This window comes from Lemur catta, chromosome 14, assembly GCF_020740605.2.
Source record: "Lemur catta isolate mLemCat1 chromosome 14, mLemCat1.pri, whole genome shotgun sequence".
Taxonomy (NCBI): domain Eukaryota; kingdom Metazoa; phylum Chordata; class Mammalia; order Primates; family Lemuridae; genus Lemur; species Lemur catta.
The window spans coordinates 23,436,272-23,578,412 of record NC_059141.1 but is presented as its reverse complement, the minus strand read 5'-3'; the positions used below and the strand labels follow the sequence as shown (position 1 = coordinate 23,578,412).

Here is a 142,141-nt window from a genome sequence, read left to right as displayed (position 1 = left end):
TTCTGGAAGAGCTGACAAAAATGGAGCCACAGACAAAATACTTGAAAAGTGGCTACATGGAACCAAAGAGAGGACTGCAAGCTCCCTGGGAGAAGTCACATGAGGAGAGGCTGTCTGTTTTCCCTGGTCCTCCTCCTCTTCTTCCCTGTACGGACATCACAACAGAAAGCACAGGGGAAGAGAAGGGGTGAGAGAGAGCTCACCACCTCTCCCCACCCTAACAGGGGACAGACACCTTCCAGAAGGCAGATTTGGCCTCTTTCTTAAGAAAGAACTTTCCACTCATTAGAGCTGCCTGAAACAGAAGAGGCCTACCTTAAGAGAGAGCGAGTCTCCTGGCCTGGAAGTGTTTAAGCAGAGGCTAAATCTCCCCAAAATGGGACGTTGTGGGGATGAATACCTTGGCTTCTAGAATCACCTGCAGCCCCAAGACGTTCTTGCCCAGAGGAGAATGATTTCAGATACTTTCAGGAGAAATATTTTGACCAAGAATGTTAAAATGATTCAGGCTGGACACAGGGAACCCTTAGTATAGACACAGGGTCGACAAAAACAGAGGCAGCCTAGGTTCTCCTCCCCAAAGGATGTCTCCCCTCCCCTACTTCCAAGCCCACAGGTCCTCCAAGTGATCCCCATCTTCTCACTGTGGTTCCAAAAAATGAACACAGATCAGGCAAGGGGGCATGCAGAGGGAGGAAGCAGACACAGTTTGTAGATGCAGGACACTTGGTATGTCACCATCAAGTGCACTGTCCCTCCTAACACTTCTGATGTGTGGATTTAATCCTGGATAGTTCCTGGGGGGGCCAGTGCCTTGTTCATTGTTGTGCCCTCTCTGCCAGAGACTGACATGGAGAAGGCACACAGAAAGCATCTTTCTTTCTTTCTACTATCTTAAAAAAAAGATGTATATTCACTGTAAAAATTGTAAATTATATAGAAAATATAAGGAAAGCCAAAAATAAAGCCCACTAGAGTCACACAACCACTATTGCTATTTTAGTGACCATCCTACCAGACACCTCTTTTTGCCTTTAAATAAACATTGATACAGGTGTGCAATATAAACAGAATCAAATTCTATGTTCTGTTCCAAAATTTGCCACTTTAATCAATAACATAGCATGAATACCATTTTGTTTCAACAAACACAGAACGATATGATTGTTTTAATGGGTGTATTATAGTCCACTGTTTTATGTGCTGAGCCAGTTTTCTGATGATAGACGATTAGTTTGCCTCTGGTTTTGCACTATTTTAAACACCCTGAGATGAATGTGTTTGTGGACAGATCTTTCTGCACTTGTACAATTATCTCCTTAGGGCAAAGTCTTAGAAATGGAGTTATTGGATCAAAGAAAATACACGTTTTACATTTGGGCACACTTTGTCAAACTGCCTTCTCAAAGGATGTACCTCTGTATATTCCTATCTAAAGAGGGTATTGTTAGTCCTTCACCCCTGCTTAAATGAATGGGGACTTTCTTTAAATACCAAACAACAAGAAAAACTGTGATTCTTCAGACCAGTTTGTGTATGTGCATGTGTGTATGAGATTATGAAGGTCTAGGTAAGCCTTGTACACAAGTATGATTGTATATATGTCTATATTCTCTATGTAAACACAAGTCTCTACCACTTAAGCAGAAGCTCTGCATGAATATTCTCAAGAAAGGATTGCACTCCCACCAAATCCTCCCCTGCCACCTCAGTGCCGGGAAGAGGTCTGTTCCAGCCTCCCTGGTCCCGAGGATATTCACACATTGTCAGTCTTGCCATTGCCTCTGAAGTCTTCTGACCAAGGTCATTAGGGAGAGTGAAGGGAGGGAGACTAGACTGGGTTTGCCTACAGTGGGACTTGATGTGTTGACCCAGACTTTCCTCAGAAAGTGCCTCTGACACCACAGCTGAGGGGCATAAGACTGTGTGGTAGAAACAGTGCCCAGGTCATCCCAGCTCACTAAGTCTCAGGTGGCTGATAGGTCACTCCAGAGGCCCCCCAAAGGGTAGGACAGGGGGAGGGTAATATGGCTGAGGCTCACCCTGCATATGGTGCCTACTTTGCAGAACCTTCCACCACTCCTGTCTGCTCCATCAGCATCCCTCACACACGTACCACCTCTGCACTCACCGTTCACATACAACCCCACATACACTCTCATTCTCACATAATTTGACTGTAATAATTTTCATACCGTTACGCTCACATCCCTGCTTACAATGCATCCACAGAAATTGATGCTTACACGCACTCACCTACGCATACATGCCCAGTCACCCAATAGTCACTCCTGCATAGTCTCACACTGATATATTTCCCAAGGAAGTGTAGTCACAGGTTTCTCCCTGTCATTGCTACTTATGTTGTGGCAACCACAACTCCATACCCTAAACCCCCTCCAGCACTCCCCTCTTATATACTCTCAGAGCCCCACAGAATTCATAATCCTACTTTCACATCCTCCTCAAATCTCTTGAACACATACAGTCACTCAGAGAATCTTATAATTTCATAGCTCGTCTAATCTACCCGCCTTATTTTACAAATAGAATAACTGAGACTCGACCAAGACCACACAATTAGTTCATGGCAAGTTTAAGATGTTAACTCTGATTTCACAACTCCCACAGTAGTGCTCATTCTTCTATGCCAAAGTCTTTCCCTTTCAGTCTTCCTTTCAGCCCCCTATGCCAAGCCCCCTGGACTGACTCCCAGAAACATTCAAATAAAGCAGGTAGCTCTTGAATAGACAGGCAGCCAAATGAGTGGGATAAGTATAAATTTGGAATACAAAAAAAGCCTGCGTTGGAATATTAATTAGCGTTTAGGGTGGTGATAAGGCTCAGAGAGAATGTATATAAAACACCTGGCACAAAGTAATAACTGTGAACACTTATTGAGGACTTACTATATGGTAGGTACTTTATATATTATCTCATTTAAGTCTTAGAATTATTTAAAGTATGGTTCTCTCCCTATCACAGAAGAGGAAGATGAGGCCCAGAGAAGTTAAGTCACTTGTCCAAGGTCACTCAGCTAAGGAATTTCGAGACCAAGATTATACCCTGCTCTGACTCCAAGTCTTGTTTTAACACATTATATTGTGGCTTCTTCCCTCAATAATAAAGGTCACTCTATTGAATCTTTACTCTGTCCGAGACACATAGTTTCTACGCATCTTTACATAGATAAGGAGACAGACAGAGGTTTGGGAAGTTCTCAATGGATGGTATTTTTATCATTATGGAGACGGAGATTCTAACTTCAAAATCAAACTTAGCAGTGTTTTGTCACCAGATAAATTCTTTAGTTCATGTAAACCTTTAGTGGACCTGATATTCCCATTGATTGGCTCATTTCAAATCAACCTTGCTTCCTCATTAATCTGTAATTCCCTGCATTTCCCACCCCAATGCATCACGGGAAAAGGGTCCCTGCTGTGGCCACATGTACAGTTTCTCACTTCCACCCACCAGATGAAGTCATACTCAGGCACAAGTCTTACACACACTGTAAAGCCACTGCAGTTTAATCAATTAGCAAGAACAATAGAGAGTGGGGTCAAAATACCAGGGTTCCAGTTCCATCTCTTACTAACTGTAAGACCACAAGCAAATTACTTTCCCTGCCTCAGTTCCTGCATCTGCAATACTGGAATAGTGAGTCCTTCCTCTCAGTATTGTTCTGAGTTTAAAATGCTGTACGATATCATTATATAAGAGAAAGCCTAGCACATAGTAAGGCATTCAAAATTCACCACCCAGTCTAACACACAGAGATACAATACAAGCACTTATACTAACCCAAGCAGAGACAGCTGCACAAACCTGTAGACAGGCCCACACAACACACCAGGCTATAGACATGCTCAGGTCTGTTGTGATGGGCTGTCAGAGGAGTTGAGAAAGGGGCTCTTAAGTAACCTTGGGAAAGTTCCTTACCCGCTCATTTTAAGAAAAAAAATTAGCAATTAAAGACTTTTAAAAGCTGTAACCACAATATCACTATCACACCTATCAAAATTGGCAATCATTCCTTAATATCATCAGATACCCACTTCATATTCAAATTTTCCTGATTTTTTCTTTTTTATTTTTAAATTTGGTTTGTTCAAATAAGAAATCAAACAAGGTCCATCCAATGATGTATTTTATTGTTTTTCTCTTTCTTTTATAAAAATTTGTATGAATCTATTTTCCCTTTGAAGAACCTGGGTCATACGTCTAGAACAAGGTCCCACATTAAGAAAAACATTCACTTTAATTTTTTTTTTTTTTTAGACAGGGCCTTAATCTGTTGCCAGGGCTAGAGTGCAGTTGCATCATCATAGCTCACTGCAGCCTCAAACTCCTGGGCTCAAGCGATCCTCCTGCCTCAGCCTCCCAAGTAGCTGGGACTACAGGTGTGTGCCACCACACCTGGCTAATTTTTAAAAATTTTTTGTAGAGTTGAGTTCTCACTCTTACTCAGGCTGGCCTCAAACTCCTGGCCTCAAGTGATCCTCCCACCTCAGCCTCCCAAAGTGCTAAGATTACAGGTGTGAGCCACAGTGCCTGGCAAAAATACCTATTTTTAATGTACAAATAATACATGCATATATTCTTCGTTGTAACAAAAAAAAAATCGGACACTACAGATAAAGTGAAAATCTCCCTTGGCCATGGGCAACTCCAGCTCTTGAGGTCTCAGTTTTCTTATCTGTAAAATGGGAAAATCTCTCTTAGGGTTGCTGTGAGAATTAAATTGTATAGAGAGAGCTGGAAGCGCTTAGCTCATTGCCTGGCTCACGGTAAGTCTCCTGTAATGATTTTTAGTCATTGTTAGGATCCCGGCAAACGCAGAAGAGCCGCCTGGCCCTGTGCGTGTTCAGCACCCTGGACAGAGGTGGCGGCGGCCGGCGCCCTCCCCGCCAAGCCCCCGCGCTCCGGAGGATCTGTAAATAAAACCTCCCGGCTTCCGGCGGGCCCGTGCAGCCGGTGAAGGGGAAAGAAATGCGGGATTTTCCGAGCCACTTTCTGCGCCTTCGCTTCTGCCCGAGACAATTACTCGGATACGCTCGGGCTGGCCTCTCCCCAGACCCCGGGTCGTTTCAGACCTGCGCCCCGGTCCTTGGGCAAAAGCCCGGCCAGGCAGAGATCTAGAGCCAGTGCCTCAGCCGGGATACAGAATAGCCAGTGGGGAGGACCCTGGAAATCGCCACAGGAGCCCCCTGGGGACCTCCATCCCCCACGTAACCGCCACTGTCCTTGGGAGCGGAGGGTGGCGGTGCGGGGCTGGGAGAGCCGGGTGGGGAGAGCTGCCTCCGGAAGCCGGCCCAGGGCACAATTAGCAGGGAGCGGAGACGCCCGCGAAGGCTGATTTAATTAGGTGACACGGTGCCAGGCTGGGATGCGGGGGGAGGGGAGAGCAGGGTCAAAACATTTTGTAAAAATCTGTTTCACAAACGCTGCTGCTCCCCTCGGGCCAGAGAGAGATTACTGCGTCTTCGGTGTCGATCAAGGCTGGCAAGAGGCGGCCAGGAGCGTGGGGGCATTTCTTTCTCCTCAGTCTCTCTCCTTTGTCCCGTTCCCCAGACAGACCCAGGAGCCCTTAGCTCTGCTGGAGTGTGGGCGTGGGATGACCTGGAAGGAGACCACTTTCACAACCGGGGAACAAAGTGCTGTCTGTCTGATGCGTCCCCCCACATTCACATGAATAATATTAGTGGTAGTTGTAGGAAGCACCTACTTGCCAAATAAAGTTACAATGTGCTGAGCAGGTGCTCTGCTGTTACCAGCTGTCTGATCGTGGTTATTTATACTCCGTGCCTCGGTTTACTGTCTCTAAAACAGTAAGGACTCTTCTAGAGTTGATGTGAGGAGTAAAGGAAGCAGATATGTAATAGCAAGCACTTAATAATGATTTATTGTTGCTTTTATTACTATCATATTATTACTATTAGGTGCCAGGCTAGTTGTTTGACATCTTTTGTCCCTAAGTCTCACAACAATTCTGTGCCATAGATATGATTATTCCCATTTTACAGATGTGGAAACTGTGACTCAGTGAGTTTAAGTAACTTGCTGTCACTGACCTGGTCCAGACAATCTAGGAATTCAACTCAGAACTGTTTGATGTTAAACCCTGTGCCTTTTCACCACACCGCTGCTGATCTGCCCCAATTCCCTGGTTGAGACCTTTATTCAGTCACCCTCACTGGATCCACCAACATAACTGTGTATGCCTTGCCCTACGCATGTGTCTGGCACAGCCAAGTCCACCCCTGGTACCCACTCATTTGTGTGGCACAGTGTGAGTAAAAGGAAGCACACAGTAGACACACACACGTCACCAGAGACAGTCATCCAGGATCACTCTCCCACAGAGCGAGACTGCCAAACTCACCACCTCACTCAGAATTAAAGCAGCTGCACACACGTGCCAATCTGTCATTGGTCACACGCAAACCACCCCACCACAAGCGATTATCACACACAGAAACAGTTACACGCAACATCACAAGACAGATAAAGTAATGTACAAATACACAGATATACAAAGCATGTAACACTTCCACATACACATACAAGGTAGCAGGACACAATTATACACACAGTCACAATCACAGGAGGCTAGGTTTTTTGCAAGACACCATTTGCACAAATATGCACAGAGATGCGTAGTTATAGCATATCCACTACCACAGACTGTCACACACCCTCTCATAGAGAGGTATAACTACACACTCATTGTACCACACACAGTACACCCACACTTGCGAGATGTAGCCAGACATAGTATGACACCAAAAGAAAATCAGTGAAAACCCAGTTCATATATACCTTTCCCAGGCACCCCTGCACGCATCAATGGAGACAGGAAGCTATAACCTCAGGCACACACACACACACACACTGAGCCTCCTCTCAGCCTCTCTGGGAAGCTGGCTTCAACCCAAAAATGTCCTGCCTCCTAAAGTCTTCAGGGCATGGGGGGCAATTGACTCCCTTCCCCTCCCTTCTCCCAGCTGAGCCCAGGGCAGGAGGGACACAGACCTCCAGTGGACATGGGGAGGAGGGGATCCTAGACAGCCAGTCTTGAGGACACCTTGTCTAGCATCATACCCAACCCAAGCTGGGGCCAGACACTAGGACTTGGGGCTCCCATCTCCCAAATTCACTCCCACCACCACCCCAGCTTCTTGCCACAGCATTAGTTTTCAGAAAAGGGCAAATGGATTCATCAGCAACCTCCTTTCCTGGGGTGCAAGAGCTGTCTCCTCAAACCTCTCCCCCACCTGTTGTCACCTACCTGTGCAGGTGCTCTGTCACAGCAGCTCAAAGCTCCAGCCCAGGCAAGGTCCCGAAGGCAAGTGGGTGGAGCCTGGTTCCATCCTCTGTGCCCCCCAGTTCTTGCTCCCTCTGCAGCTGCCCCTCAAGCTCCAGGCCCCCTGAGCAGCCCCCTCCCTCCCCGCCGCCTGCTTGCCCGGCACTGTCTCTTCTCTGAAAACCAGACTAGGGACAGGGGGGAGGGGGGAGGATCCCAGGAGAGGAAGTGGCATCTGACGGCCCCAGCACCAAACCTGGGGGGCTGCAGGGGGGAGGGGAGGAGCAGGGAAGCTTCTCATTGTGTGAGGGAAATTTTATTTTTAACAGATGCTAAGGCAGATGGCGCAGAATTAACAGAAAATGGGAGAGGAAAGAGAGGAAGAACATTACTGACTCCAGAGAGAGTGGACATTAAAAAAATAAAGAATAAGGGAATGAAAACAAGTTTAAGTGCTCTCTCCGGGGGGGAGGAGGGCGGGGAGGGGAGCTGACAGGCAGAGAGGGACGGAGCAGTGTGGTGATAACCAAAGGCGTGAAATTACAAAAGTAAAATTTGTGGGACTCGGGAGGGGCTGAGAAGGCCCCAGTTTCATTGCAAAACTCACTCAGAAATTACTGATGTGCTGTTTGAGCTTTTATCATTAATAATAATCGAGAGGAGAGGGGAAGACAAAAGGACTGATGGGCTGGGGGTTGAGGCGCTGGGAGAAAAGGTGCTTGAGCCATGGGGGAGGGGTGGGAGAAAAGTTGTGTGGCAGAAAGGGAAGGGAAGAGAGAAAACTCCAGGAGATACAGCAGAAACTGAGGCAAACGGAGGGACAGAAGCAGAATAAAAGAAAAGGAAGGAGAGGAAACAGGGGAAAGAGAGAAAGAAGAGAAGCTGCAGGGAGAAGGGACAAGATAGAAGGAGCTGGGGAGTGAAAGGAAATTCAGGAGTGTTTGAGACAAAGAGTCAGAGACAGCAAAGAAGAGAGATAGAGATGGGGACGGTGCTGGAGGGTCACCCAGCACCAGAAACAGAGACAGAACACACAGCACTCGTGGGCAAGGAATGTAGCCCCAAAGATGAGCAAGTTGTGGTCACAGTGACCAAAAGCAGGGGAGTGACAGAAGTAGTGGGGAGAGACAAAGACAAAAGAGCAGAGGTCGAGACAAATAGAGAAATGTTCGAAGGAAAAGAAAGAAACAGGAAGCCCCAGAGACAGACAGAGAGAGTGAAAGAGACAGATGGAAATGGAGGGAGAACCAAAACTGAGACTTTGAAAGAGACACAAAAACAGTTGGAGAGACGTGATTTCAAGCAACAGCAGCAGACCCACACGATCAGGGTGGGAAAGAGAGGTGAGACAGAGAACAGGAGAGAGAACAGCCAAGCCAGAGGCACAGAGAGGCTGTGGGGGAGACGACAGCGAGGGCAGGAAGGGAGGAAGGGATGGGAGACAAAGAGGGATGGCCGTTTATCTCTCCTCCCAAATTAATTGAGGCTACATCAGCCTGAGCCACTAAAACGGAGCGATTATGAATGGGTTAGTCACAGGTGGAGTTAAAGGCCTTCAGAGGGATATTAGCCAAAATTGAGTGGCTTTTAATTTCTTTCTAACGAGAGACTGTGGCTGGGGAACCAGGCACCGCCTCCGCTCAGCTCCGCTGCTAAACACGGCGTGGGGGCGGCCTGGGCCACTCACCACCTGACCTGTGTGGCATAGGCAGCCAAGTGGAAATGGCCATGCCTGCAACACGCTTGCAACATGCTTGCCACAGGCCTGCAACAGCCTGCAACATGGAACACAATGGGGGGTGGCCCAAAAGGTGGGTCAGGAAGGGGAGGAGGGGTTACAGCCCTTGGAAGTGGCCAGCCCAGGGAGCACACAGGGGCAGGGGCTGAGCAGTGTGGGATGTGGGGAAGGACCAGAGGGGCAAGTGATGCTCCAGTGACAAGTCCTGCCATTGCCTCAGGGCTCCTCAATTACCCCGACTCCACTTTGAGGAAGGTACCATGGCCCAGGACTGCTATTCTCTATCATGGAGAAACCAAGGCCTTGAGATAAAAAGTTATATTACCAATTTATGCATGAGTGACAATGACAACCTGAACCCTAGAAGCAAAATGGTGAGGGAGAGAGAGCACTGAAACAAGAGTCCAGAGACCTGATCAGGAGTCTCAACTGCCTTCTTAACCCATGGCAGAACCCTGGGCACCACTCCTCTGGCTGGGCCTCAGTTTCTCCGTGTATAAAATGAGGGTGCTGAAGTCTCAGATCCCTTCCAGCACTGACAGGCTCTGATTCTATGCAGGCAGACTTCCTAGCTGATGACTTAGCCAGGGGTCGCTGCTGCTGTGCATGGGACCTGAGGATAGGATATGTGACCTAGGGGAGCATCTGTGACCACTAGAATAAGGTATGTGAACTGAATATACGGTCCCTGGTCCAGAGTGGAACAAGTCAAAGCAAGTGCAGTGACGGTCCCATGTAGTGGGTGAGCAGGTGATGAACACCTGGACAGGGAGGGCTGAAGAAGGCCCGAGAAGAGGAAAGATCAATGTGGCCTCAGGGCCAGCAAGGGTGTAGCTTGAAGTGGGTCAGGAATGATGGATGGAGCAGGGGGAGGACATTCCTAGTGGGAACACCAAGAACAAAGGTGCAGAGGAGCCCCCTGGCTGGAGCTGACTCCACATGGTGGGCAGGGAAGGGGCAGGTGGGGATGGCAGGCCCCAGCCATGCTGGGTTTTGGGGCTTGAGTGAGAACGTGGAACTCAATCCTGCAAGCACAGGGTGGAGGGTGCAGACTGGGGTTCTGGGCACGGGCAGGAGAGCGTTTGGGGATTTGGAGCATTTTGGGGAGGTCACCATGGGACAGGAGTTGGGGAAGAAGATGGAAACAAGTGAGCAGGTAGAGGGCAGATGTAACAGGCCCCGTCAACCAGAGTGAAGGAGAGGAGAGGACGGATATAAACCTGACAGGGTGTGGGGCTGAGGACAGGACACAAGTGAAAGATGACCTTGGAGCGTCAAGGCCAGTGCCTTGGAGAATATTGGTGGCAATAACAAGGTGACCAAAGGTGGTTGGGAGCTGAGACAGACACAAAGATGTTGGCTCCATCCCAGAGCACAAAGAGGCCGAGTAAGGCAGTGCGGTTCAGTGGGCATGCCTCCATCTCCACATTTGTGACATCCAACTTCTTGCTCTTTGTAGGTCACTAATTAGCTACGGGGCCTTGGACAAGACACCCCTCATCTCTGAGCCTCAGTTTGCTCATCTATGAAATGTGGGAGTTGGTCTGGGCTCTTCTTAAATTTTGTCTAGGTCTACAATTCTGAGACTCAGAGACAAAGCCAGGGACAGAGACCTGGATGGGAACAGAGACAGGGACAGAAGAGAGACTGGTGATAATTCTCACTGCCCTTGGGTCCCCTGGGCCAACAGCTGTGCCCCCTCCTCATTGAAACTCCATTAACACTCAATTAGGGGGCCTGATGGGCTCGAGCCTGGAGAGCCCCCTCCCTAGCTCGCACATGGGCAGTCCCACTCGCCTGCGCCTCTGATGAGCCCACGGGGAGAAGGCTTCACTCAAATTTACAACCAACTCTGGGGGCCGCCCTGCAGCCCCTGCCTCCTCGCCCATCCTCCTCTCAGGGCGGAGCCCACAGGGCCGGGCAAGGATGGGGAAGGAGGGCAGCGCCCACTGGACACCCCGAGATGAAAGGCACGGGCCCTGGAGCAGAGGAAGTGGGAGGGGAGAGCGAGGAAGAGCGCGCGAGAGTGTGTGAGAGAGAAAAATGACAGGCCCTGAATATTGGGCGCCCTCACTTTAAATCAAGATAAAAGACTGAAGTGGAAAATGAGAGTCCAGAGAAGCCCCGGACGGCTTGGGGCGCTAATGGAAACACATGGCTGCCGGCTGCGGGCTTGTCAGCTTCCCCCGGCGCTGCCATTCCCGTCTGATAATCCGGCCTGCCATAAAATTAGACTAGCAAATACCTCCTGACAAAGATGCATGTTTCTCTCTATTGTGCCATCATAAAAAAAACTCCGCTGGTGACTCGGGGAGCCGCAAACTTCAATTTAAATTTACAGTGCTGCGGAAGGAAAGTGATATGCACTCAAAAATTTTAATAACCTATTAAGTTACGACTTCAATTTCATTTTATGAATATTTTCCTTGGGGAGCACGGCTATCACAGAGAAAGATAGAAATTTAAAAAAGATAAATAGTGCCATTAATCTCCAACATTTCTCTTCCATTATCCTTGAAAATTAGGAGTTATTTTTGTTCAGATCTTCATGTAATTAGCTCCCTCCACTTGATTCACTAGCCAGAAAATGACCATGTTCAGAAAATTAAAAATTTGTCATTAAGTGGAATTTAACATAATATCATTTATCTTTATCTATTCCCCAGCTGACAGCAGGAAGCCTTGGCTGCCTTACCGGCTGGTGTGTCAGAGTGGGGAGGGACTGCTCTGGAAGAGACACTGGGAGAGACAGAGACAGAGACCCAGGGAGGGAGAGAAGGCCAGCTGGGAGGTGGCCTAAGCAGAAGTGAGGAAGGAAGGGAGGAGGTCTCGGGGCTGAGGTGTCAGCCAGTGTGAAGAGGCTGAGGGACCATGGGCCAAGGGCAGGGCGGAGGGGAAGAGCTGGGGACAAGATAGGAAAGCCAGAGGGGACATCAGTAGCAGGTGCGGAAAGAGAAAGGTAGCTGATTAGCGGGGCTGGGGTGAAGAAGTGACCAGGGAGGGCAGAAACCCAGCAGAAGAAGAGGAACCTCCAGAAATGGGGGGTTGGGGCTGGGGATGGGGTGGGAGAGGTTGGGGACCATTGCCCTGCCTATCCAGGGGGAAGTGGACCCCGTCGTCCTGCAAGTCTGGCTCCATGGGAAGACACAGACGACAGAGACAGGATAGGAGAAAGCAGTGACAGCCGGCAGGCAGGGACGGAGTGAGGCAGCCCACAGATGTGAGTCAGAGAGACAGAGACAGAGAAGATGAAAAGGGGCACAGACAGACAGACAGGAGGAGCTCCAGCGGTGAACTTGGGCCCCAAGAAGTCTCCATGTTCGAGGCTTCAACTTCTCCCAGGGGCTGCATGGCTGAACTCCCCCCTCCTCTAAACAGCCCCACCCTAGTTCCCCCAAGTCAGAAATCATCCAATAAACCACCCAGACCTAGTCCTGGGCGGAGAGAGCTGCTGCCGAGCCTGAGAGACTGAGAATTGGATAAAGGGATTAAACAGCGGCACATTAGTGAGAGATTTAGAGTGTAATAAACCCATTTCATAATAATATGTGCGTTGGGGCCAGTGATCCATCATCGCAGGAGCCTGTCCGTGGCGGGGGGAGCCTGTTCGTGGCGGGGGGAGCGCTGACCTGCGGGGAGGAGACCCGGACGATGGCTGAGGTTGTTCTCAGGGTCTCAGGATTTGGGCGAGGGGTGCACACTGGCCTGTGGGGCCATGAGAGGGGTGCAGAGATGCTGGGGGCACCTCTAGCTTAACTTGCCACAGCGACCAACCTGAGGATACAGCTGGGGGGAATCTGGGCTCCAGAAGAGGCCTGGAAGTCCCTGTCCCCCTAGCTTGGGACCTCTGCAGTAGGGTAGGAGTCCTCTGGGGGCAACTCCGAGTGGCAGAGTCCACAACTCACAGCCAGGATCCAGAGGTTTGAAGACTCCCTGGCTCCTTCCTGCTAAGATGTTCATCCACTCTTTCCCCCAAGAAGAATTCCTACCCACCCAGAGAGGCCACGCCCTCCACCGAGTATTCCCTGATCACCCCACCTGACTACCCGCCCTCCAGAAACCCCTGCGTTTCTTCCTGAAAGTGCTTAGACTTCAGAGTTAGGGTCTGGGTATGAGTCCTGGTTTTGTCACTTACTGGCTATCTGATCTTGGCAAGTGACGTTACCTCTCTCAGCCTCAGTTTCCCATCTGTCAAATGTAGATAATTAGGCCTACAGCATAGGATTGTTATGAGGGTCAAACTGAGATAATGGGTGTGGGATTATTCTATAAAGCAGAAAATTCCAAGAAAACATTATTATTGCCATGATTCCCCTACATTTGGCCTTCGACTCCCAGGCTGCCTTGAGATATCACTTGACTTATCGTTGGGGCAGCGTTTCATCTCCCTAACTGGACCCTGAGCTTATTCAGAACCAATAAGAAATGGCACGTTGGGTATATGACTGAGTATCTGAACTGCCCCGTTAATAGGACAGAGCAAAACATTCTCCTGCGGTTTATCTCCATTGAGGAAACCAGCAGCAGGAATGATAAACAAACTTTCCCTTGGAAAAGGGATTGAGAAACAGGGATGGACCAGTTGGGTTTTGGTTTTCAGTCCTGAGATGCTGTGGGGTGGGGAGACCTGAAGATGTTGAGAGCAAATGGCGATGCTTTCCTAGGATGAGAGAGGCCATTTTCATCTTCCTCCATTGTCCCACACACCTGTAGCCCCTCACCCCCATCCCAGAGGGGCCAGTGGGCGTGGCCTTCAGCTCTGTCTGAGATGCAGAAGCATTGCCCCTAGGAGGGTAAGTGGGCTCATCTCCAATCCCAGTTTCAACCAGTCCCAAATTTGCTCTCAACTTCGACTCAATTTAGAATTAAATTCTGGTTAATTTCTAGAGACACAGGTTCTCCACGGTAACTCCATCCCAATTAGTGGAGTCTTCCTGAACCCTCAATCCAGCCAAAGTCATTTTTGATTCTTCCAGACTCAAAAGTTTCACTGATACCAACCCTGTCCCCACCCACCCCCAAATGACTGGTCAAAGGCATCATTTGTCTGCCTGCCCCCCCACCAAAAGCCAATTAAATGTCATTACTAATTGCCCCAGCTTCTGCCTGAGGCCTTCCAGATCCCCCAGAAGCACAGGGATTCAAGACGGGTTCTGTGCTTTCTCCCAAAGCTCAAGCTAATACCCCCTTTGCTTCTTTCTGTAAATATTTATCATGTGCCTGCTAAAGCCAAACACAAATACCTATAGTACAAAGCAGTAAATGTGCCCTAAGTTCCCTGTGAGTAATACAGAGTGCTCGGGTGTGCCAGGAAGGGACAGATCTCTGTGAGCTGGGACGGGGGGGTCAGAGAAAGCATTGATGAAGGAAGTATCACCAGAGCTGGGCAGGTGTTAGGCAGAGCTTCAGCAGGTAGAGCCTGGGGGGAGGGCTTGGCCAGAGAAGAGAGGTGCATGAACAGAGATGAAGAGAAGGAGGCAACCAGTATTTAAGGATCAACTACTCTGTATCAAGACCAGCTGGAAGCTTTCATCCCTATCATCTCGTTAACCCTTCCCAACATCCTTAGAGATAGGTGTTCTTATCTCCATGTATATAGGTGAGAAACTGGAGTTCAGGGAAGTTGAAAAACTTGCCCAAGATCACACAGCTAGCAAGAGGCAGAGCTGGCCTCGAACCTGGAACTGGTTGCCTATGAAATCAATGCTTTTTCCTCTACACTGTGGTGCCCCATATGTTTGGGAAAAGAGGAGCAGCCCAGTTTATCTGGAGCATAGAATGTGTGACAGGGAAGTGAAAACTGCCCCAAGCTGGTCTCTGCCTGCAAGTGTGCTCACCAGCTCTGCGACTACCAAGGCCATTCCTACAGATGCCTGGTGCAAGGAGAATCTCTACCTGTGGCTCCCTTGGTGGCCGATGTCCTTGGGAATTCAGGAGGAGTAGGGACACATGGAGAGGTGATGCTCCAACCATGTGCTCCTTCAGTGACCCTCCTTTTCCTCCGGCATTCCCGACCTTCTCCTCTGAGCCTTAGGAGTCTTCCTTCCATGTCCCTACTCTCTGGACTGAGTCCCCCATCCCCTACTCATTGTCACCACCCCACTCCCTGATACATTTGTAGCCTTCACCTCCCATTCCCTCTTTCCTCTCTCATCCCTCTGCTCCCACTCTCCATGTCACCAATGTCCTCCTCATCAAAAATTTCTTATCAGCCAGGTGCAGTGGCTCATGCCTGTTGTAATCCCAGCTACATGGGAGGCAGAGGCAGGAGGATCACTGGAGCCCAGGAGTTTGAGGCTGCTGTGAGCAATGATGTTGCCACTGCACTCCAGCCTGGGTGACAAAGCAAGACCCTATCTCAAAACAAAACAAAACAAAACGAAACAAGACAAAACAAAAAAACCCAAAACTTGATAAAAGGTCATATGTTCACAGAAATGTTATAAGTTAAATTTTAACGCATTAGAGATTACCATCATGATATAAAGATGTGCTAATTGCATAGTTTTTCCTAATAAGTAAAGCTACAATTCAAGCCTTCATAATACATGCTAACAAAATACTGTCTTTCTCAGTTTTGTACATTGAGTTTGTTTGAAAAAGATGTGTGTGGAGGGGGTTCTCTACTGAAAAAAAGCTTGAAATCATTAGTAAAGTGGAAATAGTACACACACCTGGGTCCCAGTCCCAAGCATACTACTTCCTTCTGCAGGTTTCTTAAGACTTTGGGCTTCTGTTTCCTCATAGATAAGTGTGTGTGTGTGTGTGTGTGTGTGTGTGTGTGTGTGTGTGTGTGTGTGTATATATATACACACACACACACACACACACATATATATATATATTGACCACTCAGAATTAACAATAGGCTTAAATAAAAGACTATATGAAAAAGTGCCCAGCACTATACTGGTATCAAAAGCTAAGGCTTACTGAATACTGACTATATTCTAAAACCTGAGCTAAGAGTTTGCATATATTATTGCATTTCACCCTTGCAGCAACCCTCTGAAGTAAATTTAACTACTAATCTCATTTATAGATGATGACTCTGAGGCTTAGAGCGGTTAAGTAATTTGCCAAAGGTCACAAAACCATAAACCATGGAGCCGGGTTTTGAATCTAGGCAGCCAAACACTAGAGTCTGTACTTTTTAAAAAATATTGAGTACTTCCTAGGTACCAGAAACCGTTCTAAGTCCTTTTACATGTTCTAATTCATGGAATTCTCACGACTACCATAGCAGGTTGTGCATCGCACAAGATTTGTGCAATGTGACTTTGCACAAGAGATGAAGTCTATTTCCCTTCCCTTTGAATCTGAGCTGGCCATGAGATTTTTTTGACCAACAGAATGCAACAGAAGTGACACTTTCTGGGTTTAGGCCTTAAGAGACCTTGCAGTTTCCATATTCACCTCCTTGGAAACCAGCTACCATCTAAAGAAGTCTGAATTCTCCAGCTGGAGAAGCTGGCGGAGAGAGAGGTCTTGCAGGGTGTGAGGCCACATGGAGGAGAACCAAGGCTTTCCCGCCCACAGCCAGCAGCGGCTGCCAGACGTGTCAGTGAGGCCATTCTGGATGCTCCAGCCTCCACTGAGTTTCCAGATGATTGCAGCTGCATGCGTGAACTCAGCCAGCACCAGGAAAAGCAGAAGAAATGTCCAGCTGAGCCCAGCCAACCTACGGTCATGAAAAAGAAAATGTATTTAGCTAGTAAAATCTGGGGTGGCATGTCATATAAAAACAGATAACCAAACAAACGAGAAAACTAAGACATAGAGAGGGGTTAAGTAACTCACCCAGGCTTAGGCCACTAATGAGCGACAAAGCCAAGGCTTGCACAGAGGCATTCTGGCTCTGGAGACCACATGAATAACCCCTAGGGTATGACAGGCTGAAAAATGGCCCCTCAAAAGTGTCCATGTCCTAATCCCCAGAACCTGTGAATATGTTACCTCACGTGGTAAAAAGACTTTGCAGATGTGATTATAATAATAATTTTTCCATCGGGAGATTATCCTGTATTATCTAAGTTCGCACAATGTCATTACAAGGGCCCTTCTAAGAGGGAGGCAACAAAGTTGGAGGAGAAGGTGATGTAACACAGGCCACAAGCCAAGAAATGAGGACAGCCTTCAGGAGCTGGAAAGGACAAGGAAACAGATTCTCCGCTAGCCCCTCTGGAAGGAGCTGGCCTCTCGACACCCTGACTTTAGCACAATGAGACTGATTTTGGACTTCTGATTCCTGGAACTGTAAGATGATCAATTTTGTTGTTTTAAGCCACCAAGTTTGTGGTAATTTGTCACAGCAGCGACAGGACACTAATACACTGGGCGTCTCCCTACTTAAAGGAAGCTGGACCCTTCCCACGGGCTCCAGCCAGGCGAGTTTCCTTATTGTCACTTGTCACATTTGGTGCCTCAGTGCCCCTCTAGTTCTTGAAATCTCTATTCTGTCTATTTAATTCATTCCTACCCACTTCCTCCAGGAAGTCTTCTCTGAACATCCTCAATCACACTGCTCTGTCCTGCCTCTGCAGCATTTGATGTTTCACACCTTCTTACTCAGCACTTAGTAATATCAGTGCTAATGTGCTGGCGGGCAGCCCAGTGACATGAGTGTGAGTCATCGAATCCAAGGACATCCTGCTGGAGAGGCCCTTTGAGAGTCTATCCCTTCATTTTATGGATGATGAAACTGAGTCCCAGAGAACAAAAGAAAGCCACAGAACTAAGGTCACATAGCCAGGGCTCAAAGACAGGCCTTCTGACTTTAAATTCATAAGCTCACTCATTCAGCAATGACTTATCGGGCCCTCGCTAAACTGGGTGCTGGGCAATCACTGACAGTCATAGGCAGATAAGGTCCTTGCTCCCCTACAGCTTCTGATATGTGAGAGAGATAAACATTTATGCAATAATCACATAGATATATAATGAGCCCCCATGAGAAGTGTTAGGAAATAAAGTTCCTTAGAACAAGCTGGGGGACTACAAAACATAAAGGGACTATTTTAAGCTGGAAAATCAGAGCAGGCTTCTCTGAGGAGATGATCATTGGACTGAGATGAGAATAACAGTGAATAGAGTTAACTAGGTCTTTCTGGGGGAGGCGAGAGGAGAAGAGTGTTTTAGGAAGAAGAAATGATGTATGCAAAGGTCCTGGGGGGGGGGGAGCAAAACAAGGGGAAAAGGCAGCCAGGATGCCTGGAGAGTGAGAGTGACAGGGACAGAGGTAAGGGCTGAGGCTACAGAAGGTGACAGGGGTCAGACCACACCGGCCCGGGAGGCCACGGTGAGGTCTGGTTCTTAGTCCCAGTGGCAATGGGAAACCACAGGAGGGTTTTAAGCAGGGCAGTGACATGATCATATTTGAATTTTATGGTGTTTTCCTCCCGCCAGGGCTTTTCTTATCTCTATAGGCATGTTAGAGATCATTATTACAGGGAGTTTTATGCCACTCTGTATTCCACTCGGTACCTAGCCTTGTGCAAAGCAGGTGCTCCATAAATATGTGTTGATTAACCTCTCAGCAGCATGTGATGCTGTTGATCATCCCCTCCCTCTCCATGAGCTCTTTCTTTGGTTTCTGCGCTACTGCACACCCCAGCTTCTCTCCCTCCTCTGACCACCCCACACCCCCCCATATGTAAGCATCTCTCCATGTTTCACCTTCCCCCTCTTTCTTCTTTGTCCACACTCTCCCCTGGGTCATCTTTTTGCCTCTGGCAGTAGTGATCTCTTCCTTCTGGGCAGAACTTCAGTCCCACGAGGGCTCAGACCTTGTCTGTCTTGTCACTGTTGCATCCCCAGAGCCTGGCCCAGCCCCTGGCATATAGTAAGCGCTTAATAAATTACTTGGTGAGAGTACATACTGTATGATCTTGTGTATATGAAGCTCAAGCCCAGGCCAAACTAATCTATGGCAATCAATGTCAGAATAACGGTCACCTCTGGGGAATAATGACTGGGAAGGAGTACAGGGAACTTGCCAAGAGGAGGTTGCAAACCTTGATCTGAGTGGTGGTGATGCCAGTGTCTGCATACATAAAAGCTCACTGAGTTGTACACTTAGGGTCAGTGTTCTTTACTGTATGTCTGGGGTATCGCTAGAAAAAAAATGCAAGCTCACCACTCTGCTGAGAGGGAATTCTCCATCTCTAACTGCTGTGTCAGAAGCATCCATTCACCTTAAAACCCACCTCACTGTCTTTCCCAGCCTCCCAAACCAGCTCTCTTGGGTTCCTACATCCTACCATGATGTTTCCAATTATTTAGTTTCCAAACCTCAGAGTCCTTCTTGTCCCCACACCACCCCTTCTTATGTTCCTCCCACCCAGCTCTCTAAGATACATAAACACAAGTGGTCCCATGATTTCTGCACCCTGGTGCTGCTCCCATGGTTATGTTATTAACATATGGCGAGAGGGAGAGAATCTAGGTGGGCCTAGTCTAATCACAAGAGCCCTTTCAAAACAGAGATTTTTCTCTGGCTGTTGGCAGAAGAGGAAGTTGGAGATATCTGAACCATAAGAACAATGTACTGTCACAGGCTTTGGAGACAGAGTGGATCAGAGAGTGGTTTTTAGGAGCTGAGAGTGACCCCCAACTGATAGTGATCATGAAAACAGGGACCTCAGTCTTACTACAGCAAGGAACTGAATTTTGCCAATGACAAAAATGGGCATGGAAGCAGATTCTTCCTGAGAGCCTCAGGTAAGAGCCCAGATGAGCTGACACCTTGATTTCAGCCTATGAGACTAAGAGAGAAACCAATCATGCCTGCCCAGACTTCCAACCTACAGACTATAAGATTAAAAAAAGAAAAAGAGGGTGTTACGTTAAGCAGCTAAGTTTGTGGTCAATTGTTACAGCAACAATAGAAAACGAATACATATCTTAAGTCCTGTCTGTTCACAATGGCCTTCACATACATCCCTTCCCCTCCATTCCTTTGGTCTGGCCGTGGCCCAGACCCCCTGATCTCACTTTTGCCAAATTGAAATATTCATCTCTGAACCTCTCTCCCTAAACCATCCATCTTGCTTGCTGTCATCAGATTAATTTTCCAGAGTCACAACCCTGATCATATTGTTCTCCTGCTCAAAAAGCTTCCATGGCAGTGTAGCCTGGTGGCTATATTCTGGAACCAGAATGCAGAGTGTAAAGCCTAGCTCCACCTCTTAGTGGCAGGTGACTCAGATCAAGTTGCTTAACCTATCCATAAATTGAGAGTAATAGTACCATCCTCATTGGGTAGTTGCAAGTATTAAATAAGATAAGCACGCAAAAACTAGTTGTGCATGGCCCAGCAAGGGCAGGCAGTCTACTCTCTGAATGGTGGTTGTTGGTGTATCCCATCAGCTCCAGGTGGCTACACAGCCTGGCCTGACAGCCCTGCCCACATGCACATCTCTCCAGCCTTTCCTCCCACTCATCCTCTGGTAATCCCATCCTTTTCCTTCCATCCTCAGCACCACTCCCCTCATTCACATTAGCACCTTCTATTCCCAGGGGCCTCCTCACCGCTGTATCTCCACTCTCTGCAGCCAGCAGGGACTGCTAAAAACACAAGCCTGATCATGTCACCACGGGCTTAAACCCTTCTATGGCTCCCACTGCTTTCAAGATAAAGCTCTGACCACAGCCCACAAGGCCTTTGACAGCCATGTCTGCCAACACCTCCAGCCCCTTTCCCTTTGGCCCCTGCGTGCACCCCTCATACTCACCAGGCTTCCTTCTGCCACTGGGCCATCCACCTTGTTCCCTCTTCCCTCTGCCTGCTTAATACCTATCTGTCCCTCCAGTCTTGCTTTAATTCAGTGGGGACTTCCTCCTGGGAAGCCTTCCCTGACCTCCCTGACTATGCCAGGCTCCTCTATCGAGGCCATCACAAGGCCCAAACTGCTCCTGTGTAGACATTTCTCTGTGAACTTCTTCAGTTGCCATGAGCTCCACAGGGACTAGAGCTGTTTCTGTTATGATCCCCATCACGTCCCCAGGACAGAGCACAGTGCCTGGCCAGTATCTGTGCTCCATAAATGCCTGTGAAAGGAATGAGTGAATGAAATGAGTGCAAGGATTCTGCTTCAGCTCAACTGGGTTGCTTTTCCCACAGACACTTTTGCATCTCCACACTTTTGCTCTCTCATGTCCCTGCACTGAGGCTCTCTTGGCAAGTCTACTCTTCTGTAAATCCAACCCACCTCGGCAGTCTCTGCCAAGTAATCTTGACCAAATATTTGAGTCTGCAGTGGCTTCTTCCTCCACCTCTCTCCTTGCCCCACCAAATCATCTTGAGTCTGTAATTTCTTTCTGATTGTGAAAACAATGCAAGCACACTGTAGAAATTTTAGATAACACAGAAAATGCAGAAAATATAAATGAAAAAATAAAACATTTCAGATGCTGCTACCAGAGATAATTGTTGCTTTTATTGTAGAATAAGCCCACCCATTTTCCTATACATAATCATGCACATATTTTTGGGACATATTTTTTTTAACCTCACTACAAATCAATGAGATTCATATTGCTCTGCCCGTTTTATTAAAAAAAAATGAAAAAAGGTTCAGATAAACTCAGTAACTTGCTCAAGATCACAGGACTAGTAAAGAACACAGAAGCTGTAAAGAACAGAACCGAGACTGGAACCCAGGCCTCCAGCCTCCCTGGCACTCTCTGCTCTGCCCACCATCCCTCCCAGCCCCTCCACAGTCTCCATCTCCTCCTACTCCTCTTATGTCACTGCTCTTTCCTCCTTCGAACCCAAGCCAAACTTCCTCTTCCACGTTCCCTTTAACCTAGCCATTCTACTTTAAGGATAGTCACTTTGGCATTTTTTTGCAGTAGTAGAAGACTACTAAAGTAGTAGAAGACCACTAAAGTAGTAGAAGACCCTAAATGCTCACCAATACTGGTTTAATAAGTAAGAGTACACCTCCACAGTGGAATACTGCACCGCTGTTAAAAAGAGCAAGAGAGGTTTTCATGTATCACTCTCTAATAATCACAATAGTATTTTTAAATAAAAAAACAAGATGTAGAACACTGTATAGTTTGTTATCATTTGTGAACATAGAGGATATTTTTAAAAAGATACACCCGCACACACACACACACACACACACACACACACACACACACACACACACACAAGCAGATATTACCAGCAATTGCTTCTGAGAAGGAAAACTTAGGGACTGAAAGTAATGGGTGAGAAGGGACTCAATATTCACTTACGTTTAATGTTTAAATTCTTACTATACCCATATATTTAATAAGTAAAAGCAAAAACAAAATGTCCAAACTTTTCCTGATCATCCTACTGAGACCATCTCCACTCCACGCACATGAGAGTACATGTGTGTGTGTGTACCTTCCAGTGCATGAATGTGCCCTGCTTCCCTCTCCTCCTCCCCCAAGTGAGGCTCACATATCTACCATTTTCAGAGACTAAAGACTGTCTCCTCCACCAGACTAGTAGGATTCTGCAGTCAATTCAAAGCCAAGGACTTTCTTTCTAGCCCTAGCTCTGCCAATTCCCTACTATGTAACTTGGATGAGTCACATGACCTCCCTGAGAGTAGATTCTGTCTCCTCCATCAGGCAAATGAAATTTGGAATGACTTGTTCAATGCTTGCCTTCTATGCTCTGTGAGGACAGAAACCATCGTGTTCACCACAGTGCCCAGCACATGGTGTGGGCTCAGTAAATGCTTGCTCTGAGAGAAGATGGGCCACAACTCCCTTGTCCAGACCATCTCCCCCAGATCCTGCATCCTGATAGGCACTGGGAGCATCTCCGTGGCCACTCATGAAAGAGAGGTGACACTAGGGAATAGGCTCCTCCATTCCTGTTCTTCCTCTAAAGTCCCTCAGTGCACCTGGGCATCAGAGCCTGAGATCTTCCCTACGTCACAAGCACAGCCTCCAAAGCAAGCTCCTGCAGCTTCTAGGCCAGTCTAGGCCTCTCCCTCAGGGCAGGGCCCCACTCAGGCCAAGGCCAGGCCCCAGACCCACTCCCTGCCCCCAGTCCAGCCTGAGAACACGGTGGCCAAGCCCAGCCTGGCAGGCCTGGCCCATCAATCGTGCTCCCAGGGGTACAAACCAATTTCTCTTGCTTTCCCGAGCCGTCTCCCTGGCGGAGTCTGGAGGAGCCTTCAATCGCATTAATCCCAGCCTGGTGGCGGTGACGAAGACGGATTTCTCCACCAAACGATCCATTTGTATCTCTCGTGCACTCACTTGGTTTTTTCTGTGTGGATGTTCAAAATATCATGAAAAAGGCGTTAGCTGGGTAGCTGTGGCGCAGCGAAATAATAGAGTGATCCGGCAATGCGCTCCTGACCTTGCAGGACAGCTAATCCATCCGCACATCTATCTTAATTATTCCCAGTTACAAAAGAGAAACTCCACCATCCATTCATTCCGGGCTGGCAATTCCATTTTCCACCCCCACTCACGCCCCATTCTTTCTCCACCATTCCCCTGGCCAGATAGACCCATTCACCGCTGCTACAACAGATCTCCCTGTGCTGGCCCAATCTAGCCAGGCCTGAGCCCACCTCGGTGCAGCCCAGCCCCCAGTCCACGCACTGCTTCTTGAGATCTGAAGAGAGGTACCCAGCTCCCTTCCCCAGAACTCTAACCAATGGCCATTGGAGAAAGACCAACCACATACAAGATTAAGCCACAGCAGGGACACACACACACACAGGTATCCTCACAAAGGCAGCCAGAGACTCACAATCTCATCCAGACCTTGACCTTCAGGTATCCTCTCACACAGACATAGCAGACAGGCCCACTTCCATCCTCACCCCAAACCACACCACTTCAACTCTCCTGCTACCCTGGCACTGACACTTAAACAGATGTTAGGATGGGCATTTTGACTGAGGACAGGCCCCATGGGGGGTGTCTTGCATTGTCTGTTTGTCTGTCTGTCTCCTACCCCCAAGTCAAGGACTCCACCTACTATATCCTTTAAGGCCTACTCCTTAATACAACCTAGGCAAGCCAGTGCTGGGGTGAAAAGTTGAATGCAAGACAGGAAGACAGCAAAAGAGGAGGAGGAGTGAGGAGGAAGAGTATGACCAGAGATCCTGCAAGCAGGAGAAAAAGGAAGAAGGAAAGGGAGGGCGGGGTGGTGTGGTGAGAAGGTCACTGAGACAGAGTGTAAAAGTGCCTGTTTCTGTGACACAGTTCCAACTAATTGTACCAGATTCACTTTAGGGACGCCTGTGCCAGTCTCTAAAGCCCTTTCTAATTCTCCCCCTTAATGTATGATTTTCAGATCCCTCATTCTAATGATTTTAATGCAATCAGCAAAACTAGGCATGTAATTGTCTTGGCTCTGTGCTGGGCCATGGTGGCTCCTGGGGACCCTGGCTCCTAGTTCCCATGCTCTCCTCCTCAGTCCTTCCCTCCCTCCCCTTTTACTCTTCACTTCAGCCTCAGTCAACAAGTACACACATCCTGACTTACTTGTGGTGGTTTGACTTACAATTTTTTTTTGGCTTTGTGATAGTGCAAAAGCAATACACATTTAATAGAAATCATAGTTGGGGTACCCATAAAAACCATTCTGTTTTTCACTTTCAGTACAGCATTCAATAAATTACATGAGATATTCAACACTTCATTATAAAATAGGCTTTGTGTTAGATGACTTTGCCCAGCTGTAAGCTAATGTAAGTGTTCTGAGCACATTTAAGGTAGGCTAGGCTGAGCTAAGATGTTTAATAAGTTAGGTGTACTAAACGCATTTCCGACATGACGTTTTCAGCTTATGATTGGTTCATCTGGGCATAGTCTCAACGGAAGTTGGGGAGCATCTTTACATAGTGAGACTTCAGCTCTTGGGGATGCGAGGGAAACAGGAGATTCAATCCTGGGAAGCCCTGAACTGACTGAGGAAGGGACACTGAGTGTGGAGGCAGTGGGGGCGGTCTGCGGCCCAGACGGGCTAGATTATTGCAGTTAGAGAGGGAGGAGGCTTCCTATAAGAGCTCGATGTGCTTCCCCCCTTCCCAGAAGCAGCAGGCAGCCTGGGCTGGGCCTGTGGGGCGGTGTGCAGGGGAAAGGCCATTTGTCCCGAGACAATGGCAGAGAAGGGGTCTCCAAGCGGCTGTTGAGAGCCAATTTGTAGTGGTGACGGCCTGAGGTTGCTCCAAAGGCTGGGAACAGCTGGAGCTTCGGGTGACTGATGGGTGGGCCCAGGAGAGGGGCTATTGGTCTGGCAGACACAAAGGCCCCGATGGTGTGTGGGGTGGGGCCCGTCAAAATCATTAAGTGCCTAAGATGGGAGCCGGCAGACTTCAGATGGGACCAGTGGGTTGGGGGGAGAGGTCAGGAACCTGCCCCTCTCTTCCTGCAGCCCCTCCTCCACCCTCCACCCTCCACCCTCCCACCCTGCTCTGGAAACTCGGCCACCCACACCTCCATTATCATCTGATTTGCATAGGCCCCACCACCACCAGTCTTCCAGTCTCTCCACTCAGTGTCCAGGCTCCAGTCCTATTTGGGCAGCTCTGGCTCTGGGGCTAACCCAGGCCTAGCAAGGTCTCCGCGTGCCTATTTGGGGACTTGCCCACCCTCAGGCACTGCGTTCTCCAGCCGGTGAACCCTTCCACTTCTCAGGAATAGGGCATTCTCAATTCAGGACCAGGAAAGCAAACCCCTCCCATTTCCCAAGTGGGGAAACTGAGGCCCAGGGTGATGATTTGTCCTGCTTCTCTACGTCTCCTCCCTCCACGTGGGAAATGCTTCGCCCACTTGCCCTGCCCCAAGGGGTGGGGGTGGTGGTACTGGGAGGAGCCCGCGCCCTCCCCGCCGATCCCCCAGGAGCGCCTCCCCCCTCCGTGGCGCTCCCGGCAGGAGAGGGAAGCAGTGACCCGGCCAGGTGGTGATGATGCGGCCGGCCGCGCTGGTCACTCTTGGCCGCTCCCCGCGCGCAGCCCGACCCCCCTCGCATGGGTCACGGCGCCGGCAAAACTCCCTGACACAGAAACGCCGCGGGGCCTGCGCGTGTCGGGAACAATCCTCCGCCTGATGGGAAGCGACAGCTCCGCCCCGCCTCCCCCGCTCCTTCCCTCCCGCGGCTCTTCTCCGCGCCGCGCCCGCCAGGGGCGCCCCAGCCGGCAGCCGGTCCCGCCGCACGTGGCCACCCAGCGCTCCGGTGTGGCCTGCGGTGGGACGAGGAGAGGAGGGGAGCTGCTCCCTGGCCGCGTGGCCCCCGAGCTGCGGTGACGGGGAGGGCGGGGGAAGGAAGGGCACCGGTGAGGCACAGGGCAGGGGGAAGGGGCGGCCGCACAGTTTGTATTGTACGACTCCGCATCTGTTTTCACCGTGTTGACACCGAAAACAGGCTGGAAAGAAATAGCATCACGTAGCGGGGGGTCTCCCTGGATGTGCGTTGACAGGTGGCTTTTCCTTTCTTTTTGCTTGTCTGGATCTCCCGGGCTTTCTTTGTCGTTTTGTGTGTGTTTGCAATAAACCTACCTTGTGCAACTCCCACCCCTAAGTACAAAATCTGGGCCAGGGCAGAAAGGCTGTTTGAAGGAGGGCCCCCACCCGGGCTTCAGGCCCTGGAACTGATCCAGCCCACGGGTAGGAAGCTAGAGCACTCTGGAAGGGCCCTGGCTGTCAGACCAGGCCAGGAGTGACCCCTCTGGGACAGGGGACCTTGGCCCTCCTTCCACTTCACCTGCGGAGGTTAGGGGTGTGGGAAGAGGTGCTGGCTGTAGGGAAAAGGCTGGGCTGTGCAAAGCCCCTCAGCACGTCCTCACACATAGACACTCAAAGACACCCTGGGGTGCACCTACACATATAGTCACACACCTGTAAGCATGTCCTTGTAGTCATGGCCACCAACGCAAGGACAGCAGCACTTGCGCCTCCTATACACACACACCCACCTTGTCCCTCAGGGCCCCAGACGAATACATACTCATGTAGTTGTTGCCTCCTGTTCTCATTCTTCCTCCAGCCCAGCACCTTCAGGGAGCGAGTGCCCCATTCACTTCAATGCCCTCATTCATTCTTCTCCAGCATGTTTTGTGCTCACCTTGACCCAGCCTCCTTGCTGTGGGCTTCTCCCATCCCTGATCCCTAGGCTCCCACCCCACTTCTCCACCTTGAGATACAAGGACGGATACCACCAGATTTGGTCTGAAAGGTGTGGGGCCTACAGGAGAAAATGAGGAACATTCCTACTCAACCTCACCAAATAAGAGGCCTATGTGAGATCTCTGTGGGCTTCCGGGGCTGCAGGCAGGCCCCAGGCCTTCCACCCAGGAACCACTGGCCCCGTCCAGCTCCACCACAGAGCTGCCTCCTCCTCCGCTCCTACCCCACTCCTACCCATCCTTTGTGGCCTAGCCCGGAGCCTGGCTTAACCAGGCTCCCCTGGGACTCTTATCACTCAACTGACATTCCTTTTGTGCCTTCACCATTGATGCCCTCTTCATGGTTGTGACTCCTGGGAGCTCCTACAAATCAGAGGTAGATCTCCTCTTTATCTTGCATTCCCCCCCCCATCAGCTGATTGCTTCCTGAATGAATGAATGAGCTGAGGGATGTTTGTGAATTTGGCTGTGTCTCTGCTGTTGAGGGTGATCGTGTGTGAGCAGAGGCAGCCACATAGGGTAAATGCCACTGCCTCTGTTTCCTTTGTGAAAGCCCTAAGAACCAGTGCACTCCTGCCAACTGCCCTACAAGGGAGGTGTCCATTTGATAAAGAAAGGCTCAGAGAGGTTACGTTATTTTCTCAAGGTCACAAAGCTTGACAGACCAATCAGACCCTAAGGCTGAGGATGCTAACTGCTTCCACCTCCCTTCTCCTGGCCCAGGATGGTGCAGTGGTGAGGAAAAGCTACTTCCTGATAACCATGCTTCCCCACCTCACCTCTCCAGAGGGAAGGGGCCCCTGATCACCTTTTTTCCCTCTCCATTATATCATCTCTACCCAAGATTACCAACTCCTCAACGTTCCTTTGGCCTTCAACATCTTTCCAGGAAGCAGAGACTACAATCTTGGTTCTACCACTGACTAGCTGGTGGGTGGCCTTGAACAAATCACTAATTACAAGTCCTCTCTGTCCTCGATTCCCCTAAGTGTGTTGGAGGGGTGGGGCTGGAGTAGATGATGTCTGAGTTTCTCTCCAGCGTCAGCAATCTGGGCTCTAATCCCTGGTGAGAGGAGGGCAGGAACAAGCCAGCACGTTACCCAGCCCAGTCCACCCCCCAGACCCCCCAGAGGGGTTCAGGCTCAAAGAGGGTTGGGAAATGCTGTGAATTAATTACCATCAGACCTCCGGCCGATGTTCATCTCTGTAAACAAACATTTTAATATGCAGTAATTAATTACATCTGCCACAGCGACCCTCCTCTTGCTCATCCTTCTTCAGCTTCTCTTCTGCTCACACTAGACCAACCTCCTTCTACCAGCTGGGGCCTTAAAACCAGGCAGTGCCCCCCTCTGTCCATCTCCCCAGCCTTCTCCCCCGACCATGGATGCAGGTGCTCACATCTGCCATGCTACTCTGCAGCTTTTTCTTCCTTTTTCTGATTCTCTAATGCCTGTCTTTCTGACAGTCCTTTGTCTCTAGTTCTCTCTGCCTGGATTTCCCTCCCCAACAAAGTTTGATGCAGGGACACATTCTGGCAGGGAGGGGAAAAATGAAGAAGCCAGTGAATCTGTCCCAGGTGCCTGAGCACACTTTTCAACTCCTCAGTGGGCCAGGACCAAGCTAATTTACAGGGATTATCCAAAAGCCAGAATAGGCCCTGTTCCAGGAGTCCCCCACCCCCACCCCAAGAGCTTCTAGGAGTCCTTCTGACTGCCCTCCCTCTTGCTCTCCCACTCCCTTCCTCCATAGCAGCTCTATGTGAAAAACAGAAGGGAGAACAATTGCCCAGGTGAGCCCACCTGGCTGTGCCACAATTACTTCTCACCATAGCCAGGAGTATCACAACTGGATCCACCTTCTGTGCCTCAGCTCTCCCTGGCCTCCGTGCCCAGTTTAGCACCCCCAGCTCGTGCGATGGAGCCTACCCATTTTCTGGAGAGGTTTGTTCATGTCCTGCCTGGAGGCTGGGCGAGAGCTGGGAAGTGACCAACACCGGATCATAGGGCGGGAACCCCAATGAAAACGAGACGAGGGGAGCCTGGAGCCCAGGGTTCTGCGAGACAGGAAGGGTGGGAAGAGGACCAGCTAGGGGTCTTTGGCTAGCCTGTCGACGCAGGGGGAGCCGGGAGCTGGGTGGGCGGGGTAGGGCGGGCGCCACCAGGCGTGGCGCAGGGAACGGAGCAGAATGAAATGCAGATGCAAAACGTGCTCGTAAGAGTTTCCTCTCTCTCCCCATCTGCCAAAGCCGAGATTTTAATCTTTAATCCATGAGCAATCAGCGAGCAGCGGCGAATGGCACATTACAGATGTTTTACTGTCGCGGGCGCTCGCAGCTTCCGCGCTCCGCGCCGGGCGCCCCCGCCCCGCCAGCCCCCTCTGCTCCCCCTTTCCTCCCCCTCTGGTCCTTCTTTCTCTCCCCTCCTCAGGTCCCCGCTTAACAATACCCCCCTCACCTGCACACTCCTGGCCAGCAGTGGAGGCGGGAGTGGGGAGCGGGGCCTGGGACTCCGCTGGTGGGGGTACACTCAGGCGCATGGGGGGGGGCCGGGGTGGGAGTCATGACACTCATACTTGCGCAGAGGCGGATTCTCGGCCGGGTCCAGACTGGGGAGCAGGATGACAGGGATATCGAGTGCCCGGATAGCTGAGCCCTCCCACTCTCCATCCTATTCCAGGACCACACGTCCAGGGCCGCTAAAGGCTCCTACGATTAGCGCTCCAGATGTTCGGCTGCGCTGGGGCTCTGCTTTCCAGATGTTGGGTACCGCTGTTCCCACGGGTGGGACCGCCATCCCCTCTGTGTGATGAGGGAGGAGAGTCCTGTAATGGTCAGCTTTGGAAGTCACTAGGAAAATCTGATGGGATAGAGTCTTGAAAAGCGGCTGATAAAATCTCACTTCTTTGGGGGAGTTCTACCCCCTGCTCTCACTCTTCTCCCTTCCACTTCTTGGGAGCTTGAGCATGGGGAGGAAGATGAGGAGCCCAGGAATGTGGTCCTGGAGCCCTTATCAGATCTTGAATTCAGTCTGCTCTCCCCAGCCCCTATAGGATTCCTGAAAGCCCCAGGGATATATTCTTCCCCAGCTCAGCAATCTTTAGTAGCAGTGACCCCAATTTACAAAGATATATTTGCGTGATTATTTGATTAATATCTGGCACCTCCACTAGTGCATAACTTCTATGAGGTCAAGAACTGTGTTTTCATTGGTTGTGTTCCTTGGATCTACCACAGAGCCTGATACATAGTAGATGCTCAACAAATATTTGTTGACTGAATGAAGAAACTCATGCAGTCTACTGTAGTCTTGGATCACATTTTCTTGTGCTACTATCAATGAAGACAGGCACTTCACCCCAGCTCAAAAGTATGTGCACACAATCCTCCACCAAGATTCCTCCAAACTGCAGCCCTAATCTCTCTAGGTAACAGCCCATTTTCCCCACTACCTCCATAGTGAGTCTTTCCCATTAGATAGAAGGGATCCCAGGGCAAGACTGCATCTGACACTAAACCAGGGCTCCTGAGGCCAGCTGCTTTCTCTCCCTAGGCCCCAGAAGCTAAGCCGCTCTGACTTAGCCTTCACCCCTCAACCCTTGGATGCCACCTCTCCCCCAACTGACCTCTTCGCCTTGCACGGCCGTAACCCTCTCTCATGCTCCCCTTACCTAGCGGTTCCAAATGTAGCCCAATCCCAGCCCAGCCCCGGCCTGATCCTAAGCCCCATTTCACTAACCAGGGTCCATCCCAGCACAAGGACTCCCCACCCCAAGTGGTTACGGGCTTTCTGAAAAGAAAAAAGAAAGGAAGGATGTAGAGACTGGAAATGCGGAGCATAAAGAGGTGGGAAAGAGTAAAGGCTGAGAGGAAAGATAGAAGAAAAAGAGAGCACAACAGGCAGGAGCAGAGAAAGGCCCAGAGAGTGAAGGGAGCCTGGGAGAAAGACGCAGATACGAAGAGGGGGAACAGGGATTGGCTGAGGCAGCAGCAAGGGGGCCCAGGCAGATGGACACAGGCAGAAAGAGGGGCAGTAGAGAGGAGGGGGCAGGCGCCGGAGGCTGAAGAGTGGGGCCAAGATTAGATACTCGAGGTGCGGGGGCAGGGGCGCCGGGGGCGCAGGGGCCCAGGGCTCGGGCCGCGCTAGCCTCCGCCTGCGCCGCCTTCCGTCAGGCCGCCCGGGGCCTAGGCCGCAGGGCCCACAGGCGGCCCTGAGAGGCGGAGGCGGCGGTGAGGGAAGCCGGAGCGAGAGGCAGCGGAGCCGCGTGTGTGTTTTTATTATTATTATTTCTGATTAAAGAGGAATTCATCTCGTATCTGCCTCCTGCCAGGGGCCGAGGCGCCGCCATTGGGGTTAACGGTGCGGAAGAATACAAAAAAATTTCATTGAGGAGGATTATAAAAGTTACTAGCTGGAACATTAACAGAAGAGTAACTTGTAAAAAATGCAATATTACAATATTCACAAGGACGGCAGAGCGTGGTAAAGCTATAAAATTCAACATTAAAATCTTCCACAGCCTAGATAACCTAGTTAACAAACATGGTATTGGAACTACTTTTCTGTTGAGGCTGAGGGATATGAGACGGGGGCTGATCACACCTCCACAGCGGGAGGGGGCGGGGGCGGGGCGGTCTGGACTAGCCCCGCCCCTCCCCAGCCTCAGCTTCCTCCCCGGGAAAATGGGCATAACCCCATCTAGTGCTGGGGAATGCGTGAGGAAATGCCTCAAAACTCGGATAGGGCTGTACACTTGTAAGGTTATTTTTTATGTGAAGTACTGATTAAAGCAGAGTGCAGCATGGATTTAGACCTGCAAAATAGGATATACGTTTCTATAACTATTAAAGAAGTGTGTGTGTGTTTGTGTGTGCACATGTGCGACTGTGAACACAAGATGTGTGTAACCAGGGTCAGTGTATGTATGTAAATAGTACTTCAGCACATATGCATGGTATGTAAACATATGTAAGTAGGGTATGCAGGGCATGATGTTGTGAGATGAAGGGTACGTGTTCGTAATATATTTGTATATCAAGTGAATCTCTTTGTGGGAGATATGTGTGTATGCACTGAATTTATGTGTAGGCAAGATATGTGTCTAGATAGCACAGGTATTTGCTGAATGTATGTCTGTGCATGGTGTATTCATGTAGAGGATACATATGTCATTGCAGGCACATTATATATCTTTTAAACAACTATTTTTATAAAGAGGATATATGTTTGCATGGTTCTGTATGCATGTGTGTGCAAGGTGTATATATCAAAGGACATCATGTGGTTGTGAGCACAGGATGTTTGTGTGTGCAAATAGTTTCAAAAGTATATGCTTGCTCTGTGTGCAGAATATGTATGTATTTATGTATATGCTATGTATGAGATAGTATGGATAAATGTGTGTATGTGTGTGCAGGGCATTCATTACATGTGTGCAGTGTGAGAGTATAAGAGCAGAGGGGATGTATGTGTCCAGGCATTTTATGTGTATTCATGTACCTGCAGTACATATGTATTTGAGCAGAATACATATATGTGAAAGCATGTGTGTGAAAAATACATAGACATTGTGTGAGATTTATGAGTCTGCAGGGTGTGTATGTCTGAAGGGGCAGACACAGAGCACCTCTTTCTATCAGGCCTCCAAATACTTGTAGTGTGGTGGTTAAGAGCACAGACTTGGGAGACAGATTTCTCAGGACTGAACTGTAGCTTTGTCATATACTAAGTATGACCTTGGGCAAACAACTTAACCTTTAACTGTCTTAGCTTCCCTATTTGCAAAATGGGAATAGTAATAGTACCTACTTCACAGAATTGTTATTAATACTTACTGTGGTAGGCAGAATAATGGCTGACCACCCCATACTAATCCCTGCAACCTATGAATATGTTACCTTTATGACAAAGGAGATTTTGTGGTGTGATTAAGTTAAAGATCTTGAGATGGAGAGATTATCCTGGATTATCCAGGTGGGCCCAATGTCATCACAAAGATCCTTGTAAGAGGGCAATAGGAGTATCAAAGTCAAAAGAGATGCGAGAACAGAAGCAGAGATTGGAGTGATGTGGCCATGAGCTAAGGAATGTGAGTAGGTTCTAGAAGCTGGAAGAGGCATGGAAACAAATTCTCCTGTAGAGCCTCCAGAAGGAGCAAAATGCTGCCAACCTATTTTAGACTTTTGAACTCAAGAAATGTTGAGGCCAGGGATGGTGGCTCCCACCTGTAATCCTAGCACCAAGGAAATGTTGAGGCCAAGGTGGGAGGATTGCTTGAGACCAGGAGTTTAAGATCAGTGTGTGCAACATAGCGAGACCCCATCTCTACAAAAAATTTTAAAATTAGCCAAGCATAGTAGTGCATGCCTGTAGTCCCAGCTACTCAGGAGGCTGAGGCAGGAGAATCCTTTGAGCCTAGGAGTTGGAGGCTGCAATGAGCTATGATGCCTCTGCCCTTGAGCCCGGGTAGCAGAATGAGACTCTGTCTCAAAAAAAAAAAACAAAACAACAAAACACAGGAAAAAGAAAAAGAGAAAGAAAGAAAACAAGAAAAGAAAGAAAATGTAAGACAACAAATGTGTTGTTTTAGGCCACTAAATTTGTGGTAAGTTTTTATAGCAGCAATAAGAAACTAATACACTTGTAAAGTACTTAGAACAGCGCCAAGTACATAGCAATTACCTTATAAGTATTTGTTAAATAAATTTCTTGGAGGTAATGCATGACGCCTTAGGGAAGGCCTAGCTGGTCAGTCAGTTGCCAGATTTGTCATCTGTATCTCAGACTGGATTCTGCCAGAGCTTGTGTTTTGCCAACATATGCATGAACACATGTACATGTACTGAGGGGGAGGGGAATGCTCCCTCAACATCCGCCCCTCGTTCTTCCTTACTCATGCACTGGGGTTGGGGGTGGTACCAGAGATCTAGACCTGTGGCTGAGAGACTGGGGGGCCGGTCAAGAATCTCTGGGCCTTCCCATTCACTTGCTCTTTGGCCAGACTTGGCTGAAGAACAAGGTTGTGGGGGGTGCAGGAACTTGGTGCCTTGAGAGCCAGTGGCATATACACATGTCCTTGTGCACAGAAAGCTACATCAGACATTTAGTCATATTCAGCCTTAATTTTAGCCGTAGAACTCAAGCCACCAATGGGATGAGTTCCTGCTCAAAGGCCATGGTTCTTCCTTTACTCTCTGTTTCTGTTGCTGTCTACCTCCATTTCCTGCTTGGGGCCCCTATATAATGCTGCCCCCATGGTTCCTACATGGGGACAGGGACTTGGAGGCATTGCCATGAGATAATGGAATGACTGGGTTGATTTTCACCACTGGGTTGATTTGTATTTTTTTATTCTAGCTTTACTCTTTTTATTTTTTAGTTGACATATAATTGTACATATTTATGGCATACATAGTGATGTTTCAGTACATACAATGTATAGTGATCAGATCAGGGTAATTAGCATATCCATCATCTCAAACATTTCTTTTCTTCTCACACATCATTTCTTTGTGTTGGGAACATTCAATATCCTCTCTCCTAGCTACTTGAAAATACATATTAATGTCAGCGATAGTCATCCTACAGTGCTTTAGAACACTAGAAATTCTTCCTTCTATCTAGCTGTAATTGTGAATCCTTCAACAAAACTCTTCCTATCCCCTCTTTCCCCCTACCCTCCGCAGCCTCTAGTAACCTCTGTTCTACTTTTATTTATCTATTTATTTATTTATTTTTGAGACAAGAGTCTCATTCTGTTGCCCAGGGTAGAGTGCAGTGATGTCATCATAGCTCACTGCAACCTCAAACTTCTGGTCTCAAGCAATCCTCCTGCCTCAGACTGCCAAGCAGCTGGGACTATAGGCACACACCACCATGCTGGCTAATTTTTCTATTTTTGTAGAGATTCGGGGTTAGAATTGAAGCTCCACCATCAACCATTTGTATAAACTTGAGCAGCTGTGCAACTTTAATCCAAGTGAGCTTTGGCTTTCTCATCTGTATTATGGAGTCAATAACACCTGCTTCAAAGGGACACCCCATTAGGATTAGAGTTCATAAACATGTGGCCCAAAAGCCATAGCTGGCCTTTAGCCATGTTTGCTCAACCTGCACTGTAAATAGGTAAATCACACAGTTATTGCAAAAGTCAAAACATGCCAAATGGTCTCACAGGGGAAAATAGTCTTTTTTCCACCCCTGCCCCTTCTTTGAGGCAAGGAAACCACTGTTTCCAGTTTCTTGTATATCTTTCTAGAACTATTGTTGCAGGTACACATCTATGTTCTTTTTCTCTCAAACGAATGGCATCTTACACATTGTTTCATGCCTTCTTTTCTTCATTTAATTTACCTTGTGGATCTCTCAATATCACTTCACTTTTGTAAGGCTACCCAGTAGTCCATTGAATAGATGTGTTATAAGTCATTTAACCAGGCTCCTAATAGTGGACATTTAGATTAACTCTAATATGCAAACAAAGCTGCAATGACCATCTTTGCACATCTGTCATTTGATCATCTGCCCAGGGAGTTTGTTGTTGTTGGTTTTTTTTTTTAATTTTAAAGTTCCCAATGAATTTCAAATAAAAGTCAATATTTTTTGGTTGCTCTTAAAAGGTTGGCCAAGTTGGCTGGACGAGGTGGCTCTTGCCTGTAATCCTAGCACATTGGGAGGCCGAGGCAGGAGGATTTCTTGAGGCCAGGAGTTCAAGACCAGCCTGAGCAAGAGCGAGATCCCGTCTCTACAAAAACTAGAAAAATTAATTGTGTGTGGTGGTGCACGCCTGCAGTCCCAGTTACTGGGGAGGCTGAGGTAGGAGGATTGCTTGAGCCCAGGAGTTTGAGGTTGCAGTGAGCTACGATGATGCCACTGCACTCTAGTCTGGGCAACAGAGTGAGACCCTGTCTTAAAAAAAAGTTTAGACAGCTTGGCATCACTAGTTCCCACTTCTACGTGGCAAGTCTCCAGAGCTGAGGAACCATGACCTTTAGAGAGGCCTTATCCTTTCCAGTTCCTCCTCAACTCTCCTCCTACTTGTCTTCCCAACTCTTCCTGCTCCTACAGGCATCTGCATGTGTGAGCCCTGGTAAGACTTATGACAGAGCATATGAAGACAGTGTCTGGAACCAAATAAATATTCAAATGTTATTACTCTTTCATGGGGAATCACTCATCTATAGTTTTTAGAATGAGCCTATTTTAGGGACACAGGTTCTTGTGCTCTCTGGCACAGACAAGGCACTCAGTAATATTTTTTCAATTAATAACTGAGGAATTAATAAACCAACTGGTGGCCCACAGGACACACAGCTACAGGCTCCTCCACAGCAACCCACTGAGGCAGCCTTTTGAGGGGAACCTGAGGATGGACCAGCTCAGAGGGGAACTCGGTGTAATACTAGAGACTGGATGCTCCCAGAGAAGCCACCAGGGTCACCCCCAGGACTGAGGCCTAGAAAGGAAGCAGTCCCTTACAGATAGTTATTTGAGTCAGAAGCCTATGTTCTGGGGCCAGGCATGGTGGCTCACACCTATAATCCTAGCACTCTGGGAGGCCGAGGTGGAAGGATCACTTGAGGTCAAGAGTTCAAGACTAGCCTGAGCAAGAGCAAGACCTACATGTCTATTAAAAATAGAAAAATTAGCTGTGTGTGGTGGCCTGTGCCTGTAGTCCCAACTACTTAGGAGGCTGAGGAAGGAAGATCACTTGAGCCCAGGAGTTTGAGGTTGCTGTGAGCCATGATGATGTCATTACAGACTAACCCAGTCTCAAAAAAAAGAAAAAAAAGAGGAAACCCATGTTCTAAACATTCCTGTCTTCTCTTTCTGTGAGGCCTTCCCTCCTTAGAGCCTGAATAAAAGCCCCTGCTGAAATGTCCCAGTGTCTGTAGGCCTGACCTGGGGAAGCCTCCTTAGCATCTGGCCATCAGCACAGAGCAAGTAGGGCTCTTCCAGGTGCTGGGTGGGGCAGCTGAGATCTTGCTGGTTACAGGGGAACTCAAGCCAGAAGTTGTTCCAGGGGCTATTGTCCCTGACCTGTTCCCATCTGAAGGGTATGTGTGTACTGAGAGAGAGAAAGAGAAGAAAGGGATGGGGGGATGAGAATCTGGATGAGAGGCTAGGAGAGGACTGTATATAGATCTGCACACCTGTGTGTGGAATGCATGTGTCTTCCTGCATCTATGTACATATTGGGGGGCTACATGTACAGTAGGAAGCTGTGTATATATTGGGGGCTGTGTGTATATAGGGAGGGCTGCACGAGTATGGTTAGGGAGCTGCAGGTATGTGTGTCTTTAGAGCTGTGTGTGTTGGGGACTGTGTATATCAGGGGTTGTGTGTGGTGTGTATGTAGTGGGGGGCTTTAAATGTATTGGGGGCTGTGTGTATGTGTGGTGTGAGGGGACCGTAAATTGAGAGGGCTGTGTGGGGTGTGTGTGTTGTGGGTAGAGAGCTGTAGCATGTGATGGGCCTGGACATTTCTCTCATGTGCACTGCTTCATGTCCTTGGACTCCTGAACGTGGGCCCAAGGCAACTCCTCCAATCAACCTGGGGAGCGCCACTTTGGAATACCTCCCCAGTCCACGAGGGGACTCTCAAGCTGTTCTGTCTCAAATGGCCATTCTTGTGTTTTGGCTCTGCCAGGGAAATAGGAGATGGGATTCAGGGGAGAGAGGAAAGACCCACAGAAACAAGCAGAGATCGAGACAGAAAGATGGGGAAGGAGGAAAAACCCAACCAGGCCCGGGAGACCAGGTGGGGAGCGAGAGGGGCCAGAGAGAGAGGGGGAAAAGGGCATGGGGAAAGGAGGAAAGCATAGAGTAGATCAAAGGCCACAGGCAAAGACCGGCGAGAGAGTAGAGCGCAGGAGAGAGATGAGAGAGAGATTGATGGGAAGGGGGAGAAAAGAGAGCAGTGGGGGGAAGCAGAGGCAGTGGATCAAAGGCCAGAGAGGAGGCCCGAGAGGTGGGGGGAGGGCTGGGGGGGAAGGGGCGAGAAGGGGGTGGGCTGGCGGGGGAATTGCCAGGCGGGCGCTCGGGCGCTCCAAGCCGGGGCTCCCCGGGGAGACGGCAGACACTTTGCGGAGATGTTACTCCGGAGTTGGAGACGATGATAAATATGATAATTTGTATAAAATCTGAATGGGTCTTGTTTTCAGGGAGAATGCCTCGGATGATGAATGGGCCCGGCTCTCAGATAGATGGCTGATAAAAAGTGTATTGGATTGTTGAGAGCGATTTTAATTCTCATTCCGTACCTGCAGACGCCGCGGCAGCCGCGCCCGGCCTCCTCCTCCCTCCTGCCCAGAGCGCGGGGCGGCCGGCGGCCCGGCCAGCCTCGGCGGCTCAGGAGGCTTCTGAAATGACTCTAATTACAGAGTTATTAATTTTAAGAGGAGGGTGAGCGGGGGGTTTATGATTATTAATCGAGCGCCGGCGCTCTGCGGGCGGGGCGGGCGGCGGGCGAGAGGCGCTCGGAGTGCAGAGGACGCGTGGGGCCTCGGGACAGCTCCAAGCCCTGCGGGCTGCGCGGCGGCGGCGGCCAGGCCGACTTCCAACGCGGGCTGTGGGCGACTGTGGGCTCATCCTTCTCCCCTCACCTCTGCCGGCGTCTGATTGGGGTATCCAGCCTCCTGGCCGGGCCCCAGACGCTAGCGGGTCCGCAGCCCCAGGTCTGAGAGGCTCGGCTCTGCCCGGGAAAGCCACCCTCCCAGCTTCCAGCTCCCACTGTGCCAGGGAGTGCCTGTGAACCTCCAACCTGTGACTGGCGTAGTGTGGGCTCCTTCAAAGGCATATGATGACAGTGACGTTTATGGAGGCCCAACCTTGTGCCAGGCACTGTGCTGGGAGCCTTAAGGCTTTAATTACCCCAAGCAGAAGGGATGAGGCGCTCCACCTCTCAGATGAGGAAACTAAGACTTAGAGAAGCAGTTGTCCCTGGGAGGGAATATATTTACTTCTGGGGTGCTGCAGGCAGCACCCCCACCCCACCCCAACATATGCAGCACTTTTCCTTGATAGAAAGAGCTAGGGCAGGGCAGCAAGAGAGAAAGCTCCCATCTCTGATTTACATCCATCCAGTCACCTCCACCCCAGTGCCTGCTCTGAATGCTTTGGTCTATTGCCTAACACACCTGGCCACCTTAGAGGGAGGTTTTCAAAAGACTGGGCTGCAAGCTAGGAAGGCAGACCCCTAAGAGCAGTCCATAAGTGGTTTTGCTCCACAGTGCTGGCATTTGGGGAATAATATCTACTCAGCTATAGCGACTATTTTAAAGAACTCAATGGTCATTTGGAAGAGGCCATTCAGTGTATTTGGTGGGGCAATGGTTAAATTCCAGTGAAAAATGAGACCCTCCAAAAACATAGGTTCAGGCCCCTCCCTCCCCCTACAAACATATATTCATTCCTGCTCATTCTGTTCTCCACAGACCTGGACCACACACCTAGATCACTCCAGAACTTCTTCAAGTTCTATATTTTGGCAAAGACAACTTCTGTCCCCAGTAGGGATGGAAGGAGAAAGAATTCTGTGAGCCTAGAGAAAGGGGGACTCAAGGCAGTTCTAGGATATGGAGTGGGGGAATCTCTCTGGCCACAGTGAGGTCAACTCTGAGGACAGCCACAGTGCCTGTTGTGTGGCCCATAGGGAGCCTGCAGTGAGGATGGGTTCATGGGGTGGGAGCCTCCATGCTCCTCTGTAGTTCCCAGGGCACCTTGGCCAGTCTCATGGGGGATCTGCATGGGACTATCCAGGTCAGGCCAGTGTATGGGTCTCAGGATCAGCCCAGGGAATTCTTGTCTGTGGCTGGTGTCAAAGACCCACTGAGGCTAGATCAGAGGCTGAGCCCAGCTGGGATGGGGCATGGAGGGAGCCTCCCCCCCATACTGAGGCTGCAGGACTGGACACTGGAAAAGCCTGAGAGCACCTTGGAGTGGGACTGAGCCTGACTGGGAAGAATCAGTCTCCCAACACAAAGAACAGCTCTTGGGGTGGGGGCTCTGAGCTTCCTGAAGGGCTGAGGGAGGACTGGGTGTCCCTGCAGCCTCAAAGTCTTGATTAGCCTGGTTGCAAGAGACAGCTCTGAGTTCTCAGATTTAGGGGCCCTGGGTAGAGAGAATAGAAGAGCATGGAGGTGGTGGTGGTGGTAGATCTGGAAGGGAGAAGGGAGGAGGACTCCTGGGTTTCACCAAATGATGCCCTTAAAGAGTCTTCTTGGCCACAGTCAGAATGGTTTCTTCCCCTCAGACTTTCCTCTGGGGACTAGGGATATCTAATATAACATATGCTTGAAAGAGTATAGGTTATGGAGACAGGGTCCAGGTACAGATCCCACCCCTTTGCCACACCCTCACTGTGTGATCGTGGATAAGTTACTAAAACTCTGGGCCTGAGTTTCCTCATCTGTAAAATGGGATTAATAATAGTAGGTGAGGGTTAAAGGAATTGCTGTATATAAAGCACTCAGAACAATGACACACATGCAATAAACTCTCAGAAATGTTAGTTTTTGTTATCATCACTAATTTTGCTTCAGTGGGACACCAGGCCTTTTCCCTGGATTGACAGCTTCTCCAGAGTATCATTATACTACTGCTCTTTGTATCTCTGAGACACCTGTGCCTGCACAGGAGACAGTGCTCAATCAACGCATGAACAAGTCCAGGGCTGGGGTGGGGGTAGGGAATGAATTAATATGATCAAACGTCTGCATGCCAGGAATTATAAACTTATAAGGCAGAAATTCTTGTCCCCATTTTACTGATGTGAACACTTAGGCACAGTGAGTTAAAGGGATTTGCCCAGGGTTACGTACTGGTACATTTCCAACCTAACAAAGGTGGAACCCACCTCAAGACTACTCACTCCATTTTCTACTCTTGGATTCCGCTTTCTCAGATGTCTTGGGATCAGAGAGAAGTTATTCTCTTATGCAGTATGTATTATTCTATGAGACAGCCTGGCAAAGGGAGCATGAGGTGGGGAGAAAAGCATCACCTCTGGACATGAACATGGGTTTCTACTTTGATAACCACTACTGGGGAAAGTTGGCAAGGGAAGAGTAGAGGGTACAGAGGAGGAATCAGAGTTGAGATTAAAGCTACCCAGAACCCTAGGTGTACCTCAATTTAGCATCTCACCCCACAACACACACACACATAATCTGTGACCATCTTGTTTCCACCTCTCACATCTAACTTCTCTATTTCCCTCAGACTTGTTTTGAGACCTCAACTCTTCTCTTGCAGAGACCACTCACCCAGTCTGCTGCTCTCTCTACCTCCAGCCCCATTGTCCATATGGTCTTTCTTTCACCTCCAAATTGGATCTTTTCATTTCCCTGTTTAAAATCCCTCAATAATCTATAACCTAAAGGAGAAAATCAAAACTCCTTAGCAAAAGTGCTCCTTGACCTAGCCCTGCCTACCTCCCAGTTTTACTTCCCTTGTCTCACACCTAACCCACATATTGGCTTCACAGAATCCTTTTTTATTCTCCAGTGAGGTGGGCTGTCATCCCCTTCCCCACGCCTTTATCCTGATGCTCCTTCTGCCCAGGAATATCTCATCCACTTATCCCCTGCATTTAGTGTACATCTAATCATCTTGCAAGACCCCCTTCCTTTATGGAGTGTCCCTGAAACCCCCAAAGGCCTTTCCCTGCATTCCAGTCACCTTTCCAGTCCTCATCTTAACACTTTCCAGAATTTCTTGGTTTATAGCTCTTTGCCACCAGGTAATGTCCTCCTTGAAAACAGGGCTACTGTCTGACTTACCAGTGCCTGGCACAAAACCAACCCAGGTTTACTGACTGACTCCCCACCTCTGAGTTGGCCAAGCTCGGTTGTTGTCTGTCTCCCTACTTTCCCCAGCCCAAAGAATTCTGGTGAAGGCATCAGTTGCACCCTGTCTCCATATAGAGGTAGGAACTAACTGAGCTGCCGGTCTCCTTCTCGGAGGTTTGTTGTTTTTTTCCACCCTTCTAGTCCAGCTCTTCGGGCTGACCCGCCCGTGCCAACGCCAGAGGGAGGGAGGAAGGAGGGAGCAGAGTGAGTTGGACCACGTGGACCCAGAAGTCTCAAAAATTTCCGGGCGTTTGTCATCCCAGGGGCTGCCTGGCGGGCAGGAAAGTCTTCCATTCTGTCCCCTCAGTCCCACTCGCACAGAGGCCTCCAGCTGCCTTGCTGGGGTCTCAGTCTCCAGCCTGGCCTTCTGGGGGCACCAAAGCGCAGGGACTCGCAATGGTGAGGCCAGAAAGCGAGGGTCGGGGGGTGCTGCCACCTCTGTCCACACAGACCTTGTCAGACCTGAGAGGAAACGCTCCCAAACATCCTCACGCCTTCCTTTCCCTCTGCCCTGCACTCCCATGTTTCATTCCTCTCTAACTTCTGTCTTATGCACTGCTCCTCCCCCCTACTTCTGTTTCCCCTTTCCTTTCCTCCTCCCTAGCCTCTGGCCAGGGGAGCCTAGTGCTGGACCAGGCCCCGGAGCGGGCAGAATCCGCGCCGCGCCTCTCGGTCGCCGCGGGAAGGCGGCTTAGGAAATGCGCCCTCCGCTGGCGCCGGGTCGCGATTCTGGCTTCGTTACTTTTTTGTCGTAGTGTGGCCGGGCGCGCAGGCCTGGGCGCCGGGGATCCGTGAGGGGGGAGTTCTCCCAGGGCCCGCTGAAGAGTTAGGAGGCCTGAGCTGAGAGGACGCTGGGGGTCTTCGATCAGTGGCTGCAGCCCGCCCACCCCCTCCCTTAGCGCCAGGGAAGGCAGTCCCAGGCGCCCAGTGGGCGTCCAAGAAAGAGCCAGAGCCTTTTATCTACCCATCCCTTCCCCCGACATGGGCCCACACCCGTCCTCCGCCCCCCACAAACAGCAGCCTTTCCTGGGGCAGATGCTCCTGTGCGCTCCGCGCCCTGGAAGTTCAACTTGGAGTCCAGTTATGCACCGAACCCCGCCTCGAGCCCGCTGTGCGCAGGCTGAGCTCCCCGCCTGGGCTCCCAGGTCTGCGGCTGCCGCGCGAGCGCCCTCGCCGCTGCGGGGCGCGCTTTCCCTGGCGCGCCTTGCCGGGGAGTTTTTGTAGATAAACAAAAGCGTTTGCTCTTTTGGTTTTATTTATTTTCTTTATTCTCATGTCCCCTCCTTCTTAATCTTCCTCCTCACTCTTTCTTCTTCTCGAACTTCCCTTTCCCCTCATCATTTTCCTTTTCTTTTCGTTCGCTTTTCTTTCTTACTCTTTCTGGCTCCCTTCTGTCCGTCTCTTTCTGTATCTCCCTCTTCTACTTTGGCCCTTTCTCTGCCTTTGAGTCTTTCTCTTTCTTTGAGTTTCCCTTCCCGGGCCCCTCACTCTCCCTGGACTGGGGTTGCGACATCCCCCTACATCATTTTTCCTGGCTCCGCCGCCTTCCTCACTTTTTCGCTCTCCCGGCGGCCCCCGTCTGACGGGCTCGGGTCGGCTCCCCAGCCGGTCGCCGCAGTGATTTATTCGCCTCACCCGGCGGAATCAGGTGCTGAACCGAGCCCTGGAACAAGGGAACAGATTTCTCCCAGGAAGGGTTTTGTGAACTAAACGATGCTAATTACGGGGTGGGGGGTGCCGCTGCCCGAGGAGGGGAGGCGTGAGGGGCCAGTGCTGCGGGCGAGGGGAGAGACCTAGGCTGGGCCGCTCCCTCCTGGGGCGCCTCCCTGGCCACCTCCCTTGCACCTCTAGCCCTGGCTGTCGCCTTTCCCTGGGAACTTTCCTGTCTGAGTTAACTATTAACCGCTGGCGAGAGGCAATTTTCTTCGGAATTTCAGCGATTTCCTTTTCGCGGTGGAGTCAGATTAACATGCAAACGGTGAGATGCTCGGCTTGAGTCTGCGCGCGGGCGAGGATGCCTCTGCCCCTCCAAACAGTGTCCTTCGCGACGGCGGAAAACTACAGCACGCCCCCGCCCCCGTGCCTGCGCACGAAGCCGTGACCAAGCCAGTGCCCGCCAGTGCCCGGAGTGAAGGTGGAAAAAGCCGAGCTCTCGTGCTCTGGGGAAGGGGTTGGGGGGAGCTTAACCTGGGTAAGCCCGGGGGTCTCAGACTCCAGGTACGGCCACCCGAGGAGCCCGCGACCAACACAGCTTAGCTTGGTCCTGCTCAGAGCCCCGCATGCAGGAATGCTCGTGAAGGCGCAGGCAAACTCGGGCAAATGCCCTCTTCCTCCTGCAGAATCCCGACTGTCCCTTGCTTCCTCCTTCTTTGCCACTGCCAAGCCCACACATGCACACACACTTTGCTCTGGCTTGTGACCGCTGCAAACTTTGTCAAACTTGAGCCTCTGAGGACAAACTATTCGCCTTTTCCTCCTTTCCTCTCTTGCGTGGGCCCATTCTTCCTGGAGCAGGGAGGGAGGAGATCCTCGGCCTCCAGACAGGGAGAGGAAAGAGTTTCCCAAAGTTGGGGCCTCGCCTCTCTAGGACATTAGCCCCTGGCCACCCGCCAGGCCGCCCGACACCAAACGCATTCCTCGCCTGAAGGCGCTTGATAGTTGTAGCTGAGAGGCTTGGCAGGGCCCTGGCCGATACCCCGCCGCTGCCCTGGCCTGGCCTTCCCAGGGCGCCGGCCCCCGGTCCCTCACTGTTCCGTCGCCGGGCGGTGCTGGGCTTGGAGCACGGGTTCAGGGCTCTCAGCCCCTCGCCGAGGGGTCCTCTCCGCGCTCTCCGTCTTTCTAGCTAATTTCCCACCCCAGTCCTCGCCCTTGGTTAGCTCTCTCCCCACCCGCCACGCTGTCTCTGTCTCCGGCGGGGCTGCCTCTGTCTCTCTGTCTCTTCCTGTCTCTCTGTCTGTCTCTCTTGTTTGTTTCAACGCGCGGACACTGATTGCGTCTTATGAAGTTCTAACTGGTTTTGTGTCAGGAAGATCTTTCTCGCTGCTACCCAGCCTGGCGTGACGGATTAAACATCAACTAGTTAAATAAAAATTAATATCAACTGCCTCCTAACTTCTAATGTCATGTTGTTTATAACTAATGAACTGATTAGGGGATAAACACATCACGAAGACATTCGGCTCTCCTGCCTCGGCTCCGCCGCCGCCTCGTGCCCACTCTCCAGCACAGCCCGCCGGCTGCCAGGCCAGAAGGAGGGCGGGGGCTGGGGGCGGGACAGGCTGCAGGCACTGGGTGCTCCCTGGGGCTTGCTCCTGTGGCTGCCTTTATCTCTTTCTCTCCCTTCCTCTCTGTCTTTCCTTCCCATCCTCTTCCTCTGTACATTTCTTTTCCGTCTCTCCTCTTTTCCTCTCCTTTCCTTCTTTATTTCTGCTGTCTTCCCACTTTCTTCCTTCCTTCCCTCTCTCCCTGTCCCCATATCCTTTTCTTCTCTGTCTCTGCCAGACTGGTAGACTGTTTCTTTCTCTGTGTCAGCTTGGCCCTGAACCCTTCCCTCTCTGGGTTTCTTCTGTACCTTACTCTACCCTAGTCTCTGCCTCTCTCTCTTCCCTCTTCTTTCCCCTCATTTGGATCATTCCTCTCTGGCCGGCGCACAGTATAATGATTACCAGTGTCCTTGTGACCCAGCCTCTACCCTGCTACAAAGCAGGAGACTGTGGCCTCTCCCTTAGCACCTTGCTGAAGACCCATACTCCTCCTCCCCACCACACCCGCAGCTATTTAGGGGAGAAGGGAGGGAGCTAGAATAAGTGGAGCTGTATTTTCTTTCTTCTCTTTCATCCAGAAGTGGAGTAAGGAAATAATGATTTTTAAAACTTTCACCTTTCCTCTTGTCCCAGAAACAATACAGGTTCAAGTGCTAAATTTAATTTTCAGGAAAAGAAAAACTGCCTTGGTATTTTTCCTCCAGGGGCTTCAGATCCCTCACCAGCCAGCCCCAGCCTGACCTAAGCAGCCTCCTGCAGGGCCTTTTTCCTAAAGATACTTAAACCAAATCACAATTGTCATCATGACAACAATAAGGCAGAAAAGCAAGTAATCACAGACCCAGCCCCAGTGATTATTTTTTTTCCTAAGAAGCCACAACGTTTAAACTTGGTTTGCCCTGGACCACAAGGTCTGACAAGACAATAACAACAGAAAAAGCTTTTAAAACCAATTTAGCACACGTGAAAATGTAATTCTAATGAAGAATCAATAGGCTGGTGGATCATTTTTCCTGGGACTCCTTGGAGAACCTGAGAGAGACTTTCAATCAATGGGGCAGGCAATGAGCAAAAGGGCCTAAGAGACAATGTGGGACAGGGGTAAGGCCAGGAGACAAAGAGAGGCAAAATCTGAGGGAGGAAGCTGGAAGGAGGCTGGGATACCAGGCTGGGCCCTTTGACTGGCATCACTTTGCAAGCTTCCTGAGGAAGAGTGTCAGAGCCAAGAGCTAAGAAGTCTCCTTCCTCCTCATGGCTCCTCTGGTATGTGACAGGCTGCTTAGCACAATGGCCTCCACTGCCTTCCCCTGGGCCTAGGCCCCAGCCCTGGCACTGCCCCAACCCTGGGCCCTGTGTTCAGGTAACTGTGACGAACTGGCTTGGGAGGAGGCAGGGGACACTGAGCCAAGTGTATGTCCCCAGTTCAAAACACCTGGTCCCCAGTGGGTACTTTCCTATGTGTGTGTCTGCCACACTGGGTCTCAGTTCAAGTCCCTGATGATACAGGAGCAAGTGCACCTATAATATGTGTGGTCATATTTCACATTTCCTAAATCACTTGCACACATATATCTCTTGAGAAACCTGTGACGGGGCAAGGATTATTATTGCTATTTCAGAAAAGAGGAAACAAAGGCACAAAGAGCTGTGCAGGGAAGCTGTGACTAGCAGGTCATGCCCCTGTGTGTGACTGGGTGTGGTTTTGAGTAGGTGACATTGAGAGGCTAAATATGTATGTGCAATGGAGTGACCACATGATACTGTGGGGTTTTTGTGTGTGTGACTAGGGTTTCTTTTATGCATATTGCCCTCCAATCCTTGTCCTTGGAAATGTTGCTCTGTGGTATAAGAAAATGAAAAAAAAAATTTCCTTTTAAGTTTTTGTGGGCTTGTGTTGGAAAATCACTAATGAAAAAAAGAAAAAAGACACCACCAAGGTCTGATGTTTTAAATCACAAATATTGGTAAGATGATAATTTGGTCATGATTTGCCTGAAAGGGTAGGAATTCATATTTCTGCAGGAAATTTTAAAAATTTAAGTCAGGGAACCATGATATAGGCTTTTCCTCTGGGCTCTTATGGCCCTCCAACTTCCCGTCCCTAGTGCACAACCTTTCTAGAGGAAGTGCAGCAGAAGTGGGTGGGAGTCCCAGTAGATGGCTTCCAGGTTCTGAGGGAAGTGGGCCCAGTGGACCTTCTTCCTGCCCCTTGCCCTGTGCCTTTCTACTCAGGGCCTGGAGTTCGTGTGCAGAGATGAGGCCAGCCACAGGCCTCTCTGCCTGCACACTGGGCCTTACCCAGCCCTTTCCCCGACAGCCTCTCACTGTTTCCCCATGAGTGCCAGGGAGGCTGTGTGAGTGGGAGGCCCAGGGCAAGTGGGTGGGGGTACTAAGTGGAGCAAATGAGAAAGGAAATATGGGGAGAGCAGAAGTGGGAGCAGTAGTGCTCAGGAGGCATGTGAGTGTATAAGAAGTAGAAGTCTGAGGGTAAATATGAGAAAGGTGGGGTGTGAGATTTGAGGGAGAATTTGTGACCAAGGTGTGAGAGATGTAGATTCCAGATCTCCAGATTAGGGAGGCAGGATGTGGAACAAAGCTAAAATGGGCCTTTGATCAGGAATGAAAGCAGCAGTGTGCTTGGAAAGGAGAGAGTTCAAGAGACTGGGGTGAGGAGACCAGACTGCTGTGGAGGGGCATGGCTCCAGCCGGTGGCCATGTGAGGGTGGCAGGAGCTTGGGAGGAGTGGGGTGTCTTCACCATCTAATGGACAAGGAAGCCAGGACTTTTCCTTCTATTTGAGCGTAAGAAAAAAAAAGAATCCAGGGCAAGGAGAGCCTGTGAGGGATTTAGTGATCATGAATACAGTGATGACAGGGACCTCCAGGAACAACTGTGTGGCCTGAGAAAGTTGAGACAGGCCTGTGGAGATGTTGGAGACTGAGGCTAGGACAGGGGGCATGTGGCAGGCTGTGGAGCTAGTGCTGGGGAAGGAGAACCGCACAAAATTGGGGAGTAGGCGAGAGGGAGGACACCCCTGCATGCGAGGCTGTAGGACAGAAGGGGAGTTGTGACAGTGAGGAAGAGGGGGTGGGGTGAGAGGGTGTGTGGCATCTAGACTGGGGATTCATTCGGTCTGTGGGTGCCTGCGGCGGCGAGGGTGTCGGCTTGCCTGCGGCTGGGTGGGGGCCTCGGTGCGTGTGCGCGCGTGTGCGCGGGGCGGAGAGCCCGGGGCTCCTCGGCGTGTGGCTGTGCCTCGGCGCGGCCGGGTGTGTGAGTGCGGGCGCGAGCGGAGCACACAGCCGAGGCGGCGGGCAGCCTGGGTTATCTGAGCCGCTCGGTCTTGGGTGGCTGCGCCCAGATCTGCGAGTGGGGGCGGCAAAGGCGAGACGCGTTGTCGGGCGGCGGAGGAGCCGGGAAGTCAGACCCAGGCCCAGGCGGCGGCGGCGGGGAGCACAGCATGGAAGAGCGCGTGGGTCCGGCAGGTAAGAGGAGAGACCCGTCAGCGCTGTAGGCAAGGGCGGGGGAGCACCTAAGAGGGATGGGGGCGGCCAAGGCCTGGGCGGACCCCACTCTTTCTTTCCTCTGCTTGGGACCGGGCGGGCGATTGTAAGGGCTGGGGACTGAGGCTCTGCGGACTGTCTCCACCACTGGGGCCTCCTGGACCCTCCCTCCTAGTGTCCTCCAAATCTTCTGCTAAAAACTTTCCACTCAGTAAACGTGAGTTTTACAACTTCTCTTGGTCTCTTTGCAGAAGTTGTCTTTTCCTTTCTGTTGTGTTCAGGACTTTCCACTTTCTCTTGGCATGTAAATATTTTGCACAACCTCCTCAAGTTGAGAGCATTGGGAAAGCCTTAGTTTCCAGAGGGAAGGGAGTGTGGGTGTGGGCTGGCACCTATATGCCAGTGGGTGGGGAAATGCTGTGTGCACATGCCTGTGTGCACCTGTGTGTGAGGGTCCTGTGTATTTGATTGCAAACACTAGTGTGGATGTGTGTAACTGCGTGGGGAGAAGGCTCTGCTCAAAAAATTAAAAGAGGCTCAAGGGAGGCCTAGAGGAGACGTGGCAGGCCCCTGGGAACCCAAGTGGGGAGGAGAATATAAAACTTTACCCAAAGGGCGAAGGGAGTGGAGGGCTGCTCTCTTTTTAATTCTTTCCTCTCCCTCTGCCCCTAGGCCTGCCAACTCAGCTCTGACCGACCCTTAGGTGCCCTGGTGTAGTGCAGGGGTGGGAAAATACGTTGCCAAGCTTAATTTTGAATTGGTGGGAAGGGAGAGGAAAGAATTGGATTAGGTTTCCAGAGTTTTCCAAATAATTCCACTGAGGCAAAGGCCTAACTCTGGGCCTTTTTTTTACTCCCTCCTCATCTCATTCCTTGCCCCAACCCCACCAGCTCAGGTGCCAATTGATTTAGCTAATTCAGGTCCCACCCCCAGCACTACCCTTGGTTTAGCTTCTTGGCCCAATCCCTGGGCTGTCCCCATTTCCCTCCTGGGGTCTTGTTCCCACTGGGGAACCTGGGCCCCAGGACTGTTGACTGCGGCCTCTTGGATTTTTAGAGCTTTGGGCATACCCTCCGCACCAGAGGTTTAAGTAGGGAGATCAATAGCAAACAGTTGTAATGATCTAATTAATTATGGCAAAATTAAAAGCGAGTACAAAATCAATCTCTGATGGTGTTGAAGATGGAATTCAATTGAGAGCCCATCTGTGCACCCCCTCGACCGTATAAATATGCAGCCCAAGGACAGACCCAATGTCTGGGTCTTCCTGGAAACCTCTCTCCCCCTTTCTTCCTCCCTGGAACAGGGCTTCTCTCTTCTTCACTCCCTCTGAAATCTGTTTTACCTTCTGATGCCTCCGGTCCCCACCCCTCCTTCCTTCCCTGTCCCTGTTTGCTCAGGCTCCTGATACTCCCGTTTTGCTTCCGGGCAGGCAGCTCTCCCTGCCTTGCAGGCCTGAGGTGTGTGGACCAGGTCCCCAGTCCCGGCAAGTCTCCCAACAGAGGCATCCAGGCCTCCTCCCCCGAGCTTCCGGAAGGAGAAAGCAGAGCGATGGGGGCATCCCTGGCGCCCGTCAGGGTCCTTATCCCAGGTTTCCTGGCGCTCGGGCTACTCCGGGAGAGACCAGGGCGCTTCCCACTTACCCAGAGGCGCCTGCGCCTAACTGCGCCTGGAGGGTTAGGGTAGCCGCTCCCGGCCTCGGGGCTTAGCGGCAGGGCTGCGCATCGCGCTCCCATTCCCTTCCTTCCTTTCCCGCCTTTCCCGCGTTTGCCGGTGCGGGGCTCGCATTCCAGGCAGACGCAGCTCGGGGAAGGGTGGGGAGGAGCTGCGGAGCTGGGCAGGAAGCAGGGCTGTGTGTGAGAGAAGGAAACCGCCTTCCAGGCGGCCCCTCGAGCCGAGCCGCAGTCTGCCGCCCTCCCAGCCGCCTTCTCTCTTTCCTCCTCTTTTCACCGCCCCCTGTCTCTTCCCGGCCGCTCCCCTGGCCTCATCCCTTCTATAACCACGTTTGGCCGGGGTACAACTCCCTGGGGGCCCTGCTTCCCCAGACGGCCCTGCGCCCTTTTTGGCACCATCCGGCTAGCTCAAAATGACAATGACAGACACGCGTGACTGAGCGTGCCTGCCCGACGCCCCGGCGCAACCGCCGCAGCGGGGTTTGCGAAGGATGCGGGTTTTATTTAGTCTCACTGAGCCTGCTCCAGAGCAGCGAAAACCATCCGGAAAGGACTACAGTAGGGGCAAAGGGAGAGAATCCGCAACTAGGACAATTGTGGTCTTCAACTATCGCCGCCCATACCCCCAGAACCATAAAAACAAGCCGTTCATTGGATGTCCTCCCTTTTTCTCTGCTGCCCTGTCCCCGGTGGCTCTCTGGCTCCCTGTTGCTAGTCCTCTGTCTCTCCCTCCTGCGGCCCTGGGCCCACTCCCAGGGCCCTACACTGGGTTCCCAGATTTCTTTCTACCCTCGGAAACCCCCCTCTCTCCCTTGTCTGGCTGCCGGGCCCTCGGAGCCTGCGGGAGACACAGCCTGACGCCTCTCCGCCCTCTTTTGCCAGGCCTCCTCACCCTGTTATTAATTGCTGTGTTGACCTGCAGGATTGATTGGCGGCCCCTCTGGAAGAGGCTGGGAGGCCTTGGCCTCGGAGCAGCCTCGGCTGAGAACAGAGGGAGGAGGGGGAGGTGCTGGATATGGGTCCTGAGCTCCTCTCTCTGCCCCGCCTGGAACACAGCTGTCTGCCTAGACACCCTTTGCCACCACCCCAACACATACTTTTTACACACCCTCACAACACTCACACTTACACGATCCGCTCACCAAGAGACGTTCAGCCCCCAAGGAGACACAGAAATTCTCCTTAATTGATTTAGAAACTGAAAGGGGATTCCTCCCTCCATTAGTTGGTTTCTTCAATGTATTCGTTATCCGCAGGTCTAGACATGGCAGAGCTAACTCCTAGGACCTTTTTTTTTTGGTCCGAGATTTATCTTGCACCTTTTCTTTTCTAGGAACAGTTACAGAAAGTTAAGAAATAATCCCGGATGCAGGTGACCCTTAAAGTCTCGAACCAAAGCACTTTTTCCAGAAAGAGATCTTTCCCTGGCTCCTGATGGATTCGGTTCAGCCTTTTTGTTTCAAGTTCGGGGAATGGACGGCTCTGGACCGTGGAGGGTGGAGGCTTGCAGTGGCCTGGGGCAGGGGTCTAAGCCTACAGCGAGGGCACTCCCCTCCCCTACCCCTTCCTTCGCCTGCCTGTGCCGTGACGTGCGCACGCACACACGCGCACACACACTTACACGGCCCCACAGCCACAGCAACTCCCAGCGACACCCTCTGCCCCGACCCGAGGCCACCAGGAGCACCGGGGACATCGTGGCTCCCGGCTGGGCGTGGGCGGAGCAGGCAGGAGTACACAAACCTGGGCCAGTCCCAGAGACACTCCTTTTCCTTGGGCCTCTCCCTATCTCAGCTATTCCCTGTCGCCCCTTTTCCCCTCCACTCTGGTCCTTTGTCTCTAGCCTGTCCCCGGCCTTGGCGTCCCAGCCCTTCCGTCTCCCTGTCTTCCTGGTCGGTGTCCCCCTGCCTTACCGCTCCCGGCTGTGGCGCGCTCTCCGCCTGTTCCTCACATCCACACAGCTGCTGAGAGAGGAGGAAGGGAGGGCGGGCGCGCCGCGGATGGATCCGAGACGGTGGCTTTGGTGTCTGCTCGCAACTCCGGGGAAACTCGGCCCGTGTTCTCCCGCCCCTCTCCAACTGTTCCTCAGCGCTGCTGCGCTCTCGCCCGCTCTGGCCCCTTCCTTTCCCTGTATGTCCGCTGTGGCTATATCGCTCCCTCCGGTCTCCAGGCATCTGGAGTTGCACTGCCCTTGCCCTGCACTCCGTCCCCTTTCGGCTGCCCCTTGCTGCCGCCTGTCTCCTCCCTCCACAGCCCCCTCCGTCGCGGTGGAGGTGGTGGGTAATGAGAGGACGTCCCGGTCCGCCTGCACTGTCTCCCTCGACCCCAGCCTGGTCAGGCCGCGGGCTTCCGGCCCTACTTCGCCACCGGCGTCCAGCCTCACTCGGACTCTCTCAGCCTGGCTTGGGAAGGAGGGGAAGGGGCAGCTGGCCTTGTGGGGACTTCGGTAGCCCCAAACCAGCTCTTCAGGACTTCCAGAGACAGGTGCCTTCTCAGTTCCCTCAGCGCCCCTTTCACGTCCTTTCTTCCCCTCCTCTCTCCTTTCATGCCTCCCCCAGTCAGGCCTCTCCCCGCCGTCTCATCTCCGCTCTGGCTTTGGCAGATTGACTGCAGGTCCTGGAAGGACCAACTTTCTTTGTTTGGAACCGGACCGGACGGGATTTCCTTCCCCAAGTCTCCGCCAATGAGCCAGCTCCTCCCAATGGTTTTGGCGGACTGGCTGAAGGGGACCGCGCCTGAGGCCACAATTAACCCGGCTGTTGTGTGTGGGGGGCGGTGAGGAATTTAACTGATCCTCTAGCAGCTGCGCTTGTGCAGTGGGGAGGGGGTGCAGGAAGTGGGAATGGAGGAGTGGCAGGAGGGATCGACAGAGGACCCAGAGATAAACCTGGACGGGGTGTGGTATAGTCAATGGAAAGGGGAAAAATTCCCGAAAGGGAGTAACACAGGAAGGGGGTGCGGTGATGAATCCCCAGTAACCTTTATAGACTAGAGGTTGGATGGAAAACGTCCCCTCCCTGCCCTGCCTAAGGGCTCAGATTCCTCCCTTACCTCTTTGTGGAAGATTAAGGGTTCAGAAAGCTGAGCATTTACTCCATAATCTGCTATAAAAATATTTTTTTTCAAAATGCCTATTGGTTAGCTCCATGGTGTAAACAAGACAAGTGCAACCATCCCCACTATATAGGAAAGAAAACTGAGGCTCAAAGAAGCAAAGATACTATACATGTAGCGGCTGCCGCTTTTTCCTGTAGGCTGTGAGGTTAGTGGCCCCTTTAGCTGTGCAGAGTTCCATGGGTGCCTGGGGAAGTTGTGTCCAGGTCTGAGCCAAGAGTACCGGGCCTTCACTGGGCTCCTTCCCCCGACCCTTCTAGTTTGTTCTCTGTTGGACAGGGCCTTCCATTCCTATCCTGTTGACCTGCTGGCCCGGTTTCTCCTAGCTTGACTTTTTCCAGCCCCTCAGTCGGGTGACCCACGGGTGGCAGCCACCTGGCTGGCCCGTGCCACTAAGAGGCAGCTTTGGTGGCCAAGCGGCTTGCATTGTCGTTGCCCCTCAAAGGAGCTGCGAAGGGCCGGGCAGGTCGCAAGAACCTCTTGTGAGGGGAAGCCGGGTTAAAGGGGGAGGGGCTGGGAGGATAAAGGCCCAGCACGTGCGTGCAGCCTCCACAGGACCAACAGACCGCGCGGGCGGGGCCGGTCCGGAGTCAGGCCCCCCGGGGCTTCACGCAGGGAGCCCAAATATTGAGAACAAAAGCGGGAAAAGAAGAGTGAGAGCAGGAGGGAGGGAGGGATCAAGGGAGGGAGCGAGGAAACAGAAATTAGGGGGTCTTAGATGAAAAAAAAAAGAAAGTAGCTTTAGGGGGAATGTGCTGTGGAGTGTGAAATTGCAGCCCATGGTGCTCCATATTGTACCAGAAGCTCTTCCAAAAAAAAAAAAAAAACCCATCCTCCAACGTGACCAGAGGGCTAGGCAGGGGGAGGGGCGGGGAGAGAATGGGGGGAGGAGGGGACAGGGCCTGGCGGGAGCCGGTCAGGCCGAACTGGAGAGGGGGCCTGGTGCGTGCGCCGGCTGCCGGGATCTTCTGACTGCAGAGGGTAGGCGCCCCGGGGTGCGCCGGGACCCTGAGGGCGAGTGGACTGTTGGGCGTCCGTCCCAGAGTTCGATTGTCAGAACTTTTTTTCTTTCTCTTTTCTTTTTGGTGATAGTGGTGGTGACTTCCCAAACTGGGAATAATCCAGACATGGAGCTCAACTGCGGAGCTGTAGCTCTGCTCTACCCTGCCCTCTTCCCTCCTTCGTTTCTGCTTCTCTTCCCTTCGGACTAGTTTTTCCCCCCTTGATTCTAAACAGCTTTTCCCCCCCCCGAACTTTAATGCGTTTAATTTGGTCCGCGCTGTGGGGAGCATTTCCTGGGGAGATACATTTAATTTCGGAATTTCTAATCCCTTCCCTCAGAGCCCCGGCCTAGCTCCCCTTTGCCGCGCCCCGGGAGGTGGAAGGAGGAAGGCAGGCCCAGGCCACGGGGGAGGGACACGGCTGGGATGCTCACGAAGCTGTCTGTGGCCGCCGCCAGGCCCCCCAAAGCCCAGCGGCCTCCCCAAACTGCTGGAGACGGGGTGCCTGGGCCTCGGGTCAGGGCCCCGCGGGCGGATGGGAGGCAGCCACGCCTCTGCCTTTTCTCGCCTGGGCAGAAAGCGCTGAGCCAGGGAACGGGAAACCAGCAAACGAGCAGAAAAGTCTGGAAGGGAGTGGGTGCCAGCGGGGATAGTGAACAGGGTCTAGGTGGGCGCTTCATTTCTGCACATTATGCCCACAAAAGCATTTGGGAGCTTGTGGGTGCGAATTGCACTGGGCTTGGCTTGGGGCGCCCATGCATAGGTACACACCAGGGGGAGGGTGCTTACAAGCCTCCGGACACCTACATCCAGGCAGAGCAGGAATGGCCCAGCCCAAGAGCAAGGCCGGCAGTAGCTTAGCCTCGAGGGAGGAGGTGAGGGAGGAGGCAAGGGTGGGGGCTGCTAGGCGCGGGGCGAGCCTAGCAGGGAAGGCAGCGGAGAAGGCGAAGGAGCTGAGATCCACAAGGAAGATTTATTGGGCAGATCAGATGCACAGAGGCGGCTAATGAAGCAAATCCCGAGATGGGTATCAGAGCAACTCCCCAAAAGTTTATTTGCCTTTAAATTTCCGCAGGGAGGCGGGTGCCTTGTTTGAAGTGTAAATGCCCCTAGGTTGGGGGGTGGAAAGGCCGCTTTGAAAACACCAGAGAGAAAAGGTTCATTTAGAGGCAGACGGGAAAAGCAACCAACCCTGACAGGTCAGAGCCTGGGTTGTGTTTGGGGTTGGGTTGTTTTCTTTCTTTCTTTTTCTTTTCCTCTTTCCTCTTCTTTCTTCCCTTTTTTTCCTTTCTTGCTTTTTTCCCCTCTACTAGACTTCATAGAAAAAGAAACAGGAAAGGCAGAGTCAGAGGAGAGGCCAGTGACTGGCTGAAGGCCAGCCCCTCATCCTGGAGCCCCAGAAGAAGGCAGAGCCTTGGCTAAAAGGGGTTCCTAATCACCAGGGGGCATTGCTCTTTGGCTTTGTAGACCCAGGAATGGGCTGGCTAAGGAGGAAGCTGCCAGGGGCTAGCCTGGCAGGAGGGTGTGTCCAGCTATAACTGGTGCTAGGGAGAGGGCCCCAGGAGCAGATGCCTGGGCTCTCAGTGGCTGCTTGGGAATTAGACTATCATGGAAGGGTGCATGTGAAGGATAGGTGTGTGAGCACAACTTTCAACACACTTAGTGCACTAAATCCCCTTCTCTACAAAATGTGAAAATCCCTCTTGCCCAATCTGTGAAATTTTCTGTGAAAATGCTTGTCCATGCCCTATGTGTAACATAGGGATATGTCTAGCTGGTGCTAGAAAAATCTGAGTCTATGTGTGGAAAGGGAGGGGGGGTTCTATCCACAGTCTTGTTCCTCCAATAGTTCAGGCTCCCCAAGACAACCTCCTGGATGATCAACATAGGGAGACCTGGGGCAAGGCTTACTTTTGTTCTGAGCATCTCTCGGTAAGGACCCTTCCTCAATTCTCCCCCTCCCCCAATTCTGGGCTAGTTACCTCCCCACAGGAAACCCAAGGCTTCACCAGCTAATTCCACGTGAGATCCCTTGCTCCCAGGCCTGGGACCTGTTCCCTTTAGGCTGCGCGAACTGTTTTTCTTTTTCGCTTCCACACGAAGTTAGTGCGTGTTCGTGGGGTTGCGAGGCCAAAGCAAACCCGGGAGCGCCATCTGCAGGCCTCTAGAGGAAAAGACTGACCTTCGGGGCCGGACCCTGCGTTTCAACCTCTCGCCGGAGGGAACCTGCTCCGCCGCCCAAGGGAAGTGGGGTGAGGGCTGGGAGGGAGGTGTCCAGAGGGGACTGTTTTTTCCTCCCAAACTTTATCCCCCGCAGGTGGATTAAGCTGATCGGGCTCAGGAAGATCCAGGAGGGAGGGCAAATGCCAGGATCCCAGAGAACGCAGCCCAAGGAGTGGGAGGCTCAGAACCCTGTCTGCTGAGCCTGGTCCGAACCCCGCCCGAGGATTAAGGTCGCCCAGAAAACCCGGGTACGAGACGCTCAGTAGTAGGCTGAGTTGAGCTGAGTCAGGCAGGTGCGTTAATCTATGTGCCGCCCAGGCTAGGGCCAGAAGGACAGGGGCGCAAGTCCGTGGCGCTTCTCTGGGGCACCTGGGGCTTCGGACAGAGGCCGGAAGAACCTCGCGTCCGGGCGGCAAGAGCGCAGCGCAGCTCGGGCTTCGCGGAGCCGCCCTTTTGCAGACCTAGGAAAGCGGGGGGGGGGAGGGAGCGAAGGAGGGAGAGAGAGTTAAAACATCAGCTGAAGTGCCAAGATGATTTATGAGACGAGGGAAAATATTTCATAAAGATCTCCCGGATATTCTGTACTTAACCAGTTAGGAGACAAAGGGCTTCTCCTGCCTGGTGCATGCACGCAGACCCTAGTGAGCAAGGGAACGAGTGCCGGCGAGGACTGCGGAGGCTGGGCCAGCAGCTCCAGTAGAGTGGAGCCAGCCCGGCGCACTGCGCCTCCTGCGCTCGCTCCGGATCTGCCGAGCTTAGCAGCGGGCGGCGCTCAGCCGCGTTCGCAGCCTCCTCTTCTCCCCAGCCGGGGAGAGCAAGCCTCGGTCTCCCGCGTCCTCTGCCGCCAGCAACGTGCCGCTGCTCACTGTCTTCTCTCCCCAGTCCCCATCCCTGGCCACCTGAGAGTCCAGGAACCAAGTCCCAGGCTCTCCTGTCTTCCGTTGGGACCCACCGAGGCAGGTGGGTCCTCGCCAAGGTCTCCAGCTCCATTCTAAACCAAGCGCACTGGACTGCCCAGATCCGGTGGGCAAGGGATCGAGGGAGGCCCTGCGCGCAGCCGCGCGTGGGACAAGAGAGGAAAAACTGTTGGGCACTTTTCCCCGGAATGCGAATTGGGGGTGCGTGGGTGGGGAGGTACCTCAAGAGGGAAAAGCGAAAGGGAAGAACCAAAGAGGAAGAGCCAGGAAGGACCCGAAGGGAACGCAGAGGTGAGGGTAGCAGGTTTAGGGCTATGGATTCGAACTGGGCCCGGGGCCGCGCGGTCCATGCGGGCACTGGCCGGTGGATGGCAGGGCTGGGCGAGTTGGGACTGAAAGCCTGGCTTTTCAGCACCGCGCGTTCCGCGGCCCTCTGTCGTTGCCTGAATATTCATTAGACTGGCCGCTCTTTATCCTTATCTAACGTTTATCTTATCGGCGAGTTTCGTTTCTCAGTGTAGTTTTAATCCCGGGCTCCCATTCCTCCTCCCCCTAGCCCTCTCCCCTGCCTCCCTCCCTCCCTGCCTCCCTCTCTCTTCCTTCGCTCGCTCTTCCCTCCCATTTCCCCCTCCCCTGCCCTCCCCCTTGCCGGCACCGGAGTGACAGGCGCGGGGCCCTCCTCGCCGAAGCTCGGGGCTCCGGCGCTGGCGAATCACAGAGTGGTGGAATCTATTGCCTTTGTCTGACAAGTCATCCATCTCCCGGCGCGGGGAGGAGGAGGGGGTCTGGAGGGGGCTTTGCAGCTTTTAGAGAGACACACACCCGGAGCCGAGGCTCCAGTCTCCGGCCGAGTCTTCTCGCAGCCGCAACCCACCTGGGGCCAGCCCAGCGCTGCCGGCGCCGCTCGGCTCCCTCCCTCCCTCCCGGCCCTTCGGCCGCGGCGGCTTGCGCCAGCCTTTTCCGGGGGCGGGGGCCCGGCTCGCGCGCTCCCCTCCCGCTGGCGCCCGCTCGGACATCCCGGGGATTGCTACTTCTCTGCCAACTTCGCCAACTCGCCGGCACTTAGAACGGCCCCGCTCCCCTCCTGGCGCCCTCGGGCCGCCCCCGCCCCGCACCCTCTCCGACCAACGCCTCTCGGATGACCGGGTTCCAGGGGAGCTGAGAGAGCCGCCTCCCCCGCCCGGCTTCAGCCTTGGCCGCGGCTGCACCGCGCGAGCCATGCGCTCCCAGTGCCCCTCGGCCCGGCCCGCCGCCCCGGAGCCGCTCTGCTGACTGCCCAGCCCCGCGCCCCGACGGTGGGAAGTTGCGGACGCTGCGGTGGCCAGCCTCGGCCAGCTCCGAGGAGCCACCGAGAGCTCAGCGCTGCTCCCCGCTGCCCCCGCGCGCCCCGCAGCAGCCGGGCGCCCGCTCACCCTCCCTCCCCCACCGTCCCTCCCTTTTCTCCTCAAGTCCTGAAGTTGAGTTTGCGAGGCGACACGGCGGCTGCGGCCGCGCTGCTCCCGCTCCTCTGCCTCCCCATGGATATGCACTGCAAAGCAGACCCCTTCTCCGCGATGCACCGTGAGTACCGGCGCCCGGCTCCTGTCCTGGCTCGGGCTCTCCGTCCCAACCCTGTGCAGTTCCAGGTTGGCCCCAGGCCCCCGCGCTCAAGTCCCATCTTGGAGGCCACACTGGCTTCTCCTGGTCCCTCCTTTCATTCTTCCTCTTTCCCTTGCCTACTGTTTCTAACGCCTCCAGCTTCTCTCCCTTTTGCCTTCTGTCACCCATACTTATTCCTCTGCCTGCCTTCCTACCTTCCTTGGTGCCCATCACCTACCTTTGCTCCTTCCACCTGCTCCTTCTTAGGTCATGGGATCCACTGCTCCAGGCCCTTGGTTCCAGCCACCCAATCCCTAGTCAGCCTCTTGCCTTGGGCTGGGGTACTAATTGGCAGATAGTTTTCATTTCAGGGTGTTATGTTTTGTTGTTTTCTCTTTTCTGTTTGCCTCCCCCCTCCTCCCTCCTCTCATCTCTATCTTTCTCAAACTTAGAGTTGTGGGTGTCCAGGAGACTCCAAGCTTGGGCAGCCTGGTGTCAGGACAATGGGACAAAAAAGTGTGGGGGTGGGGTGCCCCCTTCTGACCCTCAGCTCTCAGCATCTCCGGGCCCTTCCAGCCCAGCCAAGGGTTCTTGTGGGCTGGTTTGGGATGTTTCCTTCCTCTTCCTTTCTTTCCCATCTCCCGTCCCTTTCCTTTCCCTTCACTTCTCCTTGGGTTGGGAATCCGAGGTTGTCAAGACAGTGGTCATTTTTCCTAGCCTCTGCCTGGGAGATGCTCTAAAAACAAAGAGGGGTTCCGGAAGAAATTGAAGTCAGGGAGCGACCAGTAGAGCAGCCTTCCAGGCGGGCCCTGGGCAGAGTACAGCTCAGCTCTCAGTTCTAGATGCTCCTTGCCTGCCTCCCACTCCCCCTGCAGCCAGCAGCCTGGCCAGGGGCTCAGCAAAGAGCAAAAAAATGAGGGGGAAAGAACAAAAGGAAGGCAAATGCCAAAGCTGGGGAGAAAGGAAAAGAGAAATCAAAACAAGAGAAAGGAAATCAAAGAAAAAATTGAAATGATGTTACAGAAAAAAGAGAAGAAGAGAAGGGAAGAAAAATAGAAAAATAGGAAAAAAGGAATTATTTCAATGAAATTTGAATTTATCTAATTTATGTCATGTCTTTAGCTTAGAAAACTATTCTGAGATTTTTTTTGCAGGCTTTTTTCTAAGATAAAATTCTAAATAGAAAACTCCTCCCCATCCGTAGATTAGTAATTAAGGATAATTTGTAACTTTTCACCAGGAAACTTTTTAGACCTGGCTTGGATCTATCCTTTAGGACAAGAAAGCCAAGGAGGGAGAGCTGTGTTTTTCTGTAAGCATGCATGTATTTAGCATTAACAGGGATAGCTTTAAAAAACACTCCTAGGATAAAATATATTTCCCTAAATAATTTTTAAGCACAAGCAGTCCGAGCCGAGGACACCAGGCCGCCACGGTTCTCCCGGCGGGAAAGCCTCGCTCCTTTTCGGAGGGAGCGGAATCGGATCCACACGCCGGCTTCGCCCGGCCTGCCTGCCTCGAAGCCGGGCTGCCACAGCTCTCTCCTCTCTCGCCGATTCCGCCGAGTCCTGGCCGCCCACCGGAGCCACTTTGAAACCCAAAGGGGAGCAAGGCCCAACGGAAGGTGGTCGGAGGAGCGGAGAGAGCCGCAGCGCGGCCGGCGGACTGGCAGCTGAGCCACCGCAGCCCGAATTGGTGCCGGCGGCAGTGGCGCATTTCGGGCCGGACTCAGCGCCCGCTCGCTGCCGACCCCTAGCCCTGGACTCCCTCCGTGCCCCCTTCCCATCCCCACCCCTTAGATTGGGGACGAGGAGCCGGGCCAGGAGCCCGGGAAGGCTGAATTATTCATCTTTAATCTGCCCGCAGCTGCCGCCTTTTCATACCGGTAACGCGAGTTCTCTCGGGGCCTAAATTATTGATGGTCGGGGTTTGGAGGGAGGGGAGGGATGAGGAGTGGGGCTAGAGATAGGGAGATTAAAGGGGTGGGGGGATAAAATAAGAGATTCCAGCTTCCCCCAGCAGCCCAATCAGAGGCCTTTCCCCAGGGGTTTTGCCCAAGCTTGCTCTAGGTCTCCCCAGAAGGAGACTGGAGAAGAATGAGGGGGGGGGGGGTGTTGCAGATGTCCCCGCTTTCTCCGAAACTTGCTTGAGGCCAGCAGTGCAGAGGCTTCAGGTTGCCGGCCCGGTCCGGCTCGACTCGGCCGCTAGAAGCCTCTGCGCTTCGACTGCTCAGTAACTGAGGCTCCTGGTTGATCGCTCTGGGCGCAGGATTTCTAGACTGCTGTAGGCCAGAGAGAATGGGGCACCGAGCAGCGCCTTCAGGCCTGGCACCCGGAGGCCGCCTCGGCTCCGAGATTGGTAGCTCGCGCTGCAGCCGGGTTGGTAACTCAGTGCCCTCCTCTTGTCTGGAGAGGGCTGCCGAGGTCTGCGGGTCAGAGAGATGCGAGCCGGCTTGGACCGGCTACACAGGGTGCCCCTTGAATCCTCAACCCACTGGGGCGGCCGGTGCCATGTAACCTGGGCGAGATGGTGGGCACCCAGCCCGGCGCGGCGCGGCGCGGCAGGCGGGCGAGCCCAAACACCCTGCGATCTCAGCAGCCACCGGCAGCCGCACTGCTCTGGGCCGCCTTGCCGTCTCTGAGCGCAGCAGACTCCGGCCCCTGCCTCTTCCACCTTCCCTCCGCTTTAGACACTAGGGAGATGAGGAGAAATATGGCCCGACCTAAAGATAAAAATCATAAAGGAAATAAAAATTCCCAATTCAAAACAAAACAAAAACACAAGGAAAGAAAATTTCCGATTAAAAATAAATACAAGGATAGAGAGAGCAAAGGTGTGCGTGTGTCAGGGATTTAGCCCTCTCTGTGCTCCGGGTTCTGATGAAGAGTCAACCGGGCCCCAACCGCTCCCGCACCCCAAAATCATCGCCTCCAAGCCCTCACAGACACCAAGTCCCCCTTTGCCTGCGGCGCAGGCGGGATCCCGCTGGGCACTAGCTCGTCCTCTGCCCGGCCCTTCCTCTCCTCGCTTTCCTACATTCTCTCCCGCTGGCATTAATTCCTCTTTGCTGTTTTTCTCTCCCTGTCCCCTCTTTTCTTTCGCTCGGCTTCTCCATTCCTTCCCTCACTTTCTACCTTGCGTCGCACTGGTCTGAGTCGCGTTCTTGCCCGGCCCTCCGCTCAGCCACTGCGCTTCTGCGTCTCCAGAGCCCCGCGGGTTCCAATCCCCAGTTCTTGGCGTTGTGGTGGGGACCACCACCTATCTCTTCGAGTTCGGGAATGTGCACTTCGTCCCTGCCTGCTCCTTTCGCACGTCCCGGGTCGCGGACCCTGACTAATGGCCGGTCCCTGCTGTGTGTGGGGTGTTGTTTTTTTTTCTTGTCTCTCCCCAGCAGGGCACGGGGGTGTGAACCAGCTCGGGGGGGTGTTTGTGAACGGCCGGCCCCTACCCGACGTGGTGAGGCAGCGCATCGTGGAGCTGGCCCACCAGGGTGTGCGGCCCTGTGACATCTCCCGGCAGCTGCGGGTCAGCCACGGCTGTGTCAGCAAAATCCTGGGCAGGTGAGGGCCTCGGAGCTGTCCCGGGAGACGCCCTGCCTCCTTCCCCCGCCAGCCCTGGGTCTCCACCCGAGGACTTGGCTAAAAGTCGAGGACCCCAAGCGGGAGAGGGAGATCCCCAAAGGGACCTGGAGAGCTGCTCCTTTTGGAGCTGGCGCTCAGGTGGTGGCTGCAGGCTCCAGGAAGGAGGGTGGAGCAGGGTCACCCAGTGCCTGCCCTGCTCCAGGGCCCTGGCAGGAGAGCAGCCTGATCCCCTGCTTTTCCAGAAGAGGAGGAATGCCTTTTCTAGCAAGTTAGTGTGGTGGTGAGGGGGGTGGGGGGAAGGTGGAGGAATGGGGTGGGGAGTAGAAAGGGATCCCCAAGAGGAGAAAAAGGGTCTTGGTTCCCATAGGTTCTCTGTGCTCAGTAGGTAAGGACTTGAGGTGGTGCCTCAGCCTTGGTCAAGCCTGGAGACCTCGCAGCTGCTGTTCCTTCTGCTTTTTCCAAATGAAAGGTCGGGCTTTCACTCCCAGGGGTGCCTATGCTGGCTGGTGTGCACCCAGCCCCTGGTGTGGCTGTCTCCTTGGAGGGAGCATCCCCCTTGTCCTCCTCATCCTCCACAAGACACTGGGCCTTTTCCCTCTGCGCCGATGCCTCGGGCGGGAGAGTGGCTCAGCAGCTCCGGAGCCTGCAGCCCCCCTGCCCCTGCCGCCACCCACTTCTTGCTGACCCTGCTGGCCTTCCTGGGGCAGGTACTACGAGACTGGCAGCATCAAGCCTGGTGTGATCGGCGGCTCCAAGCCCAAAGTGGCAACGCCCAAAGTAGTGGACAAGATTGCTGAATACAAGAGACAGAATCCAACTATGTTCGCATGGGAGATCCGAGACCGGCTCCTGGCTGAGGGCATCTGCGACAATGACACAGTGCCCAGCGTCTCTTCCATCAACAGGTGAGTAAGCCACCCGGGCCTGTAGAGTGGGATTCCAGATCCTGGCTTCTGCCCATAGAGGCACCCCACTGCACCTCCTCTCTGCTCTTTGTCCCCCTTTGCCCTCTCTCCCTACTCCCAGCCTGAAGTCCTTTGGGCAGGGAGAGGGGACCTGGGAGGCAAAATGATAGACAGACAGGGCTGTCTCCGGTTCAGGGCATTCCCTGCCAGGCTTCTCCCGCCGGTGTCCTGGAAATGAATCCAAGTGTTTGTGGTAATTAAGACTCCAAGATTACGCGCCTCGGGATCTAGAGACAATCACAGCCTGCAGCCTGAGCCTTTAAAATGACCAGTGTCTATTCATCGCCTCCAAACAGACTTCCCTTTCTAAAGACATGCTCCCTTCCCCAGGGGAAGCTTCCTGTCCTGGCTCCCTCACCCTCCCTGCCAACTCCCACAAAATTTGCCTCCCAGGAGCCCAGGTCTTGCTAGCCAGCTCCACACAAATTTCCAGCCTACAAACACTGGTGTCCAGGCCTGCAGAGCAAATGTCTACTACCAGCCAGCAACTGGCAGGGAGTAGAGGAGCTGGACAAAGATTAGGGTGCTAGACAGCAAGGGAGAACTCTAGACCTTGAGACTGAACCTTGGGAGATGCCCTCAGCCACCTAGAGTGCCAGGCTGAAGTCTTTGCACTAATGACAGGCTCAGGCACATGGAGACACAGGCCACAGTTAGCTCAATGTATAGGGTAGTTAGGTCTCCTAGTCTCCAAACCGCCCCAGTGTGCTCTCTGGTAGACCACATGTGCACACTCTATGCACGTAAACCCCAATGAATGTGCCAATGTGCCTACCTGTGGTAGCTACAGAACATACGAACAGTGGTTGGGCCCAGGAACCCAGGCTGGGGAAAGAGATTGCAGACCTATACAACCTGAAAATTGTACATAGAGACCCCGCACAAGTCACACATCAGTCAGAAGCAAGTCCCAGATAGCCTTGGGCCCCCCATTTTAAGATATCCCCAGATGAAAAGAGGGCTAAGGTTTCATGCCCTTGTTAGCATTTCTACTCTTCATAGGTTCATTATCAGGACAACTAATAATTCAGATGGTGCCTTATACTGAAACAGGCATCACGTATAAAGAGGTTTTTTTTAATATTTTGCAAATGATATGGAATTATCCCAAATCATCCTGAAAACAGCAGGTAAAATTAGCTGGTAGAATGTACCTTGGCTAAAGAAGATTCCCTCTGCCACACTCGTGCTGTAACGTACTGCGAGGCGACCCCAGAAATTATCCCAGTGTGTGCCATCTGTATTAAAATGGTTATTCAGTTATGAACAGGGTAACATAATACTGATCAGCTAATTATACACCCTCCGAAAACCCTCCAGCTCCCTGGGCCTGGCTCAGCCAGGTATTGAAAGCATAGTGATTTGACATTCAGATACCTTCCAAAGGAGCTGGAGAAAGATGCTGGTTGGTTTGGGAGAGGAATAAGTCCTTTGCATTTAAAAGCCAGGAGAGGAGGCTGGGGAAGCTTGGGGCTGAGGCTGGAGTGGCAGTTATGAGGGGAAGGGGACAAAGCATTGTTTTCTGAGCCATCAAGGGGCTCAGCCTCTTGGCTGACTGCTGGTCCTAGGAACAATTGGAACTGAGGTCTTGGGCAGAGAAGAGTCGGGGCCAAGGGTGGCCCTACTGAGGACTGGGTAGTGGTGTTCTGGAGAACATTTAAGAGAAATGCTTGTTGTCAGTGATAGGATTTTCAAGTAATTGGAGGAACCCAATACATGTAGGGTTTTAGGTAATTTGTTTCTCTTGAATGGGATAGAGGAGTAGAGTGATAAGACAGACGTGGTGGTGGCCCTGTCCCTCCTCCCCTCAACAAATACCCCTCACTGGCTGAGATGATTTTGGAAGCTGGCTTAGGCACAAGTTTGGGATTGCTTTTATCCAGAAAGGCCACGGAGTGCAGGGGACAGGTGACCCCAGGATCAAGCTCCAGAGGCCTTGAGGTACACTCACCAGAATTGGGACCAAAGTAGACAAGGGAGCCGCAAGTGAGATGAGAGTGGGAAAGAATGGCCTCAGCTTGACAGCGCTGGCAGCTGCAGAATACGCCCAGCACGGAGGTCTGCCACCTGAGGGGCACAGAGGCTTCCTTCGGGTGTGGAGAAATGGCCATCTGTGGGCAGGTGTTGCTGGAGATGGAGAGGGAGTGGGAGGAGAAGGACTGAGGCCACCAGCAGTGTGGGCAACCAGCCCTGGGTCCGCAGTTAGACTTCCCAGCTTACTTTGTCAACAAGGTGCATCCAGTTTCTTCCCAGTTTTGCTTTGGGCCAGCATCCTCCCATGGTTCATATTTTGGAAAGAATTCTGGGGGCCAGGGGAGTGCATGTGGGCACCACACCCTTAGCTTCATTCCTGTAGGTGCTTTGCTCTGAAGAGGGAAGGTTTAGCTGAGATGTGTTGTTTTCACCCTAAAGCCTGATAAAGACAGGATATTTCTGCTGTTGCTGGTTATGTCAGAACTTTGCCTCTTCTCTGTTTTGAGAATTCTCACTCACTGTAGGAAGAGCCTGGAGATTTTCCTCTGTGCAGAAAGTGTGGTGCATCGGGGAGCGGGTGGTCCTTGAGTTGAGAGCTTTATTGCTGGTGAGGTACCCACTTGTGTTGAGTACTTTGTAACAGTTATGAGTAAGGATGTGCAGGAGCCGGTGGTTGGCAGGGAAGGAAGTCCACACATGCTCACCCACCTGAGCCAAAGGTTTTTCATCTTCTCCTCCCCAAAACAGATGCTGTCGCCACACTTGAAATATGTTGTTATGGTTATAAACTAAATTGCTTTTCATGCTTTAAAAATGGTTTTGGCATTCTCTGATCCTGTCGCGATAAAGGCTTGGCCGTCCAACCTGCATTCTCTATTAGCAAATCCTTCTAGACGTGCCTCTCTGAACCAAAGGACTGGGTCAGGAAGACCTCCCCACTCCCAGAGACCGCTGTCAAAAATCCCCGAGGATTGACTGGGTTGCTTAATATGTGGAATTTATCTGAATCTTTCTAAATATTGGTTAACTGATTGCAGAGCACGGAGTTGGCAACTCTTCAGCTTGTACACTGCTGCTGTAGAGAGTGGGTGTTTATAAACAGGTGACTCTAGATGGAAACTTGGTGTGGGAAATGGCCTGGAGGGGGAAGAGGTGGAGGGAGATCCATGCTACTGAAAGGGGAAAAAGTCACCTGGTTACACCACTGAGCAACTGACTAGGCAGGAAGGATTTTCCTGATTATATGCCAAAGTCTTCTGGTTTGGCTGGTGCTCTGGGCAGGAAATAGAGCTCCTCTGAAAGAACAAGCACAAACCGCAGATAGAGTCTAGGGAAACTGAAGATCCCCTGAGGGTGCTCTCTTGGAATGAGGTGACAAAAAGGGCATCACCTTCTACTTTTTCAGCCTGACCGACATTCTTTGGGGTCAGGGCCACTCCTCATTCCTAGATCTTTGGAGTGGACTCTGCCAGAGTCAACTGCGCACTGACCACCCACTATTCACACTCGCTCTTAGCCTGTTGGCTCTAAGTGAGCACAGTCATTCTCCTAGCAGTGGCAACGCTGGCTTCAAGAAGGCTATAATCCCAGCACTGCGGTAAAGAATTTCATCCTGTGCTATTTGAGTGTCCCCTTTGTGTCATTCTGGGGTCTTTGTCAGAGGTCTGGCAGTGGGGTGACAGTGGTCTACCAGTTGTTCTTTCAAAGACCCAAAAAATCTGGGAGCTGCTCATCCTAACCAAGAGAATGTTGAAGACATGTTCAGGGCTGAGGTCTGCTTGTCCCTCTCAGAACATTGCATATTTGACTCTGGGACCTGGCTTGGCATGAAGCTGGGCCAGAGGGGCGGCATTGTCTGCCACATCTCCATACCCTTGCAGCTGTTTGGTGGTCAGGCTGTTGGTCTCGTGGCAAAGAGCCAGGGCAAGTTGGAGAGTTAAAAAGACTTCTACCCACACAGGAATGAGAAAAATAAGGACAGAGAATTTGCGTTCTGCGGCCCTGAGCCTAGCAGACTGAGCTCACAAATAGCAGACAAACAAGCCAGTTTCTGTCTGAAAAGCCTTGCTCACTTGTCCTTCTTGTCCTTCCCCAGATAGTCTCCTGTTGTAGAAGTTGCCCATCATTATAATAACATGTGAAATAGGCATGGCAGTTAGTAGTCTTAGTCCTTACAATGGGCTAGAGTTGTCTTCCTGAAAAGTTCAATTTTGTTTCCTTGGTTATTTTATTTTTATTTATTTTTGAGATGGAGTCCTGCTCTGTTGCCCTGGCTACAGTGCAGTGGGGTCATCATAGCTCACTGCAACCTCAAACTCCTGGGCTCAAGCGATCCTACTGCCTCAGCTTCCCCGGTAGCTGGGACTACAGGTGCACACCATAACCCCTGGCTAATTTTTTCTATTTTTGGTAGAGATGAGGGTCTTGCTGTTGCTCATGCTGGTCTCGAACTCTTGAGCTCAAGTGATCCTACTGCCGTAGCCACCCAGAGTGCTAGGATTACAGGTGTGAGCCACAGCGTGTCTAGCCCCTCAGTTACTTCAGACTGGTCTTCTTGGCTGGCAGTCCTGTTAGTCTGACTGTCTCCCTGTTGGCTCGTTCTGCAGGTGTTCAGGCCAGAAAATGGCTTTCAGGTGAGAGCAATGGCTGGTTGCCCTGAGTTCTTACCTCAGCTGGAAACTCTTAAGAGGGGGCAGACAGGAGGGATTGGGCCTAACAACAGCTCCAGGTGGGTTTTGGAGGACGATGCAAAGAAGAAAAGAGAAGGAAAACCCTAAATAAATAAATAAATTGTGTCCCAACTGTTCTGAGAACTCAATAAAACAATCACATCAAATATGAAGAGGCATAAATCTTGTGTCTGCACAGGTAACCTACTCAATTGCTTTTATTATTGCTCAGGCTGCCTCCATTTATTACCGTCCATGGCCTGGGCAAAGGAGGCTGCATGGAGGGTGGTCTCCAGTGCAATCCTACACCCCGAGAGGCAACAATCAGCCCATACAGCGAGGGATTTCGATGGGAGCCCAGGAAGGGCCCATCTGTCTGCATGAAAACCAATCAATAACTCTGTAACCAGAGCCCTTGTCACAGGGAAATGGACAACACAACAGTTCAATAGAGGGGCCACAGGGGGAATTAGCTAAGTGGAGATGGGACCAGGCAGGAGCAGCCCTTGGAGAAGGGAAACAGGGGTACCTGAAAAAGGGGAGATTGGGAGGGGAGGGGGACATGGCAGGGGAGAACAGTAGCTTTGCATGCATATTAGCATAAGGAGGGGGCTATTGTGCAAAAGCAGACTCAGGGAATGAGAGGGAACGTTGGAAGTTAGGGTGGTAGGGAACATGTATTTTGGAAGGCATTTAGAGAATGGGCTTGTTCTGGTACAAGGGGATAGTGTGAGTGTTTATAATGGTATGATGGTATGTGCTTGTGGACTAGAATATTTACTACAGCTTCTAGAGCAAGAGGAGCAATGGTGGTAACTGGTGTAACTGGTGTGGAAGATTAATTGCACCCCCCAACACCTGCACTCTGAAGAGGGGGCTCCCTATGAGCCCACATCGGATGGGGGTCCTGCTTCCCAGTCTTCTCAGCCCAACTGATACAGGAACACCTTAAACCAGGAGCCCCATTGTCTGCTCCCAGCTTCCTAGGGCTCCAGCCTTAGCTAATTTGCAACTTTGCCTCTTAATGCTCAGGTCTGTCCTTAGACCTTCCTTGTTTCTCCCTGGAGTTGGAATTCTATTTTTTTTTTTTTTTTGAGACAGAGTCTCACTCTGTTGCCTGGGCTAGAGCGCCGTGGCATCAGCCTGGCTCACAGCAACCTCAAACTCCTGGGCTCAAGTGATCCTCCTGCCTCAGCCTCCCCAGTACCTGGGACTACAGGCATGTGACACCATGCCTGGCTAATTTTTTCTATTTTTAGTTGCCCAGCTAATTTCTTTCTATTTTTAGTAGAGACGGGGTCTCGCTCTTGCTGAGGCTGGTCTCAAACTCCTGAGCTCAAGCAATCCTCCCACCTCGGCCTTCCAGAGTGCTAGGATTATAGGCGTGAGCTACCACACCTGGCCTGGAATTCTCATATTAAAAGGAAAATGTATACAAATGGTCCCCAAGTTATGATGATTCAACTTGAAATTTTTTGACTTTACAATGTGCAAAAACGATACGCATTCAGTAGAAATTGTACTTCAAGTACTCATATGCCCGTTCTATTTTTCACTTTCAGCACAATATTCAATAAATTACATGAGATATGCAACACTTTATTATAAAATAGGCTTTGTGTTAGATGACTTTGCCCAACTATAGGCTAATGTAAGTGTTCTGAGCATGTTTAAGCTAGGCGAGGCTAAGCTATGATGTTCCATAGTTAGACTCATTAAGTGCATTTTCAACTTAGGTATTTTCAATATACGGGGTTTATTGGGACATAACGCTATCGTAAGTCAAGGAGCATCTGTACTGGAAAGAATTCCTTTTTCACTACCTGTTCTTTAAAGAAATACAGCATAAAGGGTGCTCATCTGACCTGCCAATTCTCTGAATCCCTGCTGTTTCTTCTTATAACCACCCCATCCCTCCAAGCCAGGTGTTCGGAGCTCAGATTCTCACAGGGGAAGCAGCTGCAGGTGCAGCTATGCCCAGTGCAGCTTCCATAGCCATGTGGGTGAGTCTAGAGGAGGGGGAAGGGCTCCTGAGACCTGAGGAGTGGGAAATAGTGTCTCACAACCAATGCCCAAATAGCAAGTGAAATATTAGACAGGTGAAAAGTTAAATCACCTTGGGTTTATCTATCTTCCACTGAACTGCTGGGTTCAGATAGTTTCCTCATGTTGAACAGGTTATTTGTTTTGGTGCTAGAAAGGTGCAGCTTGAATATATTCATGATGGTTTATAGGTATAGAGGTTGACGTTTTCTGTGTGCTGATTTGTGTGTGTGTGTGTGTGTGTGTGTGTGTGTGTGTGTGTGCGCCTACCTGTGTCTACTCTTAGAGCTCTCAGGCCAAGAGGAGGAAAGAGAGGAAGTCCCACAGGATGTGACCTGAAGTCATGGACAAAGGCTGGACGTCTTGTACTTGGGCTGTGAGATCAATCATTGAAGCAGTCACTGGCCTTTGGGTGAGGAGACAGCAGTAGCAGTGTGTGGCTGAAGATTTCTCATTTTGTAATTTAGGCAAATAGGAGCCAGATTTTCCTTCAATTATTTGCATTTTATTAGTAACACTCTGTAGTTCAGTTAGCCCCAAATTAGAGGGGCTTTGCCGCAGCAATGCCACCTTTATTATGGAAAGCCATGTGACCAGCTGTCCATCCTCGCTTTGACACTTGAGTCCCAGCCCAGTTGGAGGGGCTAGTTAGGGACCAACTGCATAAGTAACCAAGAAAATGCCCTTCCCGGCACACTGCTTCCTCCAGAGCTGCGATCCAGTGACTCACAAACCAGGTCCGCCAGGAGGAGGTAGGGCAGCAGCACTGGGACAGTGTGGGGCAGGCCTCTCCTCAGGGCCAAGCCCCAGGCCAGCCTTCAAGACCTTCCTCAATAATCCAGGTGCCAGGGACGTAAGAAGGGGCTCACTGGGTGTGGAAAATGCATAGCTGGCCTCTGGAGCAGGCTTGGAGTCCAGACGAGCACGATGGCACAGGCAGATGCCTGGGGCCTCCTGAGGGGGGCACAGGGAGCCCTTAGGGGTGTGGGAAGTGAGGGGAAAATGGCCCGGCCCTGGAGGAAGAGCAGGCCCCTGTGCACTGGGAACTCTCAGGTAAGAGAGGAAGGCATGTCGGAGGGAGGGAGACAGGAGAGGCTATAAAGCCAGGCTTCTCTCCATCCTCAACAACCGCCAGAGCAACTGGCTCTTTCTTTTGTTTATTGAGAGATAATATGATGAAAAGATATTTTGTATTTTCATAAAGAGAGGAGAGAGAGGAGAGGCTGGGAGTCAGGTGGCTCCTATTCTAGCAAGGTTCAGGCTTATGGTAGGGATGTGGGGGAAAGGAAAGGAGTATCCCAAAGTCCAGACTGGCGTTTGCCAAGGGCAGTGATGGAGACAACCCATGGCTACAGGGCTCATGTGCACCAATGTCCTCAGGGCCCCGGCAGGGAGGGTACACCGGAGAGGCTACGGGACATGAGACAAAAGGAGGCAAGAACTAGGCAAATGTAGCTGGAGCACACAGGCCCGGCCTGCAGGCACCAGTGCAGGAAGACTGGAGTTTTAAAAACTCTGTGGTAGCGAAATTAAACATAGCTTTGGGCCTGATTTCAGCCAGTCTACCTAACTGGACATTCTTATCTCTCTGCCTTGGACCACAGCAGTAACATCAGTGCAAGTATGGGACAGGACATTTCCTGAGCCCCTTAGTCCAAAAGCTCCTGGGGAAGGGAGTGGAGGAGAGATTGTGACTCCCTATAACTGGGGGAGGAGAGGGTAAGATGTGGTTGGGGAGGGGACAGAAAGTGAGGGTGAGGACTGGAAGAGGGAGCAGGAGGCCGTGAAGCTGAGAGGTAGAAGGGAGCTGTCTGGGAGCTGCCTTGGCCTGGATGGGCTCATTCGGGACTGGAGCATATGGCCGAGTGCGGGACACAGAACTACAGAGTTTGAGCGGGGGGCTTGGATCTGCTCCTCTGAGCCAGGGGTCTATGGTAGCCCTGCAAGGTCTCGGAGGTGGCTGGAGGGAGCCAAAGATCCAGGCTGCTGGTTGTCCAGGCCAGTGGGGGCCTGAGGAGTGGCCCAGAGGTGGCAAAGGAGAAAAGAGAGGACCAGCCAGGGAGGAGAAAGGTGGGCAGGGTCCGAGAAGAGGGTGGAACAAAGGAAGCAGGATGGGAGGTAAAGTGGCAGGGCCAGAGCTGTGTGGCTCTTTCTGAGAGGGACCCACAGGAGCGTGTGGTATGGCCGTGGCCACCTGCCCCTCGGCACACTGCAAGGCAGGCCGGCAGTGGCTGTGGGGCTGCTGCAATGCAGTTGCTCCAGCCTGGAAGGCTGGAGAGCTAGAGTTGGGGAGAGGCCAAGCAGAACAGAGGGAGCTCCCCCACTCTGGCAGGTTCCAGATTAGAGACCCTTCCACCCAGAGCCCTTGGCCACTTCACTCTGGACTTACTGCTCTGCCTGCCCTCAGTCCTGTCCAAACTGTAGTGATCTCCCTCTGCAGCAACCTGGGAACAGAGCAAGCCGGAGGGCAGGACCAGCAGCTCTTGGCAGGGCTGTGGAGCAGGACAGCAGGCTGGGAGGGAAATTGGAAGCTGGGCATGGCGGTAGCCATGGTGGTGCACACTTGTGGTCCTAGCTACTTGGGAGGCTAAGGCAGGAGAATCACTTGAGCCCAGGAGTTCAACACCAGCCTGGGCAACATAGTGAGACCCCATCTAAAAAAAAAAAAAGAGAGACAGAAATCAGATAGAGGATGGATTGGAGAGGACTGGGAGAGAGAGGAGGGAGTGGGAAGGGAGAACAAAAGTGGCTCCAGAGTTTGAACAAATAGGAGTGAGCTCTGGGAGCAGTTGTCCCTGGCCCTGATGCTGGGGCTGGGGGTGGGGGGGCTTTGCTGGGCCAGCCCAGCTGCCCCGCCCACACTTGGCAGGTAAAGGAAGCTGGAGGACAACCATTCTCGCCTGACAACCATTCTGCCTCTTTTCTTGTGAGCTTTCCTCCTAATTCTAGAGGGCAAGCAGTAGGGCCTGCTTTGGTGTGTTGTCCCAGGAGAAGTTGATTATGTGTTGGGAGGTTCTGTGTGGCTCTGCTTTGGAAAGAGAGTGTGTGCTAGTGGCATCTAGCTAAGCCTGGCATCCATGCCCTTGGAAGCTGTCTAAATGGCCCTGGCATCCCAGGGAACTCTCAAAAGGAGTCAGTCTTGTCAAACTGGGAGCTGGTGGTTTGCTGCTCAGAAGGCTTCTGGCTAAAGGAATTGTTTGGTCCCAGAATGAAAGTCCCTGCCGTCACTTGGATGGCCTATGTGTTTGGGATGTTAGCAAATGTTACCCAGAGAGCCCAGGGTTGAATGGACAGTAGATGTCCTGCTGGGTCAATGAGTGGGGGTCCTGAAAGGTACACAAACGGTGCTGACACATTTGGTCTGTGTGCATGCACGTGTCTTGGGATGCAAACACTTGTGACCAGTGTGCATTTGCACTCCCGGAGGTGAGTGTGTCAAGTTTGTGAAGGCAGGGTTGTGGGTGCACGTAATGTTGCACTAGGAGAACTGGTAGCAGTTGCTTTGTTTGTGTCTGCTGACATCCTCAAAGGGAGCATGTGTTTGGGTAGGAACAAAGGCCAGGATAGTTATCTCCTTTTATCATCTGCAGAGTGCGTGCCTCCCCTCCCTCTCCCCAGTCCCTTACTCTTCTTCCTCTTTCTCCTCCTGCTCATTGTTACCAGGTACTTGGTACTCAGGTTAGCTGGTTTGGGTTAGGAGGCCAATCTCAGTAGACTCTAATTGAGGAGTGAAGAGAATCTGATAAGATAAGGAAGGCCATACTTCCTCTAGGGACCAATAGAGGTTTCATGTTCCCCTCCCTTCACTTCTTCATGGAGCTGACACTCGGGCAGGCAGTGTTCCGACTGTGACTGTCTGGCATCGGGGAGAGCCAGACGGAAGGCAGTATGCCCAGGGTTGGGACTTGGGTTCCTTATTCCTTCACTGTGTTCCTGGGAGGGAAAGCCTAATAGAGTCCAGATAAAAGAGGAAAAAGGGTAACAGAGAGACAGCAGAGACAGGAAGAAAGAAAGAGCCGACGGGATTGACGCTGACTGGCCCCAGCTAAGGTCTGTTTTTTGGTCACAGACATGGACTGTGTTGGGGATGGGGAATCTTTTTTAATTAGGGAAGAGGTTCTGAAGCCTTTTGGCCAGTCTATGGGGCTGAGCACTTAGGTTTCTGCAGACGGTACAACCCTGATCGGGGTCCAGCTCCTCCTGGAAACATCCTCATTCTCGACCCCCTGCTCTCCCACCCAGGACATGCACATTTGCCTCTGCACCACCCTCTCTTCCCTGAACTTGGCTCTGAGGACCAAGAGCCCAGCCTGGAAGGCCATGCAGACTCTGCAGGAGATGACCTCCCAGGATGGGTACAAAAAAGTTGAGAGAAATTCATTTCATGGCCAGTGGCTGCTTAGAAAAGGCGATCCCAGCATACAAATGTGATAAATGTTAACTGAGCATTAATCGCATTAAAGAGGGCCCTATAAACTTTTCATTTCTAATTAAATTCGTCCAGTGATGCTGCCCAAGCGAGTACTCTGGGCCTTTGTTTATGTGGAAAATTAAAATGCAAATACAATGGGATTTATTTCCAGGAGAGGAGTGATAGGCTAGTCCTTCTGGCTACCTGTCTCCAGGCCTGTCAGGCCAAGTAACTGCTTCTTTGGAGGTACTGTCCCCCTTGTGACAGATTGTTATGTGAAGGGAGAGCCAGAGTTCAAGGTCAAGTAGAGGTAGCAATGGGGAGAAAATGTGGAAAGAATTAAAGAGAAGAAAAGCAATAGATGACCCAGGAACACAGGGAGGCATTGTCTTGGTTCCCCACCTGCCCTCTCTACCAACTCGCACCTCTAGACCCCCTAAACCCTACTTGTGAATAATGTCACTGCAAGCCTCCTGTGCAGCTCTGAGATGAAGGGAGTTATAGGGGGTAGATTTGGAGGACGCAGCCCTGCCGGGCATATGTAGGCCTGCTCCTGAAAGAACTAAGTGGCCATCAGCAGGAAAGGCCCAGAGCTTGGATTTATCTCCAGTAGTTTGAGGGTCAGCTACTGTTCATGTCACAGTTTCACCGGGCTCTTCCTGCCAGTGCCAAGCGGCATTGACATGGGGCAGTGGAGCACAAACCAAAGAGGACATTGTGCATGCACGCCTGCACGCACGCAGCCTTCTTCACAGAGGGAGAGCCAGTTGCTCGTAAGAATAAACAAATGTCCGTAGCAAGGAGGCCTTTAGTGCCATGATCCTTTTGATAAAAGTGGTAGCCCTAAATGCTATCGAATGGAACGATCCAAAAAAGTTCCTATTTACGCAAACATAAATTACGTTGAGGGGAGAGAAAGCCTGGGTAAGAAAAATCATTTGGGTATATCACTTAGCGACACTGAAAGATAGCTGTGCTGCTCTATGGATAAGGAAGTTGTAAATAGCATTAAAAAGTAGAGAGGGAAAGGAAAGGGAGATAGGAGGGATGATAAAAGGCAGAGCACTAAATCACAAATAGGGGCACTCGTACAAAGTCACAAACCAGCTTTATGCCAAGCTTTGCAAAATCTACGGCTTGAACTGGCAATACGTGGAGATACTAAGTGCACAGGCACGCAGGCATCCGGAGGGTGTCAGTATGGAGAGGGTGGATTGGTCGTGCCATGGGCAAGCTGCTCTCTGTGCTGGACTCTGGGATTGATCCATCAGCTCTGCTGTGCAGGGATCTGATTGGGTACAGCTCTGTAGACAATCAAGGATACAGCTGTATGAGGTTTTTAAAGGTCTGTAAGCACATGAGTCTCTTGCGAGCTGGATCCACGTTCTAATGTATCTCCAAGGTAGCAACCCATTCCTGGAACGCCGTCTGCTTGACTGGTTTTGTTGAATAGCTACTATCCCTGTCCTCTTTCATCTGTATCATTCTGGGTTATTCTTTTCCTTTTTAGTGTTCACTTATGTCTCTTGGAAATGCATGAGCACTTGCTGACAAACAGGTTAATGACTGTGGCAACTCCCAAATATCTGGATGAAAACTTTGGTCAATCATCTATAAATGTTGTCAATATGGTGTCAAAGACCTGGCGATTTAGAAACGTCCACATAATTGATTGAATTTCTCAGTTTTTATCCAGGCACAGAATCAACACATTGGGAAACACCTGTTTTTGGAGAAAAATATTCCAGGAAACACAGGGTCATGGTTAAAAAGCATCTTTGATACATTGAGTTCTCATTTCTGGCTTGAAGGCTGAGCTGGGCCCTAAGTCAGGTGGAGAGCTGATGGTTAGAGCAGTTAGTATCGGAATGAGTACAGCTGGTGAGCACTTCCCTCCCTTTGAAAGCTGGTCAAGAGGTCAGATCACTCTGTTCAAATAAGCTTATGTTGTCTGTTAGTCCTGGCTTCCAAAGGGAGTCCACATTGCCATCTTAAGGAAGAATATCAGGTTCTTAATAGATACACCCTTTTATTCATTTATTTTTTCATTCATTTGGTCAGAAAACCCTTGCTACATACCTACTATGTGCCAGGCAAGTCACATGAAACTATGTGGCATAGTGCAAGGGCTCTGTGGAGGCACTGCTATCATGTGAAGCTAGCTTCCCTCCTCCTTGCTACAGGGATATTATGGGTCAATTTCATATTCTCTCTGAACCTTAGTTTCCTCACTCGTGTAATATGGGGATAATCACGTAGCACTCTCATAGGTTCTTGTGAGGGTGAAATAAACTAATCCACATGAACCTGCTTAGAATTGCACCTGGCAAGTATTAAGCGTTCAATAAATGCTAGTTATTACTGAAATAGTAATCATTCAGTCTGTATTTCTTGTTATGTGTCAATGTCAATGTGTGTGCATTCTGGTTTGTGTATGTACAAACACTGAAATCTTTTGAAATAAAAAAAGCTTGAAGAGCCAAAAGCATATTTTGTGAACAGTATTGTGTATCATGAATGCCAGTGAGAATTATGGTCCCGTGTAAGCCCAGCTGGATTTAGGAAGAGGGCCTGCTCAGTGTATTTCCAGGAAAAACAAAAACCCTGTATGACTCAGTTATCTGACCATTCAACAGAATTAGTCAGATAATTGCACCCTTTGTCCACTTTGTTTGAGAGCCCAGCCTCTGTGGTTTTGTGTGTGCATGTGTGTGTGTGTGTGTGTGTGTGTGTGTGTCTGTACTTTGTATAACCTCATACCCCTTCTCTGGGATGAGCCTGCTATTGCTTGAGGAGTTGAAGGTTGGCATTTTCTGGGCTTCATGGCATTTTCGTGGTTGTGGTGCTTTGCATTTTGTAGTTTTTTTTTTTTTTAAGAAAAAACTGAAATGGTAGGGAAAAAAATCTTTATTTGATGTGTTTGAAGGGATCCTCTGATTCTTAAATGTCATGGAAAGGAGAGGAAAGGAAGGTAAACAGGAAGAGGAGGGGAGGAGAGGAGAGAAAATGGAGATAAGACAAAGGAGAAGAAAGGGGAGAGGGGGAAGTGAGCAAATATTTGGCAAATTCAAACCAAATCTGTCTACTATTGTCTGGCATGTCTGTATATTCCAGGGAAGCATGGGAGTTTGACAGTTGTTGCAGTTATTTCTATTGCTAAGAGGTCAAAGATTTAAAAAAAATTTCAGGAAAAAAATTTACTTTGGGTTTAATTTATTTGTGCAATGGTTCAAAGTAACTGAATAACTGCAAATTCTTCCATTTATTCTTTGCCTGACAACAGCAAAGATGAAAACCAAAGTTTCCCAAACTCACCTCACAATGATGTGTTTCCTATCTCTGTGGGAAGTCCCAAGGAATGAGGCCAAAATGCAATCCCATTCTTGCCTGAGCTTCTCCCTGACCCTTTGGCTTAGTCGGGTAACCAAGTTCAACTCCATGAACTTCTCTAAGATCCACACCTAAATGCTCTCACATCACTTACATGCTACCTTGCATACCCCTCTCTCAGTTCTCAGATTTAATACCTAGCTTCCACTATTCCTCATTTATACCTATTAGCTAGTAAATGTCCTGATTTTTTTAAATTAGAAAGTTAATTTTTTAAATGAGCTAAATTTGAATCTTAAGAGCTCAATTATCCTTAAATTTTTTAGTAAGTATAAAACATATTGAGGGCTGCCACCTTCTTTTCTGCCTCTTCATCACTGCAGGGCTGGATGCTGCCCCCTGTGTGGAGGTGGGCAGTGGTGAGCTCTATCAACCCAGCCCCTGCCACTGCCCAAATGGGCCAGAAGGCCAAGGAGAGAACTACCCTCTGCCTCTGTGCCATCTGACTGCAGTTTTTGCACATCTCTGCTCAAAACACACACACGCCTTGATTTATCGCAGGACTTTATATACGTTAGCACACATGTATACATGTTTGTACATGTGCACAGGCCGATCTTATGACTGCTTTACTCAGTAAGCCCTTATAGTCATCATCATAATAATAGCCAATAAGTGTTTACTGCAGTAGGATTGTTACACACATGTTACATGTATTAATTGATTTAAGCATCATAACCACATAGGACATTGTAGGATTGTTTATGGATGAAGTAACTGGAGTACAGGGAAGTTAAATAACTTGGTCATGGTTAAGACTAAGTAGCACAACTAGGATTTGAACCCGTGAAGTACTGGCTCTAAAACCCATGTGATTATCCACTATGCCATACTTCATATGTACTTTGGATCAAAGGAAGTGCAGTGTGGGTAACCTCTTGGGGAACTCTGTAATTTGCAGTCTCACACCCAGCTATTTATTCATGCATTTACTTGCAAGCTCAGAACAAGGACCTGCTCCCCAGTAGATGGTCATGCATAGTACGTGTCTCTGTACTGTTCCATGGTGTGTGTCCCTCAGTGCAGGCCACTGCTGAGCCACGTCATCTGGGGATACTAGAAAGGAAGATGATGCTAATGGCTGGGCCACAGAGTGGAGCAGAATGGGGATTCTTGGAACTAGAGTTCCTGTTGCTATTCCCAGTGGGACTGGGAAGTTTACTGCCATCCATCCTCCTCCAGCCCCAGCACGGATCTAGACTCAACAAGCATAGGGTTTGGCCCAGGGGCTTAACTCTCCAAATCAGGCAGATGCAGGGAGGTTGGCACCAGGACCTGCGCGAGTCTGGTGAAGCCAGTACTGTTCAGTGGAGAAGGGGCAGCTTGCTTCCAAGAGGGCTAGAACTGTATATTTAATAATCAAAAAGAGATTTGTCCTGCATCTCTAGAATCTTCCTTCTGAAAAGCAGCAGTGCAAATGACTGGCCCAGCATAAGCTTAAAAAGCTAAAGGATGGGCCCTCTCACCCACCACACCAAGAAGGCAATTAAAGCAATTACCGAATCATACACCACCACCCAGATCCAACATCATTACTCAACCCACATCACCAAGGAGACACCCATTAACCTAATCTCTGAGACATACATTAGGGAAAAAAAGATGCTGATATGATCAATGAACATAATAATTCAAAGCAGAGACACACACGCTGCCACCAAACAATACTCAAATTCCTCTAACTCAGTGTTACACAAAGTGCAGTCACCTTGATACAATACCACAAAACACCAAGTAACAAACCTTAAGCCAGCTGCCGGCATGTGTGGACACAATGCAATACATGGTAACACACAGCACAATTCAAGCTTTCCATCCCATGGGCACACTCACACACAAAGGCCAAAATCATGTGGCCACTTGAGCGATAGTAAACATTGGTCAGACGCACACAGAGATAGAGTCAGTGGTGCAGCATTCAACCCTTCTGCACACCCAGCAGAAAATGGTCACAGCTGCAGTCCTCCCAAGCACAGTGCAGCCTGCCAGAAAGCAGCAGCACCATCCCATTTCTCCAGCAGGTGGATGTGTCCAGACCATCACCTCCAATAAGGCCTCCGGGCTCTCATTGCTAGTAAGAGAGTAAACTGTCCCCTGAGCCTGCTTCCGGAGACAGGACAATTCAGTTCTATCCTGGCTGGGGTTTAATAAGACTTTGCTGTTTCTGAGAATGACAGAGCACCAGGGGTGGAGGGAAAGGCAGAGGGGGGAGCTCTACAAGCTGGGTGCCGGAATTCCCCTTCCTCTGCTGAGCCCTGCCTTCTGTGGCCATTCCAGAGCCAGAGCCCTCTTGCTGGGTGTTCACTGAGTATTGATTCAGTCTGCAAGCAATTTTAATATTTCTTCAGGGACTTTCCAGCAACAGCACAAGTCATTAATTCACCCTCCCAAATTGCTTATTCAATAGCAGGAACATGGCTCCTGAATAAAGTCCCAGAATTTATGTGACTCGCACGAGTCAGGAGGTCAAACAACTGTTATGGAGCGAAGTTAAAAATCCAAATAAAATATTGACACTTTTTTGGGGAGGGGGAAGGAGGGAAGCAAAGGTATTTAAAATAGGTTTTTGTTGCAATGCCCCCAGGATAAAGAATGGAAGGAGACTGAAGACAAGTTGGAGTTTATAAAATCAATGGAATTTATTGCATATCTACTTGGCATTTAATAATTCTCTCATTTCCACATCCCCCCACCCCCACCCCATGCTGGCTTCAGACCGAGAGATACACAGGTATACAAACGCACATTTATGCACATCAATACTGGAGCATGGACCATATAAAAACACAATTGTGATTTGAGAATCTCAAACACCCTGGGAAGGGAACAATGATGGTTGTGGAGTCTTACTGTGGCTTATATATTTGACAGAAAGCGGCATAACTTGGCAGATGTTCATGAAGTAGGTTTTGATAAATATATCCACTATTATAAATCTTGGATCAATGCATTGAGGCAGACATGAATATAAAGATACACTAATCAGAGAAACAGTTTCTCAAAAACAGAAACAGAAACATATTTATGAGTAGTATCATCATGCAATCAGGTACATGATTTGGAAATTAGATAGATGAAAAGAATTGAGATAATCTGACCCCAAAACCTACCGATGCATATAAAATACACTGAAACCTATAGATACTTACTCTAAAATTGTGGTTCGTTCATAACACAGACGTAATGCTTATCAAATACAACTACGTCACATGTACAAGGAAGGATAAGCATGTTTAGAATCATAGCCACGTGAAATCTCTGTTAATTGTCTACATATACATTCACTCAGTTGTCCAAATCATGGATGTGAAAAGACTGAAAGAAAAATTTGTTCATGTCCAAATAGTTAATATACACAATGAAATATCAATATACAAAATTTCCAGAAGATGTTGTATGGTTCAGCCTACAGACATTGAAGTTACAGGCCTGGATCCACAGTCTGCCTCTGATGATATTAAGCCTGTGACCTTGGGCAAGTTTCGCCTCTCTGTTGTCTCTTAGGTAAAATAGAGAGGATGACTATTTGATAGAGTTATAGTTAGAATTTGAATGAGAAAATGCATTATGACAATGCTTGTTTTATTAGTGAATATGAAATAAATGATAGTTATTGCTTTTAATATTATTATATTTAGCTCTTCTATTCAGGCCTAGCCTCTCATTAGATCCTACCAGCTGTTCTTGATATGGCTGACTCATTCCACCCAGTGGTTAGCAGCATGAGTTCTGGAGTAAGATACCCAGATTTAGATTTAAATCCTGGCTCTGTTACTTAACAGCTGTGTGACCTTAAGCAAGTCACCTAACCTCTCTCAGCCTCAGCTTACACATCTGTAGAACAGGGATAATAATATTCATAGGTAGTTGTGAGAATTAAATTAAATAATCCATGTAAATTGCCTTGTACAGTGCCTAGTACATAGTAGGCATATGTTGGCCTGCTGTGTTCTTTAAGATTAAGTTATTATTATTGATAATAATAATATTCATTTGTTATTCAACAAATAGTGATTAAGTACTTGCATTATCCCAGGCACTGTTGCTAGGTGCTGGAAAGACAGTGACAAGAGAAATAGGCATGACATCTGCCCTGGCAGAGCTCAGAGTCCTGGGGAGGACTCAATGCAAATTGAGTAAGCAAGAAAACAAGGTTTCACTCTGTGCTAGACCCTGAAGGGAGGTGGGGAACAGAGAGAAATAGATTGGAGAGCAAGGCTAGAGCCAGATTGGGGAAGATTTTTAAGGCCAGGCTGAGGAATTCTGCATTTATCCTGTAGGTAATAGGAAGCAATTATAGGGTTTAGCCCCATCACCTTCTTTCAGAAGACAGAGAGAGACTGATGGATTGTTTTTGAATACTGGAGTGGCTAGGTGAGAGGTGGGAGGGCTAGAGGCAGGGAGGCCAGGCAGTTACTAGAAGGCCCCCATGTCTGCCACTGCTGAGGTATGGGCCCCTCCAGGATTCCTTCTGGTCACAGAGGGAGATGGGCATGCCTGTGGGGGGACAGGGAGGACGGACAGGTGCAGAGTCTGGCAATCAATCTACAGAAGCACCCCATTCCCCCCTACATCGGGCAGTCTTTGAGCCTCTGGAGCTTCCCAAGTAGGCCTGAGGGGTGGACAGCTGGTAGACCCCAGCTCTAGCCAGAAGCCCTGATAGATGAGGGCAGGGCCAGTGGTGAGAAGCACTAGTCTGGTCACGCTCTGGGCTTGGCATGCACTGCAGACTGGTTTCCAAATGGTTAGTTAAACACATTGCCCCTTAATTTTTAAACCTATGCATATCTTGAAGTTAAATCAATCCATATGCTTACCATTCATCATATAAACCATCACTATTGCCCCCTTGGGCCAGCCCCATGGCCCATCTAGCCTGGTAAATGGTCTCTGGCCTGGGCTCTCAGGGACACGTGGTAGAAGGATGATCGCTCTCAATGCCAGTCTTGGAAGGCTAAGTTGATGCAGAATATATGCCTGGTATCTAAGGAACCTGCTGGGAATTTATCATCCAGAAATGTACCAAAAACCATTTTAAAATTATTTTTATTTTTAATCTGTAGTTTAGTTTTCAGAGAGGAACTGACAGCTTCTTGAATTTTGGTGACTGTGTCATTTAGAGTCAGGACTAACAGATGGAGAGAAATGTGGAGTGATAGAGTATGAGAAAGAAACTTTCTTAATTCACTAAGACTTCTTCCCAACTCTCTCAAGGATCCTCTGTGCAACCAGAAAGATGGTTTCCTCACCCCTGGATTAAGCTAGTTTTCTCAAATATTAGAGAGTTTGAAAATTCAAATTCAGGAGGTCTGAGGAGTGACCCAGGGATTTACGGTTTAGCAAGTACCCCCAGGGGATTCTAATGCAGGTAGTTCAGGGACAGTAGTTCCCTCTGCGAGCTTTTTGGCAGGGCTTTCATTTCTTAGAGCTCAGTTATGACCTCTGAGAGGCAACAAAGGAGGCAGAAGCTCTTGACACATTTGGAAGGAACCCTGGTAACCTGGATCCCATGTATTCCAGCCACATCCTGCTAGAGCCAGAATGGAAGGTCTTGCCCATGGCCCTGAAGAATGGCCTGACCTCATCAGTGGCCATTCTCATGCACAGAACAGTGCCTGACATATGGTCAGTTGTCCAAACTGTAACCTGCAGGGCGTGTGAGTGAGCGTGGGCGAACAGCTCAAAGCTCTGCCCAGACTGCAGCCAGAGGCCATGAAAACCGGGTGTGTGTTGAGTGCTGTAGGTCTGCCAGGAGGGGAGCCCTGTGCAGGGTAGAGGCTCTTTCCTTTGGGTTCCTGTGGGGAGGAGGAAATAAACCTCAGTTTTTCAGTTCCGGAGGTATACAGAAGGGAGATTCTAGTTCCTCAGGGTTCTCAGGAGTAGGAAGCATTTTCAGGAGAGCTGAAATTCTCATGGATGATCTATGATATCTCACTCAAGGTTCTGCTATGAAAAGTCTCCAGCTGTTTGTGTTGCTGACTTGCCTCGGGGCCAAGCCAGGGATACGTGCCTGATAGTGGCAGCTCTCAAAGGCTTGAGTTGAAGCAATAACCTGCATTAGTTGGGTAAAATACCCTTTGCTGAAGCAAATATCATTTTGTCCTCTAGAATGATCCAGTGTATAATACCCAGGCAGCCTGAGGTCCCTGGCAGAGACCCCACCCACCACTCGTGTGGCTTAGTGAGCCAGCTAGTCTGAAACATCCTCTACCTTGGAGTTTCTCTGATTTACCAAATCAGGAAAGATTTTCCCCACACCAGGGATTAAGTATTTTCTGCAAAGACTCTACAGTTGGCAGTGTACCCCAGGACAGCTTACGCTGATTTATACGTGTATATAACACATATGTGCAGATACTTGACATCTTGCTCCCAAGAGCAGCCTGCTCCAAGCCTGATCATGTTACTGGTTTGTTTGAACTCCTCTAGGAACTAATTCTGTTCCTCTAGGAAATAATTCCAAAGTTGGGAAGGAAGTCTGTCCTAGGCAGCTGGACAGGATTTCATGGGGACATACCTGGAGATGCTGTGCATACTTACCATCAGCAGCTAGTCCCAGCAGGTGTCATTACTCCATTTTCTAATGAGGGATACTGGGGTTGAGGGGAGCCCCTTAGCCTGCATTTTTCAGAACAAAATAGAACAAGGAACTGGAAACAGAATCCCAGAGTTTGAATTTTGGGCTTTTGAGTGTCTCTCCCCTCGAGGCTGTATAACCTAATAGTTAAGGGCATGGACCTTGGGGTCAGTCTACCTAAATTCAGATCACACATTTGCCGTTTCTTAAATGGGTGACCTTGGGCAAATTATAATCTTCCTTATCTGTAAAATGGGTTGTTATGAGGATTAAGTGACATATTTGTTTGGAGCACCTAGAACATTGCCCAGCACATAGTACATACTCAGTAGACAGTAGTTTTTTGTTTTCTTGTTGTTGTTTTTCACTGGAGTCTCTGCTGAAGAAGCATTGCTCCTAGAAATCCTGACCAGCCTAGTCCTGAAAATGCTACCACTTCATTCCTTCCAAGGTGAGCTATCTGAGGTCACCTCAATGCTAATAGGACCTCTTCTTGTCTCCACCTTAGGGGAAGTTTTTGCACACCATTTATTATCATATAATATAATGCAATATAATATCATACATAACATAACATAATATGATGGGTAGGTTAACTTGGAAACCCTGAGGCGGACCGTGGATGGATGGATAGATGAATAGATACATTTGTACTAAGTATACATACATTATATCATTCTATTGATTTGTAAAAAGTTCCCGGTCTGCCTGGCTGTAATGAGATTTTTGAACTTTGCGTGGCGATCAATGAGAGGAATATTATTGGCCTGGAGAATTGATATACCTGCTCTCAGTGGCTTGTTCTGCTCCCAGGCTGCCCCGGCCCCCCAGGTGTACGATTCCAGCAGACACTTAACCTTTTTTACAGTGTCATCAGGCTAAAAGGAATCTAATAGTGACACAGGACTTGTGCTCAGCACTCTGCCACTATTGCTTTCCTGTCACAAATAATTTATAGCCTTCTATTTCCATCCCTAAGCCTGCACCCCAGCCCTGCCTCCCGCTTTCCCCCAGCTCCCAGGAATCGATAAACTCACATAGCCACAGTGGGACTTCAGGGTGCCAGGAGACAGACCGACAGACAAAGAGAGGGGAGATGGAGAGAGGGACAGAGAAAGACAGAGAGGGGAGAGAGAGACTGAGAATGACACATGGAGGAAGGAATCAGAGAAGGAGGAAGAGGGAGAGAGCAGAATTAGAGAGGAGTAAGGGGCCCTAGTGCTTTATTAGAAGGTTGAGAGCTTCTCTTTCTTCATGAGTCTAACAGACTGTTAATAGAAGACGCAAGTATGGCTTTTATTCTAACTCACAGGGCCCATGAGACTGTTTAGATCTCCAGGTTGCTGGGAAGTGAAGGCCTCCTGGGGATTTAACCAACGGAGTGACCTCACCGCCTGCCTCATCATCCTTTCCTCCAAAGCCCTACACACACACTGGCGTCTTTGGGGTCCTCTGTGGATCCTTCCTAGTGCCCCAGCCAGGGCTTTGTCCAGTTCCCAATGTGTCTTCCTCAGAGTCTGACGCAACCTCTTTTTGGGTCAGGCTGTGACCCCTGTTGCTGCTGCTGTGTCCTGTCTTCTCAGTGCTCTTGCCAGGGTCTTGAAAGCACCTGCATTGACCAGGCTGGTGTGTATTGGGCGGGGAGGCCTCCTGCCTGCACCTGGCTCTAAATTGAAAGCAGCTAGGCCTGGGTGTCACCCATAGGAACAATAATACTAGTAGTCATCATTATTATTATTGAGCCAACCATCATACTAATCACTTTACATGGATTATCCTATTTAATCCTCACCACTGTCCTGTGAAGTGCATGGTAGTATTCTCTTGTTTTACAGATGAGGGAATTAGAAACTGCCAAAGCCTTCACAGGTAATAAGTAACAGAGCTGAGATTCAGACTGAGGCAGGCTGAACCCAGAGATCACACAGTTCTTCCCGTTACTGTACTCACTTCCTTGTGAGTGTTAGAGACTCTAAGTGCCTAGAAGTCCCCGTGTGAGGCCCAGGCCAAAGTCCTGGAGGTCTCCAGGAAAGGGTGAGCTCTCATCTGAGATGGTGGAGGAGGAAGAGCATCCTGTGAAGGAACATGTGCTGGAAACAGAAGTGGGGAGTGGGCACGCTGGCACGGCAATCTCTCCATGGAAGTGGGAAATGACACCTCCCAGCTCTGAGTAGAGTCCCAACTGCACCCTCCAAGGATCCATATCTGGGGACTTGAGCTTCCAGGCCAAACCTGCCTGAGGCCATGGGGGACATAGGCGTGTCTGGCTCTCCTGTGAGGCCAAGAATGGAAAAGAATTGGAGAGGGAGGAGGAGGAACATGAGGAAATAGTATCAGGCAGTCATCCTAAACAACTGCTTAGCTTCATCCTTTAACTCCTGGTGAGAGTCCCATGAGTTGCTGGGTTGTTGTATGAGACACAAAAGAGCCGCAGATGACCATCAGGTTACCACAATCCCAGTTTTTAAATTCCCTGAGATCTGCTCTGGAGCCTGGCAAGTGCCCACGGCCTGGGGTCGTGGATGGACACCAAGAGCCTTAGTGACTCGCAGCAGGCACCCTGGCCAGCTCCTCCCCCACACCCCACCAAGCCGCTGTCAGGGAGTAGTGATTTTCCATCACTCGCTGCCTCAGCTAAATCTACACCAGTGCCCCAGGGGTCAGAGGCTCTGGGTGACAAAGACAGAAACCCCTCAAGCCTGTTCAGCTGTCTGTCTCACCCAGCCCCAGCCCCACGGTTCCCTTAGTCCAGAGCCCACCAGCCCTCAAGCCAGAGTCACCCACAGGCCCAGTGAGACCGCAGAAGTTTTTGCTGCAGTGAATTAGGAGCAGTTTCTCTGAGCTGCTCGGCGTCTTTCTAGACTTTTCTTGTAGACAAGTCTACACTGCTCTCAGGTACTGTCTTTTCCATGTGCCATGCTCCAAATCTTCCCCCCAACTTTTGAGAGATGACTTTACCTTCTGCTTTGCTGAGAAATAAAAGCTGTATAAGTTCCTTTTCAAATCTTTTGGCCACCTGAGAAATATGGCATCTCAGGCTAACACCTCCCCTCTACCCTCCAGACCATTCTTGTTCTGCCTTGCTCTCTTACCCACGGTCCCTCAGGCGACTTCAATGTCTCCTTCATTGGTTCTTCCTTCTCAGCCTACAAACTCATCTCGGTCTTTCTTGCCCTAGAAAGCCCTCCCTCCACACAGCTGCCTGTTCCACCCTCCAACTTCCACACTTTTTCCCTTTTCCTGTCCTACAGACTTCTGAAGGCAATAGTCTATGTCTATGCTTACTGCACCCTGCTCTCTTTCCTCCCTGTTCACTCCCCAACCTCATCCTGTCTGGCTCCTGCTGCAGTCACTTTGCTGAGACTGCTCTCCTCAGTGTTACCAATCTGCCAAACATCCCAAATTTGTGCCTCCTCTTATTCCCAATTCCCTTCAGTCCTCATGTCACTGTTGGCACCGTGGGTTATGTTTCTCTTGAATATTCTTGTCCATTGACTTAGGCAAAACCACCCAATCCTGGTTCTGCCATTTCCTGCATGACCAAGTCTCTGACTCCTCTGCAAGGTCAGGTTTGTGTCCCCCACTATCCTCTCCTTAGGTCTCCCATCCCTTCTGATACTGCTTTCCTTGACAGTCCCCTGAATCCATGTCTGCTGCGCCAGCTGACACATGGGCATGTCCACCTGGACACTCCCTGGCCGTCTCAAATGTGGCATGTCCAGGACCAACACCACCACTTCCCCTCAAAACCAGCCACCTCCCTGCAGGCATATCCCCAACAGTGAGACACACCACCAAGCTTCCAGTTACAAAAAACTGAGGTTTTAGAGCCATGGTTGACTCTAGCTAGTTGCCAAATCCTGGCCTTTCTTCCTTTCCTGAGACCAGCTCCACGTTGCCTCATCCCTGTGTGTTGCTGTACTAGGGTCAGTTTGCACATGTCCCCTCTAGTTTAGACGTTGCTCATGGCTTGAGACCCTGTAAACCTGGTTCCTACATGTTGGGAGAAGGATGACAAAATAACAAAAAACAGATTTTGGAGACTGAATTCTGACTCTGCCCCAGTAGGTGGTATGATCTTGAGTGTGCTACTTCTATCAGCTTTGGTTTGCAATCTGCAAAACGAGGATAATAGTATGTGCTTTGGAAGTTGTTGTGAGAATGAACAGTAGTACATATAAGTAGCATAAGTGGTGTATAACATTGGCACAGAGTAGATAGATGTTCACTAAGTGGACAGGAGCGATTATCATCGTCACATCTGAACCTGCAGCTTCTTTCCTCCTACTGCCTCACATGCCTCCGCTGTGGCTGCCTGGCTGGTCTAGGCACTAACCCCTGCGACATTGCACTTTCTGGGCTTCCCAGCTGTGCTTCCACCCTCCCCCTGCACCTGCGTGTAATGCCCTCCCCTGCGCTTCTTTGTCCACCTTGGGATCATATTATTTTTTACTGGGGAAAGAGACCCCAGAGATCCTGTAGTGCAGCCCCTTTATTTTACAGCTGAAGAAGCTGAGGCCCAGAAAAGTTGAGGGGTGAGCCCAAGGCTAGCTGGCCTTTTAATGACAAAGCCAGAACCCGGACTTAGGGCCCCTTTTGTGCAGCCCAGTACTTCTGACGTCAGCCCCTCTCTGCTTTAAAGATCGACATCAAGTTCCACCCCTCAGCGACTTCTTCCCAATCCCCTGTCTGCAAGGGGCATATTCCTCCCTGCATCCTTCTGGCACTAACCACCTGATCCCCCAGGTGACTTGGCTTTCTCTGGGTATAAGTCCTCCCTGGCCTAGCTGGTAGGGGCCGTGTCCCTATTGCCAGCAGGTCCTCGGTGAACACTGGCTAGAGCCAAGTGGGTTGTGGCTTGTGGCTACTTGGCTGGCTGAGGTGAGCTTGGCTCACATACTCCTCTGCAGGGAGGAACAACACTGTCAGAAAAGTTGCTTCTGAAGGCCTCTCATTTGACCAGTGGGTGGAGGGGAGCTTCCCTCAGTCCCGGCCTCAGCACTGGTCTTTTGTGTCACTGAGCCCCCAGCTTTTCAGGTCATTGAAAAGCAGGCTTATCTCAGCCCTGAAATGTTTGATTTGGTCCCCTCCTCCCAAGGCATACAGGGAGAGCACCAGACTTTTCAGTTAGGCTGGCAAAGATGCTGTGATCCAAGTAAGATCCTCAGAAAAAGAGGCCCTAAGCCAGCCAGTGGATGGGGACAGGGCTCTGGCTTGTCTGAGGGCAGTAGAATGGGCTCAAGAAGAGGTTGTTCAGCGCCTGACATCTGGCAAAGGGACCTTGTGCTGTGTTGGCATCCTGGGGACAAAAGGATTACCTGTGACCCAGCCCTTCCCTGGCTACTTCCCCTTAGTCCAGGATATGGGGAAATCTCACCCACCCCACCCCACCCCCCTGACTCTGGAGGACTGTGACATGGCCCCAGAAGCCAGCTCCAAAATGATCTCAAAACCCAGGAGGTCTTGGTACCCAGAGGAGATGCCTGTGTAGTTGAGGAGGGAAGATGGACAACAAGCCACCAGGGCAGTCCCCACCCCCAGAAAGAGAAACGATGCTAGGCTCCACTGGCTCCGCTGCCCCAATCCTCTCTACCAAAAAATCAAGGTGCAGTTTGGATGAGTTCTCATGGCAGGACGGAACACAGACTGCCTCCGCCCAGGGCTGCTCTGGGTTGGATCCACGGAGCCAACAGGAGGGAAGCCTTGTGCCTTGCAGCAGTCAGCAAGGGCAGGGGTGCAGGGAGCAATGAATGAGGAAAGAGCTGAGTGAGGAGCCTGGGAGAGGGAGAGCTCCTCCGAGGGCAGGGCTGCAATTGGCCGGGGCAGGAGCGGCATGTGACGTGTGATGCTATTGTGATGCTGTTGCAGAATCATCCGGACCAAAGTTCAGCAGCCTTTCCACCCAACGCCAGATGGGGCTGGGACAGGAGTGACTGCCCCCGGCCACACCATCGGTAAGAAGCTCAGGGAAGGTGGGGGGAAGCGAGTCCTACCTAGGGAAAGCCAGGAAACGCAACTCCACCCCTGGGACCTGCCCACCCCAACGAGGTCCGAGGCCCACCCAGTTTCCTAGTCCCTTTCTCCCTGAGCTCCTGTCAGCTCAGGGTGTCCCTGAGAGAGACTGGTTCACTAGGCTTTTTCTCTGCCTCCCACCCATGTCACCTCACCTCTGCCCTGCAATAGTCAACCTCTCCCCACCCACCCCGCTCCCCTGTCTCCCTCTCCCAATCAATGTTTCCTTTAGCATTTCTTCTTTTTCTTCTCCTTCCTTCTTCCTCCTTCTCCGTCATCCTTTGTTTTACCTAATTCCATCTCCCTCTGTGCACCCTCTTTCTTTCACATCAACTTTCTTACTCCATCTTTGTTTAATTTTTAAAATTGTCCTTTTTCTCTTCCCTCTTCTCCTCCTCTTCCTCTCTGTGCCTTTCCCTTTCTCTCCTCTCCTTATGTGCGGCTCTGGGTCTGTTCCTCTGTCTTCCTTCCTTCCTCCCTCCTCATGGCCTCTTCTCTCTAGGCCTGTCACTCTTGATCTCTCTGTCTGTCTCATCCACTCTGTCACTCTCTGCCCCTCTCTATCCTCCTTATTTATTGACCTATGCTCAGGGCCTCTGACTGACATGGCCAGGCCTGCAGGAGCACCTGCTGACACCCACCCTGTGCCCCCAACACACACACAGACTGTCTTCCCTTTGGCTTCTGGGAAACTTGGTGCCGCTCTAGCCATAGAGGAGGCCTGGGGGTGAGGGGCTGGGCTGTGGTTAAATTTTTCCCGCTGCCCCTCTTGGCAGCTGTCCCCTTCTCTCTTGACCAGCAGGAAGTAGCAATGACTGGTCCCAGCCCTCCTGGAGCTGGCAGGAGTTGTTGTTTACTAGGCCTGTGTTACAGCGTGTGCTGGGAGGAAGGGTTGGGCCGGGCTGTACCTGAGCTGATCACCATGGAGTGAATGAGTTCACTAGTCTGTGTCCTAAGGGGAAAATTAGGAATTTCTCAAGTGATTTCAAGACAAGAAGCAACTGGGAGAAAGAACTGCACACTCCTGGGGAACATCCGGACCAGCCTTGTGTCTCTTAGAGAATCAGAGACAGATCTTAGAAAGCTATGGGCTCTAAATCAGGACTGGCAAGGACTCAGCCTAGGAGACCAGGGAACAATGAGCTAGGGTTTGATTAGTAGGATTTGCGCAGCCCTGGGGACTGGCTGAGCTGTGCAAGGAGGCATCCCAGGAGCTGTGCTCTCCAGAGGACCACCGAGATGCTTTCTAGAGAGTCACCTCTGGTGTTCCCTGGGCATGCACTCCTTCCTTCTGTCTCCGGGGGAGTGAGCTTAAGGGCCCCGGTGAAATCCACAGGTCTGCAGAGAAGGGCTAGAGTTGACTGGCCACCACTTACCCCAGGGCTGCAGAGGAGTGAACAATAGCCTGAACTGTATGTGGCAACATGTTCCCCCTTAAACCTCAGAGGAAGAAGGGGAGTGTGGGCTCCTCAACTTTCCTGTGTCTTCTGCTTCTCTCTGCCCCAGCCTTGGGGCTTTGGCCTGTGATCCCAAGTGCTATCCTGACGGCGTTTCCTCCTTACTCTCGCCCAGTTCCCAGCACGGCCTCCCCTCCTGTCTCCAGCGCCTCCAATGACCCGGTGGGGTCCTACTCCATCAATGGGATCCTGGGGATTCCTCGCTCCAATGGCGAGAAGAGGAAACGTGATGAAGGTAGGGAGGAGGGAGAGGTTTGGCCTCCCCTTTGCATGCTTTGTCCTTGGACCCAGAGCTCCGGTTTCGGCCTGGCCTTGCAGCTGCTCTGCCGTGAGATCAATTTTAGTGGCAAAGCCCAGGTCCCCCCACTGCCCTGCTGGCTCCTGGAGAGAGGGAGGAAGGCTGCTGGTGGGGCCATCGGCTTCACCATCTGCTCAGCCGCCTGCTGCCTCGCCTTCCCTGGGACTCACCCCGTCTCCCCCGTGGGATCCCGGGAGGAGAAGTATGGGCTGCTTACCTTGGGAAGCTTTTGGAGCCTGGGGACAGCTGGTCTCTGACCTAGGATGAAAGGCCAACCTACCTTGTCCTCACCTGATCCCAGCCCATCAGGAGGTGGGGGAGCGATGTCACGTTCAGCCGACCCTGGTGTCCTTTCTCTGTAACACACGGACACCACTTCCTGGGGCCTCTCTCTGTTCTTCTCTGTGAGTGGAGATGCCCGGAAGGCTCCCCTGGCCCCCTCCCTGCTCCCCGGAACTCCCCAAGGTGCAGCCAGGCTGTTGGGCAGGGAGCTGAGGGAATGGGAAATGAGGAGGAGGAGAGAAGAAAGAAAATAAGGGGAGAGGGTGGTAGGGTTGAGCTTGGGACAAGGTGTTTTTCAGATATTGTGACATTGGGGGTCCCTGGGTGGCCACCTGGTTCTCTTCTGCATGAGGCCAGGGCACAGGGCTGCCAGACTCAGAACAGCAGACACCAGCGTCACAGGCCTGCTTCCTGCCTCGATTCTCTCATGGTCCCTGCTGGGGAAGTGGTGGCCTCCTGGCCTTAGGAGGTTATAGGACTTTAAAGGTGTCTCCCATGAAATAGAATCCTCAAACAGTGAGCACGAGGGCGCCCACACTTCCCCTAAGCCCGGTCAGTCCGTATTTATGCCTGTTGTCATTGCATCTTGGCCAGTCAGCATCTCCTTTTTCTCTCAAAAATGTCCTGTTTGGACAATAAATTATATGGTCATCCCAAGCATAGACAAGCCCTTGGTGAGGGAAGCTTAGTGGAGTAAGAACAGAAAAAAGGGACACAGCTGAGAGTCCCCAGGCCCAGGCGGAGGGAAGAGAGCGTGAGAGCCCCGGCCTCCAGCAGAGGGGCCCGAGTGGAGGAGAGGCCTAGGCCTGGCAAGACAGTGATGACCTGGTGCTGGCCTCCTTCCAGAAGCCCTAATGGCCTCGTTTCACAGGGAAACAGCTTGTCTGGCTCTATTTCTCCTTCTTCCAAAATATCCAAACCCATTTGGCTGCCACGGCCTTTGCCACTCACTAAATTTCATTGTGGTTGTTTTGGCGGCAGCCCCTGATGGGCAGGCGGAGGCTGCGGGAAAGGCCCTGAGTCCCAGTTCTCCCTGGGGCTTCCCACGCGTGGGCCTCAGCCAAGCTCCCTGGCACCCTGTGTGCTTTGGTAGAATCTACCCCAAACCCGAAAGGGTTCTTTTTTAACCAGCAGCACCTGTGCTTTTTAGAATGTGTACTGTCCAAGGAGCTCAGGGAGGCCACATGTCCCCCTCTGTATTCTCCCCTGTCGTTCTGAGGTTGTGGCTGAACATGCCCTCTGATGCCCGGGCTCCTGTGGGGCATGGAAGGGGCCCAGGGGGCAGGGAGGCACTGGCACGAGGCTGCAGCCACCCAGGGCTGGGCCCGGCTGGCTCAGAACAGAGCGCTCTCCTCTCCGAGCAGATGATCACATTCATTGTTTCAAGTCAATTCGGTTCAGTGAACCTTTCCTGCACAGCAGTTGCAAGAAAGGCTTGGTGCTACAGGATCTGAAAGCAGAACAAGATATGATTCTTGTCCTTAAGGAGCTTACATTCTAGTGGGGCATGTAGAACACGTGAGCCCAGAGAGCAGAAAGGCCCTCAGCCACTGTGCTGTGATGGAGGTCTGGGCTGCAGGCCACCCAGTGGGAGGGAGTACACCCCTGGAAGGGCTGCTCTTTGAGGAGGGCCCTGAGGGATGAATGAGGAGAATGTTCAAAGACAATGGTAGCCTGAAATTCTATCTGATAGCCTGAGCCTTGTGACCAGAAGGTCCTTTGGCCAGCAGCTGCAGGGCAGCTTTGGCAGGGAACTGGTGGAAGGTGAGGGTCACAGGACAGAGGCCAGGATTGGACCATATAGGAGTCTGGACATTTTTGTCCCCCAAAGACAGGAGCAGCCACTGAAGATGTCTGACCAGGAAGGGCAGGAGCAGGGCTGGGTTTGGGAAGCTCGTCCTCCAGCAGTGACACTGATGGCAGCAGGGCCGCATTGCAGGAAGCAGTTGAAGTCTTCAAAGTGAGGGATAATGGGCCTCTGAGCATCCTCTGAAACATTTATCTGCGTGCCTAGCAAGGTGGCAGGAAAGATCAGAGGCCCTACCCTTCTGGGGGGTTCTCCCCTGCTGACTCCCCCCTCCTCTTGACCACTCCAGGCCTTTCCCTGGTGGAGGCCAAGCCTATGCGTGAAACCAGTTCTCCCAGCACCCTGCCCAGTATGCTGCATCAGACCCAGATGGGAAGGGAGAGGAGAGGAGAGGAGAGGAGAGCAAAGGTGGATCTGTTGCTGCCCCTCCTTCCCCTCCCCCACTGGATGCCGCCAAGCAGCCAGGCCCAGTTTGCATTAAGGAGCAGCTCAGATGATTAAGAATAGGGGAGATAATTATGTGTCAAGATGATGTAGCCCAACTCTGCAGTCAGGCCAAGGTAGCAAAGCAGCTGGCAGGCCAGTCACAGAAGGCAGCCTCGGGCACAGGCCGCGCAGACACCCAGGTGTGTCCTTCAGCTGTTGGGCCGGGACTGCAGGCAAAAGAGAAAACTGACCTGGGGAACTGAGGGGTGTTGGGATGGGACCAAGGATGCATGTCAGGACTAGACCTTAGAGGGAGTGGAGGGGCACATCTCCCTCCAGGAGGTGCCTTGATGCCCCTGCCAGGCTGGCCCTCCTCTGGCCCCAAGCACTGTGGCATCTCCTTAGAAGTGTCATACCCCGAGGGCAAGCAGTGAGCCTCTCTACCCTCCAGGAAGCTGCTCCTGCTCCTGCCTCTGGGTACAGTGTGGCCTATTCTTCAGCTCTAACAATGTCACGGTGGTGGGCATTAGCGAGGACAATCACTGCAGTGTGTGCTGGCATTATTGGAGACAATCTCAGCAGTAGTTATTGGTGTTCACAGTGATAATACCCAGAACATTATTGGCATTGGCACTTGGAATATGGACGGCGTTATTAGTATCTGCAGCAATCATATCTGTGGGGATATTCATAAAGGGCCAGTCAGCTGTGGCTCTGGGGAAAAAGTGGCAGTGACTTTGAAGCTGCTTAAGACTCCTGCCCATGCTATGGGCTTTGGGAGTGTGGAAAAGCCCCAGACTTCCCTCTGAGAAAAGTGCTGGTCAAGAAGCTTTGACCTTCCTCCCAAGAGTCCAGGAGCTCCCAGAATGAGATAGGTAGGCAGGCCAGATAGATAAGGCAGTTACGTTCTGAAGCACCCAGAAGCCAGGCTGTCCATCAGTCTGGGCAGGTAGAGTCCCCATTTAGTACCCTGCTAACATCTTCACTTCTTAGCTGCAGTTATGGGTGGCCATATTAGGGCTGAATTCCCTGGGCCCTTTGAAGGGACACAGAGTCCCTGAACGTTGTGTGCCCTGGCTCATGGTTGGAGGACAGAGACGTTTGTATTGCTCTATCTGTAGTCAGGCTGAAAACCAGAAGTCCTTTGCCTTCACCCAGTTGCTTCCAGGCCCAAAGCATCACTGTCCATCAGAGATGGATGCATTGCTGAAGCACAGAACAGTTACATAACTTGCCCCAAAATCCAAATGAAGTCATATGGTGAGCATGGTGATCTGTGTGAGGGAGGTATGTTGGTATCATCCTTTGAGGTGTGGAATTGCAGGGGGCCATGGTTTTGCATTGCATTAATTAGGAACATGATGAATTGTGCATTTGAGAGGTGCCAAGCCGGTGCAGTTTGCAGGCAGGGCAGGTTGCATGGCTGCAAATGGCCAGTCCTATCACTGCCTTTAATATCTCCTTTCTGCTTTGGATGAGGCCGTAACTGGAAGAAACAGCTTATTTCCTTAGTTACTTTCCTTCCTAGAAGTCCCCATGAGTGTTGCTCAGGTTAGACTTAGAACAAATGAGGGGATAAAGCTGCGAAAGTGAGCAGCCCCTGCCCTTGTCTAGGAGCCTGGTTTGAGGCAAGGCAAGACTGCAGAGACCCCCGCCAGGAAGGAAGGTGTGGGATCTGGGCCACTGTGCAGTCCCTGGAGCTGGGCATGGATGGGCAGTGTGGCTCCAGAGGGACAAGAATGGGCTCTGGAATGAGGCACAGATCCCTGATGCCACTCATTAGCTGGGCAAGTTACTTAACCTTCAGCAGCTCAGTTTTCTCCTCTAAAAACTGGAGATGCTCTCAGCACTTAATTCACGGGGCCTGTGGGAAGGACTGTGAGACCACGGACATAGAGGGTTTAGCCTACATCATCCTGGAGGATGGGTCATTGTGTATCTGGGAAAGAAAGCCTAATTGGCAGGTTTATGCTTCAAGGGGAAATCAAGTTGTGTCAGAAAGAAATTTATCTGGGCACAGACTCCCTAACTTTGGTGCAACTCCTTGTAACTAGGGCAGCCTTTAGCTGATGCTGGGAAAAGCTAACCTGGATGGGACAGCGTAGTGGAGGAAAGATGTTGGCCTCACACACGTGCTTGGGAGAACCTTTGTCCATTTCTACCTGTTCATTTACTCTGTGCTTACCTGCTGAGCCACATGTCATCTTTTAGCCACCACAGGCATTTTAGATTAATATAAATAAAGACCCCCTTCTTTTTCTAACAAGGGGGCATCTCTCCCTCTGGCCATCTGTGTACATTTCTGCTCCCACATGCAAGTTTATTTGTTTACCTTGGAAAATGTATGTTTGTTTTATGGACCCATATGTAATTTTTTACATGGTTAATGCAAGTGTGCGTATTCCACCACTGAGATCTTTGGGTGTAAGGGGATGTGGAATGTCACGAGTTGGGAAAGTGTGAGGTTTTCTTAGTGGACATGCTTAGAGAGAGTGCCAGGTGTGACTGTCTGCTTGTCCACAGGCCCCAAGGAGAGCTCTAAGCCAGGCCTGAGTATGTCAAGTGTCCATAGTCCTGGACACAGGAGTACCTATAGAATTTGGCCCAAAGGGCTCCATAGGCATCACCCTACATTCTGCTGGCAAATGAATGGGCTGTCCTGAGCCTGCCTCCAGGGGTGGCCTTGGGCCCAAGGCTAGACTGAGGCGGGAACCCTCACACCCTCAGGCTGTGTGGGAGTTGCTGCTCAGAACCCTGTAGCCTTTGAAGAGGAGCCTGGTCTCCCAATCTTGGGGTCCTGCCCCCAATCTTCTACCTGCCTGTCTTTCAGGATCTCTCAGTGTTTGTCTGTCTCTTATTTGCTCTAGTTGAGGTATACACTGATCCTGTCCACATTAGAGGAGGTGGAGGTTTGCATCTGGTCTGGACTTTAAGAGGTATGAGGGCCAGAGGGAACATGGCGTGGGGGTCAAGGGAATTAGCCCGGGGGTGGCAGTTAGAGAACGTTCAGAGAGTGGGTTCCTAAGGGCCAGAGAGCGGGAAAGGAGGAGGTGGCTCAGGCTTCCACTGGGAAATCAAGAGGCTAATAGAGTCTCAGAGCTGGATCACTTCCGCCATGGGCCGCTGAGGGGGCTTGGGGGCTGAGGCCCCGAGGGCTGGAGGGTCAGGCACTCAGTGGATGGGGGGCACTCTTTCCAGCCCTTGGAAAAACAAAGAGCAGATCGGGTAGTAAAACAAAAGCAAAGGAGACCTGGAAGCACCTGACAGCCCTAATTCATCACGGCCCAAGTTTTTTCCTGTGTTCCCATTATATTTGTTTGTAAAAGTGGAAATCAATTTTGAAGGTAATTTTCTGGAAAGAATGGAAGGGAGGTGGGAGGGCCGGATAAGGCAGAGATGGTAAAAGGAAAAATTTAGGCCAGGCACAGCCCAGGGGCAGCTCTTGGCAAGGTGAAAGAAAATTGCATATTCAATCTCCATCCATGAATCTCCCTCACTGCTGCCCGCCTCCTGCTTGAAAACAATGAAGGCTTTTTCCCAACGCCGGGCAGGGCCTCGGTATCAGCCTCACTTTAACTTCAGGGTCATTAATTCCCTGATTATTGAAGGAGAAGAGAGGGTTGCAGCATCGTCAATTCCAAAGGCACCCCCCCATGGGATCAGGCACTGGCTGGGGTGGGGTTGGGGGCAGCCTGGGCAAGGTGAGGTGTTGTTTGAGAAGCGGTTGGGGAGAGAGGAAATGGGGGAGCCAGTGGACCTGGTGGGGGGAAGGAAGCCAGGAGGAGGGTGGAAGAAGGCAGTCATTACTGCATACCTCTGTTGTGTTGTTATTGCAAATTAAAAGTAGCATGTTCCACTCCACAGCTATCTTTGGGGAGGGAGGGGCACCGAGGGAGGTGGGGGATCTTATCATTGCTTCTTCAGCAGACCAGCCATGGTGTCACCGTGTGAGGTGACATTTGAATTTACAATTCCGCTGAGAAAAGCCATTAATTCACAAATTAACATTTCTCCCTCTCCCTCTCTCTTTAACACTCTCTCCCTCTCTCACATGGATGTGCAAGCAATTGAAAAGACAAAGGAAATAGCCTTAAGGAAGAGACTTTACTGCTAGTCTGTCTGTGCTGAGATTGCTCCCCCTGCTTCCAGATAGATAAACCAATTACCTGAGCAGCTCTGCTCCTGGCTGCCCGAGATCGCCTCCTTTTGCAGGCTGCCTCAGTGGCTGGGTTACACTCGGTGTAGCTCATTAATGTAAACCAGGCATGCTCTGGTCACCAAGCTCTCTTCCCGGCTCTCCTTCTGGAGGGGCAGTGGGAGGAGTGCTGGGGTCAGTAAAGGCAGGCAAGGAGGACCCCCAGGAAGAGCAGAGACTGCCACTGCCCTGCTGCCCAGGCCCTGGGTGCTCCAGCACAGCCTGCTGTCTTGGAGGAGGCTGGGGCAAGAGCGATGGGGAGGTCTACAGGTGAGCGCAACCTGGGAGGCTTGTTCCGAACCTGGGTGAGGGCTGAGCATGGCAGGTGTTCAGAGGCAGAGGCCCAATCCCTGACTCTTTCATCGGCCTTTTGGTCCAAGATGCAGGGGCTGGCGGAACCAGAGAGGGATCTGAGCTCTCCCTGAGTGGGAAGGGCTTTGGGAAGTTTTGCTGAGTGTGCACTATTTTAGTGGGACTGGATTCAGCCTGAAGGAGCAGGAGAGATGCTAAGGAGGGCCCAGAAGACATGATAAGGTTGTACCATATTGGGTAAAAAAATGAGGCTGCACCAATTCCTTAACCTAAACCCAGCACTTGGGCACAACTATGTCTGCTTACCACCTAATCCTTACACACACACACACACACACACACACACACACGCGCGCACGCACTTCCAGCCATCCCATTCCCTTCTTAGAGAGGACCCACGGAGGAGCGTGGGCCTGGGCCTAGTGTGCTCTCCGAGTTCTGAAGTGAGCAACGTCCTAGGTGGGGAGTTGCAGGGCCTCTCCCTGCTTTTGCTGTCCTCCCAGGCCCTCGCTCAGTGCTGAAAGGAGACATTATGTTGGAAGCCAAGCAGAATCTGTGTTTCCCTAAGGAGAGGTGCTCTGTGGATTCTTACTGGGATTATATGATTTCACACACACTATACTATCTAGCGCATGTCAGAGGCTCTGCTCCCCGGGAGACAGGTCCTGTGAAAGTCCAGACACCAAATCTATATGAAGGTAACCATTTGTCTAGACAAGTGCCTGGGTTTAATTGCATTTACAAAGCTCAAACTGTGTTCAGTTTCCAACTTATATTCAAAACCTGGCTAATGTCCACTCTAGTCCAAGAAAGAGCTCGGGGTCAAAGGTCAGCATTCAGTAAGACGCCAAAAAAAAAAAATACCCCACTTATGAACACACATTCATGGCTGCGATTTTTATCTTCCTAGTAACCAGGGAAATTAGACTGTTCATACCTGAGGGGGGAATTTTTCTATCTCAGTTGGATCACATACTTTAACCAAACTCTCTGGATAATGCTGGCCACAAGCCTGTTGGACATTGACCGTGTTGTTATCCAGAGGCAGGTGCAGGTTATGTTGATGTTTTATTAAGACCCTTACCTTGGGCCCTCTGCACGCATGACTTATATTTTTCTGTGGCAAGTACTGGAGTTTAGCCCTGGCTGTGGGAAGCTGACATGGTGCATGAATTTGTACATAAATCCTTGCGTTTATACCAGACACAGCTGCCAAATCACTAACCACCTTCGTTTCCCAACTAGTTCATGCTGTTGTGGGTAAAGAGTTATATTTGGTTGTTTGGGGAAGTTTTTTGAGATTTAGCACAAAAGAGTATTTTTTTTCATAAAGTGCCAGAAAGTCAGAAGAGATAAGTCGACCCCACCCTGCAGGAAAGAATGCTCAGATTTTGTTCTGGGGGTGCTGTGTGTGCCCCTCCGCCACTGGAAGTCGGGGTGGGTGTCAGAGATGTACGACTTTCGCAGCAAAATTTCAGGTCCTCCTCTCACCTCCACGCTTGCATCCTGGTGGATGAGCGCCCTCTTGTCAGAATATGTCTTCAACTCCTAGTCTTCCACTTGGCAACCACCTCCCCACCCTGCAGGTAGGCATCGTTCTCCTTCCCCCACCCGGCAAGGGCACAAGTGAGAAATCCGCTGCCTCAGCTCTGCCCTTCTCCCCCAAGCACAGGCTCCGGATGAGGGAGGGAGGAACGGGCGCTGAGGCTGCCCCAGGCCCTGGTGCTCATGGGCTGACTCCCTGGGCACCTCCTTCTTTGCTAACAAGCAGGCAGTTGAGAAGGGCAAGCAGCTGGCCTGGGGGACCCCTCCAAAAAAGGGTTTGGAGAGAATGTAGGCCAGGGAGACCCAGGACCTCTGCCTGCCAGAAGAATGGGTCCTGCCAGCCTCCTCAGCCATGGCTGCCTGCCCTGGAGCCCAGGGAAGGACCCCCCCTCTGCCCTGCCTTCCTCAGGCCTATGGTGGCCCTAGGACTCTCTGGGACCCTGCCTATTCTGCCCCATGGGGGTGGAAAGGCAAAGAGGGCTGGGGAAGGGCTGGGCCTGATGCAGGGGCCGGGAGATGATCACGATCACGAGCCCAGCCGGGTTGCAGCAGAGCCAGTAATTCAAACCATCCTGACCCTTCGGTGAACCTGAACCTGCTGACCTTGACAGCACTAGACAAGAGAGGCCTCACAAACCTCAACCTGCATGGAGGCCTTGCCTTCTCTCCCTCCCTTTCTTGGAGCCCTGTGGCCCAGCCTCCAGGTGGCCCCTAATTTGGCTACCCCCATGAAATGTCAGCATCTCCTCCCTCCCCAAGGCGCTGCCTGCCTGCTTCAAAGCACCCTTTGTGCTCATCTCCACTGGAGACCAGCGTGTGGCATCTCCTGGGGGCCTTTCCAGGGCTGGGGCTGAGGCTTTCTCCTGGAAGCAGAGTTTCTGCACCTTTCTCTTCTTCTGCCCCAGGCTTCATCTTTTCCTGCAGGTGTGTGTGTGTGTGTGTGTGTGTGTGTGTGTGTGTGGTCTGGGTGCACACAGGGGCAGAATTAAAGTGTGATCGAGACAGAGCAGACAAGGGGAGGGAAGAAAAGCCTGAGGAAAGCCGCCCTGGGAACCTGCATTAAAGTCAGTGCAGTTTGTGAAGTTCATGCTTTCCTCCCAGGGAGAGCTGGATTCCATCCAGCAGCCTCTCAGAGGCTGCCAGACAGCTCCTGAAGCAGAAAGTGCAAGCAGGAGAACGAGCGAGCCAGTGACAGAGGGAGAGATGCACAGACACACGCACACACTCACACACTCACACACTCACCGGTTCACACAGACCTCTCTGGGCCCAGGCAGCCTGGGCAGCTTGGGATGGAGGGAGGCAGACTGCGTGTTTGGTAGGAGTAGCTCTGCGAGCTGCCCTTCCTCCTCTCGTCCCTCCCCTGCCAGCTCCATTGCCTTAAGCAGGGTGGCTGACCAGGCACCCTGGCAGTGTGGGCACCTGGGTGGGCTGATGGTGTGGTAACCTGCGGGCAGTGTGGATCCCCCCGGGCAGTCAGCTTGTGGAAGTTGCTCTGGGTGAGGGACCTTGTGGCTGGTCTTGGGGCAGTGAGTTTGAGGTCTGGGCAGTAAAAGGGACCAGAATGTGGTACTGTTGGGTCCCCAGGAACCTGCCTTTTCTTCTGATTCTGGAGGTCCATTTTTCTCTGGCATCTCAGTCTAGAGCAAGTGGGTACCTTACAGCCCTGAAGGTAGCTACTGGAGTCTCCTAAGTAGAAACAGTTAGAGACCATATTTTTCCCTGGTGATTCAAGGGAACTAAGTGGTTGACAAGGTTGGAGTGTGGGAGCTCTCAGAGGGACCTATAAGCAAGCTGGAGTATCTGCCCTTCTGGACTCTTGTTCGTGCGCACAAGCACGTGGTTCACGTGTGTGCACTCACAACATGTAAGTGGGCCAGGAGCCTTGACTTCAGAGGAAAAGGGAGTGTGGAGAAAGGTGCTGAAAGGGAAGTATGCCGCAAAGGCCTTAGCTCTGGTCTGCCGGCTTGGCAACATCATGTCACCTGTCACCTGCCCCCCCCCCCCCCCCCCCCCCCCCCCCCCCGTCTTCTGCTGCAGGCCTCAGCAGGGGGTGGACAGTGAGAAGTCTCTCTCTCTCCTCTTCTTGGAAACTTCATGTCTCTATTCAGGTTATGCCAGGAGCTGGGACAGAGGAGGATGACGGAGCTAGAGTCATCCAAAGGCAGGGAATTGGGAAGAAGAGGGTAGGAGGGCAAGTGAAGGATGGTCAGAAATTGCTGATGGCAGAGGATGCTCTGGGAAGCCTGGAGATGTTGGGCACAGGAGGCGGAAACTTGCCGAGGATGGCTTTGGCCCTTTCTCCCCCTGCTCTCTCCTTTCCCCTCCCCTCGTCCCTCCACACATCTTTATTGGTTCTGGTAATAGCGTTGATTTGCATGTCAGGCAAAGCCTTGCTACACACACAAAAAGAAAACCCCAGCCGTGGCCGTGTGGCAGTGTCAGCTCTCGCTGTTGTTCGACAGTGTAAAATTAAATTAATAAAGCCCCCAACACAGGAAAACATAACAGGAAATTAATGGCCTTTACTGTCGCTCTGATGCAGTCATTTGCAACCCTGCTTTCCGCACCAAAGACTTCATAAATGCAAGCAGTTTCTCTAAACAAGCATACTTAGGGCGGCCTGGTATGTAATTTTTCGCCTTGCTTGTGTCCTTTGAGCTAACAAAGCCCCCTTCCCTCCTGGCTCCAGAGATTTCTAACTGGTTCTGGCCCCGGCTGGAGCCCAGTGGAGACAGCACCAGGCAGAGGGCCCCACTCCCTCCCTGAGAGCCCAGAGAGGGCTCAGGAGGGCTGGGTCCCAGCAGATAGGCACTCAGCAGGCCGTCCTACCCCACCAGCCGCTTCAGCAGGCAGCAGCCCTGCACAGCCAGCTCCCGGGAGGGAAAGCTGATCACCCGGGGAATTCCCCCAGGCCCACCCAAGGCCCACCCTCCCCTTCCTCCCGTGGGTCTGTCTCCTCTCTCCCACTACCTATGTGTTCCCTCCCGACGCCTCTGGCCTTCAACTCCCTCCTCCCATTCCTACCCTCTCCCTCCTCCCGGCTCTTCACACATCCAGGCTGGCTGTGCCTTGCCAGTGGGTGCCACACCCTTCTTTCCACAAGTAACTGGGGGCTCCTTTCTTGCAGTGGGGCATACAAAATGGGGAAGTAACTGTGCTGGTACAATTCCTTGGGGTCCTAGGTTTCTTCCATGTCTCCTTCTTTACAGGTTGCTTAGGAAATACAAGGGCCTGGAAGGGTCATTCGGACTATCCTCTCTACGGCAGTTTCTAGAGAGCTAAGAGTCTCTGACTGCCTTGGTGTGTAAATAGGAGGCATAGCGAGGAAACTGACGCTTTCCTCTCTGGGGATCTTTGTGTCAGTGTGTGCCCACTGTGCTGGATGTATGAGAGGATCAGAACACCAGGACGCGGCTCCCAGGAGCTTACAGTCTACTGGGGAAGGCAAGGCTGTCACCCCTCAGACAATTGGCTGTTCACGGAGTGCTGGACCACGTGGCGCTGTGTTGGACAGGAATCCAGGGGTATGTGCTACAAGAGGGAGCAGAAAACGGGGCTTGAGCTGGAGCGGCTGAGACACGGACAGGCTTTCTCCACGTAGATGGGGGCCGGTGGCTGGGCTGAGAGTGGTGACAAGGCAGAGTTGCAGATTCTTAAGGGTCATCTAGTCTTATCTGCCACTCACCACAGAACTCTCCCCTTCAGCAGTTCTGCCTGCCAGGCCACAGCCCCTGCCGAGACACAGGGCACAGATGGACACTGCCTTCATCCTGAGCAGGGTTGGGGAGGGAAGAGCACAGGACTTAGAGTCCAGATCTGGATGTGGGCTCTACCTCCGCTCCTTCCTTGCTCTGGGACCTTTGGCTAATTACACAGCCCCTCTGAATCTCAGTTTCTTCATCTTTGAAATAGAGGTAATGACCACACAGAGAGGTGGTTGGTGGTAAAGATCTCCATTTGACACCCTCGCTCCCTCCCTTCCATTCATTCCACCTTGTTTACTGAGCACTAGGCAAACACCGGGCTGGGGCCTGGGTAGATTTCAGATTCTCACTTGATGTGGTCCCTGCTCCTGAGGGAATTCCCTCATCATCCTGGTTACCCATCTCTGAGTTCATTCTTGAAGGTTAACGGGAACACTGAGCTCCACAGACAGTCTAGCCAATGCCAAGCAAAGTAGAACCATTGCCACTCTCCCATCTGGAGACTCTACATCCATAATGTAGCCTAAGATTACATTCGATTTTTTAGCAGCCGTGTCAGACTCAAGCTCATATTGAGTTCGTGGTCAACTAAAACCTCGAGATCTTTTTCACATCAATTGCTATCAAGCCAGGTCTACCCCATTCTGCACTTGTGTAATTGATTTTTTTTAACCTAAACATAGGGCATTCCATTTATCCCTGTTGAATTTCATCTTGTTGGTTTGGGTTCTTAATTCTACCCGATTAAGGTCATAGGATGTCTTCTATATCATCGTCCAAGTAGTTTTTTTAAAAAAAGAGTTATTTTCCTTTAAAATACAGGAAAGCCACATGACCACCAGTGGAGACCGCCCTCCTAGTTGCCATAAGTGAATGCTTTAGGTACTGTTGAGCCCAAAAGCCACCAACCGTTTTGCTTTTCTTCATCTTGTCCATAAAGCTAGGAAGGGCATTTCTTTGTCAAATATTAACATTCACAACATCCACAGAATTTTCTTAATAAATCAATTTTTAAAATCCAGTTTAAGTTGATGAGCAAATTGAGTGCCTGCTACATACAAAGCGTGGCAGGACTGATTTACAAAGGCAATTAGGACACATTTCTTGACCTCATGAAGCTTATAATCTAGTGGGGAGATGAACATACACATCATTATACATGCAGAGTGTGATGAATGCCATGATCAAGGCATGAAGTGCTATGGAGAATGAAAGAAAAAGCAGTTGCTTCCAACCAGGGCAGCTGAGGATGTCTTCATGGGAGCGGTATTTGATCTAAGCATTGATATCAAGTTAATGTGCCACAATTTATTCTGAGTGAGTATATGCAAGCTCTGGGGTATCACTATGTTCTTTTCCAGTGCCCACAAATGATATAATAATTTCTTCTAAAAGATTTCCAAAGCCTGATACTGAATTTATTAGAGTGTTATTTACATAAGTGTACCTTTCCCCCTTTTCTGCAAGACAGGATGGCGTTGGGCTTCCTCACCCTTTCCTGCGTTGGTCTGCCTTGCTCTTTCTTTGTGACATTGCAAGGATTATCAATCACAGTTTTAGGGTCCTATCTGGACCTGGGAAAGTTGACGATTGAGATGGCTGGCTACGGGTTACCTGCCTGGCCCTCCCTGACCGGGCAACAGTGCCCTCCTGCTGGTCCCATTTTGCAGACTCTTTCCTTTGGTGAAGAAGACAAAGGCAAGCTGGGGGTTGAAAAGTTCTGCCTTCTCTCTCTTCTGTCTTGGTATTACCTCCTCTTCCCAAGGACTGAGCTTAAACCTGCCTTCCTTTTTGTTCTTTCTCCAAACATAGCAACCAAGGCCTTTTTTTGTTGTCTCAGCTTGTTCCGAGCTTTTGTCTTCCTGACAGGCTCATGCTACTCTCATATCCATCCTTGGTTATGGTCTCCTCCTTCCATCTGTTGTGTGTCTTTTATAAGAAGAAAAAAAATAACTTTTGTCTGATCAGAAGTACAATACATGCTTATTGTGAAATATTTGGAAGAGAGAGTAAATTTTTAGAAAATCACCCATAATGTTATTATCAAGAGATAGCCACTGTTGAAATTTGGTATATTTTCCCAGGCTTTTTCTTTCTGTGCATATATAATTTTATATATATAATTTTCTATTAAAATTGGAATGATACCGTATATACAGCTTTGTGTCTTGCTATTTTCCCTTAACATTATATAGGACCATTTTCACATATCATTAAATATTCTTTGAGAACATGATTTTTTAATAGCTGCATAATCTTCCACTGTTTGGTGTACATGTCCTTTTAAAATCCAGGCTCATCATATTTTAAAGCTTATCTGTGTGCAACAACAGTGATTTTCCTTAAATGTCCTTCTCTTTCCACCCCTCCCCCACTCCCTTCACTTTGTCAGGCTGATTATTTGAGCTTATAAGAGGCAGAATTTCAGTTTTGGAGCATGTTGTCCTTATGGAATTATATTCTCTCTTAGAATCTCTTGCCCTGGGATATGCCTATTCTTTCCCTGGACATGGAGAAGTTTGCCCCTTCCTCAGCTCTGTCACCTCTAGACGTGGTTGCTCTCTCCCCACATCCCCACTTCCCTTTTATCAGCTTTTCTTTCTTGGTCAGAATTCAGTGGCCTGCAATATTGGACAGGGCTCTGAGTTAGGAACCTCAGTTCTCATTCTCCAGTAACTACCTATGCATCATGGGAAAATTGCATAACCTCTCTGAGCCTGTTTTTTGTTGTTTTAAAAATTTTAAACCTCTAAGAGACAATCAAATTAAAATCTCTTCATGATACTTTCCAGTTGTAAAATGTAACTGATACTGAATCCAGAGTAGCAATTCCTTTGTTGCTTCTTTTTCCTTCTCAAAGGTAAAGTGTTGAGCAAGGCAGGTTAAGAGTTGATCAGTCTTTGCTTTTGGAATTCCAGTCACCAAATCAGCCAACATCTGTGATCACCTGCTCTGGGTCAAGCCTTATGCTAGGTTTACAAAGATGAAAATTATGGGGCCCCTGCCTTCAAAATTTGTGGTTTAGAGGAGAAAACAAACACTAAAAAGTAACTACAACACATGCAAATTCTAAATTTGGTTCTGCCACTTACTGGCTGTCATTAAGTCATTTGGGGCAAGTTACCTAACCTACCTAGCCCTCAGTTTCCCAGGTTGTGAGCTCAGCAGCCACAGGCACATTGCCTGGGTGTAGTTCTGGCTCCTTCATCATTTGTGAGGTGTGTAACCTTGGGAAAGCACCTTAATCTCCGCATTTCCATTTCCTCGTCTGCAAAATGGGGATAATAAGGGAAGCTTCCTGCTTAAGTTCTTGTGAAAATTAAATGAGTTAAAATAGGTAAGTTTGTTAGATGAGTGCATGATATACTAAGCACTTAATAAATGTTAGTTGCTCTTATTGAAAGGATTAAATCAGTGTATGTATATTAAGCATAGTGTCTGGTACCATAATAGGAACTGGATCCATTTTTGTTATTATCAGTATTATTTCAACAATAAAGGTTTGGATAGATGGCTACTGGAACACAGAGAAAGGAGAAATTAATATTGCTGCAGGAAGAGCTAATAACCCTCTTGTGTATATCTGAGGGCGCTCAATCCAGAAAAGCTCATGAGACTTGCCAAGGTCATATGGAAGTAAGCAACCAAACTAGGATTTCAACCTAGGAGATGTCACTTCTAGTCCAGCATTATGTTAGAGTCACTAGTGCAGTGAGTGTCCCTAGAGGCAGGTGGTGTAAATGGGCACAGCAAGACTGAGGTCAGGCAGGCCAGGCAGCCACCCCAGCCTCCCCTGCTCGTGAACTCACTGAGTGTTTAGAGGCTGGACTTGGTCAAGTTTAGCAGGTAGCTTGCCAGGGCTATGAGGCTGGCAGAACCTGATCTCGCCCAGAGCCAAACCTTTGGGCCAGATTTCTGAGGGCTTCTGCATGCCCACCTCTTGAGCTTGGCTTGGGGTTCATGGCCAGGCCAGACTCACAGATTGACCAGTTTAAGGATGGGAGGCAATGGGGCATGTCGCCCCACCTCCTTAGACAAGCAGTGCTGCTGCAGCTCTCTCTACAGCCTGGCCCTCTGGAGCCCCTTCCTGCACATGGCAGCACCCCTCCCTCTTCTCCCCTCCTTTGCAGTCTATGTCTCCCTCCCTCCTCGCTTCCCCCTCATCCTCTTTTCCTCCCTTCTTTCCTCTTCCCCCTTTCCTAGCTCTCTCCCTTCTCTCTTCATTCCCCAACACTCCTTCCCTCTCCATTCTCCTCCACCACCCCAACCCCCTCTCCGCCCCTGCCCTCCCCATTCCATCAATCCTTGCTCTCCTCCCAGTCTGGAAAGCACCCACCTTCTGGGAAGCAGCCCCATTCCTGAGCGTCTCAAACCCTGTTCCCAATCAGGTGGGAGGGCTGGGGTGCAGCCCAGACCTCCGTGGTCCTGCCGCCATGGGGGTGGGGCTGGGGCTGCACAGGCGGGCTGCCCTGAATGACAAGCGGGGATATTGATCGCATTCTGAACTCAGCCCAGCCGATAGAAGGTAATTAATGACTCCATTTGCCTCACTACCAAGGAGAACAATTGAGTTTGAAACTGCAACAACTGGCAGCTGGGGAGACTGGGGGGCAGCCTGGGGATGAACCCCTCAGAGGGGGAAGGTGATGTGTGGAGAGTCTAAGACAGAGAGGGGGCGGCCCCGCCCCCAACACCAGTGCCCCAGCCTGCCTGCTCCCCCACTGTTCCCACTTCCTCCACTGTTCTCTTTTCTTCCCCATCCCTAAGACTTAACTGTCCCCAAGATTGCTTCTTGCCAGCTGGGTGATCTTGCACACATTTTGAACTCTCTCTGAGCTTGTTCCCTTATTTGTAAAATTGAGCTATGCAAGCATTCTGTGATGACTGGAGATAATGTGTGTAAAGTACCTTGAGCCTGCCCTGAACACAGTAAGTGGTCAATAAATGACGGTAAAGATGATAATCTTTGACAAAGGCAAATTTGGTGGAGTGGAGAGGGCTTTGGAGTCAGACATTCCTGAGTTCAGACCCAGGCTTTGCTACTTACTAGCTGTGTGGTGTGAAGCAAATAATTTTGCCTCTCTGAGACTTTCCTCTTTTGAAAAATGAGAATAATACTAAGTACCTTATAAAGTTGAAGGGATTTAATGAGTATAGGTGAAAGCCCTAATATTATAAGTTTCCCCATAGACAGGTAGATATTTATATTTGGGCTTAGAAAACTGAAGTTAGCATAGTTCTTTATTAAAAAAAAATTCTTCTCAAATGCCTACTCCTGCTTCCTGGGATTTGGTGGGCAGCCCCTATTAATCCCATCCTGGTTTTGTAGGTTTGATGAGCCTTGGTGCTTTCTGACCAAGGAAATGACATTATTTCATTCTGTCTGTGACCATCTACCTCTTGTCCCTTGGAGTGACCACCTTGGGAATCAAGGTAGAATGTAAAAATACAAGGAAGAAAGAACACTTCTGTCCTTTGTCCTTTGCCCTATCCCCAAGCCATGATGTTCAGTGACTATTCCTCTTCCCAAGCTGCTGAGATCTCACTGGCCAGCCAGGGTTCTGGCCTGGGGTGCGAGGTGTGAGGTAGGGCTCTGCTCCAGGGCCACCCAGGAATAGATGGAGAGTGAGTAACAGCGGATCTTTTGGCCGAGGAATAAAGACATTTTTAATAATGATTCTAGAAGTAGTACATACTTATTGCACAAAGCCTGGACAATATGGAAAAAACTTAGACAAGAAGAAAATACAAATTTCTCATGATAAGGAAGTAACCACTGTCACTATGTTGGTGGCTCTCCTTCCGGTCAAGATGATCTTTGCTATTGTAGTTCTCTTGGCTCTGCTGGGAGCCCCAGACTCTGGACATCAGCTGGGCAGACAGCCACTATTGTCCACTGGTTCAGTCCACAGTCGTGGACTTCCCTGTGCCAGGCTCTCTAGTGAATATGCCCTTGAGCCAGCCACTTACCCTCACTTAGTTTGCACCTCGTTTACTCTGAGCCTCAGTTTCCCTACCAGCAAAAAGGGACCATAATCCCTACCTACCTTGGAGACTGGTTGGGAGGCCCATACAACCTAAAGTCTATGAAGACTTTCTGTTAAATGCTAAGCAAATATGAAGTGGTCAGAAAAGACAATATGAGCTTTGTTCCTCTTGAAAGAGTAATATATGTCAAAGTTTTAACTCATCAGCTTGTTTAATTTAATTACTTTATTTATATCCTGTCTGTGTTCTAAAAAGGACTTACAGCAGCTAGCTCACTCTCCTTGAGAGTGCTCATGCTGTAGTGGACAGAGCACCTGGAATGGGCGATAGTCCCAGGAGTCCTATTCCCAGGTCATGTGACTTCAGACAAGTCACCTGCCCACCTCACCACTCACCCCAGCTAGCTTTCCTTACTGTAACGTGAAGAGTTTGGACTAGATGTCCCCTAATCATCTGGACACAGTCTGCACTCAGCCAGCATGTGTGCCACAGGCTGTAGCCTCAGTTCAGAGAGGGTGCAAAGCAGAGAACTATGGATGCTGCAAAGGAGGCTGTGCCCCAGATGGGGCCAAGTGGCCCTCAGCTGGGCCCCCTGGGTTTGGCACCGTGGCAGCAGAATGAAATGATTTAGAGGGCAGGCTCTGGAGTCAGGCAGACCTGTGTTCAAATCTGGCCATCATTTACTAGCTCCATGGCCTTTGAGTAGCTCCTTAACCTCTCTTTGCCTCAGTTTCCTTATCTTTAAAATGAGTATCACAGTACTTATCTCACAGCGTTGTTGGAAGGATTAAGTGAGCTCTGTAAAGTACAACAATGGTATGTAATAAGTTCTTGATATTTGTGATCTGCTACAGAATGGTGGCTGGGCAGGGGACAGGAGAATGGGGCTGAATCCTCCATATATGGAGACTGACTAGTGCATGGTCCGTTCCCTGTCCTGTGGGTCTTACTAAACCTACAGCAACCAAATTTTCCAACCCCATTCTAAAAACGTAGCCTGATAGTGGGAAAGAATATTGACATCAGAATTTCTCCTCAAAGCCCAGGACATATGGCCCCACCCTCCAGCCCTCTTGGTGCAGGGAGTCTAATATAGGGGCCTTCTCTGGGCCCTGTCCGCAAGGAGCCTCTGCCACCCACTTTGGATGGCAGCTCAGCAGCTCAGAGGTTAAGTTCTGCTCTTTACTGGGGACACAGTGTTCTCTGGCCATTGGGCAGATGCCTGTATGTACATGGGCAGGATGGTGTTGCTGAGAGGGGGAAGGGCCTCTTGTGGACCAGAGTTGATGTTGTTAGAGGCTGACAAGCAGCAGGGGTGAATGAAGAAGAGGTAATATCCTCTGATACCCAGGGATGGGTGGGACTTGCCTGACAAGTGACTGGGTGTCCTGGGATGCCCGACCATTCAGGTGACCAGTCCTTAAACCTTCTTCCAGCAGTCTGGCTTTGAATGCCACCTAGGAGAGTCCCATTCATTCATTCACTCAATCACTTATTGAGCAGTCTATGCCATGCCTGGCACTGGAGCTACAGGAAGGCCTCAGTGGTCCTGCCCACGGGAGCTCACAGCCTGGCTGCTGAGCACAAGGGGGCTGTCAGTGGGGAATCTTCTTTGGGATGGGTGGTGCCTAATGACTCCCACATTTTCCTTCCCTGCTCACTCAGAAACCTAGATCGAGACCCACTTCTGCCTCTGCCTGGCTCTGCCAGAGAGCCCCTCAACATCTGGGCCTCACAGTGGTCTCTTCCTCTCCCTTGCTGTCCCCTCTGAGACTGCCCATGGGAAGTCCCACCCTGAGCTCTCTCTCCACCACCCAGAAAGGGCCCTCCAGATGGTCAGCACTAGCAACTGCTTCGTTTCCCTCCCTCTTTCATTCTCTTCCTTGTTTTTTTTTTTCTTGCTCCTCCTCTACTCTCTTCTCCTTTTCCTCCTTCTCTTCGTACCCTCCAAAGCCACCCCCACTCAGGCCTCCAGCTGCCCTCCCAGGCTTCAGGAAAGCAGAGCCAGCTGGTTTTATTCCTGCAGCAAGTGTCCTCGCCCCAGCCAGCACTTCCCTGGCTTGCTGTGGGAGACTTCTTCCCTTTTTCCTCCCCCTCTTTCTGCCTCTCCCATGCCTTTGGGCTTCCTCCTTCCCTGAGCTTCTCTTCCTTGGACCTTCTGACCCAGGGCTTCTCCCAACCTCCTTTGCTCACTCCCCCCCCGGCTGTCATCCCTCCCTTCCTTGCCCAGCTGATGGAAGGACACCACCCCTCCTCTGGAGAGAGCCCATGAGAGCCTGCGGGACCTATGGTGGATTCAGAGGGCTACCTCCCTGTCCCCCAGCGATATGCCACTGTCCTCCCCCCGCCCCGGTGGCCCCCTCGCTGCTCCCACAACTTGCTGTGTGCTCCTTCACCACACATTGTGACTGCTGCCTTCCTTCTCCTTTGGGGAGTTTCCTCCAGCCTCCGGAGGTGGTTCTCTGCCTGCTTCCATCACACCACTTAATTTGCCTTCTCCCTCCACCTTCCTTCTCCTCCTCTTCCCTTCTCCCGCCTCCCACTGCCACTTCTGCCAGTAGCAGGCTTCCTTTGCCTTCCCCTGCCCTCCCCCTCTCGCTCCACCAGGGCTGCCTCTGTAACCTGTCTTACCACCAGGGCCTGAGTATACAAAAAAATAAATAAATAAAAAGGTCAGTGAGTGGAGGGAGCAGCAATAACCCCTAAAACAGTACTATCAGTGGAACATGATTGATCAATTGAATTCCATAGCGGCTGAAAAATGTGGGATTAAGTAGTGTATTATACGCACAATGAGTTGAGGCATGATGTTCATTTCAAGTTCATTTCGCCGGCCTCTGCCACCAGATCAGGCAATCAATAGGGGCAGCAGATATCATATATCACCTCTCTGCGGGCTGGGGAGAGAGCACCATAATCTCTCGCAAATTTAGAGTGACAGATTTGTCAAGATCTGAAGGGCCCCTGAATAAATGAAGGCAAAGAGACTCCTCCAGCCAGTGACCTGAGGACAAAGCTTCAGTTGAGCTCCTGCACACACATACACACACACAGGCGTGGGGTGAGCCAAGCCACACACAGGCATATACACAAGTCTACACAGAAGCATGATGTGGGTCCTGCCACACACGTACATGCACACACACCCTCACAGACAAATGCACACTGCATGCCCCAGGACAGATTTGGTGACACTGCAATAACTGTACACAAAGACACTTGACGCCTCCTTTAGCCCTGACAGCAGGACTTCCCCAAAAGGTATGAGGGCTCCAGGAAGAATTAGACACAATGGAACACACAAATAGCTACGGGGGGGGGGGGGGGGAGCGGAATTAGGATGATGGCACAATCTGGAAAAAGAGGCAGACACAGGAGAAATGGGGGATGCGGGTTCACCCTCCCCATGCAATCTCACACACACACATACACACCCTTGCAGAGAGGCTGGTACTCTGTCCTTTAAACACACACAGACTCTGATTTATCTGGATGTTTATATATGTACACAGGCATATACACAGAGAATACTCACACAAAGGGAAAAATAAATTTATCACACCTCAACTTACACACAGGGATGCATATACACTCTGAGACCAAAAACTATTCCAGAGCCTTATGCTGAAAAAGCCACAACCACCAAGTTTTGTGTCATAGGAATATAGGCATAGCATGGAGGCTGCCTGTCTCTGCCTGCCTCAGACTTGATCCTGATCTTGACTTCTCTCTCTCTCTCTCTCTCTCTCTCTCTCTCACACACACACACACACACACACACACACACACGCACGCACGCACACTCTTTCTTTGCTTTCCTGCCCCCTCCAGAATACAGCCTGGAGGGAAGGTGGGAGGTCCCATTGGGAAAGCAGACCCCATGCTCCATCCAGGAGGCCAGCAAGGGAGGGTGGCTGCAGGTTGAGTTAATCAATATGTGATATTTTCTATGGTCTCCCGAATGATACTGTACGGTGTTACTGTATATAATGCAATATTGATTATATCATATCGTATAATCACCTATAAACTGATATATATAACAGTCCCAGAGGAACACCCTGGAGCCTCCAGCATGGGCTGGCCCCAGGCCCAAGGCTCCCCAGCTGGTTGTGGCCTGAGGGAGGCCAAGGAACGGCCGAGCTGATGCTGGGGGGACCCACCTTCAGGCAGGAGAGTTGCAGGGTAAGGGTTCAGGGAGAGGCAGTAGAGCAGGCACGTAGTGGATGCTCTGAAAACTCCCAGGGACCTGATGCCAGAGGCAGGGATAGCAGAGTGGCGAGAACGCCTGGGCAGAGCATGACATGGACACATGGTTGGCCTGCAGCTCCAAGGGGAGTGGGCACTAGTGTAACACTACCGTGGCTCTTCCTTTGTGGAGCAAGTCTCAGCTCCCTGTGGAGACCCGCAGGAGGAACCAGGTGGCCAAGGACCTGGCTCCTCACAGAGGCCTGAGCCAGGGTCCAGGTCAGAGACAGAGGTTGACAGGGTGGCCAGGGCACACTGGCATCCACAAATGCCCTTCTGTAGCCTCTGCCGAGGAGGGGCCTTGCTGATCAAGTGATACCTCTTTCCTCCTGCTCGGACAGTCCTGGCCCAACCAAGGCAGAATGCCTCGGCCTTGCTTTCAGAGCCTCTCCCTCCTCAGTGCTGAAGTTAATTACTTCACCCAGTCTCCACGTTACACTCAGCCTCAGAGATTTGATGATTTTCAACCCTTAGAATCAGTGGAACTGAAATTCATCTCAGAGCCGAGTTCAATTCTCCACAGGCTCAGCAATGCCGGTCCGAGACACCCAGCTCCTCCCCGGGCTGACGCAGGCTGTGGGACAGACATGACCTGGGGTGATGGCCCTAGGAGCCCCTCTGGCTCCACCTCTGCCTAGTTCTTCCTGACCCCCACACCGTGACTATGTCCTCTTCTCTTCCCAGGTCCTTCAGAGGCTCTGGCTTCCTCAGCTAGCTCTCTGAGGCAGGGCCAGCCTCCTGGCCTAGGAGCTGGGTTAAGGGGTCCCAGTCAGGGTGCAGAGCCCTGGGGGCCAGAGCCAGGTACCCACCACCTTTGCCCACTGCACTGTTCCTGCCCCTCCGCTGGGCTGGTGCTAATGCCTCAAGTGTCCATGTGTCCTCCAGATGTGTCTGAGGGCTCAGTCCCCAATGGAGACTCCCAGAGTGGCGTGGACAGTTTGCGGAAGCACTTGCGAGCTGACACCTTCACCCAGCAGCAGCTGGAAGCTTTGGATCGGGTCTTTGAGCGTCCTTCCTACCCTGACGTCTTCCAGGCATCAGAGCACATCAAATCAGAACAGGTGAGGAAGGAGCTTTCTGCTTATAGCAGTGGAAAGGAACTGGGCAGAACAAGGCCCCTTGACAACTTGTACACTGAATGCCACGTGCATACCCAGCATTGCATGTGTTACATATGTGTGCACCGTGTGTGTGCAATGTGAACATGCTTGCACAAGGACATTCTGGTATAGTTAAGAAAAGCCATTATGGTACGTATATAGTAATTAGAAATGATGAGTTCTGGGTGCAAGAATTTGCATAAATCTAATCCTGGCACTCTGGGAGGCTGAGGTGGGAGGATTGCTTGAGCTCAGCAGTTTGAGACCAGCCTGAGCAAGAGCGAGACCTTGTCTCTACTAAAAATAGAAAGAAATTAGCAAAACAACTAAAAATAGAAAAAATTAGCCAGGCATGGCACATGCCTGTAGTCCCAGCTACTTGGGAAGCTGAGGCAGGAGGATTGCTTGAGCCCAGGAGTTTGAGGTTGCTGTGAACTAGGCTGACGCCACGGCACTCTGGCCCAGGCAAGAGAGTGAGACTCTGTCTCAAAAAAAAAAAAAAAAAAAAAAAGAACTTGCATAAATCTTATCCCCTTTCAGAGCCTCAGTTTCTCCATCCATAGATGAAGGGCTTGGACCTATGGTCTGTCAAGTCCCTCCCAGCTCTGCCACTCTGTGGTTCCGGCACAGAGTACTCAGGAATATCCTCTGGCTGTATCCCTTCCCCAACCCCCCTCAGGATCCTACAGAAAGTCTACGCAGGCCTGTGGGGCTCTTCTTGCCCAGCATCACCGCTAGCCCCATCGGTCCCACGGATCCAGTAGGTGTCCTGCCCCACACCCCCAGCTCGGCACACCTCCAGCACACGCCTCCCCCAGCATCAGCATAGCCCCCAGTATGCTCCCATCCCTCCCAGACGTGCGGCCCAGGCCAGGCCGACAGCTGCAGCACAACACAGCTTGCTGTGCTTGCTCGGGCACACACTCGTGTGCGCACACTCAAACACACGTGTACGCCAGTGCAGCCCACAGGCGCCACCCCGCACAGTTCCACTCTCAGACTCCAACAGCTCCCAGCCACTTGCCTTTCTCCCCACCCATCCTTTTATCCCATAAGCTGTTTGTCTTCATAAAACAAAAATCAAAAGTCTTTTTAAGGTGCCCTGAGCCATAAACCAACAAAGGAGGAGCCGGCCGAGGCGGGCGGCTCGGTGCACCCTCCCCGAGTCCCTGGCTGTATTACAATGAATAACCTTTATTTACTTTCATTAGACTATTAAACATCAGCACAGTCATTTTTCCCCCTGAAACTCGGAGCAGGGCCCATAAAGCAAATCCGAAGCCTAATTGAGTTCATTTTAATTTCTCTCCGATCACAGCGAATTACTCTGGTGATAAATCAGGGGGCAGCTTCACCCCCAGTAGAAGGCCTAATTTGCAGCTAATTACAAAACTGATTTCTACAGGAAGATCAATACGAGAAGGAATTGGAAATGACGAGGCAATCCCGTCCAGCCAGGGAGGGGAGGGGGCCCTCTGGGGGGGCCAGGAAGCGGAAGGGAAAAAAACGGACCCGAAAGAGCAGAAAATCAGTTTTAATTTAACGTAATATTAATCAGAGCAACTTTTCCTGCTTTGTGCAAGCTCCTGGTCTGCCCAGCTCTGGGGTCTGGCTTGGCGGTGGCTGCAATAAAAAGGCAATTACCCGAGTGTTTCGGGCAGGACACCCTTTCAGAGTCAATGACTGGCCCCCTCCCACCCTTCTGTTAGCCATGTGGACTCTCCCCCTCCCCAATTTCATACCCCAGTGCACAGGCAGAGAGCGAGGGGCCCGTGGGGCTGTCTTTGTTTGTTTTTAAAAAAGGGGCGCTCGCACCCGATCAGCCAGCACAGCAGTGCCAGGCTGGAGGTCCCACTAGGCCCTTCCCACAGCTACTGCCTCTGCCATCACCTCATGGTTTGCTCCTCCTCTCCAAGGCTCCCTACCCCAGGGGGACCTCAAGGGGACCCCCACTGCTACATCTGCCCTTGGGGCTTCTTAGGCAAGAGATGCTACAGGAATGTAAAGGGTGCTGGGATAACCACCCAAAATGCATAGGCTGCACCTCCAGTTTCACCAAGTCAAGCTGACCCCCACCTGCACAACACTCTCCATCATACGCCAAGCCCGCCCCACCTTCTCTCCCTCCCTCTGCCCCGCCATCTCCTTCTACCCCATCTGGGAGGGCTCCCCTGTTCCTCCTCCCCATCTGCACACCAAGCCCTTTCTCTGTGTGTGCACATCAATAGAGAGCTGTCGCTTTTCTCTCTCCTCCCAGGGGAATGAGTACTCCCTCCCAGCCCTGACCCCTGGGCTTGATGAAGTCAAGTCGAGTCTATCTGCGTCCACCAACCCTGAGCTGGGCAGCAACGTGTCAGGCACGCAGACATACCCCGTTGTGACCGGTAAGGGGGCTTCCAGGAGGGTGGGGGCTCTGCTTTCAGTGGAGGGGCGCCTTGGCCCATGCCATCTGGGGCCCAGTGTGACAAGAGGGCTCCCCGCCATGATATCTGCATAGAGAGTGAGCCTCCAAAACCAGGGTGCTTCTGGAACAGATGTGTGCAGATATGGGGAGAAAAAACTGTGGTCAGGGCGTCTGTGGGCTCCAGCCTGGGAAGGCTGAAGCTAGGAGGGTTGTTGGGATTCTTTCTCCCTAGGCTTTGCCTTTTATTTTGCCTTCCCAAGGTGCCCAGAATCCTGAGCTTCTTGTTAGGACATGTGCAGAAGAATGCAGAGGGCAAATAGGCCAGGCTGGTGGAGTGGAGCATGGGTGCCCAGTATCCAGCCTCCACACGCCTGTGTCCCCAAGGCTCCAGGAGGACTTGCAGCCCTCTTAATCCAGGCAGCGTGGGAGGCTGTGGCTTTGGGCTGAGGGCATGGCGCCCAGCTCTGTGGGGCTATAGATGAATGCAATTATTGCAGTCTTTCTCTTGCTTCCCAGACAAGTTACTATAAGACCAACTCTTGATTTCAAATCCAGGTAGGGTCGGGCCTGATCCACAGTCAAATGCAAGGGGAAGGGACACCATGGCCAGGAGCCCCCAGGATTAGCAGCAGCAGGGGCAGTTAGCATAGAAGGTCGGGTGGGGTCCAGAGAAAGGCCAGCGGATGAAGCTCCAGGCTGCAGAGCTGCAGGCTGTGGATGGCACCTGGCACTGCAGAAGGGTTTCCAGGCCAGGAGAGTGCCCAAGTGGGAGAGACACACACTGAAGTGTTATTAAAATTCACCTAATTATTCTGGAGACACTAAAGCCAATGTGCCGTTTGTTCCTTGGGAGACAGGATGATTGAGAAGGGTCTCAGTGGGAATTGGGAGACACTGAGGCGTTACCTGCCGAGCCAGGCAAGCGGAGGCGGCCTGGGGACCTGGCAGCAGGGCTGCAGGCAGCTAGCATCACCGCCAGTGGCAAAGACAGGGAGCAGGCACAGTCCCCGCTGTGGGACAGGGCCCTGGTTCTGCCTGGCAGCTGATCTGAGAGTTTGGCTGCACTTGAGCTTGAACTGGGCTGTGAGTGGCCACCCAGCCTCCACCTGGGGACTTGGAAGAGCACTGCTGTTAACTTTCTCAGCTTCTCCTTAAGGGGGTGTCCTGGTACAACTGTTTCCAGCCTAGATGGAGGGGAGCTCTTAGCCTAGGAAGTCAGAGGCTGAGTTCTGGAAGTGTTGGAGAGCTGGACTGTGCTTATTGAGAGCAATGACCTTAGCTGGGTTAGCTGGGTGAGGGTCCCCAGCACGAGCCCTCCTTAGCCCAACTCGGAAGCTCTCTGAACCACTGGGTGTTCTGACCCAAGGCAAAGAGATGGCCCAAGCCAGGCTACTTTTCTTCTGATCTGCTGTAGGTACAGTGGTCACTTTCCAAAGGTGGCCACCCCAGGCAACTGGCAAAAGAACCCAGGAGACTTCTCTAACTCCAGCTGTGCTTCCCTGTGCTCAGGGCCACAGTCCAGAAAGGGGAGGACTTCCTGGGGTGGCGATATGGATCTTCAGGGTGTGGCTCCTGCTGCAGGAGCCACAGGGGCTGGTGCAGAAAAGTGTCTCCACCTTGAGCAGCCCCCACCCGCCTCCCCCCCATGGCCCTGGAACGGTCCCAGCTCAGCCTGGGAACATCTCCGGCTGATCCATCTGGATCCAAGTGTGAGAAAAGTTCATTTCAGACCCAGCTTGACATTCCCAGGTGGCAAGTTAGCACTAACATCTCAATCTGTATGCGACATTTCAATCAAGTGAGGAGTAACAAAAGCAGAACCATTAACATTCAGAGCTGTTCACCAGTGGTAATGACGGGGAAACTCGCTCAGAAACTGGAAATTACCAAAAACAGAGAAGTGTGTGGAGGGTGGGGGAAGGGAGGTGGGAGTGGGGGTAGGCAATGATTTTTCCACACTCAGGCCAAGATCCAGTGTTTGGATTAATAGTGCCATTACTCGAGAAAGGGCTGCAGATTATCCTCATTCTTAAAATGTTTTTGCTGGCAATTAAACTGCTGCAGTTATTGATCTTTGTTGATTTTATGTCCTCCTAATTTGCATAATCTATTAAAGATGAATGATTCATGATGTGTTAATTATGGGGACAAACAGAATTTTCTGGAGGTACTGTCAAGGTGAGCAGTGGGGCATTGCCCAGAGACTTCACGGGCCATCTCAGGAGTGGGTCCAGCATGTTAGCCTTCGGGCCAGGACTTTGTGGGCAGCAGAGAGCAGTGATGCAAGGAGAACAGACACAGGAGAGCTGAACTTTGGGTGAGTGAGTTCTTCTAGAAAGATGTTGGTATTTGTGAGAACCAGGCTCTAAGCAGGGATTGGGTATGGGAGAGGCTCTTGGTGTATTTGTAGAAATTCCCCTCAAAGAGTCTTAAAAAGCTTATTTTATTGGAGAACATTAAGGACTTTGGTGAAGGAAGAAAAAGGAAGGCTCTTTCAGGTAGGCAGGCGATTCTGGGCAGGTGTGTGTGAAAAAGGTGAGGGAGCAGGGAGGCCATCCTGTGCCCACGGCCTGGCTTGGGAGTGCCAAGGTGCTCAAAGAGCCCTCTTCATTCCCCACATCTCCAGCACCCCACTCATCTCCTTCCCCAGGACAGGCAGCTGAGGCTGCAACCCTTAGGGATGAGTGCTAAGGAAACTGGCCCAGGAGTGCCCTAGTCCAGCCCGAAAAGCCAGACCTTATTGGTATTCCTGCCACCTCCTGGCACTGGAGGCTGATTTCAAACTTCACCAGCCACTTGATGCAGCTGTTCCACAAGGTCAGGACTGAGAGGAGAGAGGAGCCTGGACTATTGTGTGGAGGGGAGAGTGGGGCCCAGTGGGCCAGGACACAGCTAATCACATTGCAAGCTAGGGTGGCTGCCAGGGGCTAGGGCTCGGCCCCATAGCCTCCCCTCCCCACCTTCCATCATGGAACCAAGGAGAGAGACTGATTTTTCTGGGTGGTGTTTGTAAGTTCTGCCGAGATTTTAATTTCACTGCATCACAACTCAGCAAGCTGCCAAGTCAAGCTGGTTATTTAAATTTATCACCCACTTTTCCTTCCGCCTCTGGGCTGCTCTAGCTCAGCGGCATCTCTTCTCTCCAGTCCACGGCTCTAGGCTGCTGGTCTGGAACGGAGCCAAGTCTCTCCTAAGTGATAAAGAAAAAGGGACCAGCTACATGAGAGAATGGGTCAGGGGCACTCTGGCCCCAGGCTTCCTTGGGCTGGCTGGCTGTGGCTGGTACTTCCCATCACCTTCTTACCCCTCCAAAGGATCCACAGGGGGCCACCATCAACCTCTCAGTCATCCCCAGGCCTGCCAGGTCAGGGCACTTACAGTGAAGACTCTGGCCCCAACTGCATGCTGGAGCCTCATTCCTTCAAGTCTCCCACCATGGGTAGAAAAGGTAGTCTCACTTCCCCACGGCTCCTCACCTCAACCCCTCCCTCCTTGTGCCTGGCCGGGGCTGCAGCGACAGAGGAGCACGCACAGACACTGGCTGCTCTGGGAGGTGAAATGGAGAACTAGTTCAGGAGATGAAGACGTTCTGAGGAGTAGAGAGTCCCTTGACCCAGTGGAAGCCCACCCTGAAGGAGAGAGCAGGCTCCCCACCCTGGAGCCCAGATGGAAGCGGCAGTGGTGGAGGAAGTCAGTGATTGCAGCTCCACGCCCACTCTAGAAGCTGGGGAACGCGCCAGTCCCCAGAGCTGCGGCATCCAGTGGGCTTCACTGGCCTCTAGTGGGCATCGCTGCCAAGGACTGGGAGAGCCCTGTGCAAGTGCAGCTCTTGCCACCTCATTTTGGTTGCAGAGAGGTGATGGAGGAGTTAAAAGTGATGTCTAGGAACCAGGCTTACCAAAACATAGTTAGATAAAATGTAACAACAAAAAGTGTTAATACACAGCCACATTTCACTCTGTGGTGCTAGAAATAGAGGGAAACTCAGAGCCAGGGTGCTGTACAAGAGACTGCTGGCATCCCACTGGGGTTAGAGCCTAACTGGGAGACATTGGGGTTGTAACACACCAGTCAGGAGACATGACTTTGGGACCAGGAGAATCAAAGCTAGATCTGAGTATTACCCTGCATAAGGCCAGGAACAGAATAAGGACAGCACTTTCCATGACAGGGAAACACACAAACTCATTCTAACAACCCAGGCAGACAAGAGGGAGAAGAAATGTCACCATGAGAAGGGGAGACCCCAGGCCTAACCCTGGATCAGAGTCCAAATTTATTCTATGAATATGTTGCACGAACCCCAAGCCAAGAACTTACATAAAACTTTGTCCAGGATAGTAACCAACTCAGAAACTCCAGCAGGAACAAAGGCAGACCTTCTTGTGGGGACATTCTACAATCCAGAGCACTTGGGACTCCCACAGGAAAAAAAATCCACCACTAAAGATGAGTTCACTATAAAAAATCACACACCTCGTATGAATACAAACTCTCATGAGGGAGAGTTAGCAGAAGCAATAGGACAATTAACAGCCCCTGAGAACTGGAGCTAATAAAATAATCCAAAAGCACTATAAACTAAGCATGTTTAATATTCCGAAAAAGATCAAAGAGAAATATCAGTTGTGTCTTCATCACAGACACAGATCTCTAAGTCCCCTGCCCCACCAGTGCTCAGCAAACTGTCAGATAATGGGGACAGCAAAGGGCAAAGAATGAAGACCACATCGTGGCTTATTGCCTGGGGTCTAAGAAGCAAGGAAAGAGCTGAGCCTCAGGCAGCTCTGGGATTGGAGTCTTTTCCCAGCTTATCCAAGCTCCCAGACTGCTGGGTTTCAACAGAGAATCTTACCTTTTCTTTGGGAAAATATCTGAATTAGAGACAAGGACGGTACTTTCCCCCCTGGTGAGTAGTGGGGGGAAGCCTTATTAGCTTCCCCACTGTGGCAGGGAGAAGGTGGTTTTATTCCAGAGCTTGGGAGAAACTTCTCTCAATGCCTAGAGACAGCTGCTTGGAAGGAAGCTGTAACTAAGATCCGGGAGGAGATGTGGATGCTGCCCCAGAGGCGGGGAAAGGGAGCAGAAGACACTGGTCCCTGCAAAGCTGGCCTATTTGAATGGAGGTGGGGGAGGCCATTGAGGCACAGTTCACAGCTGGAAAGCAGGGGCTGGCCCCAGGGTCCTGGGGACCAGTAAGAGCAGTGTTGGGTGTAGCTTCCGAGAAAGGACTGCCATCTCTTAGAAGTTCAGATCATTGCCCACATGTAAGATGGTCTGCCAAGTGGACTGCAAGCAGATAGAGGTGTGGACCATGGGAAACCTCCTCCTACTACTCAGTGAGTCCTGAGGACCTCCAGGAACTGCTTCTTTCCTGTAGTTAACAACCCCCTTCCAATGCAACTGCATTTGCCTCCATAAAACAAACAGCTTAGCCCTTGGCCAGCCCCTCTGGGGGAGGAGAGGGCAATAAAGGCTGAGAAATATTTCTGAAGGAGGCTGGGAGTCTCCTAGTCCTGTCTGTCAGCTCAAAGCCCCTGATTAGCTAGAGGAATTTAGGGCACAGACATCAGAGTTCCTCTCCAACCTTGAAAGGAGAGGGCTAGGGCAACTTCAGACATGTGGAAGTCAGAGAGCCCTTTACTGTGGAGGCCAAACCAAGCCAGAGGGCTCCTCCTCAGCACCCACAGGTCCTAGACCCTTCATTGAGGCTGAGGAGGCCCAAAGAAAAGACGGAACCTCCTCCCCATACCCCTGAGGCCTCTAGCCACATCCCCAAAGACCTCCCGCCCAGACCTCAGCTCTGATTTAATTACCGGGGCATTTCCATAGCAATGAGACATTGACAGATAGGTGGCTGCCCTGGGCCTGTAGCCTAGGAGTCATTGGATCAGGGCTCCTTCCCTTCCTCCTTTATCCAATCCACTTCTGGAGGTAAAGGATGTTGAAAAGAGGCACTAATCCACTCTAGGGCTCAGAGAGTCAGGCCAAATTTGAGCAGAATAAAAGCTGTGCCATCCAACCTCCAGCTCCAAGCCCATGTCCACGTCTGTGCCTACCAGCCACCCTGTGATGCTGGCCTGCTCTCCCCAGGAAGGTGCCATGGCAGAAGCACATAGGCCAAGAATGGGCTGCAGAGAGGACGAGTGTCATGGAGAGGGTTTGGGGGCATCTTAGCAAAGATGTAGGTCTGTGGTCTTCTAAACTGAGCTCATCTTTGACCCATTACCATGGGCCTTTCTCCTTACCCCCCTTCCTCTTTTCTCTCCATCCATGAGACCCAAAAGGCTGAACGTGCCAAATGGACTGTGCTTATTTCCCCACAGTATGGTCTCACTAACGCATTTAGAGATCAGAGAGAGAGGTCAGTCTGAACTTGAATAAAAATATTTTTAAGAAATCAATGATCTTTATATCAAGTGCACATAGTAGCCAACTCAGGCTAACAAAGGGTGACTAATTAAGAACACTGGACACTGTTTTCCTGATTAGCTAGTAATCTAGGGAACCTTTCAGCTGCTGTAGATGTTGTTTAGAGATACTGGGGTGTCCCAAAGGGGAGTTCTCCAAAAGGGGATCCCCTAGTACTAAGCTTGTTTAGTCCATTATTTGGCACTTTCTAAGAACAAAAAACATCAGCTAAGTAAAAGTCAGTCAGTCAACCCAACCTTTTCCGAATGACCAGAAATCCTAATAGTGGTGTCCCAATGAATGATACAGGTATGTATTGGGACCAAGGGCTCAGAAATGTCCTGGTGGCCTCAAAGCCACCTAGGCAAGACCTGAAACCTGTTTGCCCCAGAGGGCCAGCCAGACACTCCCAAGGTGACAGGAAGACCCCCCCCCAACTTCCCCAGGATGATCAGAAGCCTTTCTTTCTCCACTATTAGCTATAGCCTCAGGACAAACAAGCCAGTGCTTTTTTAACCCTGAGCTTTGGGAGGCAAGCTCTGCCACTATTGTCACTTCTGAGAGGGCTTTGCGTGCCTTCTGCCCGAATCCTCCCCGTGGCAGTGGCGGCTGGGCTGGTGGGCAGGGAGGGAGGAAATCCCGCGGCTCTGGCTCCGAGAGCAGCCTAATGCTCCGGCGGCTTAAGTGGCCGTTTTCCTTGGGATTAGGGTTTCACTTACACAGAGCGCCTGAAAAACACTGTGCTTTCGGAAGGATTAGAGCTGACAATTCAGTGCTCTCAGAGAACAAAATAAAGCCGGAGAGGAACTGGGAGACCTGGAGTATCAGGACACTGTGCAAACAGGCTTAACCTCTGCCCACCCAGCACGAGGGTCTCTCCTGCTCTGAGCCCATCCATGAACCAGGGCCCAGCCTCCGGAGTGCCAGCACCTGCCCAGCCCCAGTTGTATTTGCAATTCTCGAATGGAGCCAGAGAAGGCAGCATAGGGAAGTGAACTGAGGAGAGGGCTGGAGACGTCGCCCCTCTCCCTGAGCCTCAGTTTCCTCCTCTGTAAGATGAGGGAGTGGGACTAGAAGATAGCCCTTTGAAAATGTGATTCTCCCCAACACTCGTGAGTCTGTCTGATCCCAGGATTCTGATGCCGCGGCTCCAGGGTCCAGCTGAGGCAGAAGGAAACCACCTCCTGTGAGCCCGTGGCTAGCAGGCTACACAGCCCAGACGAGGGAGTGTGCTGGGGGGAGAAGGGGTGGCAATAGCATGACTGGTTGTGTCCAGCTGGTTAGCTGTCAAGGTGCAGACCTCACTGAGCCCATAGGACACACCAGGGACTCAAGTCCAGCTGAGAGTGGAAGCCCTGATCGGCTGCAGGAGCCCGTGGCCCTGAGCTACAGGCACAGCCCCCTCTGCTGGAACCTGGCTCAGGCAAGCTTCAAGTTGAGTGTGGGGCCAAGACAGTGCCAAGGGCTGGGAGCCCCCAGAGGACAAAGCCTTGGGAGGATTTAGAAACCTGGGAAATAACAAACAAAATGAAATATGTAGAAAACTCTTTTTCTCTCCTTTCTCTCCTTGGACAGATTTAAAGTTTGTTACTTTAGCGTATTGTGTATGACCTGGATGGGTCATAAAGTGATCCTAACGGGCATAGTAATGTAAAGGAATGTAGACTTGGGCAGTAATTACAAATTTCGTAACTGTGTATGCTTGTAAGCATTATAAATGCATGTGTCAGATGCAGGCACAGAATGCCAACCCTGAAAAAATCTAATGTCTCCATTTTCACTACCTTATGAGAAGCAGACAAAACTTGAGGAGAGGATAGTAAAACAAGAGTTATGTTTTCTGGCCTTAGGGTCCTCCATGGTGTCAAGTGGGTAGCAAAAGTACTCATTTTCAGAGAAAGATGCTGAGGAAAAGCATCTCTGAACTCATTGAAGATAACTTTCACTATATAAATCTATGTCTAATAAGTCTTGTCTGAGCCATCACTAGCAGCAGTTTCTGCTTCTTTGGTGGCTTCCTTTTTATTTCTTTGATCTTCTGAATGCTGACATTTTCCTTGACTTGAGATAAGCCTCCCTGCTACTGCACATGTTATTTTGGTCTTCTTTGTATGATCTTGTTTCTTGGTACAATTCAAGTAGTTGCAAATAAATCAGTGTCCTATGCCAAAGAACAGAGGTTCTTTTGGTTTTTTATAAAGTGCTTATTAATCTTTGAATCTATGAATATTTTTAAGAATATGATAAAAGCCATGTACCATCTCCCCAGAGAGATATACATATATAATACCTATAACATTTAATGTATAGCTTTATATGGAACCCCTTAAGTGCATCTGTGGGGCTCTATAGGATCAGTTAATTCCAATTTAAAATCCTCACTATAGAAAATGGAAGAAACTGAAACACACAAGAAACAAGAAGTGACAAGATGTTCTGTTGGAGGAAAGGTTAGCTTAGCATGATCCCAGGTTGCTTTCCTGGACCAAATACCTATCTATTTTCTGGGTCTACAATAGTAAAGAATATCATGCCATAATCAATTCCAAGTGTACTGCTGGTTCTGTAGCCCAGGGCCTGCTATCTGGCTGTGAAATCTTGGGTATAATACTTAGCCCCTCTGAGTTTCAGTTTCTCATCTTCAGAATGGGAATTAAAATCATGTCAACATCATGGGAGTGAAATGGGGATTAAATGAGATAATACATATAAAATATGAAGGATGGTGCCCAGAATACAGAAGGTACTCAATGAATGCTAGCTAGTCCAGGTGGAAATAGAAGCATAATTCTGCCCTTGGATCTTAGACCCGACAATTAAAGTAGCACAAATAATCTGATGACTAAAATTTTTCAATTTCTTAATAAAGTCTTTTACTTTGCTTTTCTGTACTTGTTAAGAGGAGCTGCACTGAGATTCTCCAAAACAGTTGATTTGATCTGGCCCATTTGGTAAGGAATGTCCTACAAAAGTGCACTGTCTGATTCAGATGTAGTGATTGCTGTAGAAATTGGCTTTAGAATCTTCAGGGACTTCTGCAGTTGAACTGAGAAGACATCCTCATCAAGTACAGTGCTTCTAACACTTCTGGGTACTTTGAGATTCTCCACTACTACTGTTTCTTGAAGAGCCTTTGTTTTTTAGAAACTCTCAAAGGAGAGCAATGCTTCACCCCATGGAGTTTTACTGCAGACTTTTGGTGTCAGTGTTTTATTCTGTGTGCCCCCTTTTCCTTGCCTAATCTTAATGACAGCCATGATGATAGGAGATTTTGTTGGATGACTTCTTTTCCTTTTCTTTGGCTCTTCTGGGGAGTACCTGGCCTCATGTTATCATTGAGAGGCAGTGTGGCATAGATGTGGCTTCAAACTTCAGCTCTGTCATTTACTAGTTGTCATTATGCCCTTCTGGGCCTTCATATCTTCATCTTTAAAACAAGGAAGTTAGACTGATCATCTGGAAGGCTCTTCCATCCTTAAAATTTTTGTAACCTATTCTGGACATGGTAGCTTACGCCTGTAATCCCAGTACTTTGGGAGGCTGAGGCAGGAGGATTGCTTGAGGACAGGATTTCAAGACCAGCCTGGGTAACATAGTGAGATCCCATCTCTACAAAAAATTTTTAAAATTAGCAGGGCGTGGTGGCATGGGCCTGTCATCCTAGCTACTTGGGAGGCTGAAGCCAGAGGATCACTTGAGCCCAAGAGTTGGAGGTTACAGTGAGCTAAAATAACACCACTACACTCTGCCTGTACAACAGAGTGAGACCCTGTTTCTAGGAGGAAAAGAAAAATCCTTGTAACCTTAGAAAGCAAGTATCCAACATGAAATTCCTATCCTCTTGTAAGAATATGTGGGGTTTTATCTATTTGTGATTCCTGGTGCTATTTTTATGTTGCTGGCATTGTCAGTGAACAAAGCAAATACTTTACTACTTTCATATTTTATAACTGATGTAGTCTGCCATGTAACTGATTCCTCCTTTTTCTGTGCTTTTCTTGTCTGTATAAAGGAGGTGGCTGTGCCTTACAGTTTTAGAGTCTGTCTGCACTCCTGTTTGTCCATCCGCCCGTAGTACTGCAAAGCCCAGTGCTCTGTTGAGTCTTCCTTGCACAGATTCTATTACCCATTCATATTCTTTCACTGAAAGAGGCTTGCTCACAGAATGCTGCTGGGCAAATGGTATGACAGTCTTAGTAATTTGAAAACTTCCTGCAGTATGTGTTTTCCATTATTGACAATGGTGTTCCAGAAAAATATATGGCTCTGGCAAGAGTTTGGTCTACTTTTTTCTGCTCTTCAGGTGTCACCTGTGTACTAATGAAGCCATTGAGAGTGCTTTGTATGCAGTGGCTAGCACATTTGTTGGCTCAGGGGTCCTGAACAGGCACTTCTTCATGGTGATACTGAGGCCACAGAACCTGCAGCAGCAGGAGCACAGTGACATGCAGAATACCAGGAAGTGTGCATGCTTTTTCCGCATCATGGGCCTCTTCGCTCACATTTTAAAAAATTTCTGCATGGCACTTCCCAGCTTCCATTTGATAAACAGAATTTGGAAATGTGCCTTTTGACCAACAGTTCAGTGGGTGGATTTCAGCATGCAAAAGTTTCTACGCACTGAAAGTGGCCTTACAATTTTGCAAGAGATAAAGCCAGTAGAAATAAACTGCAACAGTACTGCCCCCAGGTTAGCTGGAAACACTTTCTAGGCATCCAGCCTTTCTTCCTTTCTCCTAAAGCTAGGTAGATTTTGTGACAAAACCTTAGATGACAAGGAATTCATGTGTGACAGACTGTGGGAATCATGCAGCTGAAAACCAAAATTCAGATGCATTTAAATTCCTGTTTATTAAAGAAGAGACACTCTCCTTTTCCTGGCTGCTTTGTAGACTTTAAGATTACAGGGCAGGGGAAATTGTGTTTCTATATCTGTCTAGCTTCAAAACCTCTACATCTTCCCTAACTCTCCTCTGTCTTAGGCCTTTTTTTGACCAATAAGTGTCATATCATTAATCTCTCTAGAAATTGATAGATATTGCTGTCATTGTCCACTTTAGGTCCACTCCACTGAGATGGTCAGAAGGAGTATACCTTTTATTGACAATAGAAGCCAATAATATAAAACTCACAACAAAGCAAACACAAATTCTTTCTTCTATCTCTAGGAATCAGAAATGATCTCTTGCTTGGCAGTTCTACTCTGTTCTTGAGTTTTAAGAAATGTAAGATATTAGCTACACTAGATAGGTATAAAGGAAAATCATTCTATTGCACGATAAAGCTGTCACAATATATGAGTCCCTCACTGGAAATTTTTCATCCTATAAAAATTCATAATCTATTGTTTAAACTGTTTTTTTAAGAAAAAGCAGATTCAAACATTTACATTTTGTCTCAGTCCTTACCTCTTTAAAGGAGTCCAACATATATGAAACAATTAGAAAAAAATTATAACCCATCAGGAATTGGCTGTGAGTGCAATAGAATTATCAAGGACCAATCAGGTATTTATTGTGCATCCACCACGTTCTCAGCTACGCAGGATAACGCAAAAGACAGGGCCCTGCCTCAGGTTGTTTTTGATGTGTTTGAAGAAGCAACCATGCTGAGACAACAAGGCTGATGCATTATGAAATATAATGGCAGGATAAACCATGGAGCACAGATGCTACAGAAGTATGCAAGAGAGAAACTGCCCTGGTGGGTAGAATGGTCAGGTTTTAAGGCTTCAGCTGGAAAGAGAGGAAAACTATGAGTAAGGAAGAAGAAAAGGTTATGGCAAAAAGCACAAGGGTTCATAGCACAAAAGCCAGGGAAAACAGTCAAATTAAACCAGGAGGGGCGAGAATCAGAGCTGAGAAAGTTGAGTGGGGAGAGTACCGAGGAGGCTTTGAAAGCTGCAGCATTTTGATTCAAACTGTAGACTACAGGGAATTGATGATGGTTTTTACAAGGAAAGTAGTGTGATCAAAACAATGTTTCATGAGGACTAGCCAAGCAGCCACATTTGGGACAGATAGGAGGGGGAAGAATGGAGGCAGGGAAAAGAAACAAAAAACTGCTGTGGCAAACCAAGGGCAGGTGATTAGAAGCTGAGCTATGAAGGTAGTGGAGGAAGTAGACACTGACAGATGTAAAGATGTAAGAACTGACAACACTTGGTGACGCACTTCATCTAGAGTGGGAGGAAGAAGGCTACGTCAAGGACTCCAAAGTTTTTGGTCTGAAGGTCTTCAAGAGGGTCAGTATAACCAATTGGGGAGCAGAAGAATCTGCTTTTTTACTGGTTAGGTTTGAGGTGACAGGGGGACAGCTAATGAAAGTGTTCAGCAGGCTGCTGGACATGCAGAAACCTGTGCTATAGCTCTGTATTCCTAGGGAAGAATGAATCACTCAGATGTGTCATGGTAGGTGTGAGGAAACCTATACATCTCAGGAGTGAGTGTAGAAGGTGAGGTCATCTTCAAAGGGAGAGTGGCAAAGAGAGAGATGCTTTGGAATAGCCATCGGGAGGTTGATGACTAGGGCCCATCTGATGAAAAGAAAGTGAACCAGGCCAGGTATGCATGGTTCAGACTTCCTCCAGCCATGCCCTGCCTTCCCAGTGTTGGGCAGAGGCATTAGAGTGGTAGAGTGGTACTGGCTGGCAAGCAGGATGAGGGGCATCTGGAGGGGATAAAGAGGACCCAGGAGGCCCAGGAGAGGAGAAAGGGAGTATGGGAGAAAGGAGAAAGCAAATTATTGTTACTGGAGATCAGAGCATGCTAAATTGCAAAGAGAGGTGGTGACCCCTTCGTAGCAATGCAGAGGCCAAGCAAGGAAGGGAGGCCAGCTATGTTCCAAAAGGCATGTCTTGGACCAGCGGTACCCCCCTCACATTGACTCACTTTGCCTCCATTCCAGGACACTGCTAAGGAAAGCCCTGCCTCCCACCCTCCAGGCTCTAGTTAACAGAGGCCTCCAGGGACACAAATCCAGCAGCTGGTGGGGCAGCAGATTTTGCTCATTGGAACTTGATCTGATCCACTTACACTGTTGGCTCAAAGCTCCTGATTCACTTCAGGGATGGTTTTCTATCATTTAAATGCCATAAACACTAACAGCACAATAGCTCACTGGCTGGTCCCCTGCTCTCCACACCTGCCAGGCCCAACACCTGCAGCTCCACTTGGAGAGGACGAGGAATACCCATCAGCCCCTATAGGGGTGGTGGTGGGGTGTCCTCTAAGCCTGAAGGAAAGATGAGGTGGTAGGGAGAGGAGAGGCAAACAAGATGATAGAGGCCCATTTGGCTACTGGAGAGACCACAGCTGAGTATCTTGCTGAGGAGGAGTAAAACCAGGTCATCTCCCTCCCATCTCCATCTGGGTTTGGAATGCACAGAGACACCGGCAAAGGCAGACACAAACACACAAATGCACAGAGACGCAAAGAGCTACACAGCGCAGAGGTGCGTACACAGCTGATTGCAGACAGTTTAGCTAACAAGCTTAGACACATGCAAAGGCACAACTGGACCTGCTCATTCAGGTGCAGAGCTGCACACATACCCCCCACACATCTGCAGAGCTCTTTCCTCTTTCCATGGAGTACCCTGGTGTGAGTAGAGGCAGGCCCCTCTCTTCCAGACCTCACCCCTTCCCCTTTGTGTTTTTCCAGGTCGTGACATGGCGAGCACCACTCTGCCTGGTTACCCCCCTCACGTGCCCCCCACTGGCCAGGGAAGCTACCCCACCTCCACCCTGGCAGGAATGGTGCCTGGTAGGTGACAATACTGCAGCTGCCTAATCTAGGTGGGGGTAACTAAATTGTGGGTGAGCTGCTGAGTGGTCTGTAGTCTGAGGCTGGGGGTGGGAGGAGACCCAACATCCCACCCTGCAAACCACTGCTATTCTGTCCCTCTCTCTCCCTAGAGGCTGCAGTTGGTCCCTCATCCTCCCTCATGAGCAACCCAGGGAGAAAGCTAACAGAAGTGCCCCGTTGTGTGCAACCCACTGTATGTCATGGCCCCTCCACAGCGCCCACCCACCCAAGCCTGTGCCCGAGGAGCACTCAGCCTCAGCTCCGCCCTCAGTGCCCCAGCCCACCCTCAGTGTCCCAGCCCACCCCAGCCAGCTGACACTGCTTGGAAGAGCCTGCCCTGGTTTCCATGGAAACTTGGAGCCAAGAACCATTTCCAGGGGCATGTCAGTCACTCAGACAAAGCCACCCTGGTCCACACCAAGCCACAGGGGAAGACCAATGCTGAGAACCTACCCCAGCCCAGAGAGAGGAGGCAGCTAGTCCCTAAGAGGAACAGAGGACAGGCTTAGCAGGAACCAGAGAGACTGTGGCTTCAGAGAGACAAGCCAGACACCCTACATCTCAGAGGAACCCACGCCCTCACTGCGCCTCCAGGGCTCTGACCCACCCCTTTTCTGAGAGAAGCTGGGTTTGGGCTGTGTGGATCAGAGAGGCAGAGGCTGTGTTTACGGTCTGGTGACTGCAGCTGGAGGTTGTGCTGTCCCCAACCCTTCACCCCAGATGGGGTGGGGGGGACTTGAAGCCAAAGACAGCTGAAGTTCCTATTTGCATAATCACCAAAAAACTCTTGTTTTAAAGAGGGTTAAGACTCACTCAGCCTGCAACCCACTCCCTCTGGACACCCTCTGTGTGGCCTTTCCCTGAAGTTGGACTCTCATTAGTGGGGGAAAGGAGGAGGGAAGAGGATAGAGGAGGGTGATTGGCTTCATCCATCCAGGGACACTCAGGGACAACCCTGGGTAAGCAGAGCTTGGGGTAGGGGTGATGGCAAAAAAAAAAAAAAAACAATGTTTGCTGCAGGGTGTTATGGAATAGGGGCTGAAGGGAGTTGGAGGTGGGGGTGAAAGGATTCCTGCCCAGATTTAAGGGAGGGGAAGTAGAAGCCTGGTGGGGGGCAAGGAGATTTTGTGGGGGAAGGTCCCAGCAGTGAGCAGATGGAGGCTGGAGGAGGTCTCAGCAAGGTGGGGGTGAGGGAGGAGTGGGGAGTGGAGAGGTGGGGGTGGGGAGTCTGCAGGGAGGTGGGGATGAGGGGAGCCGCAGAGAGCTCATGGTGGCAAGGGGGGAGTCGTTAAACAGAATCTAGTGCTGATGAGGAAATTACACTTGTTTCATTAGCGATGGGGAAGGAGATAGCTCAGTTCCTCTTGGTCACAGTTGAGCTCAGAAGCTCATTATCCTGCTGCACGCATGCTTTCCCTCCTCGTCAATAAACAGGCTTTCCAGTGGCTGCATCCCCCACCCCCACCCCAGCTCCCTCTCGGAGAGGGGCCCCTTCTCCTCTACTTAACCCGCGGTTAGGGATCACTGTAAACAGTCTGGGGTCATCACACAGGAGAAAGGGCGAGGGGGAAACCCGGAGGCCTGGCCTTTCTCCCGCGGAGGGAGGGAGGCAGCTTCCGACGGCTCCCAGCCCACGGGGCCCTCCGCTCACCGCGCGCGGACCAGTGGGCAGTCCACCTGCCTCCCGCCGCCTCCATCCCCTGCCGCGCGGCTCGGTATCGAACCTCTTGAGGGGAAAGGCGGGAGGGGGGTGTTTCCCAGCAGAGCCCCCAACCTTGTATTGGCACTGCGCTGAGATGCCACTCTTAGGACTTTCTGGGACAGTGTCACCAGGGCCTTTCTTCGCCAGCCCAAGGCCCCTGCTTCCACCCCGTGGGGCTGTGACTCCTAGAAGCGGAGTGTCCACTATAAAGGCTCTTGGTCCCCAACGCAGCGGAGTGGGCACACCCGGACAAACCCTTTCTGGGTGGCCCGGAGTGCAGGAGCCCGGGGCGGGCACGAGCCCACAGGTCTCGCCACGCCAATGTGTTAGGCGCATCGGTGCTTCCCACCTCCGCCCCCACCCCTGCTCTCCCCACGGAGACCGCGGGCTTGCCCCGCCCCCGCGCGGCCCGCACGCCCGCCACGGCCATTACCATGCCCGCGACACCTGCGCCTCAGACCCGGAGCTGGTTGGAGAATCGGCCGGCGGGGCTCGTCGGGTCCGCCACGGTGTGCGCGTGTCTGATCCCCACTCCCCACCCCCCCGCAGGGAGCGAGTTCTCCGGCAACCCGTACAGCCACCCCCAGTACACGGCCTACAACGAGGCTTGGAGATTCAGCAACCCCGCCTTACTAAGTGAGTACGCCACCTGGCTGGCCGGCGGCTCAGCGCGTCCGCCCTCCCGCCCTCTGGCTCCGCCGGGCCTCTTCCGGACGCGGGTCCCACTCCAGCGACCTGACCTCTGGGTGCCCGGCCGGGCCAGGGGGGCAGGCTTGTTAGTGCAGCACTGAGGCCCAGGGACCCCTCGAGGACGCCCCCCCTCCCCTCCTCTCCCTTCCTTTCCCTCCCGGGTCGCTAGAGGCTTTGCGCCACCTTCACTCTCAGACCCCTTGGAGGGCGCGCAGCCAGGCGTCACGGATCAGGTCCCTCTTCCGCCACGTGAACGCGGCTCTTCTCGGAGCAACTGGCCCCACGGCCCAGCCAAGGTCTCCCAGCCCGGATCCCGCCGGACCCCAGCCCCGGGAGGTCTTTGCTTTGCTTTTCTTTCCTTTTTTGTTCTCCTGTTTGTCCTCTCACCCAGCCCATTCTTCTCCTGTGTTAACTTCCAGGTTCCCCTTATTATTATAGTGCCGCCCCCCGGGGCTCCGCCCCTGCCGCTGCTGCCGCTGCCTATGACCGCCACTAGTTACCGCGGGGACCACATCAAGCTTCAGGCCGACAGCTTCGGCCTCCACATCGTCCCCGTCTGACCGCCCACCCCGGAGGGAGGACCGACGCGACGCGATGCCTCCCGGCCACCACCCCAACCCCATCCCCGTCCCAGGACCCGCGCAACCCTTCACATCACCCCGTCGAAGGCACGACAGGACAGGTGGAGCCGCGGGCGGGACCCTCAGGCCCGGGCCTGCCGCCCCCAACCTCGCCCGCCGCCCCTCCCCGCCTGCCTGGACTGCGCGGCGCCGCGAGGAGGGCCGGGCCCAGCTCGCCCCGGCCTCCCTCGCGCTGGCCCCGGAGCCGGCCAGCCACCCCGCGGACTTGGGCCAGATCTTCGGGCGCGCGCGCCGGACACGTTTCTGTGACACACAATCAGCGCGGACTGCAGCGCGGCCCAGCCCCGGAGCAGCCCGTCCTGGACGCTTGGGCGCCGGGAGGCTTCGCTGGAGGGGCTGGGCAAAGGAAATTAAGAACAAAATGACTTTCTGCAGAAGGAGGAAGAGCCCGTTGTCGAACCCTTGGGAAAAATGCCCTACCCCCTGCGCCAGCCATTCTGCCCCGCCTTTTGGGTGTGCCCTGCCTCAGAAGGTGGAATGGGGGCGTGGGGGTCGTGCTCTAGGAACGGGCTTTGAGGGCGTCAGGTCTTTCCAAGGTTGGGACCCAAGGAGAGCAGGCCCCAGCAGCCCGCACCGGCCGAGCCCGACACCTGGCTCTTCCCTGCTCCACCTGGACTGTCTAGTTCCCCAGGGCCCAGGCGCTTCCTAGCACGTGACCCGACTCTCAGCCCTGCCTTGCCCCTACCTCAGCGTCTCCACCTACTGGCCTCCCAGATTCCCCTCCTGCCCGTCCTTTGCCCGTCCCACGACGCCCTGCATTCCTCTCCCTAACTCGCCGCCCCATCGGACGCTCTCCCGGGCCGCCGCAGGACCAGTTTCCGTAGGCCGGGGACACTGGTCTTACCCCAGCTGATACTTGATGCCTCCTCCCCCGACACAGACTCTCGATCTGCCAGTGGTGGGAGCCGCTTCTGAGCTGGCATCGGAGCTGCCGCAGGGTGGAAGTGGGAGGCTGCCCACTCCCCACCGCCACCTCCCAGCCTCCTCCTCCGGCAGGAACTGAACAGAACCACAAAAGTCTACGTTTATTTAATATGATGGTCTTTGCTAAAAGGAACGAAACACAAAAACCCCACAGGCTGCTGCTTTGTAGAAAGACGGTGTGTGTCGTGTGAAGGCGAACCCCTGTGTATATAACCCCTCCCCTCCGTCGGTCCCGCCCCGCCCCGTAGAGTCCCGGTCGCCCGCCCGCCCTGCCTGTAGATACGCCCTGCTGTCTGTGCTGTGAGAGTCGCCGCTCGCTGGGGGGGGAGGGGGGACACAGCTACACTCCCACTAAAGCACAGCACGTCCTGGGGGAGGGGGGCATTTTTTATGTTACAAAAAATTACGAAAGAAAAGAAATCTCTATGCAAAATGACGAACATGGTCCTGTGGACTCCTCCCGCCTGTTTTGTTGGCTATTTCTCTGTAATTCCTTGTTTTCGCTCTTTCCTCCCGGCATCTCTCCCCTCTTCATTTCTGTCCTGTCTGCTGCTCTCGCCCTCTGTCTCTGTCTCTCTCCTTTGTCTCTCTCGTCTGTCTCTGCTCCTCCCTCGGCCTCTCTCCCCAGCCCTGCCCCGGCCGCCCTGTCCTCGCAGGCTAGATCAGAGGCGGCAGCTCCAGCCCCCGGGCTCGCCCCCTCGCGGCCACCCGCCCCGCCCCGTAGTTGCTCTCTCGGTAGCGGCGATGCGCCCTGCATGTCTCCTCACCCGTGGATCGTGACGACTCGAAATAACAGAAACAAAGTCAATAAAAGTGAAAATAAATAAATAAAAATCCTTGAACAAACCCGAAAAGGCTTAGAGTCCTCGCCCAGATCTCTCGCCCCTTTGAGCCTTTTTATTTGAAAAGGAAAACGAGAAAAGAGAATAGTTTAAGGGAACTGCCGGCGCCCAGCCTGGCTCCAGTGGCCCGAGCGGGGCGGCCAGGGCGCCGAGGGCCGAACTCCGAGGCCCGGTGCGTCCCAGTCCTGTGGGGCCGCCGGGCAGAGGCCCCGGACCCAGGGCCAGGCCTAACCTCCGAAAGGTCCCCCGACGGTTCTGGTCTCCTCGGCCACTTTCAGCGCGTCGGTTCGTTTTGATTCTTTTTCTTTTCTTTTCTTTCTTTTTTTGTGCACATAATAAATAAATAATAATAATAAATAATAATAATAATAAATAAAATTTTGTATGTCACTCCCCATGGCTCCAGGTTTGTCTCTCCCTGTCTCTGGGGCGGGCTTCCCTTCACACTGGTCATCCCCAATAACTGCCTCAATGATCCTCCCAACTACACTCCCAGTGTGACCCCCTCTGACTCCTATGCCGACATCTCAGCAAAGGCCGGGACCAGCCTGCCCAGCAGTAGATACTTTCCATCATACACCCCCGCCCTTGGGGCGAGTTCTCACGTTCCAAAACTTCAGAATAACTCAGAGTAACACATCTATAATCAGGCCGACTCTGCTGTCCTGCCACTCCTCCGCCTGCACCCAGATTTAGGGTGCAGCAGGCTCTCAGACCTGGACATCCGAGCCCCTCTCTACGTGCGGGAGGGGGGGTGTCAGTTGTCCTATCTCCTCCCTCTGCTCCCCATCCTGCGCAGATGCGCATCGGCGTAGCCGCAATTTTATCCCCCGAGTCTGCAGTGAGATCGCGGAGACCGCAGACGCTTGCCGCAAATTTCCTCGCTCTACATTTACTTCTGGGCTCAGCCCCGCGGAAACCCAGGGAGCTGGCTCATGGGACCTCGCGCGCCCCATGTGTCTTGCGGAATCCCGGGCCTTGGCGAGCAGCTGCTGGGACTGGTGCGCCTTGTACTGTGGTCCAGGTGTGTCCCAGAGAGGGCGCACAGTCGCCTGTGTTGGTGGGTGGTCGGTGGTTGGCTTCCTGCATGTGAACGGATTTCTGTTCCTCTGCATGGGTCTGTACGTATGTGGATGTGTTTGGGGGTGAGATAGTAGAACTGTTTGTCTTTTTAGACATCCTTGTTCTTGTGCCCAGGTGTCCAGTGTAGGATCTGTGTGTCTGTCCCTGTGTCTCTGTTCCTGTTTTGGAGGAGGGATGTGGTGACCATCGGGGATTGTCCTGCTGCATCAGAGATACTTGGGAGGTCCCCTCTCCATCCCTTCAGCAACCTCCCAGTTCTAGCCCTCCCACACTCTGGCCAACACAAAGGCCCCAGGGTCCACCTGGTCTCTCCCTGGGAGACTTTCCTTCTACACTCCTGGGAAACCTTCCCAGCTCAGCTTCCATCTCAGCCTTCTCCCACTTGAAAGGTTCTTGAAACTCTGAGCTTCCAGGAATAGCTGGGGCAGGGGCGGGGAGTGCAATGTAGAAGCAGGGCCTTGGGGCAGACTAAGGAATGACCTTCTCCCTTGGCTGGGGCAGTGTCTCCCAGACACCTTCCTACCAGAATCCCAGAGACCTTTCTTTCCCAAGCCAATTTGCCCATGGCACCTCAGGGGGGTATGCAGGACCCCCAACAAATCAGCAACCCCCCCTCAAGTCCATTTCCTTCCCTCTCCTTTCCCTCCTATGTCTCCTCTTTATTCCACAACTCAACAAATGGCAGTCCCTTGTCGGGTGCCACCCCTTCTGACCACCAGTCTCCTGGAAGAGTGGTCTTCGAACTTCTTTGGTGGTGGCACCCTATTGTTCAAAAGAATTCTGAACATGTACTCCCAATATATTTACTTATTTACAAATTCCACGAATATACTAATGGACTGACATAAATCTTAGAAAACATAACTTAGAAAAAGGATGAGATTGGAATACATAGAAATAGAATTTCTAATGTTTTATTCTCACACCCAAATTGATTATCTTGCATCCCCTGGAAGGTGTGCACTCTACTTTGGAAATCCTGCTTAGAACCCATGAAAACTCAGAACTCCTGACTCTTGCCTGATGCCCAGCCTGTGAGTTTCTGGAAGTTGCCAAGGCACTGTATTCACTGCCCTCATCGTATATAGCAAGTACCTGACCCCCAGTGCCTGGCTTTGCCTCCAGGTCCCCCCGAGACAGGAAGCCCTGCTCTGCCCACTCCATCAAATTAGGAGCCAGGGCCTCTGACATGGGTCCTCCCAGGACCTCTTATCTTCTGTTTCTGGTCTCCCTCATACCAAGCTGGACAGCAAGGACCCCACTGTTTACCATTTCTGCCCAGAAGCTTTCCTGCTCTGTCCCTCCTGAGGTGCTGATTTCAGCTTGCAGTCAGCGTGAGGGTTCCGAAACATGCTCTCTAGTCCTTGGCCAGCTGCCGGTTCTCACTGCAGTCCCATCTACCCACTTCAAGCACAAGAGGGCCTGCTCTCCAGCTTCAGCTTGTTTTTCCCAAAACTCATTTGACTCTGCTAGTAATGTCCCCACCCACCCCTACAGAGTTCCCAGCTGAGGTACACCAAGTATGACAGTTAGAAACAGATGAGAAAATGTGTCCCTGGTTGAGGGAATAGCAGGAGCAAAGACATGAAGGCATGGAAAAATACCAGATAAAATGTGGCTGGAATATCAGGTACCTGGAGAGAGATGGGGGGCAGGGAGGGTGGCAGGAGATTAAGCTTAACAGTAGTTGATAACAAGGACACTACAGTGGGAATGTCAAAAACAGTACCTGTCACACACACACACACAGCTTCTTTAAGGAAGCCACCCCAGCCACAGATACTTTCTGCCCAAGCAGACAACATATTTGTACCAGTGACTTTGTTGACTGGTACAGAATTAAACTTATGCACAAGTCCATGCTGAACCAATTAATCCTCCTCCCTCAGGAAACAAAACTAGGAAGTATAGAGAGAATGAAGCCACTAACCACGAGCAGCAAAGCCCGATGGAGACCCTGAGAGATTCCCTAGTCTTCCTCATCATGGTAAAGGTAGCTCCATTCTACCAGTCACTCAAGCCCCAAACCCAGATCTTGCCTCTTGCCTTTTGCCTCCCACATTGGATCCATCAGCCAAATCAGATGGTTCTACCTTTAAAATAGATCCAGAATATGATCACTTCCAGCTACCCACACTGTACCATCCCGGCCCAAACCTCCACGATCCTTCACCTGAACTTGCAAAACAAAAAGTTCTAATTGGTCTTTTTGCTTCTATCTTTGGCTCCCTCCAGCAGCCAGAGTGATCCTCTAAAATGTACAGCAATCCATGTCCCTGCTCCACTCAGAACCCTCCAGTGGCTCCCCGTCTCTCAGAATCAAGTCAAAATCCTAAAACTGACCTATCAGGCTCTACATGTTCTGGCTGTTCACTCTATCCCCACCCCACGACCACCTTAAATCTCCTCCCATTGCTTCCTGCAGCTCACTGTGCTCTCTGAGCCCGATGGCCTCTGGGGAGTGCTTCTTGCAGAAACATTTGCACCTGATGTGCCTTTTGTCTGTGGACTCTCCCTCTGCCACCCCCATGACTGGCTCCCTCACTTCCTTGAGGTCTCTACTCCAATGTTACCTTATCAGAGAGGCCTTCCCTGACCACCTTAAATCAAATAGCACACCCCTCCCATCACTCTCTATTCCTTTCCCTGCTTCTCCAAACTGTTTGCCACCACCTGGCAGATGACATGTTTTATTTGTATATGTCCTCTCCTCTGCCATTAGCATGTGAGCTCCATGAGGGCAGAGTTTTGTCTCCTCTCTTTACTGCTGTTTCCCTAATGCCTGGGATGTGCTTGGCACACAGGACATGTTCAACAAATAAACAAATGCAGTGATGAGGAAGAAGAAACCAGAAGTAAGCAGGGGGCTTGAGGCAAGGGAGAGATGACAGAGTAGAGGGAGGGAGATGGTAGGAGCCCTCAATCACGTGCAGGGGGCCGGTGACCCTCAGAGAGGGCAGCCGAGTTGCTAATGAGGTGGGCACATGCTTCTCCTCATTAGCCCAGAGGTTTGAGACTCATGAGCACTGAACTCCTCAAATAATTCCCACATGACCTGGGCCCTGGGGTGACTCCCTGGTCCTTACAATGCAAAGCACCTACCACAGTCCTCATGGGGAGCACCAAGGGTGCATCCCTTCTTCCACTGGAAAACTTCCCGTCCCTCACCCTGTGTCTTTCTGTCAATCAGAGTTCCCCATCAGCTCCTGACCACAGATTTGGGCCTGTGACCCCATCCGGCCAATGAGAACCCCATGTCTCTGGCTACTATGCATAGACCTCAAGTTAGAAACCATGGGGGCTCTCTCTCATTGTTATTGTATATGGGCTGTTATTGAGTACTGGAAGAGGCAGGG

General features: G+C 51.2%; 1 protein-coding gene and 1 long non-coding RNA gene across 8 annotated transcripts; both read left to right on the top strand.

Moving 5' to 3' along the window:
• The first annotated feature begins 48,746 nt into the window (after positions 1-48,746).
• Positions 48,747-138,092, top strand: PAX2 (paired box 2). Of its 7 annotated transcripts, none has more exons than XM_045568611.1 (13): positions 48,747-48,771; positions 59,167-59,277; positions 62,687-62,855; positions 63,584-63,781; positions 90,774-90,859; positions 92,490-92,609; positions 98,055-98,123; positions 116,068-116,243; positions 118,540-118,666; positions 132,760-132,861; positions 133,014-133,096; positions 135,155-135,241; positions 135,734-135,824. In XM_045568611.1, the coding sequence occupies exons 1-12, from the start codon at positions 48,747-48,749 to the stop codon at positions 135,239-135,241; spliced, it is 1,353 nt and encodes a 450-aa protein (XP_045424567.1). In that variant the 3' UTR covers positions 135,734-135,824. The 7 variants fall into 7 exon arrangements, with proteins under 7 accessions (XP_045424567.1, XP_045424565.1, XP_045424564.1 ...); XM_045568609.1 differs by having other exon boundaries at positions 135,715-135,807; XM_045568608.1 differs by lacking the exon at positions 133,014-133,096 and having other exon boundaries at positions 48,749-48,771; positions 135,734-138,092.
• Positions 55,486-59,143, top strand: LOC123650124. The gene is made up of 3 exons (XR_006739269.1): positions 55,486-55,776; positions 56,427-56,509; positions 56,681-59,143. It is a non-coding gene; the product is annotated as an uncharacterized LOC123650124 (long non-coding RNA).
• Positions 138,093-142,141: the final 4,049 nt, after the last annotated feature.

Coding starts and splice junctions, on each gene's coding strand:
- PAX2 (XM_045568611.1), top strand. CDS start 48,747: ATGGAAGAGCGCGTGGGTCCGGCAG. Junction 59,278..62,686: donor CCCCTTCTCCGCGATGCACC/GTGAGTACCGGC, acceptor GTCTCTCCCCAG/CAGGGCACGGGGGTGTGAAC. Junction 90,860..92,489: donor TGCCCCCGGCCACACCATCG/GTAAGAAGCTCA, acceptor ACTCTCGCCCAG/TTCCCAGCACGGCCTCCCCT.